General features: G+C 37.7%; 9 protein-coding genes, 3 long non-coding RNA genes and 2 pseudogenes across 19 annotated transcripts in view; 3 read left to right on the forward strand and 11 right to left on the reverse strand.

Annotated features, from left to right (window-relative positions):
- Nucleotides 1-823: 823 nt before the first annotated feature.
- Nucleotides 824-9,069, reverse strand: LOC113683955 (acyl-coenzyme A synthetase ACSM3, mitochondrial). Of its 2 annotated transcripts, XM_027201245.2 has the most exons (15): nt 8,730-9,062; nt 7,911-8,011; nt 7,585-7,697; nt 6,834-6,952; nt 6,203-6,270; nt 6,065-6,119; nt 5,777-5,898; nt 4,917-5,277; nt 4,469-4,549; nt 4,007-4,108; nt 3,667-3,718; nt 3,010-3,085; nt 2,178-2,277; nt 1,680-1,796; nt 824-1,197 (listed from the first exon to the last, which is right to left on the reverse strand). In XM_027201245.2, exons 1-15 carry the CDS (start codon nt 8,991-8,993, stop codon nt 1,117-1,119), a joined length of 1,812 nt encoding a protein of 603 aa, XP_027057046.2. In that variant the 5' UTR covers nt 8,994-9,062; the 3' UTR covers nt 824-1,116. The 2 variants fall into 2 exon arrangements, 1 of the variants encoding a protein (XP_027057046.2); XR_016185881.1 differs by lacking the exon at nt 3,667-3,718 and having other exon boundaries at nt 8,730-9,069.
- Nucleotides 9,070-9,501: 432 nt separating this feature from the next.
- LOC113683986 (EGF domain-specific O-linked N-acetylglucosamine transferase) lies at nt 9,502-19,315 on the reverse strand. Of its 2 annotated transcripts, none has more exons than XM_089203973.1 (17): nt 19,134-19,315; nt 18,220-18,335; nt 17,325-17,427; nt 16,801-16,895; nt 15,963-16,070; nt 15,563-15,669; nt 15,261-15,364; nt 14,490-14,585; nt 14,319-14,390; nt 13,956-14,045; nt 12,356-12,430; nt 11,604-11,662; nt 11,210-11,237; nt 10,891-10,982; nt 10,690-10,737; nt 10,522-10,576; nt 9,502-10,265 (listed from the first exon to the last, which is right to left on the reverse strand). In XM_089203973.1, the coding sequence occupies exons 1-17, from the start codon at nt 19,302-19,304 to the stop codon at nt 10,125-10,127; spliced, it is 1,560 nt and encodes a 519-aa protein (XP_089060099.1). In that variant the 5' UTR covers nt 19,305-19,315; the 3' UTR covers nt 9,502-10,124. The 2 variants fall into 2 exon arrangements, with proteins under 2 accessions (XP_089060099.1, XP_089060098.1); XM_089203972.1 differs by lacking the exon at nt 12,356-12,430 and adding an exon at nt 12,460-12,639.
- Nucleotides 19,316-20,368: 1,053 nt separating this feature from the next.
- LOC113684000 (ficolin-2 pseudogene) lies at nt 20,369-21,644 on the reverse strand (annotated as a pseudogene).
- A 2,498-nt stretch (nt 21,645-24,142) lies between these two features.
- LOC149047611 (uncharacterized) lies at nt 24,143-24,370 on the reverse strand. The gene is made up of 2 exons (XR_016185891.1): nt 24,266-24,370; nt 24,143-24,192 (listed from the first exon to the last, which is right to left on the reverse strand). It is a non-coding gene; the product is annotated as an uncharacterized LOC149047611 (long non-coding RNA).
- A 1,959-nt stretch (nt 24,371-26,329) lies between these two features.
- On the reverse strand, nt 26,330-28,101 carry LOC113683976 (microfibril-associated glycoprotein 4). The gene is made up of 3 exons (XM_089203981.1): nt 27,643-28,101; nt 27,168-27,551; nt 26,330-26,821 (listed from the first exon to the last, which is right to left on the reverse strand). Exons 1-3 carry the CDS (start codon nt 27,908-27,910, stop codon nt 26,565-26,567), a joined length of 909 nt encoding a protein of 302 aa, XP_089060107.1. The 5' UTR covers nt 27,911-28,101; the 3' UTR covers nt 26,330-26,564.
- Nucleotides 28,102-33,628: 5,527 nt separating this feature from the next.
- Nucleotides 33,629-42,702, reverse strand: LOC149047612 (EGF domain-specific O-linked N-acetylglucosamine transferase-like; annotated as a pseudogene). The gene is made up of 11 exons (XR_016185933.1): nt 42,530-42,702; nt 41,112-41,227; nt 40,203-40,305; nt 38,953-39,125; nt 38,530-38,636; nt 38,234-38,331; nt 37,448-37,543; nt 37,279-37,350; nt 36,928-37,016; nt 35,405-35,479; nt 33,629-33,895 (listed from the first exon to the last, which is right to left on the reverse strand). The product of XR_016185933.1 is annotated as an EGF domain-specific O-linked N-acetylglucosamine transferase-like (transcript).
- Nucleotides 42,703-42,938: 236 nt separating this feature from the next.
- Nucleotides 42,939-46,010, reverse strand: LOC149047613 (microfibril-associated glycoprotein 4-like). Its single transcript, XM_089203984.1, has 3 exons — nt 45,609-46,010; nt 45,135-45,518; nt 42,939-43,434 (listed from the first exon to the last, which is right to left on the reverse strand). The coding sequence occupies exons 1-3, from the start codon at nt 45,874-45,876 to the stop codon at nt 43,178-43,180; spliced, it is 909 nt and encodes a 302-aa protein (XP_089060110.1). The 5' UTR covers nt 45,877-46,010; the 3' UTR covers nt 42,939-43,177.
- A 9,984-nt stretch (nt 46,011-55,994) lies between these two features.
- LOC149047614 (microfibril-associated glycoprotein 4-like) lies at nt 55,995-58,060 on the reverse strand. Its single transcript, XM_089203982.1, has 3 exons — nt 57,600-58,060; nt 57,126-57,509; nt 55,995-56,482 (listed from the first exon to the last, which is right to left on the reverse strand). The coding sequence occupies exons 1-3, from the start codon at nt 57,865-57,867 to the stop codon at nt 56,226-56,228; spliced, it is 909 nt and encodes a 302-aa protein (XP_089060108.1). The 5' UTR covers nt 57,868-58,060; the 3' UTR covers nt 55,995-56,225.
- Nucleotides 58,061-64,502: 6,442 nt separating this feature from the next.
- Nucleotides 64,503-65,459, forward strand: LOC149047615 (uncharacterized). The gene is made up of 2 exons (XR_016185892.1): nt 64,503-64,581; nt 65,013-65,459. It is a non-coding gene; the product is annotated as an uncharacterized LOC149047615 (long non-coding RNA).
- Nucleotides 65,460-66,120: 661 nt separating this feature from the next.
- On the reverse strand, nt 66,121-77,310 carry LOC113683873 (rab5 GDP/GTP exchange factor). The gene is made up of 15 exons (XM_089203974.1): nt 77,119-77,310; nt 75,613-75,758; nt 74,924-75,008; nt 74,506-74,585; nt 73,843-73,933; nt 73,233-73,308; nt 72,982-73,094; nt 72,222-72,376; nt 70,997-71,074; nt 69,475-69,589; nt 69,075-69,144; nt 68,507-68,577; nt 67,825-67,915; nt 67,137-67,247; nt 66,121-66,956 (listed from the first exon to the last, which is right to left on the reverse strand). Exons 1-15 carry the CDS (start codon nt 77,190-77,192, stop codon nt 66,858-66,860), a joined length of 1,455 nt encoding a protein of 484 aa, XP_089060100.1. The 5' UTR covers nt 77,193-77,310; the 3' UTR covers nt 66,121-66,857.
- Nucleotides 77,311-79,073: 1,763 nt separating this feature from the next.
- On the reverse strand, nt 79,074-84,488 carry LOC149047616 (uncharacterized). Of its 5 annotated transcripts, none has more exons than XM_089203996.1 (6): nt 83,755-84,488; nt 81,365-81,476; nt 81,011-81,103; nt 80,539-80,661; nt 80,021-80,082; nt 79,074-79,780 (listed from the first exon to the last, which is right to left on the reverse strand). In XM_089203996.1, the coding sequence occupies exons 2-6, from the start codon at nt 81,465-81,467 to the stop codon at nt 79,697-79,699; spliced, it is 465 nt and encodes a 154-aa protein (XP_089060122.1). In that variant the 5' UTR covers nt 81,468-81,476; nt 83,755-84,488; the 3' UTR covers nt 79,074-79,696. The 5 variants fall into 5 exon arrangements, with proteins under 5 accessions (XP_089060122.1, XP_089060125.1, XP_089060123.1 ...); XM_089203999.1 differs by having other exon boundaries at nt 83,711-83,839; XM_089203997.1 differs by having other exon boundaries at nt 83,691-83,807.
- Nucleotides 84,489-85,728: 1,240 nt separating this feature from the next.
- LOC149047617 (uncharacterized) lies at nt 85,729-97,207 on the forward strand. The gene is made up of 20 exons (XM_089204291.1): nt 85,729-85,934; nt 86,953-87,024; nt 87,478-87,549; nt 87,820-87,879; nt 88,707-88,781; nt 90,003-90,074; nt 90,440-90,505; nt 91,551-91,622; nt 91,783-91,854; nt 91,962-92,036; nt 92,448-92,519; nt 92,788-92,856; nt 92,973-93,044; nt 93,326-93,400; nt 93,829-93,885; nt 94,358-94,563; nt 94,686-94,805; nt 95,034-95,858; nt 95,985-96,673; nt 97,187-97,207. Exons 1-20 carry the CDS (start codon nt 85,729-85,731, stop codon nt 97,205-97,207), a joined length of 3,048 nt encoding a protein of 1,015 aa, XP_089060417.1.
- A 2,957-nt stretch (nt 97,208-100,164) lies between these two features.
- Nucleotides 100,165-101,234, reverse strand: LOC149047618 (uncharacterized). Its single transcript, XR_016185890.1, has 3 exons — nt 101,141-101,234; nt 100,702-100,823; nt 100,165-100,220 (listed from the first exon to the last, which is right to left on the reverse strand). It is a non-coding gene; the product is annotated as an uncharacterized LOC149047618 (long non-coding RNA).
- Nucleotides 101,235-105,292: 4,058 nt separating this feature from the next.
- The window catches only part of LOC149047619 (uncharacterized), a 15,887-nt gene continuing 7,965 nt past the window's right edge, over nt 105,293-113,214 (forward strand). The window contains exons 1-4 of the mRNA XM_089203991.1: nt 105,293-105,433; nt 105,794-105,999; nt 107,059-107,130; nt 107,587-107,658. Coding sequence (XP_089060117.1) covers nt 105,794-105,999; nt 107,059-107,130; nt 107,587-107,658 — 350 coding nt within the window. The 5' untranslated portion in view covers nt 105,293-105,433. The remainder of the gene's footprint in view (nt 105,434-105,793; nt 106,000-107,058; nt 107,131-107,586; nt 107,659-113,214) is intronic.

Genomic DNA, 113,214 nt, shown 5'->3' on the forward strand with positions numbered 1-113,214 from the left:
CAGTCTCAGACAAAAAACATAGAAATTTTAGTTTTTTCGGTGCAGTACTAACTGACTTTTTGTGGATGAAGGGGGAAAATTTCTAAAGAAACTATGGAGCTGCGTCGGTGAGAGAGTATAACAGGTAGTTTGGTTCCCGTTAAGAGTTTCAAAGCTGACGTTTCGAGTGTTAGCCCCTCGTCGTAGCAAAATACTTTTTTGGGGTTGCGTCTGGTTTACGAAGACATAGAAACTGGGGACGTATTAATTTCACGCTACTTTTTTCCTAGATTTACATTTACACAAACAAAATTAGCTCTAGTGTGACCCGGCCCTAGAGAAAACAAATGTAATCTCCGATTAAATTACTACTAACAGTAAATTGATAATTTGCCTTATTTGACGAAACTCCTAAGTATTGGCTTCTACTAAGAAAAAAAAAACTTTTAACCGGTAATTAATACTGTCTATGAAAATTACTATATCTCTATTTGATAGATGTTTTATCGTGGTGAACAAAACTCCTATTATAACCAATTGATAGTTGTGTAAGACGAATCTAGTTAACCGGCTCTAAATCATGGCCAGGAAAATTGGGGAACAACTCCATCAATTAAAGGAAGAATTTCCAATGTAAATACTTCCTAAAAAAAAAAAAAAGAAACGAATCTCTTAGTAAAAGTTAGAAGTTTACTCCGAGACTTTCTATCTCATTTTATCGGATTAAAAAGGAAAATTATACCGTCATTTTTTGAAACTTTTTCTTGTTTAGTTCCTGAGAGCACTGTTATAATTACACTGAAGCAGCTAATGTATTGTAACGCATAATAATGATAGCTAAAAATTGTTTAAACGCTTTATTTTCCAAATCAGTTGTACTCCTTTGTGTTTGTCGACGCCTGTCGTAGAAAACAGTTTACTACGGTTTCTTTATAGAGAGGACAGGTTTTTCTGTGTCGCAAAAGCATACCAAAATATGGTGGCCTCGGAAATCAGGTGATTACTTGTACAAACTGCACTTCACTCATTTCAATTGTCATTATCTACCGTGTGTTGTTAGAAATTAGATGCTTACGAAGGATAATGCTATAAATTTTTTTGTAACAAACAGTGAGTTATGGTTTGATTATATTTCATTTAAGACCATTCCTTCTGTCTCAGTTCTACTCTTCTAATCTTGCCGCTGACTGTCTTGGGTAAGCTATCCACAAACTCAATCTGCAAAGTAATTCAGGAAATGAGTACATTAAAAGATTTGTTTCCTAAAGTAGAGTGTACACCCCTCTTTTACATGCAAGTAGCGGGATAGAATGCTAATCTCTTACATTTATGTATATTAGCCTTCCTGGCCTCGACAACTTTAAAAACAACAGGATTTTCGCGTAAAAGCGAGCCTCAGGGGGCTAAAATGCATAATTTGAATCAAAGGATAATAATCATTTACGCCATTGTGGAAAGGTCTATTTTCTTTAATTCAAAATGTTCTTTTGGCGAAGCCGTTTTTCAAAATCATTGCTTCAATCTTTAAATCTACCACCTCCAAAATCAACGCTTATAATTTCTCCAGCGACCTACCACAACGTACTAGCAATTTACAGGCATTTCAACATTTCACATGTTCGTCATTCCTAGTGGAATTTCTCAAGCGTTCTAGTTCATTCCTTGTTCAGCCAAGGTCGATCTAACCGTCGACAGGTTACCTTTCTCGGATACTTGTACGGTGCTGTTGTTTCTTTCACGTGGTCTTGTAATTCCTGGACCAATGCTTCTCTGTCTCCAGTAAAATGTGGTGAGAGAGTAACAAAGGCTTTCACAATCTATACACAAACGAAAAAAAATGAACAAGGAAGTTAATCAATTAAATCCTTGCAGAAGCTTACGTTACCCGCTTTTTTTAGGGCAAACTATTTGAAGACGTTTTCATCGAGTGTACGCTTCAATTTGGTAAGCTCGGTATCATAAGGATAACATATGAAAAACACAAAGCTTAATTTATTTTAGAGCATCACAGTTTTAATGTCTGCCAAGATACTCAGTTTTAAAATAATAACCTGTTCCTCATGTTAATCTTAGTTTATAACGGCTCCTATGTAAGTGGGTCCAAATGTACATCTCGGCTGGTGAGCATCCTTTAAGATATTTGTTACTTAAACAAGGACTTCTCCTTGTACCTCCCTATCAAAGTCCACTCATCTCACCTCCCCCCTAAGGGAATCGGGACTACTGACAACAGCTGCCTCTGCGACTGCTTGGTGTTCTATCAAGGCGCTTTCAACCTCGAATGGACCAATTCGATAGCTTAAAAATTCAAACAAACACAAATAAACAAGAAGAAAACGAAAAATGTACACAAGGGAAAAAAAGAAAAATATTTAACAAAATAAATGTGGACTAATTTTAAAGAGTATTTGACAATCTTCCACCGTGTGAATGTAACTTGTATGCAAAAGGTTTGGACTACTTCTGCGATGGAGGGTTCTAAGTGATAACATCTTAACTTTGTAAACAGCACATGGCGCGCGATGCTCAACGATTGTTCTTAGAAACTCTGAAAGGTATCTGATGAGTTTCTTTGACGAGACAAAAAGCCGCGTCATACCAGCTACGAGCTATTTTGTCACAGGTATTAACAATTTCTATTTCAATCTCTGATCATATTCATGGGGCTTTTAGGAACGTTAACAAATGGTACGCTCCACAAATGATACACCTTATGATTTCCTTCAGATCGCGGGAGATGAGTTGGTTTCACTTGCGTTTGAATTAAAAGTGAGATGATTCTATTTTTTTACTATTACCTTGACCTTGGGGGTTGTTCTGAGTCTTTGTTCAAATCCCAATCAGGCTTAGTGTGACATTTTGGCAAACTCACTTCTACTTATTTAATCAAAAAGTACCTAACTCATTTGCTCGTTCGTTTACGTATTGTTTCTACTCTGTTACAAAGACGCCTTTCATGCACGTACTGATTTATTTACACATTTATTATTGATTAAAAATAAAATGTTCAAACCACATTAAGCTACCAACCCCGCTGAGAGTATGACGTCATCAGATCGACCAACAAAATAAAAGTAGCCGTCTTTGTCTTTGTAAGCTTTATCACCTAAAGCATAATGTTCAAGATGAGAAAAATACAGGTACAGTTAAGAGGTATGGTAACTCTTTGATGGATCCGAAGTCTTCTATCATCACGCTACAATTCGATCTGTTTTTTTTTTCATTGTTTGTGTGTATGCATGCTCTCCTAGTCATTTCCTCTGTTCAGTCCAACTTGTTATTGAAGAATTTATTTTAATGTTTGTTTTCCTTCCGCCTCGATTAGCATCGGTATTTTGCGGGTTGGGATTGTTAGATATGTATTTCAATTGCTAAAATAAATAAAGTTTGTTTTTATTCGTTGTTTTGTACAGCAGGCCGAGATAAAACAAGATCCTATATTTTAAAGGTCCAAGGTGTTTTAGTGGATTGATCTAAACTTAAAGAAGGTACAGAGGTTATACATCAAACGTCGACAAGGTCTCTGGTTTATAAAATTTCATCAAAAAGCATCGGCCGTAATTTCATTATTAAGTTTAGTCATGAAGACTATCAAAGAATGTGGTGAACATTATGCATGCTTGGAAAAAACTGAGATTTCTAGATCTAGGGACTTAAATTTAACATTTACAATTATTTTTAATTTACCAGTCCAATAGAAATTATCATGCAACACAGCATTTGTTCGATCAGGATCATCCTGTATAAGAAAAAAAAAACACCTGAGCCGAAGGTCTGATTCGTTTTAGAGTGTTAAATTTATAGTATTTCAGTCGATTTTTGCTCTCTAACATAACCTGGTTATGTTAATAAATTAAATTAGAGGCCCTAAATCGTTTCCCTGGATTAACGACATCGTTTATCTCAGCGAAGAACACTGTCGCACGGGGGCCTGTTTTTGTTTTGTTTTGTTTTTCATGTTACTTTTTTAAAAGGATAAAAAGCTAGAAAAGAAACAAACACGTAAAATTGAAAATGTGAAAATTACCACGTAGCGAGTAAAAAGTCCCACAGGTCTGTTTGATGAAACTTCCACAACAACTTCACCTTCTACTCCATCCGGGCATTCGTTCCCTTGTTCATCCACAATCTTAAAAATTAGACTTATTAAGTCCTTTATGCCGTATGAACTCAAATAATAACTCTAAATGAGTGACCGTTCGCTGGAGATAAATAGATAACTAATTCCCGTTTTTAATTTTACAGCATTCGTTTAAAATTTTTATATCTTATTAAATTTGCATTCATCTGTTTACATTGCTTCGAACTCAACTTTTTCCCCAAAGTTTGCGGTTTGGTGCCACAAAGTTTGAGAATGATTCCTTGACATCGAGCCAAAAAGGACATGTTGTGCAATAAAACAATCCCCATCATAACCACTAACACCACCCGTCGGTATCAAATGAAAAACTTGCTTCAAAGGACAAATATAACTGGAAAATTCACCAACCTTTACTTTGTATCCTGGCGCGGGCTTACCCATGGATCCCGGCCGATTTTCGAGGCAACGAAAGGTGCCGCACAGCAGGGTCTTAAGTTAAATAACGAAATTTAGAAAATATGACCACTGATATATCAAAGAATCGCCAATTTGTTAGATTACGGTTATTTTGTGGACAAGATTAACTGTCTATGTTCTTACACTGTGTACAAACCAGTTACTTAGAGTGCCAACGCGCGTAATATGCAGTGACAGTCCCTAATTATGTTTGCTGCCAAATAACATCACCAGAAAAATATCGTCCGATTTACTGTAGAAAGATAATCGGAAATGCCATTTTTTGTACCTAACTGAGGACTAAACTGGTGTGAAAGTAAAGTTAGCGTAGTCCTACCAAGGGGATTCATTTGTGTACGTAAGGAAAATTGATCGCATCTTCTTGTTTGACTAAACTTACAGTTTCAGTTTGACCATATCCTTCTCTTATCTCCAGCCCAGTCATTTCTCGCCACTCAGTTCCGACCTCAGGATTTAAAGGCTCTCCTGCGCTTATACAATGCCTCAATGACGGAAACTTGTATTTGCTAAGGTCCTCTTGGATCATCATTCGATAGGCTGTGGGGGCCGAGCAAAACGTGCTTATTGGGTACTTTTGCAGCGCATCTAATATAGCTACGGGCTCAAAACGTGCCTTATGGTACACGAATACGCAGGCACCTTGAGACCATGGGCCAAAAAAGCTGCTGTACGCAGACTTTGCCCAGCCTGTGTCAGAGAGGTTCCAGTGGACATCCTCAGGAATGTTGTCCAACCAAAATCTGTGTAGCGAAGCAAAGGTATTTCGAACTGAGCGAATACAGGCTACTCGATAAATCATGAGTGTTAAAACAGTGTCAGTGAAATTTGAACAACACTGAAGGTTTGCTTTTAAAATGAAATGAAACTGCTTTACCTACGGACACGCTAACTAACAGTCATTTTCTTGGATTTTGCTTTAAAAGTTAGCCATTAAAAGACGGAAACATCTTATTTCAACATTTTTCATTCTAAGCTTTTTCTTTTTCTCTTTGGGTGCCTGTCGCATCATTTTCCATAAAAATAATAAAGAAAACATGAAATTGACTTCTATGATAACCTGATACCACTTCTTGACGTCATATCTCGTTACCTTACCAACCACAAGAAAACGTGAGAAAAAGGCGAAGTGGTCTTGAGAAAATCCCCTTGAAATAACCAGCGTAAGTCTTCAGTGCCCGACAAGTTACGATGAAATCAATAATGTGCAACTATAAGTCTTGACCGCTACATCAGACTTACTTTCCAGTTGTAATGTGCCCCAAACCACAACTAGCGTGTGTGTGCTCTGCCATCTTTGGGAGTCCTGTTGTTCCACTTGTGAAAAACACTGTCACTGGTTCGTTACTCAGTGTTTCTTCGCACTGAAAAACATTTAACAACACCTAATATCTCGTGTTCACACAGAGAGAGAATTCGCCTAGATAACTAAATGAAACGGCAGGATCTTCACCAAATCGAAGAGCTAACTCTAAAAATAGTATCGTAGTTTATTGATATCCACAAATTGTTGGAAATAAGAGTACTTACTTGATGCTCATTCGAAGCCTGAGCGTAGAGGTCTTGGAAAGGAAGCCACCCTCTCCTAAAACAAAAAAAAAATGCTTAAGTCAATATAACCCTTGAGTATTATTTGATATAATGACACCAAGAAAGGACTGTCTTTACCTATTTGGAGTCTTTTCATCTTCTTTCACGAGTAGCTTAGATTTCAAATATGGTGAACAATTAGCAACCTTCAATGAAAGAAAAAAGCTGTCAACATTTTATTAGACAAATTTAATGCAGTTCCAAGTCGTTTCTGGTTGATCATCTACCGACCATTTATTCACAATGTTATCATTCAACATCAAGGACCTCAAAAACTTTTTTGACTTTCAAGATTCACCTAATATCTCTTTTGTTTCAGACGAGTTGCTGATAACTGCATACAAGTTCAACATAATTTCACAGACTAACCGGACTCTCTTAGAGAAGTAACCTACTGCCTTTGTTAAGAATAATCTGACTATATTCACACCATATGTGTGCTTTAAATTTCAGCACAGTTTGAAACAAAGTAACCATACACGAATCTGCCAAGAAGTTGAAACAGGTTCCGTTTTGTCGCCTCTAACCAGTAAGTGGTTTATGATATGCAAGAAAAGTTTGTTTTTTTTTTACCTTGAGAGCTTAAAAAAAGAGCTCTCTCTTTTTGCAAAATATTCATTTCAGTCATTTATTTTTTAAAGCAAAATATAAGATTGTGTTTTGCGACTAAGTCTAACCGCCATAACACCTAACTCTTTCAATAATGTACCTCATCGACGAACGCAGCACTTTCCTGGTCTGCAATGATGCAAGTCGCCTTAGAAGCCAGCAGCCGTGACTCGATGTCTTTCGCTCGTAACTGAGTTGATCCAGGACTGATAATAGTTCCTTAAAAAAATTAACCCAACATATCACTAACTAGTCTTCTCCATAGACCTTGAGATGTCACGCAATAAGCGTTACTTGACAAACCAAAGAGAAATTAATAAATAATTGAATAAAGGGGTAAGTTTCTAAAGAAACTGTGGTGCTGCGTCGGTGGGAGAGCATAGCAGGTAATTTAGTGTTAACAACTGAGTTGAAAACGTAAATTGGCCACCGTAAAGAGTAAAACGGTGGCCAATTTACGTTTTCAACTCAGTTGTTAACACTAAATTACCTAATAAATAATCGGATTCTTTGGACTTGAAAGAAATGTGCTTTTTCCATAAGAGATGTGAGAATAAAAAATACAGAAGAAAAAACCAAAGGTAACGTGCAAGATTGCGACTCTCTTGCTTTATTGTCCTGCTACAATGGCTAATTTGCAAAATGTCAAATGCTGATAAAAGGCGACCAAATTTAAAGTATGTGCACCCCAAAACGGAAGATATACAGAAACGGGAAAGATCTGCATGTACACCTGATTGAAACCTCAATTTACAGACAGAGCAAAGGGAATAAGGCATAGTGCTACAAATCTAGGTGGTATCCGAAATGTTGTGATTTTGAAAGTATATATTATCACTACCAGTTTATACCTGTCCGTAGGCAAGCGATGTTGATGAGCCACCATTCTGGAAGTCTCGGCAAAATGACCATGACACGATCCCCCCTCTGGACATCACATGCACCCGCTAGAATATTCGCAGTTCTTGAAAATAAAAGGAGAAGATACATGCAGCTACTTCCTTTCACAACATCACTGAAGGAGACCATAAACGTTTTGGAAATAAGAACTGCCGATGACAAATCTACTGAGATCAGCTCTTTACTGTATAAAACACAACTTAATTTGCTGCCCCCTCAACTGATAAAGTCTCAGTACCAAAAATTACGGGCTACGTGATGCATTCTTAATATTCACCTTCTGCTGTTTTCTGTAAGTTTCTGGAATGACCATTTTATTTCTTTTCCTTTATCGTCGACCCACCAGAAGGCTGGGTTATTTTCTGTTCGTTCTCCTGTCTAAGAAATAATGAAGTTTACGAAAAAATTGTGAAAATTAAATTGAGTTTTAGGGAGTGCACTGGATTGCCACAATTCACCATTCGCAAAGGTGAGAAGGACAAAATTTCTTCAAGAAGTTTTAGAATATCATTTGACATATAGTTCTGCGTTTGTAAGGTAGGTTTTACAGCGAGCGACGTATCATCTTTCTTTTACACAGGTGAATTTTCATGCTCATGTAAATTCGAGATTATATGGAACGAAAACAGTTACGTGACAATGATGCTGTCACGTAAACTCCACAAAACGGAATTTTCACCCATTTTGATTCAAAATTAAGCAAAATGATCGCGCATTACGTGATCTATTGTTTTAAGATATGAAGCTAGGTTTTTGTGTTGATTAAATTTTAAAACGCACTGGTGTACCATGAGAATTTCAAAACTGAAAATGAATCATTTTAAGCCTGCCGTAGAAAGCTGTAACTAAGTTTTCCGTCGAATCAAGCCACTAGAAACTTAACTCGTGCCATAAATTTCCAACCTTGAATGCTTTCATGAAGAAAAAATTAGCAATTTGAAACAAATGGTTCCTGAAGCTGAGACGTTTACACCTCGCGTGCCGCTGATCAACCAAATCAGTTGAACTTTGACTTTCACATTCACTGACAAATTAGACGATCAACCGAGACGAATTAGAGAACAATAACTCGGTATCAGAAAACTTTCGTTCAAACCTTCTCTTTTTGCGCCCATTCATCAAGAACATTGGCAAAGTTAAAGTATTCTGGAACTCTGATGTGAAATTCTCTCCGCTCTTTCTCGTAGTCCGTGAATCCAACTTTCGAATCAAACACTGGCGGTGTTGTTGTGTGAACATGTCCAGAATTCCACCGTGAAAGGATGCAATCAATTGCTGCAATACACCCATGGTGTATCCTAGATGATCTCCATGATTGAAAGCGAAACCTAAGCGCTGTAGCTAAGCAAACCAGCCGCATTTCGATCGCCACCAAGATTGATTCACCGCATTATAGCCGAGTTGGATTGCGTTACAATTTGGTGGAATAAATTAACTATGATTTATCGGTCAGCGGAGCCTGGGCCGACCTTTCCTCAGCTTATTACAAGCTAAGGGATGGAAGGTATAAACGACAGTTGTAGTTATGAGAGGTATACAGGCCTGACTCCGCTGTTTCCGCCCGCATTTTTTTTACCAGGGCTTTTGTATAGGCTACAGACCCATAAAAGCAGATGCACTGTAGACTTTGATACCACTGAATATTTTCAAATCAATATGTGGATCATCGTAATACACAAATCACTCTTCGCCCGTGAAATTCAGCAATTTGTCAGAGATAACACATCCATCTTTAGCGATGGACAGTTTACATATATATATATGTCATTCTGTTTGAATGGTCTAGTAAAGCTGGCATAGTGAACGATGAAGCTTGTAGGAGCAGAAGGTGTTCTCAGACAACTAACCAAAAGAAGAAGAAATGCAAATGTTGTGGAGATACTTTATTCCACTAAGAGATACCTTATTTGACTGGGAGTAAGAACGAACCTGTGTGCGGTCTAACTTCGGTGTTTTGCCTAATCATGTTGGATGAGCAAAGCGTTCACTGTCGAGCACGAGACCATAATTGGTGATTGTCAAGGCAGTCGATACCTTTAACCAACCGAGACACGGTTAGTTGTTCGAGCATGAACAACCGAAAAATAATGGAGACTCAAAAGCTGCCATAGTTGTCACGATTGCAGTTATCTTCACCTGCTAAGATTTGTCTCCTTCTATGTTTCGATCTATTCCTCTAAGCTTAAAATCCGGTCTCGATGGGAGTAGTTAGTTTTGTTTTCTCGAGAGCCTCAATGTTCATTTCGCTGTGACCCTTAGGAAAACAAACCAACGGTTTCCCTCGAGACCAGAAATTAAGACCATCCTTTAAGGCACGGGGATCTCAGAGGTTTTACACTGAGTTGTGACTTAAATGATTTTCCCCGGCGATGGATTCTGGACTTTCTTTGACGTCGAGGGTCCTCGATCTGGTGACGTGAAATTTGTATCACTCTGGGCTTTAGCCTCCAGTGAAACATTGTTTCTTCACGCTCATTAAAGTTTCCTGATGTCAGCTACCACTCTTCTTTGTGTACTCATCTATAGATTGTCTCACTTTTTTCACTGTCCGTTCCACAAGCCTCATAAATTCACGCACATCAAATGCGTAGTTTCTAAACTTGGGATGATCACTATACCGTGGATGTAGTTCCTGAAAAATACAAAATAAATAAATATGGTATGTTTTTTTAGTAAGAGTACGTTCCTGCTCTACGCCTACTGCTATGAATTCACCCCAATCATTCTAAGAATGGAAGAAATAGAACTGTTTCCACCAGAAAAGTCTGATCTCAGCTGTTGAATGGAATACAGAGAAGAATGAAGGCCTAATATTCACTTTGCACGGAAATAATTCCGCAAACCAGACATCAAAGGATAAAAATTAAAAAATCGAAGATGCTTGTTACCTCAGTGTGTTCAACAACTTTGTCCTCGTTTTCCCAAGTAGTGTAAGAGACTCCCCTGAAAAAACATATTTCAGAGAGGAACAATTTGAAGTTCAAATCAGTGCTCTTTAGATTTTCAGGGAATTATTGAAACCCAAATGAAAAAACGTGAAAAGGAACTTTACGTACCTGAGTCGCGCTAAATCTCGATAACAATTCACATCACCGCAGTTGTAACTAGGGAGAAAAAAAAACCCTCATGAATAACACTGAAATATTCTATGCTAACTATACTAAAAGTACTAGCTAGAGATTACCATAGCTCACTTACTGGAAAGAAAGGAAATCAAGAAAGCCTTTGAACATCCTTAGATGCGTTATATTACTTACAGCTCAAAGAGATTAGCCCAATCTGGGAGAAAGAGGGCATGAGAAAGACCAGCACCGTGCATTCCAATAAATATATCTGTGTTATGGCTCCGCTAAATACATAAAAAATTTAACATGAGTAAAAACGTTATTGCTATTATTTATATTAAAAATCGTAAAACAGTGAAAGTTGCTTTAGGTATTTGTTCAGGAAGGAAAAACTTCTCATGACAAAGATGCAGAAAACGAAATCAAATTTCTGTACAAAAAATGTGTTATTGAAACAAACAAACCAACCAAGAGGTCACCATTGATGTTCACGATTAAACATTAAACTTACTTTTAGTTGTTCAGCAAACGGCATATCCCTGAAAAGAAATGGATGAATAAAGGTGCTCATGTATTGATTATTAGGTAGAAAGAGTAGTTTCTTGGACAACGTTAAATTTTATAGATTGCATTATATTTATTGGACAACATCCTCCACTTTCAGTTTCAACTTCCAAAGATCATTGTTACCATCTGCACTAAACAAGGTATACTTTTCTAAATTTGGAGCTGGAAGTTAGAACTACAATTTGTAAGAAGATGAGATATACTCTTGTTATGTAATTATCTGCACTTGTCTGCTATTAATAAGTAGGAGCAGATTTTTACAGTGTAATTGAAGAATTGAGAAGCCATAAAATCATTAGAAATATAAAGCACAAAAAAATTCCACAACTGAGTAATACCAAGAATATTGTGAGACATTCAGCTTCACTCCAGGGTATGTATCCAAAGCATGAATAATCTGCCAAACAAAATTTAAAAAAATACTTGGGAACATTACATTCTTTCAGAGCCAACATTTCTTTTCTCACTGGGTCAAGGTGCAAATGTTGTCTCATTAACTAATAACCCCCAAAATAACTTTTTGCTATATCCCCCTCCAATATTCAATTTGGACAACAAAAGGAAAAGAGAGAAAGATATAATTTGTTTTTTCAGGCAGGCATACTAAAACAAAATAAAATTAACTGCTTTGGATAAAAATAAAATCTATCATCACATAATGACTGTCAATGAGTCCAACCACTATAAGGAAGTCAGTTTCTGAAAATGAAAAGGCAGAAATAGGGAAGGGATAGTTCTTTAAGCTCCTCTTCTAGAATGAGGAAGGAGGGAGGGGAGGGGGAGGGGTCAAAAATGCTGCTGAGTGTATTTTATATTTAACATTTTTATACCAGGACATACATAGATGTACATATAGCAACCCAAAATCCGTAGGAATACTTTCCCTTGGGATAAAAACCTTATCACCGGCTTCCTCTGCACTCATCGTAATTGATGATACATGTACATGTAAGTTGTCAAAAACCTGATGTTTCCCCAACAAATACTCTCACCTCTCCTCCAACAAATTAAATTTCAATTTTTTTAAAATTAAGTTAATTGTAATAAAAGTCCAGAAATGCAACAGGAAAGGAAAACAAATTCAAGTCACCTCATTCTCATTTAAAATGTTTCTAAACTTTGTCCCTCTGGATAGCAATGTTATACGAATCGGTTCACTGCTGTTCTGAAAATAAAAAGACTTTATCCTATTACCTTGAAGTGTATTTTAATAGTGTTACATATTAGTTGGTCTGAGCAAGTCTTATCAGCCTGGTGCCTCATCACTGAGGAAGCTTCTAAAGCATGAAGCACTGACAGAAGTGTATTACCAGTTGGCTGTTGGTCCATCACAGGTAGCCATGACACTAGGTTGGTGACTACGCAGTTATACTCCTGGGTGGAAAGATGCACTGTGAGAGTGCCTGGCCTGAGATCGTTATGCAACGTGGATCATTCAGGGCTTGAGCATTGATCATGATGACATGATCAGTGGAGTTCAGCATGCAATTAATAATGGTAAATGAAAGATAAGGCATGTAAATGAAAAGTGTTAAATAACAAGATAATTTGGTTTCATTAACTGAGTTGACAGTATAAATTTGCCATTGTAAAGAGTCTCTAAGCTGACGTTTTGAGCATCTGCCTATCATGGCATTTGCTCTAACAAACAGCTAATAATACTTGAAACGTCAGCTTATAAAATCTTAAGTGGCCAGTTTACATTAACCAAATTATGTTGTTATACTCACCCAATGATGTAGCACCACAGTTATTTTTAAAAAAATAACTCCTTCATCAAAGTGCAAAATATTCTGCACAAAACCAAACAAACTTAAACTAAGACATTACAAGTATGTTGCAAAATGCCTCTTATAGCACAGGCCACCCCAGCTTACATCTTGAGAAAAAGCCAGCAATTAATTCATGAAAGTGTCATGCATTGTGTTAAGTTGCGAGAGGAACCATTGAGAATTTGAACAAGCTATAAGGAGAAGTATGGGGAATGAAATATGGTAGATTTACAATGCTAAATATTTCGAAATATGAACATTTCACACATAAAACTTACAGACATCCTATGTGTCTGTTGTAGTTTCAAACAATTTCTGCTGTTTTAAGCTTGCTTTACCATCACTGTTATTCCTGTCAAAGATGAAGTCAAGCTTGACTTCGTCTTTTGATAGGAATAACAATGATGGAATTTTCTGAACATGTCAAGCAAGATGAAGTCAAGCATGAATAACAATGATGGAATTTTCTGAACATGTCAACAAGACAAAGTCAAGTTTGACTTTGTCTTTTGACAGGAATAACAATGATAGAATTTTCTGAAAATGTCAACAAGACAAAGTCAAGTTTGACTTTGTCTTTTGACAGGAATAACAATGATGGAATTTTCTGAACATGTCAAGCAAGACAAAGTCAAGCAGGAATAACAGTGATGGAATTTTCTGAACATGTCAACAAGACAAAGTCAAGCTTGACTGTCTTTTGACAGGAATAACAATGATGGAAAAGCAAGCTTAATAAATGACAGAAATTGCTAGAAACCACAGCTGCATGACAATGCTGCCAATGCCAATACATGACACTTTCATGATTAATAGTTTGCTTTTTCTTGAGACTTGAGCTTAGGCCACCTGTGCTTATAGGTAGAAATATACAATCATACCGCAATGGAAAAAAACATTGGAAAACACAATCTTCACCTGCAAGTTCCTCTCTTGGATAATGCCCAGTCTTCCCATGACATGTTCAGAAAATGCTTTGAAAAGACCACTCTTGGAACAACCTGGAGTCTGGAAAAATTAAAGACGATCTCTGACTATTAAAACATTTTTGTAGATAAATGGTGAAAAAGGATTCTGTATTAAAATAAAATGTAGAGCCACTAGATCATTGGCTAACTAGTCTCTCAGCCCTATCTAAACAATGTAAATGTCAGCCTAACTCTTGTTTGGCTGAAAAGCTTAAGCTTGGCATTTAACAATGAAATAGGCTATTGTAAGTTACAGTGTAACCTAAAATGATCACATATAGTATTAACAAACAGAAAAATAAAGAAAACTAACCAGAGGTGTGTTGTAGTACAGTCCAAACACCATTCTTGGCAGAAGGGCAAAGATGGCTTCTTTAAAACACACCTACAAACACAAATTAAACTAATATTAAAAGATATGCAAGACAAGAATACTCCAGTAAACTTTCAATAGTTGTAGCACATTAAACAACAACAAATTTACCCTCTTGTTTTCATATTCCTTTCCAAGATAAAGAATAGGGTTTGATGAAAACACTTTCCATGTTACTCCAAAGTTCCCCAAACTTCGTCTCTCATGCTTGATAAAAAAAATCAATTCCACAAAATCAGATGACAACAAAAGAGATAGAAAAGAGGTGTAGGACATAAGGAGAACTCTGCAATATTTCTGTTTTCATTGAAACCCAGAAAACTGTGAACCCTGGAAATATTAGAAATTAATCTAAAATGTTGTTGTATCTGGAAGAACAATTAAGCCAATCAGACGGAGGGAAACTTATTTGTAAGCTGTAAAGACAATATCTTTTTTTTTGTTTGGTGATTCTGATCCTAAATGTGAATGGCCAAAACACATTAAACAGAACTTAAAAATTGAAGGTGCTTAGGGCTTTATTTTCTGAGTATGTTGTGTTAATGGCTCATAACACTTATTTTTTTTACTATTAACATAAAGATACTGCATGTGTATTTGAAAGTTTTGTTTGCACAATCACAACACATGTAGTAAAGGAGAGAAGCCTTTCTGTACAACTTAATAAGCTCAGTCTATGGTTTGTATTACTGCTTACACTTTAATCTTCCATGTTGCCTTGCACCACAATAAGACCCCAAGAAATTGTTAGCATTAATATTACCCAAAACCTAGTGAAACTGTTAATCCTTAGATGGAGTAAACTTGGAATAATCACTATCTCTTGACTACTTGGGGTCAGGACTCTGCTAGTATGATGAACAACTTTGGAATCTTTCAAACCTTTTCCCACAGTACAATATTGACATCAGTATCAAACGATCCATTCACATGCTGAGTGACATACAAGTTGAAAAAATCACAGAAGTGATGGTACATGTTTACAACTGCAATAAAAAAAATCTACTCAATAATAATTAATATTAAATTTATGTTAATTACAGAGGTGATACATGAGAGACACAATGACAAAGAAAAAACTGGTCTCTTCATTATTTCTTGACGTTTCTACCATTCTGCGATGGTTACATTGTGTCCTAAGTATAAACCAGGCTTTACAGGTGTTAAATGGAAAATAAACAAACCTGCATCTAATTTCATGAAGAAAGTAGGTTTCTCCACCAGGATATCACAGTGTTCCTCCTGGTTTGGTTTAAAGGACAAGGAAGAGAAATCTTCTACTTCATTTAACCTGGAAAAAGTAGTAACACAAGGAATTAGGGAAAGATAGTGAAGCTTATTACTAACCATGAGGTTTAAACTTAATTTAACAGTTAACTTTCTCCATCAATTTTTGCCATTCATCTTCACTTCATAATAGTATACTCACTGACAAAGAAAAAAGATAAAAATGGTTAAATTTTCTATTTTCGTATAGACTAAATTACGCAAATACTATTCACACAGATGAACAGCACCATATTAAGGTATGTTGACTAGTCCATAATTTTCAGTTAATAACTATCATCGAAAATATGATTTTACCATGAACTAAGCTCCATTCTGTATTTTCCTTCTTCACTGAGGGCACTAGCATCCACTTCACAAAACCCACCAATTTTCTGTGGCTTAAATTTATCTGTCTTTGATGTGCTAGGCGTAGTGGTCATCAACAACAAAATCAATTTATCAGACAGCAACAAAAGAAAGTAAATTTATCATGGTACAAATGTAAGACTATTTATAATATATTTATTTTTTTAATTTTAAAACAAATTAATACCAAGAGTATCATCAAAAGGTAAATTGCTTCCAAGTTTCAAACTTCCTCTTTGTTATAAAACTAAAACTGTTTTCATATCAACTATTCTCATGTAATGAATAGTGAAAATTAAAGCCTTGGGGTCCTAATGTCTCCAAGGAATATTAAAAAAATCCCATCTCACAATAATTACAAGTTGAGGGTTATTTAACTACACGTGTAGCAAACAAACAGTGGAGTGCCTGCTAATAGGGATCTAATTTTCCCCACAAATTCCATTTGAATTCATTTTTTTAAAATATGAATTTCAAACAAAATCAATCATAATGAATGTAAAATATAATCCTCAGAACAGTGTCAATTTTGCATTTTTTATTATTATGAAAGCCTTATTACTCTCACTTGCAGTCAAACAAAATTGATGGCTAAACAGTTTTTCCTCTGTAAGGAAAATCAGTTGTGTGTTTGATAGACTATTTTCTTTTGATCTATATATCACTAAAAATAGGTGTCATCACAAATTTATTAAGTCATTTCAGTTTTTCAAAATTTGTCATCAACAAATAACATTGAATATATTCCCAAACAGAATCTTTACTTAGAACTTCCTTCAATCTGTACCTTTGTCCATTTGGCATATTCCTGAAATCCATGAATAGATGCTTTGCTTTGCAGTATGTCAGCTGCTTGGAGCAAACAAGAGATGAGGCATCTGCCTGAAAAGTTAATAATAATAATAGATGAGCCATTAAGTTGAATGTTTATCTGCAGTTAGCCTCTGGTCATATCCTTTTGGAGACTTGGAGTAATTGTTGTGTGTTGATTAGGAGTTTGTAACTCAAATATTGGTGGTATCTTTTGAATTTGATCACCTGCTTGTTATACTGTCTATCTGATGGTTGGAGTTGGATTATTGTTATCATTATCCTGAGCTTGATATCATGAAGAGCACCCAGACAGTCAGATGATGCTTTATAGTTATAAGCCTCAGCCAAAACTTTGGGCACCGTTTGCAGATGACTTAACCAATTTAGCCAAAATTATGTCTAAATGTTACTTGATCATACAACACTTCACTGTTCTCATTTTTCCATGCATACCCTCTCTCACCCTAAAACTCCTTAAGAAAAATTTCAGATTCTAACCTGGATTTCCTTTGGTTTACAAACCAATTGTAGACTGTCCTGAACAGATTTCACAAAACCAAAATCACTTTCTTTCCAGAATTGGTGAATTTTGTCTTCAATCCTATAACATATACATAACATAACAAATTGAAATGAAGAATCAATTTCATATCATTACTGAAGGTACAGATATTCTACTTTCCATGCAAACTTTCTGTTGCTAATAATAATTACTGTATGTGATCTTAACATGCTAACTGCAAATTGATAATAGAATAGATGGATCATCAAACTTACTTTTGCGCTATCCACCCTGAAGAAGGGCTAACACTTGTAAATGTCAGCTTTGAAACTCTTCATAGAGGCCAATTTACTTTATCAACTCAGTTGATAATACTAAAGTGCCCCATTATATTCTCCCACCAACACAGCACCATGATTTTTTCAGAAAACTTACCCCCTTTATTGCTTTTGAGTTAGTCAGGCACACAGTGATATGCTAAAATTAAGGGTGTTTCAAGACTTGAAATATTACTGCATTTACCTTTTAGTCCCTAACATCAGTATGTATAGTCTCCATACTGTTCATTACTCATTTACAACAGTGCTGACAAGAAGAATTTGTCTAACAATTGAAGCTCCTTTAGTTGCATCTGGTGCACATGATCAGTTTCTTTTATTCTCATAAGTTCAATGTGTGATTCAAGGATGATCTTTTATGGTGAAATTGGATGTTAATCACTCTTAGGAGGTAAAATGGTTAACCTGTTCATGCCAACAAATGATCAAAACTTGTTAAGGAATGATTAAGTATTTCTCTAATAAAGGTGATAAAAAATAACCAATTAAGACATTTTGAGCGATCTCTGGTGTGTTTTATCTGAGCACCTATGTGAATCTTTTATCAACTTACGCTCTAAAATGTCTGCCAGACATGTTGTCATCGCACTGTGGTTTGATGTACCATTTATCTGCTGAGGTACACCCTGGCTCATATCCCCAGCAGTTCTGAGCCCTATCTGGAGTGCCCTGAAAATAAAAACACAGAAAATTATGTCTAAACACAATGGAACAGTATAGATAAATTAGTTTGCTCAATCACATGAATCAAGGCCCAATGCCATTGCACATTTTATCTTGAAGTTGACGTATTCCTACAAGTTGACCACTGAGCTCCTCACAGCCTCTGATGTCTACTAACTTTAAAAAAAATTAACAATTTCAAGTCTTTGCATGACCAATAACATTTATAAACTGTTTGTGAGTATAAATTTTTTCTTTATGAAAGACTGCCTGAGTTTAATGTAGCACTCATCTATTTTGATACCTGGCAACTATTTTCAGAATGAACCGCTCTTTGAATACATATTCAATTTAATTATTAATAGAGTGGGGCAGTTGTACAAACATCAAAGTTTTGTGAACTGGAGGGAATAATTCAGAGAACACGTATCAAGAATTAAAGGAGACGAATTCTTTAGCTGATTCAGTTCGTAAGCTGATATAAATTAAATATGGTTCCCGAATGACTACCGGTAGATATCTTTACGAGAGTCTCATTTCCTCAGGTCGAGCTCGTTTTTTAAAATGCTCAAAGATACATAAATTACATGATTGTTCGGTTACATGAGATTCAAGTTGACATTAAATAAGCATATAAATTTACGTTCAGCATTGAATTCCACAGATTTTTAACAACGATCCTGGTTTCCATTATTGATCGTGTCAAATCCACTACTTTTCCGAATACACGAAAAAAAAAGTTTAAAAAAACTGGACCGACGTCGAGGGACATCTGTTATTGAGTAAGTTTCTTTGTAGATGTACCTCGCATTTTCCAAGTTTTCTGCAGGTTTGTGGATTGGAACCATCACGGGTTGAAAAGTAAGAGTCTCCTTCTCGATGAGCATTCTCAATTTGATCATTAGTTCCCTGGATTCCAGCTGAAATGATCGTGCATACTTCAGCAAAGACGATAAACAGTCTCGTAAAGTCCATGTTTATAAACTTCGGCCGAGAGGAGCCTGGGAAACATGATCAAATAGCGATCACAGTAAACTGGACACTAGTGTCTTTTTCATCCCCAGTGGTCCCCACAACGTTCTTTGGGTTTTCCCTGTCCTAATCGCATCGTGCAAGGAGCAGGTTTCGGATTCTCTCATGAAGGAAGTATACCAAAGGTGTGTACACGTATTTTATACCCGTTGCTAACATTTCCTGAGCAGCGAGAGCTTTGGGTTCAGAGGGCCTGAACAACATTGTACAAAATTAACCAGACCTAGACCTATGTCTGGCTGCCACATACTGGGTGAAGAGCAATCTTTTTCTCAAAAAAAAAAAAAAAATCAAAGCGAGATTTCGGCTACAAGATCATAAAATATACTGTCAAGATCAACATGAGCTAGTTGTTCTATTCTCATGACTGAGTACCAATTGCAGCAGCGTGCATGGGCTCTAGTGGCGTTTGAAGGGAGATGTATGCGTCTCATAGAAGACTCAACAGAGCGTTTACAAATAATGTGCGATAGCTTTATCTGAGGATTAATTCTTAGCGAAACGATGATAATCTTACTTTAGATTATAAGAATGAGAAAAGATTAAACCGGACATGTCATTTGAAATACCAAATAGACCTCAGACCATGCCTCTAGAGCATCCAACCATCCTGCGCTTGGGTCATTGGATTAGACAGTTAATTTTTCTTTTGTTTGACAATATGTAAATAGTTCATCAAAACTTTTAGGTGAAAAAAAAAATTTACTCTCGCCCTGCAAATCTCTTGAGGTACCGTGGAAGCAGTGTTAACCAGTTTTCATCCTGGTGATAAATTTTTGAAAACAAAACCATTTCTAAAACTCTTATACAATCTCTTGTTCTTCGTAGTTTCGATTATCACACGAAAATTTTATTTCTACAAACCTTGAAACCTTTTTAGAGTGAAAGTTTCGCCAACAAGAAGTAACGATCGAGTCTTTGAAAAATAAGCCAAGAAAACAAAAAGCAACAGCATGCTTATTTTACCTTCAGAATACATATTTTCTTACATTTGACCCAAAGCTCCCAATACCAGACCTTAGGAGTCATTTGGACGAACTTTCATCTCTAATCTTTCGACAGACTCACTTCCTCTCCAGCGATTCCAGCGCATTGCCGTGAATCCACTTTGACCTTTTCAGTACAAACTGTTTCGGCTTGAGTGTTGGCAAATGTTGCACCACCAGCCGCATTTCATGGATGAAGCACAGTTGTGTTGGGATCTGTTATTATCCCGATCTTTGGTGCTAAATTGTAAGCCACGATGATAAGCAAGAGAATCACCCGCCGAGCCTGTTAAAAAAAACTCTTGGATTAATCGTCATGTAACGAACAGTCACCTCCACAGCAACAAACACTAACATGTTCAGAGTGAGGTTTTCGTGAGGCCCAACTTATACTAGCAACATGTTTGATAACATATTTCTTAGTACGCGCGCTCAACTCGCAAGAGACACTGCACGGCAGCAAATTAACAATATGCCATCGAATAGTCGTTGTCAGAAAGTTCAATCGCACCTGAATAACTTCCCAATATTAGTAGATATTTCTCTACCTCATTGGCCACAGAAAATGACTGGTACTCTGCAAATGCCTCCCACCACGGACGTCTTTCAAGTCAACGCGAAGTTTGTTACTGCTGCTCGCAGTCAGGCAATTAATCTTGTCCAACCCGAGCCAAAACTCCCCGTTCAGATTGCCGAAGCCCTGTCTGTAGTCATTCCACGTGTGGAAGAAATCTACAGTGCCGTCATATCTCTTTTGAAACCCCGTTTATTCTCCCCCAGCCGTCGTCTGATCACAGAAGACTTTAAATTCACCCAAACCATCAGAATCGATGTAATACACTCCACTCATCTTGTAGCCAGCCTTGTAAATTTCGAAGCAGCTCTTAGAGGTTACAAGACAGATAATTCAATTTTATGTAATTGGGATTGCAATCTAACGGAATTTAAATGGGAGCTGGGAAATAAATTTTGCTACTAGCAACTTGGAATCTCTGTAGAACATTCGGTTCTATTATTTCATACAACTCGAAAAAACTTAGCTATTTCTTACAAGCCTACTCAAAGATTCGTATACTTGTAATTATCCTTATCGCCACAAATCCTGTCTTTTAAGAACAAAAATATTTATAAGCATAAGTTGTATAAAAAACAATTGATCATTATTGTGTGCATCAAGATCATCATCATGGTCCTTCACGGTAGTCTTCTTTATTGTCAATCGAACAAACGCCCGTTTCACCTGTCTTTCTCTTGTTCTTTCTCGCCGCTCCGTTACTCTCAGATACGCATGAACCATAAATGAGCGTTGATCAAGTCAAACTGATTTCAATGACATAACCTTCATTTAAAAGACGTTCAGCATTTCAGTCTAACCATCAACTTTGCGGTGCGAAGTATGGTGACTAAGTCTTAAGCGATTCAAGATGTTGTTTAAAATAAGGAAGGTTTTCAATACTAATAGTTTAGCTCACTTCAAATTATGAGAGATGTTTTTCAGCTGGACAATCGACCGAAATCTTCACGGTATTAATCTGGTCTCAGGAGCTTTGCTGTAAATCGTCTCTGCTACCAGACGTTAGAACTTCTTCAACTTTTTTCTCTTGATCCTTAATTACAGTCCTTAATTACAATCGGCAAGCAAGTAAAAGTTTAAATTTTGCAAATGTTCGCCTACTAGATAATAGTACAACATGAGATGTCCTCCTATTGACGATGGTTTTTTTTTCTGCTTATCTCTTAAGGAGTGAGAGGGGGGAAGTGGGGCGACCAAAAATATTTAATGGCAACTATTTTACAATTTTTGTAAAAATGGGTTTGAAGCCATGATACACCTTAGATTGTTACTGTAATAAGTACTTACGTGTTTGACACCTTTCTCCTTTGTATCCTGGATGACACTTGCTGCCACTTATCTGTCTGTTTCCCTCACGGCCTGGGTCAAGTTTAAAAAACCGTGTCAAGAATGTCTCTCCCAGTTTTTGATGGCTGTACAAACGATAGACTTTTCTTTGACTAAAATAATTTTTGATTCCTATTTATTTTCATGAATAGGGATTGCAATGAAACTCGCTTTTAACTGTTGAAATATGACGAAGGAAAACATCACAAAAGGCATTAACCTTTTAACTCCCACACCAAATTTGTAATTCTCCTCACTGTCAACCATACAATTCCTACATTGTAAGTTCAGATAATTTAGTATAGGATCAACTAATTAGCCCCAAGCTGATAGTTTTTTTTTATTCTCATCACTTGTCTGGTTGATATTGAATTGATGTTGTAAGGAGAAATTCTGTCTTGGTCACTTGTGGGAGTTAAAGGTTAAACAAAACAAGTACTCAAAAATTCAAATCATTCATTTAAGACAAATCAATTCTTCGTGAATGAATGTATATGAAATGTAGAGAGATGAAAGTGTAAATCAGGAGAATATTTTTTTTCAGGAGGTCAAGGCGTGTGTGAAAAAGAATCCAATTAACAAACTATAAAGAAAGTCTTACTTTTTATGCCTTCTGTTGTTTTCACAGCGCTCTGTTATATCAAATCGACCTCTTTGTCGTCCAGAACCTCCTTGTGGACAAAGTTGCCTTCGGAATTAATGCCTTAATAATCATTTGTGTTTAAATGAAACCTTTGTTGCCTTCAATCCAGTGCAAGCTTTGACAAGTTTAGTAAACAAAAAAATATCATCCGAGGCCTTGCTTATTAACAAGTTAGGAAAACTTATCTATTTTTTGAAACCACAGCTGTAAAACCCTCATCACTAAATGTTCGATATGTTTGGAAACGAGCTGCGTAACTGAGTCGAGTACACGGACTCGAGACTCAGTTATTGGCCAACTTCGAAAAACAAAACGAAAGGTCTTTTTAAGGAACTGTTTTTACGATGTCCCATCATCAAGAGATTATAAACAATTTTTAATTTCTTACCATCGCATAACTAAATAAGGAAATTCCTTTGACTTACAAAATAAAAGTCGCAATAAAGAGGGTGGCAAAGGGGGGTTCCAACCACACATCACACGGGATTTTTCTATTAAATCACGCATCACGGATTTTTTTGGCTTCAATCACTCGTCACTCTGCAAATTTGGGGACATCACGCGTCACGCAAAAACCCTGTGCCACCCTCAATAAAGAAACGAAAAAAGTATTGCTGGTTTTCACGTGACGTCACTAAATTTCAGACTTCAGAACTATTGATCCTCCTGAGATTTTACTTTCATGATGTATTAGAGCAGCTAAAAACTAATATTCAGACAAATTTTCACTCCAAATGGGTTCTTGGTTTAGTGATAGACTACTCTTGAATTTCTAAGCTTTTGCGTGACGTGGCCTTTACATGACGAGCGAGAGAGCTGTTATGTTGGTTTAAAAGGTGACTTATTTAGGGAAATTCAGCTATCTGAACAGTTCTTGTATTAGAATAAAGTATTATTGTTACGTTTATGAGTTCTTAGAGAGATAAATTCACGCTTTTGTAGCAAAACTCAGTGACAGATGTTTCTGCTGGTTTCCGGCCGCCATGTTGGTGCCCATCTAGGTGGGCACCAGCATGGCGGCTCCATACAAATCTCTATAAATTTGGGAAAAACGTTTCTCCTCATATCTTCCGTAAGAAATATTGCTGTGACCTGAATCTTGGCGAGAGTCTTTACATATCTAGCTTCTTTCTATTTCCAGATTCTAGACTAAATCGATTGAACTGTTTTTATTTTTTATTATAGCGACGCTTGATCGCCGCTAGCTGGACCGTACGAATCTCACTGATCGACACAACAAATATCGCCCCAATTTCTTTCATGGAACGCCTCCTTTATTAAATGTCGTATTTGACCGTGAAGCTAAAAATAATTGATTCACAAAATTAGGGACAAGAAATTAGCTATAGAAACACTCGAGGTAAATTAAACTTACATTGTTGCCGGATCTGGCGAGAGTTGACACAAAAAGACCTTTCCTTCCTTCGATAAAAACGACAGACAATTTCTTTCTATTAAACCACGAGTGCTTGCGAAATCGATCGAATTATTGAATTTCACAATAGATCCGTTCTGTTTGGAAATGCGATACCACTTACGGAACGCGTGACGAGGCACCTAGTGTGACTTTTACAGATTATTAATTAAACGATTACTAAATCAAAACAAGGGATAAACCCGTGCCTTAGGGGCACTTACATTTATTTTGATCTATTTTGAATGGCGTGACACTGAAAACCAGCAATAGACTGTTCGAGCACAAAATAACTGTTATTTATTTTTACATGTTTTGAATAAAATTACGAGTAGGGTATAGGCCTGTACCGATTGTGCTCGTAGAATAGTGGAAAGTTTCTCATTGGAATGAATAGCAAAAAGTTGCTAAAAAAAAATTGCCAAAAACTTATCCAGGAAGTCGCCACCTTCGTTAATTTCTTGATATTTTTACATGAACGTTGATTAAAAGCTTTATTTTCGATACCCATATACAGTAATTGCTGACATCGGTCATGAGAAACAGCTGGAAGCTTAGCTTTCAAGAGGTGCTTGCAAATATGAGCGAAATTTAAGGATAACTTTTAGTCCAACGGAATAAAACACACGGTTTATTTGACACCATTTTAGCCAATTATCCATTATAATATAAGAGAAAGATCGCATTAAGCTCGTGAAACGTTGTCAAGTGTCAGGTTATGTGGGCAAAAAGTTCATAAACATTCAAGGAATTTGCATAAATTGAAGTTTCCTATGCAGTCGTTGACTTTTTCGTGCCCGATATGACCTTTGATCGAATAAAATGAGTTATTATTAACCGCGCCACGAACCATTTTATGAACATAGGTTAATTTTACACTGGATTTTGTCAAGCCAAGACAGAAACGCTCATTACGAAGCAAGATCGGACGCACTTTACAAATCTGTGATTGCTACTGGAAAAAATTCAGGGTGGACCAAAGTGTTTATTTTATCTTAGTTTGCATACCGTATCCATTTTTCATCTGACTTCGCCGTTTTAACCACGAATTGGAAATCATTTTGTTATTTAACAACTCCTATGAAACATTGGCGAATAAATGAAAGGAGTCTAGTTTGACGTCGCCAAATTAATTAATGCGCGTTGTTGATGGGATGAACGAGACAGTGTTAAGTTATGCACCTCCTTCGTTGAATATTGTTATTGTTTGGCGGTCTTCCTTTCACACATTTTCTATCCCCCAATTTGAAGAAATTGTGGGACAAAAAAGCCCTTAATTTTGGCGGTCTTATTTCAAAGGAGTCTCTCATAATGTATTTAAGACCCAAAGTTTCTGATCTGGGAAAAACGCAACAATTTCTTGAATGTAACATGTATTCAAATTTTTATTGGGAGAATACATAATCGACCGGACGGGTGAATTTTCCACATTAACAGGAGATCATGGGACAGGATTATCCACTTATGAATACTTTTCATTCTAATATAAACCAGATTGTCACAGAAATAAAGTCTATACGCAGTTGTTTTACAGTCCTTGGATGTGATTCTCTCACGTTCATTATACCCGTTTAACTGTAATGGAATTGATGTGTAGATACTCTTAGTTGTTGTCGGGTTGCTCATTTTTCATTTTTTTTTTTAGCTTTTTTTTCGCTTTTGTTTCTTGGGCTTTTAGATCTGTACTAAAGTATCATTTTGGTTTGGTCTGTTTAATGGCAAAATGTAAACGCAGAGTTTCTGTTGCGTCACCATAGGCGGCGAGAGTCTTAATGTAGTGGCCGTTTTTTCGTGTTTCGTCGCCAAAAGGGGGTCCAAAGCGTTCCTCGTGCACACCTTGGAAACTGGGGACGAGATCATGCCGACGTCCTCGTTTCTCGAAGTTAAATTACCTAAACCTATGCTACCAAGAAAAACTCGCTCCTTTTTCCTTATATACTCCTCAAGCAGACTCGAGTTAACGCTTTCAACAGCGTCTTGTTTTGTCAGGCACCGCTGGAATATTAATGTTACAGCAAAAGACACTTTCTTTTCCCCTTTGTTTTATCTTTATTTGAGCCACAAGCTTAGTTACATCTACATCTCTTTTATAGAAGTATTTTATTTTTATGGCTTTGTCAGCGGTTTTAACTTTGATTAATAATACGCTTCCAACTTGTTTGGAAACTTTACTTGTAAAACTAAAATACATCAACCCTTATGTATCTGCTGAGCACATATTCATCTTTTGGTTCACATTATCAAAGTGCCATGTTTAACCTTAGAAGTCCTTTGGACGGATTTTCATCTCAGACCTTTTAACAGACTCTCTATTGTTTTTCCAGTGATACCACACCATTCCCTTACCGCTATTTTTATTATTCATGTACAGGCCGTTGAGGTTTGCATCATGGCACCTCTTGTACCACCAAGCGCCTTTCCAAATGGAGGCACAGTTGCTTGAGGCGGCGTCATTATCTCGATCTTTAGTGCTGAATGGTGAGCCACGATGATAACGGAGAGAATCACCAGCCGTGCCTAAAAAAAGAATTTCAGTGAGAATTTTATTATAATATGCCTAAAAACGTGAAAGATTTTTTTTTACTACTTTTTCATTAAGAAACATTTTGCATAATGAGTGTAAATTTCCTAAACATCAATAGCCCTTAAGTCTTGGAAAACTGATGTGTTCGCTATAATCGTAGTTAGAGAAATCATTTTGAAATAAAGAAAAATATGACAGAACACTTTAGTTCTAACCCTTTTCCTCCTTTTCTCCACATCAGTATTGCCGACAATATTATTATTCTTACACTGTACAACTGCTTCACTCGAGTAACGTTACTTACTGACTAACACCACTCTTAGATTTAATCAGTTTCACCTGAATAAATTCCCACACCCAGCAGGTATTTCGCCCTTTCGCTTGCCACAGAAAATGAACTGTACTCTGCAAACGCTGTTTTACCATGGAAGTCTTCCAAGTCAACACGAAGCTTGTTACTGCTCCTCGCAGTCAGGCGGTGAATCTTGTCCAGTCCGAGCCAAAACTCGCCGGTCAGATTGCCGAAGCCCTGTTTGTAGTCATTCCAGCCTCGGAAAAAATCTACCGCACCACCATATCTCTTTTGAAACACCGTCCATCCTCCACCGGCTGTTGTCTGATCACAGAAGACTTCAAATTCTCCCAAACCATCAGGATCGATTTTGTATACACCACTGATCTTGTCGCCTGACTTGTAAACTTCGGCGCAGTTCTTATTAACAACTGAAAAAAAAAAGAGAGAAAGTGAAACCGAATGAGCACCAAGTCAACTAAATCGTCTTCGTTCAATCTAATAATAATTTTTCCCACCAACCTTTCCCGTCTTGCTTCTCACAAGTTTGGTTCTTCTTGATGTTTCGGATTTCTTGTTCAACTTTGGTCAATTGTTGTTGAATGTCGGAAAACATATTTTCTATTTTCTTGGAGTTCGGACCAGCGTAGAAATAGTTGTTATTGACACCACAATGCGGATGATGTTTCGTATCGTTATCGCTTCTTGCTGGTTTAGACGACAGTTTAGTCGAGTTCGAAAGCGCCGTCACGAAAAAAGAGAAGAGAAGAACTTCACAGAGATGTTTCATCGTGAATCTACGTCCGAAAACTTGCTCCAAGTGTAGGTGATTGCTATAACTGATCCACTGAAGGAATGATTTTTCAACACTGAACCGAGTATTTCGAATGTCTGTGAACAGCCTTTGTTATTCGAGCCTTCCAACAAGATTTTTCGCGTGTCCACATTCTATTTTAGTCATAACACTCATGAACTCATTACAATAAAGTGTCACTATTGTTTAGCTACCGTGCTTCACTAAATTTTTTATTCATAATTTGCCCATTTAATCAGCGACCGGCATCGTTCCTAAAGAACGACGCTGACAAATTAATTGAACAAACATGTGTTCATCAATTACCTTGGGAGAAAAACTCCTATTACTGGAGTTTGGCCGATTAAGGTCGAGAGAAGCATAGCGTCTGAACTGGGCTAAGAAAATTGGATAGTCAACATCGTAGTCTCATATTTACATTTTCGCTGAAAACAAACTGATCCTAGTAAACATTGCATGATAAAGAAAGTGATCGTTTTCTAATGGTTCGAGATTGAATTCACTAGAAATGATAATTTTTATGATCCTGCGGAGCCAATAGCTGACAGTAGTTTATCGAATGACTTTTCACGCAAGAAGCTTCACAGGTGTATCAAATACAGGAAGGGCAACTGAACTGCATGACTGAAGTTGGGTCTTTGATCAGCGAATGTCGTTCACTGGCTGACACGTTTGTCAGTCTTGACTGAATAGCTGCAAAATTGATAGGCCATGTAATACATCGCTACTGAAGTAGTCTGCGAGTAGGCCCTTATTATTATTAGTGCTGCGGCACAAGCGTTCCTTCGCCCTCAAGTAAGTGAACTGCCTTAGGAGAAGCGAGCCTGCGAGAGGTCTGTAAGGGGTCTGGCATAAGTACCAGATCACCCTCTGGCTAGCGTTTCTTAAGCCTCGCCCTTTTGCGGAGGCCAAGAAATGTACGTATTGAGGCACAAATAATGTTCGCAGACTCAGTCATACCCCAACACAAAGGAATTAAAGTAAAAGGAGAGGCAAATTAATAAAAATAATAATAGCAAAAATTAGGTTATATGGCCGGATGTTTCCATGAGGTAGAAACTACAAAAATTTGAACAAACAAGTTTACTGTGACTGGACTGATACATGCATGGCAGGTATTGCACCCACTTTCCAAGTCTCTAGTTCATTCCGGTCACTTCGCAAACGTGTCACTTCGCAAACTGTCAGTTCGCAAACGTCCTCAGTCGATTCGCAAACGCATCCCAGTCGATTCGCAAACGTAATATGAATCAACGAAAATCAACAGAAGAGAATCACGTTACTTTTAATCATTATAAATGATGAATTGATTGCGTGACTCGACTGATCGACGAGCAATGTAGAAAAATACACGCACAGTATCACTTTATTAAACCACTAAATGATCTACTAAACTATTCTCTAGTATTTACAAATATTTACAAATGTGATGGTTTCTGTGTGATTGACGACAACCGTGTAAGCTGGAACGCACGAAGTGAAGACAGGGTAATGAATACATATCCAAGATAGATGTAAAAGAGGAACAAGACACAAATTTACATCTATCTATGCTTCGATCGAAACCGCCTTAGAGTTGTTGAAGAATTAGACGTATTAACTGCTAAACGCTAATAACAATGTACAACTACTTAGTTTTGCACAGCAACAAGAAATGTATTTGATTTGAAGGCAATAACAGTCCCAAAGAAAGAACACTGTGTCGGAGGAAAAGGAGGATTACAATGCCGTCCCAAGCGTAACAAGTCGCGTAGCAACAGAAGCAAACAAAACCCAAACTCCAACGGGTGATAAATGTGAAACCATGAAATTGCACAATTAGCAATAATATTTCATAAATATAGTGCATAACTCTGTATGAAGAATGGAAGTGTAATTATAAACTAAACTTAACTATTAGACTCTCGATTTGTTACTTATAAAGAAAAATCATGCAACAGCACCCATCAATCTACCCATCACATCTCTAAACTTCACAAATGTGCCAGTTCGCCGACATCAGAAATTAGAGTATTTGTGGGAGTTTATGGCATTCTCTTTTCTCATCCGAGAAATCAAATAAATAACTGCTCCATATGATATATCTTTCAAGTATTGTTTGTCTAAAAAGATTCTTTCTGAGTTTTTTTTTTTTGATCGAAGGTTGAGTATCTTCGAATACCGGTCACTTCGCAAACGTATCTTCGAAGTCCGTTTTTAAATATCTCGGCTAATACTGGACCAATTTCGGCAAAAAACGGCTTGTTTTAAAGATCGTGTTAAACCAAATTGTTTTGAATCTGTCATTGTGACGCGCCATAAAAAAATAGTATGATATCCGTGTCCAAAAATCCACTAAGTTCAAATTTGGTGGACGCCATTTCTATTGTTACGTCGAAAACAATACGCTTCGAAGTCTTTTGTGCACAATTGATGTGATATTGATGTCATGATTACGATTGGCAATTAGTCCAGAACAATAGATGCTAGGACTGTAAACAGATCAATTAACTTTGCCCTTCCAAAAGAATGCTTTCACATGTGTCAAAGTAACCAATAAGCAGGTTTTTATTGAATTTTTCGATCCGCTACACGGGTATATAAGGGGCTACCTTGAAGCCCATTTCTTACCATTATTCAACCATTCAACTCAATACGAGCATACTTTTAAAATGTCGTTAGTGTATCTTTGTTTATCGTGTGATCGTCCTGTCACCACAAGGCAACAGGCCTTGCTGTGTGACAGCTGTGGCAACTAGTGCCATAGAACTTGTGGAACGGGAATAAGCCAGGACCAATACCGATCAGCTGTTAGATTGGATCAAAGCATTGATTGGAAATGCATGATCTGTTCAGTGGATTTTAATCCAAATTTGTCGCAAAGTACACCTGCGTATGGTAAGTACATTTTTTCCAACAACTAAGTAAAGTAAATGACCGGCTTGAGTTTTAGATAATGCATAATTATTTTGTAAGACTTATTTTTATTTACTCCTAGTGATGTAAGCATTTCTATAAATAAAATATTTGGTAGCAAGTCCCGTTGCCTCTTTCTTATACAAGTAGTGACTATTATTTTTCAAGTGCATGTGAGTTAGCAAATCCGGAGTCAGTTTCAATTATTTAGTACTAAAATACTACAACGAATACTTACCAGATAAATGGGCGAAATATGAGTTCCAGTGCAGTTCCAATATTGACATAGTTTCGAGAGTTTCGAGCTAAATGCATTGTTTGGTGTACATGAGAAAGCAAACCGAGTTTAGCTGAAACCGTTTAGCTAAGATTTATCGCAAATATTCCAAGAAGTATTAATTACATGCGACTTGAATGCCGGTGTCCCAGCGGATTTGGACCCCCCTAGAATTGGACCCCCCGGTCCAAATCCGCTAGCGGATATGGACTCCCCTCCGCGGATTTGGACCCCTTTAACCAAACTGAGTAAAAACATTACCATACATAACTTCCTAATAGAAATAATAAAAATTTAGAAAGTAGGCTTTCAAAGAAAGTTTTTTTTTCAGAAAGTAGGTTTTTATTTTAAAACATTCTCGTAGACGTGATCTTTTTCTCAGCATTGCGTCTCAATTTAAGATTTTCGTTTAATTAACCTGCAACTGTAAGTCTGTTGTTTACCTCTGGAATGAAAATGAAACGTAACTTTTGAATATATGGTGGTTCTCTGCGATGCACGGGCATCGCAGAGGTCATGGGTTCAAATCCCGTACAGGCCTGAATTTTTTTCAGGCCTTATTTTCACTACTGCCTAAGTAGTGTATATCACTGCGAGGATCACTTTCACTCATGTCTTTATCCGCAGTTCAAATATATGACTTTCATATATTCTTAACCTTAAATAAATGTGTCAGAAATGAAACGATATCTGCCCTTTTCTTCGTCAATTATAGTACGCAATCTTGTGTTGAAATTTTAACGGACATCGCCTAAAAGCTCGCAGTTGGAACAAGTTACGAAAAAGGAATGTTTAGTTGGGGGGGGGGGGTCCAAATCCGCGAAGGGGGGTCCAAATCCGCTAGCGGATATGGACCGGGGGGGTCCAAATCCGCTAGCGGATTTGGACCGGGGGGTCCAAATCCGCGGGGGGTCCAAATCCGCTGTGACACCGGCATGAGTTTCCAAACGGGAAAGTAAACGGATTAATGCTAATTCATTGCTATTTTCTCCGATAAAAGATGATAAAAAAAACATCTTTCGAAGTTAAATCAACCTTTTTATAAATAATTTGAACACGTCTGCGAATCGACTGGGATCGCGACTACGTTCGCGAAGTGAACGGTATGCGATCCATCGATAACAAATCGTTTCATCGAACGAAACGTACCGATCTCCCGATGACTATATTCACATGAGTAAGGAAAGTCATCGTCTGATGTAAGATCACAGTAACGATAAGACATCAATAAGAAGGATAGAAAATAATGAAAAAGCAAGCTAGACATTGAGACACTTCGAGACACTGAGTTAGATAAGATTTATTGAAAAGATTCCAAGAAGTTGGATGCCTGCCGAGCTTCCAAAATGGCAAAAGTAAGCTTTCACGCTGATAAAACTTACTACATTACTTCTTCTTAATTTTATAACTTTCTTCGATAAAAGATTGTAAAGAAACATAATATGAAGTTATATCAACCTTTTTAAAAATAATTCGAAGACGTTTGCGAATCGACTTGGATGCGTTTGCGAAGTGACAAAGGACGTTTGCGAAGTGACAGTTTGCGAAGTGACACGTTTGCGAAGTGACCGGTATTCGTTCATTCAAAGTGATCATTTTTATGGATGAAACAGGTCAAAAGTAGATAAGAAATACTTGAAAACAATGTTTTGGTGGGCGTGAGAAATTGGTCGGTAGACTTGAACTGACGTGAGATCGCGTAGATGGAAATACAGAATGTGGAGTTCCGCAACGCAAGTTACTCGAAATGAAGTAACACCTAACGAAAAAAAGGAATAAGCTGATCCCTATTTGCGTGGATTAGCTATAAAAAAAAGTTTACAAGGCTTCTTAATTAAAAACTATTTTATATGTTCCTCCACAATGGGGCTTCTCATACCTGTAGCTAATAAATGGAAGAAATGCTCAACAAGCGATGATGATGATCCTTCTCTGATCCCTCTATTGTCTATAATCTGCCGCCATTTTGAACTTTGACGTATGCATCGCTGACAATGGGAAGTGTTCACAAAGGACAAACGGGTACAACATCACAAAGCCAGAAATGGAACCCCGAGGCAAAACAAATTAGGTATGTATGTCTATTCAATTGATAAGAAAGGCGACAGTATATATTTCTTTAGGAATACACAACTGGATTAGAGAGTAGATGGAACAAGATTGTGGACAATAAAAATATTCTGCTTCCCCCACCCGCCCTTAGGGGACAAGGACTTCCCCATTAAAGGGACAGTGATACACCCTAAGAATTTTAAACCACGCCCAGAAAGAGAGGATGGATCTGGACACTGCAACAAAGCATATGTAGCCCCTAAAAGAGACCATTGTAAGACACTAAGTCAACATTTTTATGATTTAGATTATATATTAACTTTTTAGATTTAGATTATTAAGATATTCATTTTGTCACATGTCTTCATGACCAACCCCAAAAGAGACCCTTATTGCTTAAAGTATACGGTTTATTGCCCTGATCAGTACCCTTGGTGAAACAGAAATCCAAATTTGCACTCCAAAGCATGCAGACGAGGATCCTCCCCTTTTCAGATGGGAGTCCCCCTAGTTTCTACTTAGAGAGTGTTAACTAAATATTGAACCCTTGGCAGGATCATTGTCACTAGCCCAATCACCTTGAAGGAATTGTAGACTCAGCTTTAGCAGCAAATCATTGCTGCACAAGTATAATATCCATTGTGAAGTTGAAGGGGAGGGATGAGGGGGGCTGTGAGGTGCAGCTCTGTCCACATCATAGTCTTGATATTTTTCAAACTAATCTGAAGTGAAATAAACTGAAAGGCAAGTTGTGGCTTTGATCATGCATGGTGAACATACTATGCATAACATACCATAGGGCATGGCTTGTATTAAATATTTTGTAATATGATAACCTTTACCAATGTCTAACTGCACCAATGGAATAGGGATAATTCTTTTATTACCATACTTTGATAAGATACTGATTTAAAATCTTCACTTGCACTGAATGAAAACAACAATTCAGTTTGTTTTCCACACAAGAGCAACATATAGTTATCAAGGTGTTGGTTTGAGTTATTCACCTCTTCTTTTGGTTTTGTTAAGTAGATAAGTCCAAGTTTTAGCTCTCACTTATGTTCATGTTGAACCAGCTTGTCCAATAATTGTCAATCAGAGATTGGATTTCTGGATAGTTCCAAGTTCCACAATTTTGATTTTCATATGGTAATTAACTGGAGGCCTGAATACCATGGGTAAATTAGTGGACACATCATTAAGAAGGAAAAGAGTGTAATCTGAGGGTATTTCAGTCAAATCAGCAATGCTGCATTCAATTGAGGCCCTATACCTAACAATAAATCAATATTTAAGAAGTAATAGATAACAAGCAAATAGTAGAGAACTGCTAACTAATAAATGATAGTCATTGAAAAAAAATAACCCCAGATTTCTAGTGGTATTTGCTATGCAATCTGAACTTGTTATCAGTTGACTATTGTTGGGTTATGGAGGGTTAGGTATACATTTGCTCAGATTCTGACATTAATCCCAAGATAGCATTTGTCTTTTAGGGCCCAGTTGTTTAAAGGGTAGATAACACTATCCAACAGATAAATCGTTATCCAGTAGATAAGTGTTAACAAAACATACTGTGCTATCCACTGGATAGTAATTTATCCAATGGATAGCGTTATCCATCTTTCAAACTACAGGGGCCAGGAGTTTTTCCATTGTGGAATTCTAACTGCAGCCACAAAAGTAGAATGATAATTTAACTAAAATTCTTATTCCATAAGAGTGCACTAGTAGATGAGGGATAAAAAATTTCAATTGGTGATTTGCTAAAGAAAAGCACAGTGAGTAGAATTAATTATTCTTAATGTGATTGACATTTAAAAGTGATTTCGTTCACCTAAACATAACCAAACAAACATGTATACTTTTTCTAAATTTGGAGCTGGAAGTTAGAACTACAATTTGTAAGAAGACAAGGTATACTCTTTTGTTTTTGGAGGGGTCAAAAATGCCACTGAGTGTATTTTGTATTTAACATTCTTATAGAAGGACATACATAGATGTACATGTAGCAACCTAAAATCCATAGAATACTTCCCTTCGGATAAAAACCTTATCACTAGCTTCCTTTGCACTCATCATAATTGATGATACATGTACATGTAAGTTGTCAAAAACCTGATGTTTCACCAACAAATACTATCTCATCTCTTCTCCAAGAAATTTCATTTCAAATTTTTTTTAATTAAGTTAAATATATTAAAAGTCCAGAAATGCAACAGGAAAAGAAAATAAATTAAAGTCACCTCATCCTCATTCAATATTTTTCTAAACTTTGTCCCTCTTGATAGCAATGTTATACGAATTGGTTCACTGTTGTTCTGAAAATAAAAAGACTTTATCTTATTACCTTGAAGTGTATAATAGTATTACATAGTTGGTCTAAGAGCCTGGTGCCTCATTACTGAGGAAGCAACCCTTACTTCTAAAGCATGAAGCACTGATAGAAGTGTATTACCCGTTGGCTGTTGGTCCATCACAGGCAGCCATGACACTAGGTTGGTGACCATTCAGTTACACTCCTGAGTAGAAAGATGCACTGTGAGAGTGCCTGGCCTAAGATCGTTACACAATGTGGATCATCCATGCCTTGAACATTGATCATGATCAGCTAACATGACCAGTGGAGTTCAGCATGCAATTAATAATGGTAAATGAAAGATAAGGCATGAAAATGAAAAGTGCAAAATAACATGATACTGGTAATTCATTTTCAATAACTGAGGGGACAGTGTAAATTGGCCATTGTAAAGAGTCTCTAAGCTGATGTTTTGAGCTACTGCCTGTCATGGCATTTGCTCTAACAAACAGCTAATAATACTAGAAATGTCAGCTTATAAAATCTTAAGTGGCCAACTTACATTATCAATTGAGTTGATAAAACCAAATGATCTTGTTATACTCACCCACTGATTTAGCACCACAGTTGTGTTAAAAAATTACCCCTTTATCAAAGTGCAAAATATTCTTGCACAAAGTCAAACAAACTAATGAGAACAAAATGCTTCTTATAGCACAGGCCACCCAAGCTCACATCTCAAGAAAAAGCCAGTAATTAATTCATGAAAGCATCACCCTTTGTGTGACTTGAAGTTAAGTTGCAAGAGGAACCATTGAGAATTTGAACATGTTACAGGGAAAAGTTTGGGGAATGAAATATGGTAGATTTACAATGCTAAATATTTTGAAATATGAACATCCACGTAAAATCAATAAAACTTACACACATCCTGTATGTCTGTCATAGTTTCTGGCAATTTCTGCTGTTTTAAGCTTGCTTTACTATCACTGTTACTTCTGGTAAAAGACGACGTCAAGCTTGACTTCGTCTTTTGACAGGAATAACAATAATGGAATTTTCTGAACATGTCAACAAGACAAAGTCAAGCTTGACTTCATCTTTTCACAGGAATAACAATGAAAGAAAAGCAAGCTTAATAAACAGCAGAAATCGCCAGAAACCACCGCAGACACACAAGATATGAGTAAATGCTATTGATTTTATGTGTAAAATGTTCATATTTCGAAATATTTATCCTTGTAAATTGATCATATTTCATTCACCATACTATTCCTTACAACTTGAACAAATTCTCAATGGTTCCTCTAATTGTAACCTGACACCAAGTCACACAATGTGTGATGCTTCCATGATTAATAGCTTGCTTTTTCTTGAGACGTGAGCTTGGGCAACCCGTGCTTATAGGTAGAAATACACAATCATAACAATACCACAGTGAAGGAATACATTGGAAAACACAATCTTCACCTGCAAGTTCTTATCCTGGATGATACCCAGTCTTCCCATGACATGTTCAGAAAATGCTTTGAAAAGACCACTCTTGAACAACCTAGAGTCTGGAAAAATTAAAGACTGCTCTATTAAGACATTTTTGTAGATAAAAGGTGAAAAACAATTTTTTATTAAAATAAAATGCAGAGCTACTAGATCCTTGGCTAACTAGTCTCTCAGCCCTATCTAAAGAATGCAAATGTCAGCCTAACTTTTGATTGGTTTAAAGGCTTGGCACTTAACAATTAAATAGACTATTGTAAGTTACAATGTAACCTAAAATGATCACATGTAGTATTAACAAACAGAAGAAAAAAGAAAACCAACCAGAGGTGTGTTGTAGTACAGTCCAAACACCATTATTGGCAGAAGGGCAAAGATGGCTTCTTTAAAACACACCTACAAATACAAATTAAACTAATTAAAAGACATGCAAGACAAGAATAATCCAGTAAACTTTCAATAGTTGTAGCACATTAAACAACAACAAATTTACCGTCTTGTTTTCAGATTCCTTTCCAAGATAGAGAATAGGGTTTGATGAAAACACTTTCCATGTTACTCCAAAGTTCCCCAAACTTCGTCTCTCATGCTTGATAAAAAAATCAATTTCACAAAATCAGATGACAACAAAAGGGATAGAAAAGAGGTGTAGGACATAAGGAGAACTCTGGAGTATTTCTGTTTATATTGAAACCCAGAAAACTGTGAACCCAGGAAATATATAAAATTAATCCAAAATGTTGTTGTATCAGGAAGAACAATTAAGCCAGTCAGACAGAGAGAAACTTATTTACAAGCAGTAAAGGCAATTTCTTTTTTTTGTTTGTTTGGTGATATGATCCTAAATGTGAATGGCCAAAACACAATAAACAGAACCTAAACATTGAAGGTGTTTATGGCTTAATTTTCTGAGTATGTTGTTTACAGCTCATAGCACTGAATTTTTTTTACTATTAACATAAACTAACTAAAGATACTGTATGTGCATTTGAAAGTTTTGTTTGCACAGTCACAAAATATATGCAAAGTAAAGGGGAGAAGCCTTTCTGTACAACTTAATAAGCTCAGTCTGTGGTTTGTATTACTGCTTACACTTTAATCTTCAATGTTGCCTTGCACCACAATTAAGACCCCATGAAATTGTTAGCTTTAATATTACCCAAAACCTAGTGAAACTGTTAATCCTTGGATGGACTACAACTAGATTAGTTTCTATCTATCAACCATTACTGGGGTCAGGACTCTGTTAGTATGATGAAAAAATTTAGAATCTTCAAACCTTTTCCCACAGTACAATGTTGACATCAGTATCAAACAATCCATTCACATGCTGAGTGACATACAAGTTGAAAAAATCACAGAAGTGATGGTTTACAACTGCAATAAAGAAAAACTCCTCAATAATAATTAATATTAAATTTATGGTAATTACACAGGTGATACATGAGAGAAATAATGAAAAAGAAAAAAATGAACTCTTCTTTATTTCGGACCATTTATACCATTTTGTGATGGTTACATTGTGTCCTAAGTATAAACCAGGCTTTACAGGTGTTAAATGGAAAATACACAAACCTGCATCTAATTTCATGAAGAAAGTAGGTTTCTCCACCAGGATATCACAGTGTTCCTCCTGGTTTGGTTTAAAGGACAAGGAAGAGAAATCTTCTACTTCATTTAACCTGGAAAAAGTAGTAACACAAGGAATTAGGGAAAGATAGTGAAGTTTATTACTAACTTAATCTACAAAGGAAACAAACTGTGAGGTTCAAACTTAATTTCAAAGTAAACTTTCTCTATTACTTTTTGCCATTCATCTTCACTGTATAATTATAATATACACATTGACAAAGAAAAAAGATAATAATGGTTAAATTTTCTATGTTCGCATTGACTAAATTGTGCAAATACTATACAGTCATACAGATGAAAAGGCCGTAGGGTATGTTGACTAGTCCATAATTTGCAGTCAATGTATCATCAAAGATATGATTTTACCATGAACTAAGCTCCATTCTGTGTTTTCCCTCTTCACTGAGGGCATTAGCATCCACTTCACAAAACCCACCAGTTTTCTGAGGCTTGAATTTATCTGTCTTTGATGTGCTAGGTATTGTGGTCATCAACAACAACATCAGTTTATTAGACAGCAACAAAAGAAAGTAAATTGATCATGGTACAAATATAAGACTAGTAATAATTAATTATATTTTTTAAGTTTTAAAACAAAATTAATACTAAGAGTATCATCGAAAGGTAAATTGCTTACAAGTTTCAAACTTCCTCTTCGTTAAACAATTAAAACTGTTTTCATATCAACCATTCTCATGTAAAGAAAAGTGAAAATTAAAGCCTTGGGGTCCTAATGTCTCCAAGGAAAATTTTAAAAAATCCCATCTCACAATAATTACAAGTTGAGGGTTGTCTAATTACATATGTAGCAAACAAACATTGTAGAGGGAGAACCTGCTGATAGGGATCTAATTTTTCCCACAAATTCTATTTGAATTAATTTTTTTTAATACATGAAACAAATTCGATCATAGTAAAATATGATCCTCAGAACAAGGTCAATTTTGCATTTTTTATTATTATAAAAATGATTGCATTATAAGGCCATTTTAAGCCTTATTTCTCTCACTTGCAGTCAACCAAAATTGATAGCTAAAATTTTTTCCTCTGTAAGGAAAATCAGTTGTGTGTTTGATAGACTATTTTCTTTTGCTCTATATCACTAAAAATAGGTGTCATCACAAATTTATTAAGTCATTTCAGTTTTTCAAAATTTGTCATCAACAAATAACATTGAATGTATTTCCAAACAGAATCTGAATAATGATAGATGAGCCATTTAAGTGGAGCATTTATCTCCAGTTAGCCTCTAGTCATATCCTTTTGGAGACTTGGAGTATATTGTGTATTGATTAGGAGTTTTTAACTCAAATATTACCGGTAGTAGTATGTTTAATTTGATCACCTGCTTGTTGTACTGTCTCTATGATGGTTGGAGTTGGATTTGTTATTGTCATTTTAAGTTTGATATTATGAAGAGCACCAAAACAGTCAGATGATGCTTTATAATTATAAGGCTCAGCCAAACCTTTAGGTGCTGCTGGCAGATGACTTTGCCAATTTAGCCAAAATTATGTCTAAACGTTACTTGATCATACAACACTTCACTGTTCCTATTTTTCCATGCATTCCTCCTTTCACCCTTAAACCCCTTCAGAGAAGTTTCAGATTCTAACCTGGGTTTCCTTTGGTTTACAAACCAATTGTAAACTGTCCTGAACAGATTTCACAAACCCAAAATCACTTTCTTTCCAGAACTGGTGAATTTTGTCTTCAATCCTATAACATATATTGTATTACATAACAAATCGAAATGAAGAATCAATTTCAGATCATCATTTAATGTATAGATATTCTACTTTCCATGTAAACTTTCTATTGCTAATAATAATTACTGTATGTGGTCTCATGCTAACTGCAAATTGATAATAGAATAAATGGATCATCAAACTTACTTTTGAGTTATTCACTCTGAAGAAGAGCTAACGCTTGATATGTCAGCTTTGAAACTCTTCACAGTAGCTGATTTACGCCATCAACTCAGTTGATAATACTAAATTACCCCGGCCATTATACTCTCCCACCAATGCAGCACCACTATTTTTTTCAAAAAACTTACCCCCTTTATTTCTTTTGAGTTAGTCAGGCATACAGAAATAAGCTTAAATTAAGGGTGTTTCAAGACATGAAATATCACTGTGTTAACCCTCTGGTCCCTAACATCAGTATATATATTCTCCAAACTGTTAATTACACATTTCCTCAGTACTGACAAGGAGACTTTGTCTAACAGTTGAAGCTCCTCTAGTTGCATGATGATCAATTCCTTTAGTCTCAATTTTGACTTAAATGTGTGATTCAAGGGTGATATCTTAAGGTGAAATTAGATGTTAATCACTCTTGGGAGGTAAAACGGTTAACCTGTTCATGCCAACAAATGATCAAAACTTGTTAAGGAATGATTAAGTATTTTTATAATAAAGGTTAAAAAAAATAACAAAGACATTTTGAGCGATCTCTGTTTGCTGCTGGTGTGTTTTGTCTTGAGCACCTATGTGAATCTTTTATCAACAGCCATTACTTACGTTCTAAAATGTCTGCCAGACATGTTGTCATCACACAATGGTTTGATGTATCATTTAAGCGGTGAAGTGCACCCTGGCTCATATCCCCAGCAGTTCTGAGCCCTATCTGAAGTTCCCTGAATATAAAAACACAGAAAATTATGTCTAAAAATTGAATAGTTCAGTTAAATTAGTTTGCACAATCATATGAATCAATGGCCTAATGCCATTCCACATTTTTTCTTGGAGTTAAAGTATTCCAACCATTTGACCATTGCGCTTCTCACAGCCTGAAATTGCTGTCTGGAAATGTTAGGAAATATCTTAATTACTAAATTTAAAAAAAATTAACAATTTTAAGTCTTTGTATGACCAGTAACATTTACATACTGTTTTTACTGTTTATCACTAATAAAGACAGTCTGAGTTTAACGTAGCACTTATCTTTTTTGATAACTAGTGACTATTTTTAGAATGAACTGCTCAATTTATAATGGTAGTAGGACCAAGTGGAGTCCAATTCGGTCTGTAATTAATTTGTAAGTGATTAACAAAATTGGATGACCCTGAAGTGGGAGTCCAATTTATTACAAGTATAATTACAGACAGAATTGGACAACATGAAGTCCTGTTACCAATTAATCATAACCATTAAAATTTCTGAAAAAAAAAAAAAAGAAAAGAAAAGAAAAAAAAACATTTAGGACAAACATCTCCACTAAGGACAATGTCTAAAGCTAAAAATTTGGAAATTTCCCAGTTTTTTTTTCAGAGTAAGTAGTTGTTGCTATGGTTATTGAGATCAATTCTGTGATTGGTGGATTTAGCTGAATGGACTTAGTATAATTGGCTGCTTCAACTGTCCAATTACAGGTGTCCAATTACAGGTGTCCAATTACAGCCAACTGTTCGAATAGGACAGTACAGAGTGATAAGTGATATATAAAGCAGTTGATGCACCAATCACATCTGAGGAAATTGTAATGGCTATGATGAAATTGATAATGGAGAGGAGTAGTTGTACAAACCTCAAAGTTTTGTGAATTGGAGAGAATAGTTCAGAGAACACATATCAAGAATTAAAGGAGACGAGTTCTTAAGCTGATTTAACTTGTAAGCTGATATAAATGAAATCTGGTTTCCAAATGACTGGATACCTTAAATAGAGTCTCGTCTCCTCAGTTCGAGCTCGTTTCTTGAAATGCTCTAAGATAATTACTGATTGTTCGGTTACACGAGATTCAAGTTAACATTTAATAAGCAAATAAATTTACGATCAGCTCTGAATTCCACAGATTTTTAACCACGATCCTGATTTCCATTAACGATCGTGTCAAATCCACAACTTTCCCGAATACACGAAAGAAAAAATTTGAAAAAAATATTGGACCGACGTCAAGGAACAACTGTTAATCATGTAAGATTCCTAGGAGATGTACCTCGCATTTTCCGAGTTTTCTGCAGGTATGTGGCTCCGGGAACCGTCACGGGTTGAAAAGAAAGAGTCTCCTTCTCGATTGGCATTCTCAATTTGATCATTAGCTCCCTGGATTCCAGCTAAAATGATCGCACACACTTCGGAAAAGACGGAAAACGAGCCCGTTAAGTCCATGTTTATAAACTGCGGCCGAGTGGTCCCAGGCGTTCCTTGTGGAGACCTTGGAAACTGGGGACGAGATCATGCCTACATGCTCGTTTCTCAAAGTTAATTACGTAATCCCAAGCTACCAAGAAAAAACTCGCTCCTTATTCCTCATATACTCCTGAAGCAGACTCGAGTTAACGCTTTCAACAGCGTCTTGTTTTGTCAGGCTCCGCTGGAATATTGATTTTACAGCAAAAAAACACTTTCTTTTCCTCATTGTTTTATCTTTATTTGAACCACAAGCTTAGTTGCATCTACATCTCTTTCATAGAAGTATTTTATTTTTATGGCTTCGTCAGCGGTTTTAATTTTGAATAATAATGCATGCACTTCTGACTTGTTTGAAAACTTTAATTTTAAAACTAAAGCACATGAAACCTTATGTATCAGCCGAGCGCGCAATCATCTCTTGGTTTACATTATAACAGCACCATATTGAACCTCAGAAATCCTTCGGACGGATTTTCAACTCAGACTTCTGAAGAGCTTCATTTTTATCTTTCCAGGTACTCCACACCATTGCATCGCGGTCAGTTTTACCATTCCTGTACAGGCTATTGAGGTTTGATTGATAGCAACTATTATACCACCAAGCGCCTTTCACGACGGATGCACAATTGATTGCGCTGTGATCATTATCTCGATCTTTAGTGCTGAATGGTAGGCCGCGATGAGAACTGAGAGAATCACCAGCCGTGCCTGAAAAAAATAATTTTCAGTGAGAATTTTATGATAATGTGCCTAAAAACGTGAAAGATTTGTTTTACTGCTTATTAATTGAGATTGAAACACTTTTCATAATGAGTATATATTTCCTAAACATCAATAACCTACAAGTATAAACGTATTTGAAGAATTCATTTTGAAATCAAGAAAAATATGATAAATATATGTTATTTGCCGGCTGGGAGGTCCGTATGGTGAAAAACTGTGACCTCGGTCTTGAAAATACTGCCCGAGGCCGTAGGCCGAGGGCAGCATTTTCAAGACCGAGGTCACAGTTTTTCACCATACGGACCGACCCTTAGCCGGTAAATAACATATTTATTGTTTTTAAACTTGACGAAATTCTTTCCGAAAGAACCCGAATGACTTATGGCCGTAAATACGGCAAGATCTTCCATAAACTGAACAATTTTTGAGTGAGTAAATGGTAGTTAAAATAGAGGTGATGCAAATTTAAGAGAGATGCCTCAGCGAAACATTTTCATTTCCGTAACGATAAAGGTGATTTAAAAGGCTTCCAAACAAACTTTGAAACATTATTTTTACAAGTATCTGTCACAATCTGACACCTGTCAATTAGAGAGCGCGCAAGAAAAAAAGAAATCGTAGGAACATTTGAAAACCAACAGAACTAGTTTGGCAAGGACTGTCACGACAATGTTTTCTTAAAAATCAGTTAATGATCTAACGGAAAGTATTATTTACTCTCATCGACCATTCATTCATGTACGAAGATTTACCTCTGTTCATTAAGTTACCGGCGAGGAAAGTAATTGTGAGTAAATTCAATTTTTTGAAGTTGTGAGAGTTTGCTCGTTTGTTTGCTATAATGGCGTGTTTAACTCTGATCTTTCCTTCACAAAAACTAAATTCGAACGGCACACTCCAACGAGACACAAGGGAATTTAATGCAGCCTTTTCTCAATTCCTTCAATTTCTGTTGTGCAATTTAAGGTACAAATGTCCAAATTGAACGGAATTGGAAAGACTCACCAGGAGCGTATATTTGTTGTAGAACTTAAATTAAAACTTCGCTCGCTTTTTTTTTACTATGAACAAATTGCTCGAGAAAATTCAGATATTAAATGAATGAAAGTTGCATCGTTCAGTTTAACTGTAACCAAATACCTCACGTTTCAACTTTCAGGGTACTTTTTGTGAACGATTAAAATTAACTGCAGACGGTTTTTAGGCCGCTTGTCAACCAACGTAATGACACTATTGTTTATACAAATTCATTCTGAAACCAATATTTTTCTGTCAACCAAAGTGATTTGATAGAGAGAAAAGGGAGGATTCATAAGTTATTTATCGGCTTGAGGTAGGGACCGACGTGTTTGCTTAAAAATACTGCCCAGCTGGAAAACAAGGGAAATATTTACGAAAAATGACAACGAAAGTTGGGATGTACCCGGCGACTCACGAAAGCGTTACTGCGGCCCGTGGGCAGAGATAGGAAAATACTGACCGGGTAAAGAACCAATCAGATTGCAAGATTCGTTACCGTGCCCTCTAAAGAAACAATAAAATACTTTAATTTTATCCTCTTTCCACATCGGTATTGCCGACAAAATAATTATTCTTACACCGTACAGCTACTTTCAATTCTACCTGCGAAGTTTACTTGAGTAACGTTACTTCCTAACACCACTTTAAGATTAAATCAGTTTCACCTGAATAAACTCCCAAACCCAGCAGGTATTTCGCCCTTTCGCTCCCCACAGAAAATGAACTGTACTCTGCAAACGCTTTTTTACCATGAAAGTCTTCCAAGTCAACACGAAACTTGTTTCTGCTGTTTGCAGTCAGGCGGTGAATCTTGTCCAGTCCGAGCCAAAACTCGCCGTTCAGATTGCCGAAGCCCTGTTTGTAGTCATCCCAAGCGCGGAAAAAATATACTGCACCGTTATATCTTTTTTGAAACACCGTCCATCCTCCACCGGCTGTTGTCTGATCACAGAAGACTTCAAATTCTCCCAAACCATCAGGATTTATTTTGTATACACCACTAATCTTGTAGCCTGACTTGTAAACTTCGGCGCAGTTCTTATAAACAGCTGAAAGAAAAAAGAGAGAAAGTGAAACCGAATGAGCACCAAGTCAACTAAATCTTCTTCGTTCAATCTAAAAGTCATTTTCCCACCAACCTTTCCCATCTTGCTTCTCACAAGTTTGGTTCTTCTTTATGTTTCGGATTTCTTGTTCAAGTTTGGTCAGTTGTTGTTGAATGTCAGAAAACATATTTTCTATTTTCTTGGAGTTCGGACCAGCGTAGAAATAATTGTTATTGACACCACATTGCGGATGATGTTTCGTATCGTTATCGGTTCTTGCTGTTTTAGACGACACTTTCGTCGAGTTGGAAAGCGCCGTCACGAAAAAAGAGAAGAGAAGAACTTCACAGAGATGTTTCATCGTGAATCTACGTCCGAAAACTTGCTGCAAGTGCAAGTGATTGCTATAACTGATCCACTGAAGGAATTATTTTTCAACACTGAACCAAGTTTATAGAATGTTGTGAACAACCTTTGCTATTCGAGCCTTACAACAAGATTTTTCGCGTGTCCGCATTCTATTTTAGACATGACACTCATTTACTCATAACAATAAAGTGTCACTATTGTTTAGCCACCGTGCTTCACTGAATTTGTTATTCATATTTTGTCCATTTACTCAGGGACCGGCATCGTTCCTAATGAACGACCCGGCAAATGAAATGCACAAACACTTGTTAATAACTGCTGAGCCTATGAGAAAAAAAAAAGCCTTGTTACTGGTGTTTGGTCGATTTGAGTCGAGAGAGGCATAGCGTCTGAACCGGGCTAAGAAAATTGGATCGTCAAAACCGGTCTCATTTACATTTTTGCCGAAAACAAACTTATTTTAATAAGCATTGCATGATAAAGAAATTGATTGTTTTCCAATGGTTTGGGATTGGATCCTCTAGAATTGATTATTTTTGTGATCCTGCAGAGCCAATAGCTGAAAATAGTTTATCGAATGACTTTTCATGCCGAAGCTTCACAGGTGCATCAAATACAGGAATGGCAACTCAATTGCGTGACTGAAGTTGGGTCTTTGATAAACAAATGTTATTCATTGGCTGACACGTTTATAATTCTTGACCGAATAGTTGCAAAATCGATAGCGCATGTAATACATTGCTACAGAAGTAGTCTGTGAGTAGGCCCTTACTAATATTAGCTCTGCAGCACAAGCGCGCCTTCGAGCCGGAGAGAGGTCTTCTAGGGATCTGGCACAAGTACCAGGTTACCCGCGAGCTAACGTTTCTCAACGCCTCGCACCGATATTCGCAGGCCAAGAAATGTCCGTATTGAGGCGCTAATAATGCTCGCTGGCTACTCAGGGACCGTGCAGAGGGAGGGTCTGGGAGGTGCTTTAGCCTCCCCACTTTCTTGCAAAAATAAAAATAAATTAAACAAAAAAAAATTTCACTAACTAAAATTTAACAAAAATAACGGAGCCAAAAATAGCCCCCCCCCCCCCCCCCACTCAACTTGCTGCGCGGTCCCAGCTTTTTTAGTAAAACAAGAGGCAAATTAATAAAAATGATTATAGTAAAAATTAGGTTTTATAGCCGGATGTTTCCATGAGGCGGAAACTACAAAAAATTTGAACAAACAAGTTTACTGCGACTGGACTGATACATCCATCCCAGGTATTGCAAATTTTTTCCAGCACCCACCCTCCAAATCTCTAGTTCAAAGGGATAATTTTTATGGATGAAACAAGTCAAAAGTGGGTGAGAAATATTTGAACACAATATTTTGGAATTGTTGGGCGCGAGAAATTGGTCGGTAGACGTAACATGACGTGAGAACAGAATGTGGAGTTCCGCAGCGCAAATTATTCGAAATGAAGCAATGCCTAACGGAAAAAATCAATAAGCTGATCCCTATTTGCGTGGATTAGCTATAAAAAAGTTTGCAAGGCTTCTTGATCAAAAATTATTTTATGTGTACTTCCACAATAGGGCCTCTTATACCTTTAGCTAATAAATGAAAAAATGCATGAGGTAGTGATGATGATCACTCCATTGTCTACAATCTGCGGCCACCTTAAACTTTGTCGTATGCAACAGCTGATGATGGGAAGTTTTCAGAATGGAAAAGCGAGAAAAACATCATAAAGCCAGTTTGAAATGGAATCCTGAAGTAAAACACATAAGGCATGAATGTCTATTCATTTGAGAAGAAAAGTGATAGTACAGATTTCTGTAGGAATTTACAACTGGATAAGAGAGTGGATGGAACAAGAATGTGGGCAGTAAAAATTTTTTGCTTCCCCCAGTAACCCTTGGGGAACAAGGACTTCCCCATTAAGGAGACAGTTATACACTCTGAGAATTTTAAACCACACCCAGCAAGAGAGGATGGATCAGGGCACTGCAGCAAAACAAACGCAACCCCTAAAAGAGACCAGTTAAGGACACCCAGTAAACATTTTTTAATGATTTTGATTAGATATTGACTATTTAGATATAGATAATTAAGATATTCATTTTCCACATGTCTTCATAACCGACCCCTGAAGAGACCTTAATATCTCAATGTATTTGTTTTATTGCCCAGGCAGCACCCTTGGTGAGACAGAGATCCAAAATTTGCACTCTTTGGCAAGGAGATGGGGATCCTCCCCTTTTCAGATGGGGCTCCCCCTGGTTTCTACATGGAGGAGGTTAAGTAAATATTAAGCCCTTGGCAGGATCATAGCCCAACCACCTTAAAGGAATTATAGACTCAGCTTTAGCAGCAAATCATTACTGTACAAGTATAATATCCATTGTTGAGGTTGAAGGGCAGGGGTGAGGAGGGGGGCTTTAATAATCTGAAACAAAATAAACTGAAAGGCAAGTTGTGGCTTTGATTATGCATAATGAACATACTACTGAACATGAATTGTAAAAATGTTACCAAATATTTTGTAATTAATGATAACCTTTACCAGTGTCTAACTGCACCAATAGAATAGGGATAATTCTCTTATTACCATACTTTGATAAGATACTGATTTTAAATCTTCCCTTGCACTAAATGAAGACAAAAATGGAATTTGTCTTCCACATGAGAGGAACAGTTATCAAGGTTGTTTTTGTTGAGCAGATATGTCAAAGCTTTAGCTCCCACTTACATTCATGTTGAACCAGCTTGTCCAATAATTGTCAATCAGAGCTTAGATTTCTGGATAGCCCTAATTTCCATAATTTTGATTTTTATATGGCAATTGATTAGAGGTATGAACACCATAGGTAAATTAATGGGTGCACAACTAAGAAGGACAGGAGTGTAATCTGAGGTTATTTCAGTTAAATCAGCAGTGCTGTCATCAATAGAGGACCTATGCCCCATACATCAATACTTATGAAGTAAAAGATAATAAGCAAGTAGCATAAAAACTGCTGACTAATAAATAATAATAATTAAAGAAAAAAGAAACTCATTCATAACACCACAGCCCACCAAGTTTCCCCCTCCCCCGAGTTCTAGTGGTATTTGCTGTATAAGATAGGAATCTATATATATATATATTTATATAAAAGAAATATAGAAAGAGGGATGTTGGAATGAATGAAGTTGAGCACACTTTAGGAAGTAAAGTAGATCTTGTTTTAGGAGGATAACAAGTCTTTAAGGACATTTGAATTTCAAAATCAAGTTTGCAAAAATAAGAATAAGATCAGTCAAAGAGTACATGAAATGAATTGATAATAAAATGCTAATTTGAAGTAGACGCTGATTCAGTGCATAGTCCTGCATATGATAGACAAAGCCTTACAAGTGGTAAAGACGACCTGTTCAAAAAGTAACTGGTCGTGTGGAAAGCACAATAACAGAGAGCACACTGAATATATATAAGCTGATATAAATTAAATCTGGTTTCCGGAGATATCTTTACGAGAGTCTCGTTTCCTCAGCTCGAGCTCGTTTCGTGAAAATCCTGCTCTATGATAATCACATGTTCGGTCATATAAGATTCAAGTTAACATTTAATAAGCAAAGAAATTTACGATCAGCATTAAATTCCACAGATTTTTAACTACGATTCTGATTTTCATAAAGATTACTTCAACTGAAAGCTAAATAAATCACAGACAATTGTTCCTTATCTTTGCGGGACACCTTAGTTAAAAAGAACGCTGATTGGCTAGATACGAATCTTCCAGACATAAGAATAAACAACATTTCCAGACAAGCATTTCACAATCGCTATTTGATATCTATGCTATTATTCTGTTTCCGACACATTAACGATCGTGTCAAATCCACTGCTTTCCCGAATACACGAAAAAGAAATAGTTTGATAACGAAAACTGGACCGACGTTGAGGAGGGAAGCATTGGGGCCTATAAGAAACCCCAAAACCGTAGAAAAAATCATCCAAAACCGAAAAACCGAAAAAAAATTCGATCAAAATCGAAAACCGCATGCAAAACTGTCAAAACCGATACATTTTCACATCCCAGTTATTGAAACCCTGATCGATTCGATACAGTGGTGACAAGTGGAGCATACAGAGTAAACTACACTAATTTCATGAAAGGATTGATGAATGCCATGGACTTAGCATTCGTATCTTCAAATATCTACTCAAATTAACAGCTGTTCTCCAGAGGACCTCGAATGTGGTCTCTGCGGACTCAGCAGCTGGTAATGGAGCCTAGTTAAATTAAGGATATTCGCACAAAAGTCCTCTATAGGATTGCAATTTTGCAGTCGCAAAAAGCTATAGCTTTGGAAAGTTTCATCGAAAATCGCTAATCTAACATCTCCACCTGAAAGTTTGGAGATTGTCTTGAAATGCTGAATCAATCAGTCACGTGTGGCCTGTAACTTGGTTACCAACTTCGGGGTGGCGTTGATAAAGAAACCCAAGCAATGTTCCGTGCTTAGCCGTACCCTACGTGTAGTCGTACCCTCCCCTTCCCCTACCTTAAGGGAGGGGGGGAAGGGTACGGCTACACGTAAGCTACCTAGGAATCCCTGCGATATTTCGGTTGGTTCGTCACGCATTCGTCTCGATAACATTTGAGTTTAGCTGCTATTCGAGATCAGTGGAGGCGCGTAATTGCCGCTTAGATCGAAGAGAAACGGAAACCCAAATAGGTCCCAAGTAGGAAAAACCGAAAGCCGCATTGGATATCAAATCCGAAAACCCTTAACATTTTTCGCGAAAACCGAAAACCGACAACCAAATGCAAAAAAGCGGAAAATCCACAAACCACAGTGATCACCAAAACCGAGGAAACGAATTATTTTGGCACAAAAACCGAAAAACCGATCTAAAAAATAGCCAAAACCGCAGAACAAAAAAGACATGAAACAAAAAAAGACATGAAACTCGACGACAGCAACATCTCGGCAGAACACTTTGGACAGATCTATCATTGGAAATCCACAACAGAAAAATGCGATCTAGCGAAAGAAACGTCTTATAGACTTGACAAAGTACCATCTTTAATTTTCCCTGTTCCCACCTTCTTAGCTTAGAGCCAAGGTTTCTCACGTAATCAATTTCTAGACTGATAGTAAATCGCAACAATCTGATCCACATTGCAATGAGATATTCGGCTTGGTACAGAGGTTGTGTTCTGCCTAGTTCCCTAAAGTAGATGGTGTGAAACTCCTCTAGGCATGAGTTCGAATCCTTTCGAAGCCTGAAATTTTTTCAGGCCGCTTTTCTGTAATTGCTAAAGGTGCAGTCCACCAGGGAGAGTCCGGCAATTCTTTGCTTAATTTTCATCTGCAGGTGAAATGAAATTTAATTCAATTGTGAGTTGTTATCCAGAGTTCGTCAACTCCTCGTACGATGAGCCATGAGGCGGACAGGTCAAGAAGCATACAACAGATATTGGAAAAATGTTTGTTAGCAATGCATTGAGTTTCACATATAAAGTGTGTGCTGCGCTATCAGGATTTTCTTTTTATATGTAAGTAACTATCTAGGCATGGACTAATGGTTCATGCACACTTGGCTCATTGACAATATTAAAGCTGTGGCTGTTTGGTTAGCTCAGATTGCTTATGGCTATATGTGCGATCTAAGTTGGCGGGTGAAAAATATATCTGGTCATATCTGGCAACTTAACTTTAGACCAAAGTCGCCAATTGGCGACCAACAGATCAAAAAGAAAAAAAAAAGGAGACTTGAGAAAATTATCAATCTTTGGTCGAATTATCGAACAAACGCCCGTTTTTCCTGTCTTTCTCTTGTTCTTTCTCGCCGTTCCGTTACTCTCAGATACGCATCAACCTTAAATGAGCGTTGATCAAGTCAAACTGATTTCAATGACATAACCTTTATTTAAATGACGTTCAGCATCTCAGTCTAATCATCAACCTTTTTGTACTAAGTCTTAAGCGATTCAAAATGTTGTTTAAAATGAGGAAGGTTTTCAATGCTAATAGTTCAGCTCACTTCAAACTGTTAGAGATGTTTCTAAGCTAGACAATCGACCGAAATCGTATTAATCCGTTCTCAGCATCTTTGTTGTGAATCTTTTCTGGTACCAGACGTTTTCTTTCTTTTATATTTTTTCTTTAGGAGTGAGAGAGGGGTAGTTGCGCGACCATAAAATGTTTTAATGGCGACCATTTTACAGTTTTTGAAAAAAAAATAATACGTTGAATTTTTATTGTAATAAGTACTTACGTATTTGACACCTTTCTCCTTTGTATCCTGGACGACACTTTCTGCCATTTATTTGTTCATTGTTTTCACGGAAAACATGGACGCATGTGGCCTGGGTCAAGTTTAAAAAAACGCGTCAAGAATGTTTCCTCCAGTTTTTTGATGGCCGTACAAGCGATAGACTTTTCTTTGACTAATTTTGATTCCTATTTATTTCTATGCAAAGCGATTGCAATGGAACATCATCCTTTAAACTGTTGAATTATGACGATGTGAAATATCTCAAAAGGCAAAAAAAGAAAAAAACTGCTCAAGGATTAAATTTAAATCATTCAATAAAGAAAAATCAATTCTTCGTGAATGAATGTATATAAAATGTAGAGAGATAAAAGTGTAAATCAGGAGAGTAATTTTTTTGAGGAAGTAATTGCGTGTGCGACAAAGAATCCAATTAACAAATTATGAAGTAAGTCTTACTTTTTATGCCTTCTGTTGTTTTCACAGCGCTCTGTTATAACAAATTGATGGCAGCTGCAAAGCTACTCTGTATAAATTGAAGTTAAACTTGACCCTTACGTTAAACGGCAAAAGGGAAACATTGAACGTCGTGCCACCGAGTTCTCTAAGCTATTGTCGATGCTATCTAAAGCCTTGCCTTAAGGATAACAGGAAAAGGGAACCAAATCGGAGTTCATTTTTGCCAATTGTCTTTTCCTTAGGTATTGAGGCTAAATGTACTTATGAAGAGGTCGGGAGCAAGCCTTGCTTACAGCGGTCTCTGCATGCTGGATTTTTGAAATTTTCGCGCTCGCGCAACTCCGGCATTCCTTTTTAACTTGTTTGCTCAAGGTTATTCACAAAACCAGGAAAAAATAAGAAGGAAAAAAAGCAAGGCGTCCAAACTCTGTGATCTCTAAGGATTAAACAAATACGACTCTTGAAACGGTTGTTAATAGCAAACAATGGAAAGTAAACGGTGATTAATGCTAGTGTTACCAAAATTTAAATTGACACGAATTAACAATGATTGCATTAACGCCTGTAGAATCCAACGCGATAACAAGCAAACCACAGAGATGCATTTTTTTTACTGACCCGAAACACCGAACAGATCCAAAGTACGTGGATCCTTTCTTCTGTTTGAAATCATCCGGGTTCATCTGCCATGTTATGTTGTTCAGCTCACAAATGCGCTTCGTATTATTGCTTTTGCGATGAACATTAAACGATTTGCAATTGTCATTTCCCATACATTTTAGCTGACACTCAAACTCGTCAAGAACATCAGTTTTAGTCATAATGTGACCCATTAAGGCATATCCTGCAAAGAGAAGTCTTTAGGTAAACACGAGGAAATTAGGCTGGACCGAGCCGGGTTTATCACTTACCAACTTGAGTTTTAAAAACATTCCCACATAAGTCTCTGTTTGCCCTAACGAGCAAAACTAACAGAAATATGCCAGTAATCACAAAGACTAAGTGATTTAGCCGCAAGCCTTGCATGGTTTTCTTCTTTGCGAAGTCTTTAAGGATACTGTAGAAATCGACCTCGTTGTCGTCCAGAACCTCCTTGTGGAAAAAGTTGCTTTCGGAATGAATACCTTAATAATCACTTGTGTTCAAATGAAACCTTTGTTGCCTTCAATCCAGCGTAAGCTTTAACAAGTTCAGTAAAGAGAAAAATATCATCCGCGGCCTTGCCTATTAACAAGTGAAGAAAACATATCTGTTGCTTGAAACCACAACTGTAAAATCCTCAGATATTTGGACAAAAGTTTATGAACTAAAGAATAATCAGCCCATGTTCGATATGCTTAGAAACGAGCTGCGTAACTGGGTCGAGTACATGGATTCGAGGCTCAGTTATTGGCCAACATCGAAAAACAAAACAAAAGGTTTTTTAAAGAACTGTTTTTACAATGTTTCATCGCGAAAGGGATTATAAACAATTTTTAATTTCGTACTATCGCATAACTAAAAAAGGAAACTCTAATGGATACTTACACAAAATAAAAGTCGCAATAAAGAAACTAAAGAAGTATAGACTGTTCGAGCGCAAAAGAAGTTTTATTTAATTATTTTTATATGTTTTGAATAAAATGTTTACGATTAGGGTATAGGCCTGTACCGATTGTACTTGTAGAATAGTGGAAAGTTTCTCACTGGAATACCAAAAAGCTGTAAAAAAAATTGCCAAAAACTGATCCAGAAAGTCGTCACCTCAGCTAAATTCTTGATATTTTTATGTAAACGTTGATTAAAAGCTTTATTTTCGGTACTCAAATGTAGTAATTGGTGACATCGGTCGTGAAAAACAGCCGAAAGCTTAACTTTCAAGAGTTGGTTGCAAATATGAGCGAAATTTAAGGATAACTCGTTTTAGTCCAACGGAACAAACCTCATGGTTTATTTGACGCCATTTTTGCCAATTATCCATAATCTAAGTTAGAGAAAGATCGCATTAAGCTCGTGAAACGTTGTCAGGTGTTAGGTTATGTGTCCCAAAAGTTGACAAATATTCAAGGACTTTGCATAAATTGAAGTTTCCTATGCAGTCGTCGACTTTTTCGTGCCTAATGTGACTTTTGATCGAACAAAATGAGTTATTATGAGCCGCGCCACGAACCGTTCTATGATTATAGGTTAATGGTACTCTGGATTTTGTCAAGCCAAGACAGAAACAATCCTTACGAAGCTAGATCGGACGCACTTTACAATTCTGTGATTGTTACTGGCTTGGAAAATATTTAGGGTGGACCAAAGTGTTTATTTATCTTTAATTTGCGTACTGTATCTATTTCTTCATTTGACTTCGACGTTTCAACCACAAATTGGAAATCGTTTCGTTATTTAACAAGTCCTATAAAACATTGGTGAATAAAAGAAAGGGGTTTAGTTTGACGTCGACAAATTAATTAGAGCGCGTTGATGATGGGATGAACGAGCCCGTGTTAAGTTATGCAACTCCTTCATTGAATATTGTTATTGTTTGGCGGTCTTCCTTTCACACGTTTCTATCCCCCCACGCTCGCCTCGCGTTTGCTGCCGCTTGCCTGAAAAAGGCAGATTGACATTTGTTCGATCTGTTGTAAAATAGAGATATTTGTTGAAGAAGTTGTGGGAAAAAAAGTCCTTAATATTTCAAAGGAGTCTCCCATAATGTACTTTACGACTCAAAGTTTCCGATCTCCTCGAAAACAAATATTTGGGGAATATATAATCGACTTGTGGATTTTTCACGTCAGCAGGACATTATCGGACAGGATTATCTACTTATGAATCCTCTTTATCCTAATATGAAAGAGATTATCACAGAAATAAAGTCTATATGAAGTTTTTTACAGTCCTTTACTTGGATGTGATCCTCTCTCCTTTCTACTCGTTTAACTGTCATGTGATTGGTGTGTAAATACTCTTGGTTGTTGTCGGGTTGTTCATTTTGTTCGTTTTTTTTTGTTAGATTTTTTCGCTTTTGTTGCTTGGGCTTTTAGTTCTGTATTATTCTCTATTGATTTGGCCCGTTTAATGGCAAAACATACACGTAGAGTTTCTGTTGCGTCACTTTTATAATTTTTAGGGTCACATTCAATTATTATAACTCGAACCTAGCCGTAAGCGGCGAGACTTTATCTACTGGCCGTTTTTTCGTGTTTCGTCGCCAAATGCCCTTTACTTGGATGTGATCCTCTCACTTTTATTATACCCGTTTAACTGTCATGTGATTGATGTGTGGATACTCTCAGTTGTTTTCGGGTCGTTCATTTTTTTTTTCGCTTTTTTTCGCCTTATTCCTTATACTCCTCAAGCAGACTCGAGTTAACGCTTTCAACAGCGTCTTATTTTGTCAGGCACCGCTGAAATATTGATGTTACAGCAAAAGACACTTTCTTTTCCCCTTTGTTTTATCTTTATTTGAGCCACAAGCTTAGTTACATCTACATCTCTTTTATAGAAGTATTTTATTTTTATGGCTTCGTCAGCGGTTTTAACTTTAATTAATAATCATGCACTTCTGATTTTTTTGAAAACTTTACTTTTAAAACTAAAATACATCAACCCTTAAATATCTGCTGAGAACATATTCATCTTTTGACACTATCAAAGTATGATGAACCTTAGAAGTCCTTTGGACGGATTTTCATCTCAGACCTCTTAACAGATTTATAATTTTTTTTCCAGTGATACCATGCCATTCCTTTACCGTCATTTTTATTATTCATGTAGAGGCCATTGAGGTTTGAGTGATGGCAATTCTTGTACCACCAAGCGCCTGTGAAACTGGAGGCACAGTTGCCTGAGTCGGCGTCTTTATCTCGATCTTTAGTGGAGAACGGTGAGCCACGATGATAGCTCAGAGAATCACCAGCCGTGCCTGAAAAAAAGACTTTCAGTGGGAATTTTATGATAATGTGCCTAAAAGAGTGAAAGATTTGTTTCAGCTTTTTCATTAAGAAACATTTTGAATAATGAGTATAAATTTCCTAAACATCAATAACCTATAAGTCTTGGAAAAATGTGTTCGCTATAAACGTATTTGGAGAAATCAATTTGAAATAAAGAAAAACATGATAAAATAATTTAATTTTAACCCTTTTCCTTTTCTTCTTCACCTCAGTATTGCCGACAATATAATTATTCTTACACCGGACAACTGCTTTCAACACTACCTGCGAAGTTTACTAGAATAGCGTTACTTACGAACACCACTCTTAGATTAAATCAGTTTCACCTGGATAACCTCCCAAACTCAGCAGGTATTTCACCCTTTCGCTAGCCACAGAAAATGAACCGTACTCTGCAAACGCTGTGTCTTGGAAAAATGTCTTTGCTACAATCGTATTTAGAGAAATCATTTTGAAATAAAGAAAAATATGACAAAACACTTTACTTCTAACCCTTTTCCTCCTTTCCTCCACATCAGTATTGCCGACGATATAATTGTTCTTACACCGTACAACTGTTTTACTTGAGTAACGTTACATGCTAACACCACTCTTGGATTAAATCAGTTTCACCTGAATAAACTCCTAAACCCAGCAGGTATTTCGCCCTTTCGCTTGCCACAGAAAATGAACTGTACTCTGCAAACGCTGTTTTACCATGAAAGTCTTCCAAGTCAACACGCAGCTTGTTACTGCTCCTCGCAGTCAGGCGGTGAATCTTGTTCAGTCCGAGCCAAAACTCACTGTTCAGATTGCCGAAGCCCTGTTTGTAGTCATTCCAGCAGCGGAAAAAATCTACCGCACCGTTATATCTCTTTTGAAACACCGTCCATCCTCCACCGGCTGTTGTCTGATCACAGAAGACTTCAAATTCTCCCAAACCATCAGGATCGATTTTGTATACACCACTGATCTTGTCGCTTGACTTGTAAACTTCGGCGCAGTTCTTATAAACAGCTGAAAGAAAAAAGAGAGAAAGTGAAACCGAATGAGCATCAAGTCAACTAAATCGTCTTCGTTCAATCTAAAAGTCATTTTCCCACCAACCTTTCCCATCCTGCTTCTCACAAGTTTGGTTCTTCTTTATGTTTCGGATTTCTTGTTCAAGTTTGGTCAGTTGTTGTTGAATGTTAGAAAACATATTCTCTATTTTCTTGGAGTTCGGACCAGCGTAGAAATAGTTGTTATTGACACCACAATGCGGATGATGTTTCGTATCGTTATCGGTTCTTGCTGTTTTAGACGACACTTTCGTCGAGTTCGAAAGCACCGTCACGAAAAAACAGAAGAGAAGAACTTCACAGAGATATTTCATCGTGAATCTACGTCCGAAAACTTGCTGCAAGTGCAGGTGATTGCTATAACTGGCCACTGAAGGAATTATTTTTCAACACTGAACCAAGTTTATAGAATGTCTGTGAACAACCTTTGTTATTCGAGCCTTACAACAAGATTTTTCGCGTGTCATCATTCTGTTTTAGTCATAACACTCATTTACTCATTACAATAAATTGTAACTATTGTTTAGCCACCGTGCTTCACTAAATTTGTTATTTATAATTTGCCCATTTACTCAGCGACCGGCATCGTTCCTAAAGAACGACCCCGCAAATGAATTGGACAAATATTTGCTAATCATTACTGATCCTTGGAGGAAAAAAAAAAGTCTTACTACATGAGTTTGGTCGATTTGGGTCGAGAGAAGTATAGCGTCTGAAAATTGGATATTCAAAACCGCAGTCTCGTTTACATTTTTGCTGAAAACAAACTGATTATAATAAGCATTGCACGATAAAAAAAATTGATCGTTTTCTAATGGTTCGGGATGGTATTCTCTAGAATTGATTATTTTTGTAACCCTGCAGAGCCAATAGCTGACAATAGTTTATCGAATGACTTTTCATGCCGAAGCTTCACAGGTGCATCAAATACAGGAAGGGCAACTCAATTGCGTGACTGAAGTTGTATCTTTGATAAACGAATGTCGTTCACTGGCTGACACGTTTATTAGTCTTGACTGAATAGATGCAAAATTGATAGCCCATGTAATACATTGCTACTGAAGTGGTCTGTTAGTGGGCCCTTATTATTAGTAGCTCTGTGGCACAAGCGTTCCTTCGCCCTCGCGTAACTGAACTGCCTTGAGAAGCAAGCCGGAGAGAGGTCTTCTAGGGATCTGGCACTAGTATCAGGCCAGCCGGCTAGCGTTTTTCAAGGCCTCGCGCCAATATTCGCCGGCCAAGAAATGTTCGAGGCGCTAATAATGCTGGCTACTCAGGGACCGCGCATAGGGAGGGGCTGAGGGGGGGGGCCTCAACTCTCTCTCCCCCACCCCCCCTACTTTCTTACAAAAATAAAATAAATTAAACAAATAACGGACCCCCACTCAAAAAGTTGCTGCGCGGCCCCTGCTACTCATACACCAACACTGAGCAATTTCTGTAAAACGAGAGGCAAATTAACAAAAATAATCATAGCAAAAATTAGGTTATATGGCCGGATGTTTCCATGAAGCCGAAACTACAAAAATTTGAATAAACAGGTTTACTGCGACTGGACTGGTCCATGCATGACTGGTATTGCTAATTTTTTTCCAACACCCACTCTCCAAGTCTCTTGTTTATCCTTCTCTAATCCCTCTATTGTCTACAATCTGCTGCCATTTTAAACTTTGTCGTATGCAACAGCTGATGCCGGGAAGTGTTCGCAATGGAAAAGGGGGGACAACATTACAAAGCCAGTTTGAAATGGAACCCTCAATTGAAACACATAAGGCATGAATGTCTATTCATTTGGGAAGAAAGGTGATAGTATAGATTTCTGTAGGAATTTACAACTGGATAAGAGAGTAGATGGAACAAGAATGTGGGCAGTAAAAATATTCTGCTTCCCCCACCCGCTCTTGGGGGGGGGGGGGGGGGGCAAGGACTTCCCCATTAAAGGGACTCACCCTGAGAATTTTAAACCATGCCCAGCAAGAGAGGATGGATCTGAGCACTGCAGCATGACAAATGCAACCCCTAAGAGAGACCTTTTTAAGACACCAAGTCAACATCTTTTATGGTTTTGATTAGATATTGACTTTCTAGAATTAGATAATTAAGATATTCCTTTTCCACATGTCTTCATGACCAACCCCAAGAGACCTTGATTGCTCAATGTATGTGGTTTATTGCCCTGATCAGCACCTTTGATGATACCGAAATCCAAAATTTACACTCTAAAGCAAGGAGATGAGGATCCTCCCCCTGGTTTCTATGAAGAGAAGGTTAAGTAAATCTTAAGCCCTGGGCAGGATCATAGCCCAACCACCTTAAAGGAATTGTAGACTCAGCTTTAGCAGCAAATTATAGCTGCACAAGTATAATATCCATTGTTGAGATTGAAGGGGAGGGGTCGGGGGGCTGTGAGGTGCAGCTCTGTCCACATCAGATTCTCGATATTCTTTAAAATAATCTGAAACAAAATAAACTGAAAGGCAAGTTGTGACTTTGATCATGCATAATGAACATACCACTGAGCATGACTTGTAAGAATGTTAACAAATATTTTGTAAAATATCATAACCTTACCAATGTCTAACTGCACCAATAGAATAGAGATAATTCTATTATTACTGTACTTTGGTAAGATGCTGATTTCAAATCTTCTCTTGCACGGAATGAAAACAACAATCGAATTTGTTTTCTGCACGAGAGAAACAGTTATCAAGGCATTGGGTTGAGTTATTTACCTCTGATTTTGGTTTTGTTAAGCAGGTAATTCAAAGCTTTAGCTCTCACTTATGTTCATGTTGAACCAGCTTGTCCAATAATTGTCAATCAGAGATTAGATCTCTAGATAGCTCTGTCAGTTCCACAAATTTGATTGTTTTATGGCAATTGATTGGAGGCATGAACACCATGGGCTAATTAATGGATGCACAATGAAGAAGGAAAGAGGTGTAATCTGAAGGTATTTCTCTTACATTAGCAGTGCTGCAATTGAGGACCTGTGCCCAATACAACAGTATTTATGGAGTAATAGATAACAAGCAAGTAGCAGAATACTGCTAACTCATTAACAATAATTAATAAAAAAGAGAAACTTATTTATAACACCACTGCCCACAAAGCCCCCCCACCCACCCGATTCCCAGTGGTATTTGCTGTGCAGGGATCAATGTCAGTTTCTGAGGAACTGTGCACCCACCCCTCCCCTAACTCAATATTAATCTGAACTTGTTATCAGTTGACAATTGTTTGGTTATGGAGGGGTAAGTATACATTTGCTCAGATTCTGACATCGATCCCAATATAGCATGTTGTCTTCCAAGAGTTTTTCCATTGTGGAATTCTAACTGCAGCCATAGTAGTGGAATGATATGTTAAATTAAATTATTTCATGAGAGTGCACTAGTAGATAAGGGAAGAAAAATTTCAATTGGTGGATAGGCAAAGAAGAGCATGGTGAGTAGAATCTATTAAAAAAAAAAAAAAGAAATGTAGAAAAGAGGCATGTTGGAATGAGTGAAGTTGAGCACACCCAGGGGCAGAAGATGTAAAGTAGATCTTGTTTTAACCCTTTAACCCCATGAGTGACCAAGAGAGAATTTCTCCTTACATTATCAATACAACATCAAGCATAGAAGTGATGAGGTTAAAGTAAAATATCAATTAGGAGATTATTAGTTGATCCAATACCAAATTCACCAAATTGACATCATAAGAATTGTATGTCAGACAGTAAAGAGAATTACTAATGAGATCTTGGGAGTTAAAGGGTTAAGAGGATAACAATTCTTTGAGGACAATTAAATTTTAAAATCAAGTTTGCAAAGATAAGAATAAGATCAGTCAAAGAGTACATGAAATAAATTGATAATGAAAATGCTATTTCAAAGTATAAGCTGATTCAGTGCATTGGTCCTTAGCAGATAATGGACATAGCTTTATAAGTGGTGAAAAGGACCCGTTCAAAAAATGTAACTGTTATTGTGAAAAGTACCACTTGCAATAGGATAGTTGTGGTGAGTTATAATCAGGATCACTAAAGAAGGTGGAATTTGTGAACTGTCTGTCGCCATCCACAACTTTAGTCCCTTTTACTTCCACTCTCTCACCTTTATCTAGTTACTCTTTTTTCACATGTGGATTAGTATTTGGAAGTAATGAGAAACTTAATTTTAATTCTCCTACTCATTCATTCTTGTTTTCGGGGCCATTGCAGGATTGCAACCAATCTCTTTCTGTCCTTGCAATAATTCAAGACCCCCCCTTGGCCCATCTCTACTCTAATCAAGTGCTCAGGGGGGTTTCATTGAGAAATAGAGTGGTAAGAGTAGTGTACCTAGAGAATTTACTATATCCCAAGAAGCTAAACATTAAAAATCTTACAAGAGAAAACTCTGATTTCTGCTGTCTACTGAACATCCTGATTGTTCTCTACCAAATCTACTATAGGTTCCACAATTTAACTATTCCTGTTATTCCTGTCCTGTTTATTAGTTGGCAGATTACACAATCTAATTACCGCCAGCTTTCTTTCTGTACTCCAAAGCTGTTTCATACACATTTCATGTTGTGTCTAGGAAACTCTGTATCTATGCCTTACCCATTTCATTAGTTTTTTCTTAAATGAATGCAGCCTTTTCCATACCGATATTTTGCCCATGCATAGAAAACAGCCAACAATAATTATTTTTCAAGGAAAATAGTGCTTTATACTTTCTGCAAAGAAGGCACTCCAAAATGACCCCAATTAGCATGAATACAGTTTTGAAATACCTAAGACTATCAAAACATTTTTTTTTATGAGAAACCAATATTATCATGTATCAATAATTGGCTTTTTTTTCATTTTCAATCAGCCAAAAGACAGGAAAAGTATTGTTCTTTAAGCCATTTGATGTAGGATAGGAGATTTGAGATTAGTAGAAAACAGATAAATATAATCAGATATCAGGCAGGGTAGCAGAATAGACCATGACCTCGATATGAAATTTCAAACCACGATTCATATCTTTTTCATATTTTAATGACACAAATATTCCCCTTGTGGATTTATCTTACAACATAAAATACATCTTTCCTCGTACCTATACATTTTATACAGCAATATATTTTGTTACTTTCATATTAAAATAATTTTACAAGAAATATATAAATATGCCTTTCATCTACAATATTTACCGAATACATGTTTTCACCCTGCATAGACAGGCTTTCGGTGAGCTTAATCAAGCAAACGCCATCTTGTATTCAACTCCTCCTAAATTTTAGGAAAAATTCGAGAATTTCATATATTTCCGATTATAGCCATTTAATTTCTTTGTAAAATTTCCATTCTAAATTGTTCTCAAAAGATATCCATGTACATTTTTACCCACTATTTGATAGTGAAGTCGAGACAAGAAAAGAGGTGAATATAATTGTACTTCTCAAATCTCGATAGTCAAGAATTTATGCCACTAAACATCAGTCATTGTCGGTGGCCGCTGAAAGCGAGACGAATTCAGAGAGTACTATTTTCAAAAATAAATGCTACATATTCCGATGATAAAATGTAAGTCAGATGACAGCATGAGTTATCGATCACGAAAAAGAGTATTTGCAAATTTAAGTCTTCTTCATATCAGGGAACATTTTCTCAGAGATGAAAGCTCGAAATTTCACTTGTTCTCGGACACCAAAGTAAATTTTACGTACTTGGAACAGGAAATGAAGTATTCGCAGCGGCCGTAGGTAAACTTTGAGTTAAGAGGCTTTGCCTTTTCAGTGATGTACTTCCTGACTGTCTTTGGTTATTTTTTGCTCTTTTCTGTTCATGTTGCGCTCGATCGTGGTTTTCAAGTCCCGGAGGAAGTTCGTGCTCAGAGTGCTTTTTTCTCTTCAAAGAGGACTGTTCCACTCGCATTCTTGACAGTGCAACAACTAATGAATCATTCATTTCTGCAATTTCCTGAGTTTCTTGCAGCTCTGGAGACGACGAAAGCACCGCAAAACCAAGATTCCGACGACAACCCAACACAGGGCTTGGCGGAGGGGCGCACGGCAATGGCGATTCCTTGAATACTGGCGGCGTCTGCCGCAACCTAGCCATTCCCTGACGTCTTCCTTAAGTACGAAGCACTTATTATGCTTTAGTCGTTAAAAGAAGAGACCTTCCACAATATTCTGTTGTAAGAACTGCTTTTCGGTGAGCAAAATTTCTTCTTCCTTCGACATTAATCTACTGCACATGTACCATTCTCCCGCTCACATCATAAAGTCAAATTTTTTACATTTATCAGCTGACGCCATTATAAAGTTATTTGATGGCTAAGTGACCAATGGAATTCGTTGATACAGAATAACTCCTTCGAAGATAGCCAATCATATCTATCGTTCTATCGTAAAGCGCAGAGTCACGACATCTCTCGTGGTGAGCGTGACTGTGAGCACGAGACTGAGAAGAGCTTCCCGTCACCCACGCAAAAGTATGCGATCCACTTTTTCTGCGTCACAGATCGGTTCTAGAACAGACTATTCAATCCAAAAAGTAGAAAAAATTAGTTGAAAAAACTGACTGGCGTTTATTTCACAAAGAGTACGTCTGTTTTCTCTGAACAAGGTCGTTCAGGATTTAAACGTGCCCTCTCAGTAATAATCCTTTGCCCTTGGAACGATTTTGCAACATCTTTTAGATACACCTTGTCGTCATCAAGGCCATGAATTTGACCTTCGCTTCGAACATAAAAAACCAAAACCTTTCCCATTTTATTTATTTGCTGAAAAATTCTTATTAAGGAGGATTCGGGACCGTTCAGTTGTTTGTCCTGAAATTTATGGCATTCTTTCCTCTGCCTGAGCCTGTTGGGATTAAAACTAATTGTTCAGAACAACACAGAAATCTTCTTTGCCAATGTTCCAACAACATAAAATTGGCTCACTCGAGTTTTCTGCCTTTCATTATCTGAATTTTCCCAGGATTACGAAATCCTACCTCACTGAAATTACGAACGGGAAGTAGTCACGTGGAGAGCAAATTATTGAGCAATATCATTTAGAGGGTAAGTCACGCGATGTTAAGCATCATTTTTAGGAAGTTGTCAAAATGTTGCCCTTCCACTCGTCTCGCCCATAATCGATTCTTGAGAAACAGGTGGAATTTTTGGACAACTTTTGGAATAAGACGGAAAAAATGAACTATTACACAAACTCGCGTAAAGGCCCTGCAATTTTCAAAATTTGACCCACAAAAGATATGCGGCATTCCTCTCACAGATTAATTTATTTGCGTAGTTCGGTCAGTTCATTATTTCAGTGTTACGAGTGGTAAAAATGCTAAATCCAACGTGCTGTGTTAAACTTATCATTATTAAGATTTCAGACGAAGACTTCAGAGCGGGTAGTACTTGAGTCCGCGGCCCTGAGAGCATTTGATACGCTTGACTGGCGCTCACGCCAATAACTATTTCAAAGATGTTTTATCTCTACTCAGGTGCTCGGCAGGAGACCTGCATTGAAAATTCATGGCCTACGAGCAGCTTTCATTATTAGTGCTGCAGGACGAACGTTTCTCCGTCCATGGGAATATTTGAGACAAGTCGAGCAGAGGTCAGCCGCGGATTACCTGAGGCACGCCGCTTGCAGCCCGCTAGCCTGCCGGCCAGAAAGTTACTCAAGCTTAAACACAAGCAGCCAAAACTCTTGACACGAAATGACCCTGGGTGTAATTCTTGCTTATTCAAAGTGTTATGTTAGCCATACAAAAGGCTATTCATAAAGGGGATGAAGTCATATCGGACGGCAGCGCGCAACTTAGCTCGGAAGTCTTGACCTTTTACTGATCGGAGTAATTGAAAGCAAGCCTACATCTAACTTTTAATTAAAATTTGAGGAACAGAGTTCCTTATGACCGTTTTTCCAAAGATTAAAACAAGAAATAGAAATGATATTGTTAACCTCGTCAGCAGTAAATTGACTATCCCTCCTTAAACTTCTTCTTTCCTATGTTTGCTTACGCAGTCCCTCCAAAGGAAAAAAAAACAACAAGAAATTTATGTGGGCGAATCGCGCGGAACTCTGGCCGCTGAGGCTGACATCAGATTTTTTTCACCGACTCTTTTTGACTCGCGTGACGGTCTTCGCCGAAACAGAGAGACTGCTCGTGGTTTAATTTAAAAGTGAAGTAACGTATGTGAACCAAACAGGTTCTCATTGTTGCATAAAAATTTAATAGAGTCTCTTTTTCCCAGACTCTCATGGAATTTTATGAAGGGACGAATGAAACTAAGATATTGTAAGGATGGCCAATGATGGAGGCGAATTAGTACAGATTTCTAATACGACATGTAGAAAGGTTTGATCCTTAATTTTTTAAAAAAAATATGAAGATTTTCAAAACAGAGGAAATAGTACAACATTTCAAAAGAAAATCAGCAATCCTAGCCAGATCCTGACCCAAATGATCGCAGAGCGCAGACTTATCCAATCTCATGCAAGATTTAATTTCTTGTCCTATGTGAATATCAAAAGTCATATTTAACTTAGATTCGACTGAACACACTACAATGAAATCGATTGTAAACATCATGTACACATTGCAGTTGGGGTGAAAAACAATAGACATATATAATTTATTGAAATATGCAAGCATAAATAGCAATTTTTGCATTACATATAACTAAATAATTTCCATATAAAACTTGTTCGTGGTATTTTATGTAACTTGTTCTCAGTAATTTCCTTTTTCAGTACAGTTTTCAGATCGTCTTCTCCCCGAATCTTCTGTCTTCAGTGGTTAATTATAATAACAAAATTAAGTACTATGTACAATTGCATGCAAGTGTCTATTTAAGCAATAGAGGACTCTTTCCGTGAATACAGAGGCGTATCTAGACATAACGACAGAGGTGTATTTAAACACAACAGGAAGAGGGGAGAGAGGGAGAGAGAGAGAGAGAGAGAGAGAGGTTGAAAGAATTCGAGAAAAATTAAGTGAACTCGAGATGCAATGAAAGACTTGCTTACATTTTGTGAACTCTCTTAATCCTGGCGAATGTCTAAATCACTTTCTGTAGACACGAAATAAAAGTCCTATTATTTTCAGAAAATAGTTCTCAAAAAATATGCGCGCATGCATCTATAATCCCACGTAATCAAACCCATCGACCAATGACAGCGCGCATAATATCTTAACTATAGCATAAAACAGTATTTTTATGATCACGGAAAAAGGTGTGGAAAATGTGAGAAAATTTCGCCGTTTATCAGGATCGATGCGCCTTTTCTGCGCCGATTCAAGTCTCAGTTGCAAATGTTCTTGACATCTTTGTTTGGTAGATCAACTGGCAGTCACACCTGTCTCAAGCGGCTCGCCTGCGGTTAAAACTGGTTTCAGATACGTGTTTCCTTTACTTGTTCCAGCTAAGATAGCGTCAACCTACAGAAATACAATGGCAGTAGCGACCATCAAAGGTTAGCTATGAGTAATCAGAACAATAAGTATAACAACAACAACCACAACAATACGATTGAAAACCACCGCACCTTGCAGTAACTGATTATTGAGAGGATGGTTAAGAAAAAACGATATCTGTAATTGCAGGAATTTCAACTTTACCTCCTTTACTATGTTGTTCCTGAATTCTGTCATTTGTGCTTGTAGTAAAAGAGCGTCCTCCTTAAGCTTCACTTGGCGTTCCCTCAAAGTACCAAGCCTCTCTAAATTGGACTGAGAGGGCAAACAGACAAACAATACGTAAATGACACCAATACGTAAATCTCGGGGCTCGAGATTGTTAAAAAAAACTTTAGAGGTAAAAAAGGTTAGGGACCGAAGCTGAAGGTCCATCAAAATCAGACAGAAAGAGAAGAAAGAAAGGCAAAAACTGCCACAAGCAAGCAAAGTTTCAGGATTGGTTGTTAAACGTGCCAAGTTGATTGCATTTTCTTTCAAGCTCATGATAGAATGCATGTACCTAGTTACATAGTCATTTACACATACCATGGATAAACTAATGAACACACATGTACTAATGGAATGCAAGGGATATCAAAAACGTTTTCCATGAGCGGCAGCCGATGCTGGCTGTGTCCGAAAAATGAGCTGTACGGCCCCTTTCCCCTAGGGGGATCTGTGGGCATGCTCCCCCACAAACAATTTGAAATCTAGACGCTTGGAAATGTAATTTTCAGCATTCCGGGCATCTGCTCTCGGGCTAAGCAGACATCGATAAGAGGTTTTACAAGCGGGAGTAGACCGCCAGTAACCAACTTTTATTGAAACCCTGGGGTGCGGTTTTATTAACCTTCATAAGTTCCAGACCCTTGCATGTCACAGGAGGCTCCGCTTCAGGTTTGGCTTGCTCTGCACCGTCGCTTTCATCCCCATACATGTTTCTTTAAACCAAAGAGGAAAGTTAACTTACAAGTGAAGTAGTTTCGATAAAATTGATATTGTAACTTTCAGCGTAGTTACAAATATAATAGGTGAGTGATAAACCTCACAGAACAGCGCTGTTGTTGCTCTTTTTTTTTCATGTTAAAAAAGCCAGTATAAATGCTTCAAGAAGACCCAAAACAAGTGCGCCTTACAATCCAAATATATGCGTTCCCACCTACTGTTAGCTTTCGGCCTTCTTGACAATGTTCACAAAAATAACTGTTCAGATAAAAGGTTCGGCTAAATTAAAGATGGTTTAGAATATGGTTTTATTAAAAAAAAAAAGAAAGAAAAGGGTAAACTATGTTTAAATACCCGGCCTTATAAGTCTGGCTGAGGTTTAAGTATGGCGTCTCCCTCAGTACTACATCAGACACCACCTCGAGATTCACGTTTGATACAGTCTGCATTAACATCTAAAAACAACTATGGTAGAAATAATTTCAGAGTTTCGAGCGTCTCTGTTTAAAACAACTATGCAAAAACTGGAAAATTAAACGAAAGTGATCTGGTGCAATGTACAAATGTTCCTAAAGGTGATTATCTACCTGTTAAACTCTTCCTGAGACATGGATAACGCCTGAGCATCAAGCTTCTCAATGAACGATAAAGCACAACACTGACAAAGAAATTAAAGAATAGAAATGTGAGAACAAAAAAGGTACAAAGGTAAAGTCAGCACTGAAGCTGAGTGGCACATCCGTCTGGAGCTTATCATTGTTTATAGTACCACTGGGTGGGATGTTACTTCATTGCAAGGTATCCCCAAGGTACTCATCAGCTTTCCCTGACAGTTCATTCTCCTGGGGTGAAGAAAAGCACTATAAGAGTCAAGTGTCTCGCCCGAGAACACAACACAACGACCCCGCTACGTCTCGAACCCGGTTTCATCCGATGACTGAACTTTTTATTTCGGGCGACATGACTCAGGTTCGGGGGCGACACGATTTTAAGCGAGATGACTTTAGGTCAACTTGACCGATTACCCTGAACCCCCACCTTTCGACCCAGAGACCAAGTCAGGTTTGAACTACACGCGTAAGAGAAGAACCAGTATAAATCAGTTATAAAAGGGACTTGTGCAGGATCATTGCTTTATGCATAGGTTCCACTTACAAGGTTTGTGAAGTAATATCCAGCTTCTCCCATCATTAGTTTGTTAGGATTGCAAAATCTGGAGATATACCTGGTAAAAAAACACACTGTCTCATAAACCTTCGAAATGGAAAAATGTCTTTTTTTCTCAATCAAGAAATATACTGAGCATGCAAGACTTGACAAAGCAACTTATTTCCCACCTTCTGTAAGTATAGAATCTCTTAATGTACCATTTTCAAATTTTTGACAAAACACATGTTTCAATACCACATTGCATGTAATACAAACTGAAGTGCACCTGTCTTGGTTTAAAGGATATAGCTATCCTATAAAAAGTTTCGGATTCCTTGATCACTCGCATGTAATGATATCAACAATGAATTAACACACATGTAAATAAATTGTAGATAGTGCTTACTGAACATTGGAATGTAGCATTGTAGGATTTGCTTTTAAGACAACATAAATGAAACAAGGAAGGAAGTCATCGGCACTAACTGCTCCTCCAGCAGGTGTTGAGAAGTGAATAATTTCTGTCAAAATGTTAGGGTAGAACATTTGCAGTGACTGTCAAGACAGCCAAGGTTTCATGTACATGTAGGTGCTGAAGTCTTTCATTTGCAATCAATCTAAGCAGATTATTTTGATCCAATACTTGAATCTATAAGCATGGGGGTTAAGGAAAGGGAGGGAGAGAGGGGGGGGGTTAAGGGGAGGTAGGGAGAGAAGGGGGGGTTAAGGGGAGGAAGGAGGGAGAAAGGGGGGGTTAAGGGGAGGGAGGGAGAAAGGGGGGTTAAGGGGAGGGAGGGAGAAAGGGGGGGTTAAGGGGAGGGAGGGAGAAAGGGGGGGTTAAGGGGAGGGAGGGAGAAAGGGGGGGTTAAGGGGAGGGAGGGAGAAAGGGGGGGTTAAGGGGAGGGAGGGAGAGAGGGGGGGTTAAGGGGAGGGAGGGAGAGGGGGGGGTTAAGGGGAGGTAGGGAGAGAAGGGGGGTTAAGGGGAGGTAGGGAGAAAGGGGGGGTTAAGGGGAGGAAGGAGGGAGAAAGGGGGGGTTAAGGGGAGGGAGGGAGAAAGGGGGGGTTAAGGGGAGGTAGGGAGAGAAGGGGGGTTAAGGGGAGGAAGGAGGGAGAAAGGGGGGGTTAAGGGGAGGGAGGGAGAAAGGGAGGGTTAAGGGGAGGTAGGGAGAGAAGGGGGGGTTAAGGGGAGGGAGGGAGAGAGGGGGGGTTAAGGGGAGGAAGGAGGGAGAAAGGGGGGGTTAAGGGGAGGGAGGGAGAGAGGGGGGGTTAAGGGGAGGTAGGGAGAGAAGGGGGGGTTAAGGGGAGGTAGGGAGAGAGGGGGGGTTAAGGGGAGGGAGGGAGAGAGGGGGGGTTAAGGGGAGGTAGGGAGAGAGGGGGGGTTAAGGGGAGGTAGGGAGAAAGGGGGGGTTAAGGGGAGGGAGGGAGAGAAGGGGGGGTTAAGGGGAGGTAGGGAGAAAGGGGGGTTAAGGGGAGGGAGGGAGAGAGGGGGGGTTAAGGGGAGGTAGGGAGAGAAGGGGGGGTTAAGGGGAGGAAGGAGGGAGAAAGGGGGTTAAGGGAAGGGAGGGAGAGAGGGGAGTTAAGGGAAGGGAGGGAGAAAGGGGGGTTAAGGGAAGGGAGGGAGAGAGGGGAATTAAGGGAAGGAAGGAAGGGAGGGAGAGAGGGGGATTAAGGGAAGGAAGGAAGGGGGAGAGAGAGGGGGTTAAGGAGAGGGAGGGAGGGAGGGGGGGTTAAGAGATATACTATATCACTATATAGCCTTAATTCTCAAAGAGAGTTCAAGAAATTATTTTTTGTAAATACACTATAACTTAAAATCCACATAAAACTTATATTTGCTAATGCATACCATCACTTTTAAAATTTAAAAGCAGTTTCACTATTAAGTCAGAATGTTAAAATGGCAGAGATTGTAGAGCAATAAAGGATACTGAATATGTTCTTGCAGCAACGCACAACACAAGCTAGTTTATCCTGAGGAGCTCTCCTTGTGTTTATTTCCACCAGATCTGGAGGAAAAACAAAGATTAAGTGAAAAAGAAATAAACATACATACTGCATTCCAAAACTATAAAGTGCACATTTGACATGCCTTAAAATTTTAAATATACTATTATACTATGCCATAACAATGGACAAAAGGCAGTTAACATCTCATAATGGCTTGTGCATTCTGGTTACAAGATATCAAATGACAAACCAAAGTGTTTCTTCCAGTCCAGGAACACTGATGGGCAATGAACCCTTGAGTCATGCAAAGAAAAGTTTGTGCACATTGCTGAAGAGCATTACAAACCAAGGCACTAAGAAAGCTGCAACTGCCAAACCAGAAAGGTATGTGTGCATAGCTAGAGAGCATTCTGAACTAAGGCACTTGGAAAGCTGTAAATGTCAAACCATTTCATGAAAAAAAGAAAAAAAAAAAAGAGAGATTCTGAGGCTAAAAGGATGAACCTTCACGTACACTGTTGGTTGGACATAACAACAACAAAAAAACAGAAGGCACTTTACCACTCTGCTACCAAATATTTCATCAGATCAGGGAAAAAAGTCTTTCTCACAACAAGACTAGTTAACAAAGGTAACAAAAGCTATGATAAGGAAAAAAACTAAGCTATGAAAAAAAAACAAAAGTCATGAACAAAGACAATTAGTATAATAATTTATGTAATCACCTCTTCACAATTAATTTATATCATTGTAATTGCTTTTCTGAGGTGCTTCATTTTAACTTTAACGTTATCACTTCTAATTAACCACTTGGCCTGATAATGGACATGTAGATCCATCCTCTTTACAAACATAATGACCCTTAGTCCTCTTTGAATTTCTTTGATAAGAGCAAGGTGAATGGACATAGGCCACCATTCTAATTCTAATGACTACTTGCTGTATCCTGCATAGCAGGGGTATTTTCAGGCAGTAAGATTTGAAGCCACCACAAGGCATTAGTTAAATCAAATAGAGCATATAGCAAAAGAACCAATCATTCTCACCTACCAGCTCTCTAATACATGTACACCTCTTTACCCACTCCACATTTAATCTTCATAACCCAATATGGTAATAACAAAACTTAATAAGCACTTGCCACAACAACATTAACACAAGCTCTGAAAGAAATACCCACAGACATTACACGAAAATGAATCATACCTTCTTGTGCTTCCTCAATCAACTGCTGTACCTTGTCACTGCTAGGATTTATCGCAGCATCTAGATGCTGAGGAGTTATCCACTTAAAACTTCTTATACGCTTTTGATTTGCCAAATCTCTAGCTTCATCATCCGTAGAAGCTGGACAGAAAACACTGCAAAATTAACGTACAAGCTGCTGGTTAAATTTCAAGTTTGTCAAGTCAACATGTACAGAAGGTCATAGCCCTTTGATCCTTAAGTATGGCCAGCATCTAATTTCTCTTTAAAATATCACCCCCTTGAATTAAATGTTAAGGTCAAAAGAATAGAAGAGATGATCACCAAATTCTCCTTAACAGAACCTTAGGAAATGTATGAAGAAAAGTATAGAGAAAATCCACACTGATGTTTGGGTGTACAGGGTAAAATGGCTGAAAATAACATGGATGTACATTTACCACCAAATACAGAATAATGCAGAGCAGTAAAACTTTTTTCATGACAGTTTACTTAAGTTAGTACAGTTACATTCAAAACGTTCAAGAAAATCTTTCTCTCTCTTTCAATCATGCTGAATCACTATAATACTAATAAAAGATAAATACTTTTCCTTCTTCATTGAGTGCTCAACATTGATGGAGTGTGGTGATTTTGCTCAAGCTCAGATAGAGGGTATCTTCAGATCATACGACAGAAGAAACATTTCCTTATCTCTATGACACAAAACCCAGTAAGTTGTTCCCTTTAAAAGAACAGCTTTCATTGTACATGTACATACACTCTATACAACTTTGTCATGATGTGTTTTTCTACACCATCCAATGTTCTGTCAATCACTTCCTGTGGCTGATTTTGAAACAACTGATGGGACTGTAGATGCTCTGACATTGCCTAAAATGGATAATGGTTAAAGAAATGAAGCAATATTAATATAGGTTGAAATAATTCAAAATCAAACATAGCATTCACTATGCATTTTGTTTGTTTGTTTCTTTTGTTTCAAGTGTCCTTCATGTGCTAAAAACTCACCCCATAAAAGTCATGAACCAACTGACTCTGTTCTTCCACCTTCAGAGATGGGTTGTTTAAAATGCTCTGAACAAACCTGTCAAAAGAAAAAAGAAACAAATTTAGAGAGATGTCACAGTTCCTGATGAACCAGTAGGAGATAATCTGCCCTTGTGACAACCAAAATCTCAGTTAGGTGAAAGAAGACCATGTGACTATTTTGTAAATGTGAGTAAGGAGCAGAATTGATATTCATAAGATAACTCAAACTATAAATTATGGTTGAATTTGAACATGGGGCCACCAAAATGTATTCCAACACCTTAAACACTCAGCCAACCTGGTTTAAAAGGTTACCTGTACTATTAATAAAATTTACTACATCAGATAAGTAGCCAATAAAACAGACGTATAGCTGTCTGTAAATAATTAAGTACATTAATCTAAGTTTCACATGAAAAAGTTAAACTGGCAAAAAACTGGTCAAGATTGATATTTGCTGAGGGACACTCTGGATTAAAATGCAGATGAACAAAGAGATAAAAAATGAACCACTAGAACACACATCAATAAAACCACTTTTTACAACTTTTGAAAAAAGATGAATTTTAAAACAATCAAAATTACTCACACTTTGCATTTGTCATTGACATCTTGTGCTGCTGGTTTCCTGAGGGTCTTTAGGAAATCCCGGAAACTTGAAACACTCTTTTCAGGCTCAACTATAGGAGATTACAATTTACCATAAACAAGTCCATCATGGGTTAATTCAAGACTACTATCAGAATGGACAAAATAATTACAATACTACCAATATGAAAAATTTGTGAGTGAAAAATATGTAGCAAGCTTCGCATTTGAACACGATCTTCTTTCCTTATATGGAGAGTCATGATGCTCATCAACACCTGTAAGTTGACACAATTTTGATGGACAATATTAAAAAAAGCCACTGCTGTGTATATCATGTCTGTCTTAGCTATCAAGCCAACATTTGTAAACACCAAATTTAAAACAAGCCAGTGGGAAGGCTTGAATGAACCCCCTGTCCCTGGCATAACAGAGTGAAACATGTGAAAACCGGCCTTACTCAAAATTATTTGACTTCTGCAAAACTCGCGCAAATAAAGAGATCCAATCAAGCAGACTGTGGCTTAAGCACATGCGCATGAATGTTGTTCTACACACAAGAGACTAAGAAACTCTATCTTACACGATTTTAACAACAAAACATTAAGAACCATATGAAACACCCTTTCCAAGAACAATGGCAATGCACACCATCAGAACTCACCTTGAGATGGGGATAAATTTGCAGCATCTGGTACAGAAGATCTGCCTGGACTCTTTTTGAATAATTTCTTGACACTTTGTCTGTCAAGAGACAAATTACACATTAAATAATTACTGATACAAGTCAGTGTGGTTTAATGTTTAGTAAAATATAACACTAAAATCTACTGTAGGTTTAAATAAGGGTAATCATAAAGAAGAATCTAAATTCCATGCTGGTTAGTCCATGGAACATCTGATTCTGGCTAGAGCCATATCAGGTGAATGAACAATTTTCTGATCACCTCAGTCAACTTTAAGTTATCTTGATAAACATTGAAAAACAGAAATTACTGAAAAAAAAATCAGATTCCCCATGAATCAATTTCTACATTTTAGTCAAAACAAGCATACAAATGCACACCAGTATTAAATCTTACTTTTTTGATTCTAACTGGAACCTCTTTTTTTCTTCAAATTTGTTGAACTTGAGTTTTCTTCCTGATTCTTCCTCCTCATGCCCCACTACAAAGGAAATTCAAAGCACTCAATAACAATAACAAAAACTGTAAGGATGGTGTTATAGAGTGTGAATGCATGCTTACGAATGACCTTAAAGTTACCATTGATGGTGATAATTATTAAAAACAGAATAAAAATTTTAATTTTTTTTTCTGCCCTCATTTGCAGATTTGAATTAAGTTTCTTTTGAAAAGCACTATTAGCTTCCACTAGGAAATCCTTTTAAACCACTGCTAATAGATTTTGTCCCTTTTCAAAGTTATTTAATATCAATAACTACCAGGTGAGAGGCAAAAAAAGAGGAGACATTTATAGTTTATTAACAACTATTCACCAGAGTGAATAAGGTTAGTAAGGTGGGTGATGGTGTTTATTTACCGAGCTGCCAGGCCACAAGGTTAATATCCACCATTTAATTTGTATTTACTAAAAATAGTGAGATAGCACAACACAAAAAGATGATTTCAACATTATTTTCAAGCACAAATCCTGTGCAGGTTGTGCAAAGATGAATAGCAAAGGATATCTATCCCTGTTTTAGTAAATACTATAACAGGATACAGAAATCAAAGACGATGAATGAATCACAGAATATCAAGCTTTATACCCTCTGTTTGGAAATTGTGAGAGCCACCAGATAACGCATCTTCTCTACTATGTGATGCAGCTCGTGCCCTCTGCTGCTTAAGATACACCTCTCTGTAGCATACTGAACAGTAACCTCTCCATGCTGGGTTTCCATAGAAACCACAACTACGAAAAGGAAAATCAAGTTTATTAGCACATTTTTCACATCAATTATATAAAGAACCCAAAGTAACTTGACTAGAGTCTCTTCATGTATAATATTATTATACACTTTAAATTTTTCCCAAAAGAGGATATATATTTTTATGCATCTTATCCTAAGCCAAGTTAATTTCACGTACAATTTGGACAGTCACAATTGCATAATAATTTTGGACTGTTTACAGTATCTACACAGTCATATAAACAGAATATTTCACTACAGTGAAAACACTTGTTTAACAGACTGAATAACATGTATGTACACATATTGAAGACCACAACACAACGAAAAACTTTGTTAACATGTAAATACATGTACTGGTAAGTTCAAGTAGCATTTTTTTAAGATGTGAGTACACAAATTTTTTTTTTCTCTCTGCAAAGAAACTTTCAATTCAAGGATTAATTCAGCTGTAAATTTGGAGACCAGACCAGAACTAAGATTGACATTTAAGATATATTTATTACATTTACAATAGTTGCATTCAAAACTGCATTAGCCACAACAGTTTTGAGTCCTGTATCATAACAATATTGTAAACATATTACCATGCCTGGTAATAAATGTACAAATAACAGTTTTATATATTAATTGAACCAATATTGATGACGATAAAATATAACTTGTTTAAATGCTCAAACGATATTGAATCTGAAACATCGTACAATAAACACATTTCTTTCCATGAAAGCTAAAGGAGTTAACATCAATTGAAAAAGTAAATTTAAAAAGGGGACAGCAGAAATACCAAAAGATGCAAAAGTGTAGTGAACGATAGTTTCAATAAATGTTACCATCCAGAATTACATCAAATCACATGAGAGTCATGAGAGGTCAAATTTCACTGCTATTCTCACAGTATTTCAACGTGACGCAACGTGAGGCCATGAATACCATACAACAAAACCCATCTTTTGTGGTCATTTTACCACTTCCAGACATCTATAATACTAATAAGAGGCCATGAAAACTTGTAAGCGACTGAAAATAATTGTGAAAAATTTTGAGCGCCGGGAACAAATATCATGTATCTCTTCCAAAACGAAACGAAATATGTACAGGAAATAGGGAAAAATCGTTTCTCTTCTCTCAGAAATCAACCTTTACCCTCGTGAGGAGTATTTTTCGATTCTACAATCGCAAGAGGACCCTCGTGCAGATATCCTCTTCTCAACATGCATAGATAAACGTTACGTAAAGGAACCTATACATTTAACGTCGTGAACTTGCGAAAATGATGACTTCGAAGATCTAAACTACATGAACATTAGATGAATTGAAAATGCTCATGACAGCACAAGCGGATGTGAATCCCACACTTACCCCGTTTTACAGCGAAGTTCAGGGTTATTTAACGTCTCGTAAATTTTGGATCGTGTTCTATTCCGATCAGCCATTATTGCCTTTCTTGGAAGCAACTACTCTTGCTATCGAAATGAAAATATCACTTTCAACACTTCCACGAACGTCATCTCGCCATTTTTGTTGACCTAAGGCTCTGGAAGGACTGGTAACGAGTTTTGAGGTTTCCAGGTCTCATCGCTGTTGGCATTCAGCCATGGCGTATATACCCGCTGTTCCCGTTCTCACATAACTCGTAAGGGAGACTTTCGAAATTTCTTTGCTCAGGTAGAAAGGAGTAAAACGCTATCCCAAAATTAACCGTATCGGATGCAGTTGTTTTTGGGATAGAAATGTCCTGCTCAATTTCACCCCTTGATTTACACCTAATTGCAATAACGTTGTCTGGTATTCCTCGCCGTAGTGCTGAGTCTTCGTCGTTGAGCTATTATTTGTACACGTTTTGTAACGCGCGCAGCAGGATAATGGCCCCCTTTTAAAAAAAATGCTCGTTTATCATATGGCAGAGTAGTTCTGAGGTAAATCTGATTGCACCATGTCAAAAAAGTAATAAAACATGGAGCGATTAGAGAATAGTAGAAATTTTTCATGATGATTTTAACTCCTTGTATTCCACATGTAGGGCTCTTTTACTCCCCTACTATTATTACAAAAGTCTATCATGATCATCAATAAAAGTAATCATTACAATTTGATTTTTTCAAAATTGTAAAACAGTGACCGAAACAGCGTATTGGTCACGGTGTTTTTGCTTCAGTTAAATCTGTAGCTTCCCGTAGCTTTTGAACAAACTGCGTTTATCTTTTCAAAGCCCCTTATTGTCTACGCTTTTGGTTGGACGAGGTTCGATTCCGCACAGAATTTTCTCTTCGTCTCACGCTCGCGTTCAAACGAATAACCTCTCCCTTTATATTACAAATGGAATAGAAATTTACCAAATCATAATTCTAATTCTATCAACTTCGTATGTTTTTCCTACGAATTGGTCATCCGTCCCTCTTGAGCCGGTCCTATTGTGTTCTGCTTCCAATTTGTGCTTGTTTCTAACAGCGGTAGATGTTCTTGATGTCGATTGATGCCTCCATGGGGATACGAATTTATGTCAGAATTGGACGGCGAGTTTTTTTTTCAGAGGAAGGGAAGACCATATTTGCGATTATCACTCAAAATTATGAAACTTTCCTGCTGGTGGAAATGAGAAGGAGAAGAAAGCTTCCAATGTTTTGATGTTGGAAAACATCAAAACAAAAGTATATTGTAGTAAAGTATTTCTTCCGATAACGTATCACTTGTTAATAATTCACTTTTTTCTTTTTTTTTTTTCCGAGAAACTCAAGTAATAACTGTTTCGAAAAAATATAGCAGACCTTCGGCCATATTTCAAGATAATCAATTCATAAAAGGAGACCAACAGCCCGAGTGTTTACTGTTCTTTAGATTATAATGATCAGGTGACCCGACAGCGCTGTCTCTTAAGCTGTTTTTTCGTTCCATCCTCATTTCATTTTCAGCCTACTATACTTAACACCAGATAAGTGAGCTTTCGGGTGCGGAGCTTAGCCTAAACGTTATGTGCGATCCACAGGACACTCACTTATCAATGTGCGGGTCCACAGGACACTCACCTATCATAATCTCCTTGCAATATGCTTCTAGTTCATTTTTACGTTGGGGAATGTATCGCTCAATCACGAAACTCGATCAGCAGTCCTAAAAGCCAGTCCTTTCTGGAAAATATACCGTTCCTTTACGGAGGGAAAAACCAGGGTTTGTTAATTGCCCATTTAATGCTTTGCTCGAGACGCCATCTACATAGGCATATATTTGGTTTAAAGCATATTACATCGCAAGACTTCGACATCTTGTACCCCGTCAGGTGAGGCGGTTTCTACCTAAGCAGTGACTACGGACTCCTATTTGCGCAAACACTTTATTTCAGCAAAATACAAAAGTTACACATCAATTTCTATTTGTATACGTGTAGGACTGATAGATGCCTCTTGAAAACGCAAGCCACAGGCTATAAAACCTTCCGCTTCACCAACATACTTAAAGGATATCACGGATGGGCCGCAGTTTTCCACGCATAACTACTAAAAAAATTTGAAAAATAGGTTCAACTTTAAAAAAAAATAATAAAAAACACGCATAAATGCAGTGGCCTAAGATAGTCATAACGCGTAGACAAAATGATTAGAAAAGAGGCCTCATTGAAAATTCCTTTTTTCCAGAAAATGTAAACAAAATAAGTGCACTGCTGTAGAACCAATCAAATCGATTCCTTAAAAACGCGTTCGACAAAAACCAACAGAAGGATTAAAAAGAAAACAAAAAAAAGAACAGTTGAGCGACAAAGTTTCTAGAATTACGTTTACAACAACAGATGCGTCGCGTCTTGAACTTGGAGTTACGATTGTATCTCTTCTAAATATATCCACACGAAATTAAAACTAAATGTCGATATTGAAAAGAAGTTAAGTTCAGCCTCAAGTTCAAAAACTAGTGGATGCCTTGGTCCATTGAGTCAGCAGTGATTAGCTCATGACACGACCACTACCGCCTGGGCGCAGAAAACGCAGAACTGCTCCTGATTGAACAGCATGAATGTGCCTCCAAGTTTCCCCTATTTTCAAAAAAAGGCAATGAATTGATTGTCGATATATCAAATTATAAAAACAAACAAACAGCAGAACAAGAGAAGATGTGGTGGATGCATGGATTAGACTCCAATAATTTCACGATAAGCGCATCATGGGTTAGCCATCGAGATGCCAGTACAGTATGTGTTAAAAACATTAAGTAAATAGAATGTTTCTCTTCTCTGGAGCCAATATGTATGGAAAAAAACTATTAAGTACTATACCTTAAAGGTGGGGGGAACCTTGGTTACGTTAAGGCGTAGTGTTCTGGTCAAGGTGTAGGTCTCTTGGAGGAAATAAGAGGTGAGACAGTTATGTCGCGCATAAACGCATTCCTTCGTTTTGGCTAGTAAAATACATAAGAAAAGTAACCAACTAAAAGTGCAGATAAAAAGAGAAATTTCGCCAGATACTTTTTCTTGTTTATAAAATGGACCAGTTTTATTTTCTTCATCTTTGCTTATCTTTGTGAGATTTAACATTTGATAAGTTTCGTACTTATAACAACTGTAATGCAAAATACATAATGTGAAGAACTTCTCTGTAATAAGTTCTGCTGTTTACCAAAGCTGAAAACCTCCAGGGAGTAACTGAGTGTCTCGGAGAATAAAATAATATTTTTTCTCCTGAATCGTGTGACGAAAAATACCAGGAAATATGTTATGCAGAATAGGTGTAAACTACTCCTTCAATGAATTCAAGGAAATTGTATCTTTATTAAGTAATCCTGATGAATACTCACCGTCTGCTGAGAAATAGCAGTGGTATGGCACGTGATCGCAATTCAACTCCTTACTCCGTTCGATGATGGTTTTTCCATCTTTCGTGATGTTGACAAAGAAAGACAAAGAGAAAATGTCTCTCGCTGTAAGGAGAAATATAGAGAAGATTTTATGAGAAACTCTTTGAAATTGTCCGTGTTTAAGACAAACCTAAAACTGAGAAGATTAATAAGCGATGGGATCACGCTATAAAGGAGAGTGTCAATTATCTTGACTACTTGGTCTAGCCAAAGAGAATTTTATCCTCTCATGTCCAGTCACAATACAATAAAACGACTCCGTTCTTATTGCCTTCTCTTCACTAAAATATTTGAAGTTAGGTTTGACCACCGACATTGAAACGTTTTTACCGCCAAACTGGAATGTCTGACAACTATTCTCCAACTCGGGTTGATTAAGTGAGCTCTTTTAAAAAGTAACACAACGACTTACCAGGGGTGAACGTAGCCGTGACTTTGACGGAATCAGCAGCTATTATCACGGGCCATGGAGAAACCTTGTACTTTAAGGTTTTATCCGGAGGACCTGGAATACAACGATGCAATTCAATGCACGCCATGCTGGGCTATCTACAGCTCTACGCCCATAAAGACAACCATCCCCTGGCCCCTATAGTCTTTAAACAGCACCCAGTTTCTTTCTGGACTTACCCTGGACTTCAAAGGGACAAAAAAAGTTGACATCCTAAATTATGCCCTATCAATTGATGATATTTTACACAAGAAAAAATAGGAATACCGTCAAAAATTAGCTAATAATTCATTAAGTAAGGGAGAAATGTTTTACCGCAATATTTCAAACTTTTTTCTTCCACTTGTAAGCCAGCGGACAGCATCACGCAGCAAAAGAGGAAGATCCCAGCTTGATAATGAACGTTTGTAGCCATCATTCACAGACTCTGTTGAGTAAGAGGATCAAACGTTTGAATATATCATGAAGACTTGAAAATATTCTCACCCCAAACACTCTCGGATGTCATGTAATACTCTCCCAAGAGAACTCTCATGAGGGAGTGCTGCGTGACACAATATGACGGCTTCAAAGGAGGTCAGAGGTGAAAACTAACGCAGTGGTCTCGACAACTACTTCTTTACTACAGGCGCCTTTGATTACAAAAAATCATATTTGTGCTTGAAAGTCTTAGGTCGTACTCGTTATAAATATTGTAGATTTTTCAAAGAATGCACATGAGGCATTAATCAAAGAACGGTGAATTTTTACCAAAAATAATGGACGTGTGGTAATTGTCATTAAATTGATATGAAGCAAACGTTGTAAAAGAATGGCTGTTATTAGACTGTTATATCGAAGTACATGAAGTTTCATTGCGAAAGGCAGTCAGTGGTGACATGCACTGTTAAGAGGAAGCAGTTGTAACCGGTTGACATGTTAAGATGTAAAGGAATCAGCCAACCAATCACGCTTTATGCGGCAAATGTTTGTTTAGCAGACCGTTACGCTTCTAAGTTGAAGTGTTAAGTTTTGCTTCAGAAGATCTAAGAAAGCATGTCTCTTTAAATAAATGATGAACAATTTATGTTTCAAATAAAGGTAAAGGAAAATCCCAACTAGCAAGAGGCAGACCAGCTGGCTATTTATACAGCGCGAGGTTTTAAACTGGGAGCGACCGAGAACAAATCCAGAGAGTAGCAGGAGGAATCATATTTATAAGTCCAGCGTCTTAACCAATTGTTAAGTCCCGTTTTCCAGATTGCTTATCGTCGAAAAGTACTAGAAAGATAAAGTCGCAGGGTATCAAGGATAGAAGAGATTGCCTTGTGTGATTAATGCAACGCTGATCATCCAAAACAAACTTACATGCACACTTATTAATTACAGAAAACGCAAATCAACATACTCACCCACTAAGGAGCAACTCGCTCGAGATGCGAGGAAGGAACAGTTGTTGATTATTAGAAAATGGAGGATATATTATATTACAAATGAAATCACCCACGGTTTTTTTCCATTGTCAGGAGAAAAAACCCGTACCTTGTTTTCGTTATGTTCTAGAATCAATTAGGGGTAAAAACCCCTGAAGCTGATGCTTTTGTTTTCTCTGTCTTTTTTCTTTATCTTTTTTCTTCCTTAGCTGTCTTAACGGAAGGCTTAACTCAACAAGGGCAAAAATCAGTAGTTTCAATCAAAGGGAAAATGCCTTTTAGCTGATCCTTTTCATTACAACTTCGCGTCACCTATGTTTCGTGGGTCGTTAAGTATTCGTATATCATGCTATTGTTTAAGTTCTTGTTGGATTTCACCCGGAAATGTAAGACCGCTATAGAAATCGGAACGCACTTTGATGACATTTGAGACAATTTCCTTTTGTTTAACATCCAAAAACGAACAATAACTTCAATTCCGAAAGTTTGACTTTTAATTTCTTAACTACAAAGCAAGGAACGCAACAGATAAAAAACAAAAAAAACGGTTCGCGAGCGCAGTGTCCCACAAACATCTTATTCTTACATCTCGAACAAAGGTACTTTCGAAACACTTCAGATTCGACTGGACTCCCTCAGAGGGCCAGTTCGGATCTTTAGATTTTTTCATCAAAAAATGTCGCCACGATATCAACAAACTTAATTCAATCGTAACACCAAGGGAATCTTTCTTCGGAAGAGTGGACTGCACTAAAAAGTCTAAAAAAACGCGAGGATATAGTCATTAAAGCGACCGACAAATGCGGCGTAGTTGTTGTTTGGCGGGCCGACCTCTACCTATGTTAAGGAACCCAGCTCTGAAACACTACTCCGTTTGGTCGAACTAGTACTCATATTCAATTGCTTTTCATTCGGTGGTAACTACTACAAACAAACTAATGGCGTGGCTATGGGTACAAAAATGGGACCTAGCTACGCCAATCTTTTCGTAGGTTTTATCGAACATCAATTTTTTAGTCAATACCACGGCTCTACGACCGTTAAATTGACGATTGCATCGGCGCTACCTCCTCTACCAGAGAGGAGCTCACTCAATTTATAACCATCGTCAATTCCTTTCATTCGGCTCTTAAATATACCTGGGAAATTTCCGACACTTCTTTGGCTTTTCTAGGCACCAAAATTTTAAATTATAGGCAACGGTTTATGCATTAGCGTTTACTACAAACCGACAGATTCACATAGTTACTTGTTGTATATCTTCACATCCATCACACGTCAAGAATTCCATACCTTTTTCACAGTTTCTCAGACTTCATCGTTTATGTGGTGAGTTTCGATTGTCATCTACCACGCACTTATCGGAATGTTCGCGAATGTTTTTTTTAACAGACCTTTACGTTACTGTTTTCTCGGCACCATATTCCCACCAATAGCGTAGCTCCACTTTCTGCATATCAACATACACAACCCACAATTCCTCCAATCGCTCTAACGAAGGGCTAACGCTCGAAACGTCAGTGTTTTTACCCTTTACCAATTTACGTTTTCAACTCAGTTGTTAACAATAAATTACCTGTCCCATAAACACTTTCTCCAAAAAACTCTAATCAATATCGTCACCAAATTCAGTGCGCCCAAAATTTTTTTTCACGTAATATTATGAGAATCACAATCAGAGCTGAGTCAAAAACGTAACAAACTCAGCGAACAAATTCTATATTGCCGCTCTGAACTTTCCAAAATCTGTGTCAAAATTCAGGATGCCAATTTGAAACTTTTTAACCATTTGCACCAAATTAAGACCCAAAAACTCGACCAACCTATCGGCCCTCAAATTACAAGCTACTCATGGCCTTAAAAACCTCAAAACTGTAGTTACCATACCAGAAAATTTACTTCTTTCCGATTCAGAAAAATCATTTCTCAGTAAGGGTTTAAATTTTGTTCACATACCCAAAAAAAACCGACGAATTTTTAGTTAAGCAAGACGTTGAAAAATTCCTTCGCCGCGTTCAGTTGAAAGCTTTTTTTCATGACAAAGAGGATGATTCTAACATCTCGAACGAAGATACTTTCGAAACACTTCAGGTAAGAGAGTTTAAATGGACTCTCCTGGGGGGCCAGTTCGCAAACTTAAATTCAATCGTGGAAAAGGTAAAAAAAACCGTTCTCTGATTAAAAAGGTTTTAAAAAAAATGAGCTTTCGGCTATTATACTATAGCCTTTAACGAATGTAAAAAATACAAGCGCGTGAATGGAAATATATACAGGGGAGGGTGTGAAAAAATTAAAAACTAAAAAATACAATAGAAGTGTGAAAAGCTAAAAATGGACAATAGAACAAAATCAAATTACAATAAGATAGAATATTGCCTTGGTAACGGTTTAGAGTTATTGTCTGCGCCGACAGTTTTTGCGGTATGAGAAGATTCTAGTGTTTTTCGAACGCGGTAATTACCTTTGTCTATCACGGTAGCGCCCTCAAAGTCAATCGCGTGATTGTTTTCCCACACATGGTTGGCAATGTTCGAGCCACTCGTATAGTTTTTAAGATTTCGTTGATGTTCCTTTCTTCGGGTTTTAAACCATCTGCCAGTTTCTCCTACAATTATCCTATTATCCTATAATAGCCGAAAGCTCATATTTTTTAAAACCTTTTTAACCAGAGAACGTTTTTTTACCTTTTTCACTATGTCATATCCTGGTTACAGTTAAATTCAATCGTAACACCAAATTTTCCAATCTTTCTTCGGAGGAGTGGTCGGCACTAAAAAAGTCCAAAAAAAACGCAAAAACATAGTCATTAAAGCAACCGACAAAGGCGGCGCAGTTTTTGTTCGGCGGGCCGATCTCTGATGTAAGTTCAATTATTTTCGTGGCTAAGGCATTATTGACATTAATCTACGTGGTAATCAAGTTTGCTTCTATGCTTTTAATGTCGTGGGTATCCGCGTTAACTAAAGTGGTACAAAAGTAGGTTAAGAAAAACGTCATCATTACCAAGCGGCACAACTTATTTTCGCAGAAGGTACTGATAAACTGCAACGTAAAGTAACTTAGCCTACTTTAGCTCCAAAAGTACATTGTTGGAAGTATTATTTTCAAACACGAGGCATTTCTCTCCGTCTTTTATTGCTGGAGAATTAGAACCTGCTGATGATTTACAGAGCTCAATCATTTCGCCAATTTGGAACATCAGAATGAACAGATGATTTGCAATTTTTTAGTAAAGAAATTAAACATGATGCCAACGTCATTCTGCAGATGTACAAGGAATCTTCAGTTCAATTATGGACACGTCTTACGCTGATGGCAATTTTGTCACCGTGCGTAGCCTCAGGATTCAGTTGCTTGAAGGATGTTCACCCAGGGAATTGTACCTGCGATCCCTATGATCGAGTACGAGTTGCTGTCAAGTGCACTGGTATGACACAAGTACCCAGTAACTTGCCTGAATATACGGTGTCACTGTGAGTACAACGTTATTCTCTTACTGTGAAAGTGATTTATAGACCTACTTAAAAATGGCGGCCCTGCATGATTACTCTTCAATGGAAAGAAGCCTTCTTTACGTCGCTTTTTGGAGAACATTCTGTAGTTCAAATGAATAAAGGGGGTAAGTTTCTAAAGAAACTGTGATGCTGCATCGGTGGGAGAGTATACCAGGGTAATTTAGTATTATCAACTGAGTTGATAACGTAAATTGGCCACCGTGAAGAGTTTAAAAGCTGACGTTTCGAGAAGGAGTCCTTTGTCATCGCTCTGACGAAGGGCTAACGCTCGAAACGTCAGCTTTCAACCTCTTCACGGTGGCCAATTTACGTTATAAACTCAGTTGATAATACTACATTATTCTTTAGTTCAGTTTACGCATGTTGAAGATCTCAGAAAAGCGACGTCACATTGATGTAGAAACATATGGGCAGGGGATGCCCAGAAGACTTGCTAATAATGACACAGTTCTGGTTAATTCAAGTGATCACATGACTTCAGAGGTTAACCAAATGATTTCATAAAGCTAAGGGATTTGATTATGAACGACAAATATCACCAGCTGTTATTCTTTCTCAGATAGTCCAGATATAACCTTTGCTGAGTTTTCGATCAATTTAAGATGATAATAAGGAAAAAATGGAGGGAGAGAGAGAAGGAGGGGGGGAGGGGGAGGGGGAGAGAGAGAAGGAGGGGGGGGGAGGGGGAGAATGTGTTGAATGGATATAACTGACTTCCTTATACAGATGTGGTTTTTTTCTTGCCTGATTGTTCTTCTCTTCCTAGCAAGGGCCTGGTCTAAGCTATTCCAGCATCGTAAGCATCGTATCATAATCAACAATTTTGCGGCACTGACGCATTAAATCTTACCCAGTACTTCCCCATGTAGTATTTTTATTCCTGTGACCAATAGTTACAATCAGATATTCGTGTAAATGATTATTTCCTTATGGTTCTCTACTGAAGTTACATTCTTTAAAATATTTCGTTGTCTAGGAATCTTTCAAACAACCGTTTGAAATCTATACCGGAGGAAGCCTTCTCAAATCTGAAATTGCTTAGGGTTATGTGAGTTGATGTTCACGTTGTTATTTTTATCATAGCCGTCAGACTTATTCCTATTTGCTTGCAAGCCATTGGGATCTAGGCATTAAATTTATGTAGATCTGCACCGTTTATTCTATGTCTTTTATTTTTTTCCTTTCAACTGGTTCAGCAATTTTATTATTCAATGCTCTTGGGGTCATTTCTCTCAGCAGACACCTTTAAGGATAAGTTCACTTGTCTTCTTTTGTGCTTCAACTGAATTTGTCGCTTAGACACTTGCTGTGTGTCTAATCATACTTGAGACTTTCACGCATTACGAATATTTTCAGACACTTATCATTATTATTATTATTGTTATCATTATTATAGATCTCCTTCACAAGCGTGTAAGCCCATTACAGGAGGTTCAAGCGTTTAGCTTCATTAATTTGTTTTTGATCTTGTTGATTGTCATTCTTTTTCTTATCCTCTCAGAGATCTATCGCGAAACATGTTAAGGGCAATTCCGAAGAACACTTTCCGAAATCTGACGGCTTTGTCAATCGTGTGAGTACTTGCATAATTTTTCATAAAGGGTAAAGAGATAAAATTTCAAGCGGCAAGATTTTGTTCCTATGCTACTGAAGAAGAATCAGCATCCAATTATACATTTTCCCCTTAAAAAAAAAACCCTTAATTTCATTCTGACATAACGCTAGTCACTTTTGCTAACCTTAACGAGGCGCCTTGGGTTCAAATGACACTTCCTGTTCATTCATATGTGGAATAGACTCTCTAATATAATGCTTATTCTTGTTATTTTTCGTTTGATCTTAGATGTATCTACCAGAACAACATCAAAGGTGGATTTTTCCTTCCTAAAAGCGTAGTAAAACTGTAAGTTCTAGTTTTTCAAGGTTTTTTTTATTCTAAGCTACAAATCAGAAGTATGCTCAACAATCCATACAAATTTCATCTACACCAATCAAAAATGCATGTGACATAATGACTCATGAATACTGCGTTTTGAGTGACCTATCCTCTCCGAAACTGTCTTAAAATGCGCCAAAAACTCGGTTATGTTCGCTGTTATATTGAATCATTCCCAGCAAACCTGGCAATCTATCGATGACGTAAAAAGCAATTCTAGTTCTCTTTTTTACCATCCTCTGGACTCAGACCTGAAGACTTTGCTGTAAAAAGCGCAGTGGCTTGTTAAGGATTTTCGTGTATGGCCAATTTGCTGAGTTGTTTTTCAGACTCTTTTCAAAATGGTGATTAGGAATCCAAAGAGGAAGAAAATTTGCGAATTTTTAGGCCACTCTCAGCTTTGGAATCTCAGTCGGGGAAAGTTGTAACAGCGAGGATAAAAAGTATCAGCCTCCTTTATGTAACTCAAAAATAGGATTTTAAGATTTACTCTGCATCAAATTTGCTTAATTTTTATCCTTATTCTAAAGGAAGCACGTAAGATTTTTCAAGCCAGCCTGAAAATTCAAATTAAGAGTTAAGCCTATACCACGCATTACACAACATTCTGAGTCTGATGGCTCACGAGAATGCGTTGACACGATAAATTGATGTCAAAATCGATGCATGTGCGTTTTCTCTCGTTGTCGTTAAATTGATCAAGATGTAAAGCAAAAACTACTTCTGTTGACCTCGCAAAGAGATTTCCGAACCCTTTTATGAAAATAAACCTTCATCCCTTTATTTGTTTACAGACAGATATCTAACAACGACCTAACGTTGGACGACATGAAAGAGATTTTGCAAAATTCTAAGGATATCACTTTCCTGTAAGTGTGTGCATCTTTTATGGAAAATATACTCATTTTATGAAGCATGGGATGAGTCTTACTTTTCACTGCATTAGTTATTGTTGTGGAGTCCAGGTCCGAGTGCAAGCACTCGATTAATTAAAAGTATGTAGGGATATCGGCTAGGCGTTGGAGAAACCTGACAAATTACAAGGGGGCTACCACAAAGTTATCACTCAGTACTCTCTTCCCTAAAGCCTGGTTTTCCTACAGCATAAGCTCAAGTGCAAGCACAAACGTTACGCAAGCATAACAGCTCTTTTTTCACCTTGAAAATTACCTCGACGCTAGCATAAACACAAGCGGAAGCAAGAGATCAGATTTTTTCCTTTGTCTTGTGCTTTGCACTTTTGCTTTCATCAAAGCCATCATACGAGCTTTCAAGTTTGCACTTGCGCTTGCGTCGCCTAGTGAGAACCAGGCTTACGTGTCTTACGTATGCTCTTCTCTCTGGTCACTAATCTTTGCAAGGCAGGTAGTTCAGACGTTAGTATGATTAATATCATCTAGCTTCACTTGAGTCCAATATTTAAACAAGACCAAAGACTTATTTTTAGGCTAATTGCTATTGTTTACATATTATTAAATCCTCGCAGAGACATTTCAGATAACCCCCTTGGACCTAACTTAACTGCAGACATTTTCGCTGGTTTTGACAGGATCCTGTATTTGTAAGAACCGTAATTGTAACATGTTAATAAGATTCATGTAAGATTTATTTCAATAATTATGGCACCTTTTCAAAGTTTCCACTTTGCCCCAAGTAGTACTGCTACAGTTTTTGTTCTTTAAAACCTTTGTTATTTCAGTTTCTAATTCAGTCTTTCCTCGTTTACCACGCGTGTTTTCTTGGCGTGAGACCGCTGGTGATAACAATCAGCAAATCCTGACAGCTGAACATTTCACACAATAATGATGATCCCGTCAAACTTTTAAACTCCTTTCTGATTTTAACGTCATCTACGCCTTCGTCGACGACGTCATCATCGAAAACCAGGGGTGTAGGCAGCTTTTCGACTTGTTGTAGGCCTGTTTCTAAAGAAACTTAAATTTTTGTGATTCTAATTCACTTGAGATGCAGATCGCCATCTACACCTCAAGTGACTACATCGTGATACAAACGATTAAACAGTTTATTTTTACTTACCACCACGATAAGCAATTACCTCTTTTATGATAGTTTGTTTTTCTTTACTGCAGATATATTCGATTGGCAAATTTGACAAAAATTGCTGATGGAGTGTTCAACTCTTTAAGTAAACTCAGTGACTTGTAAGTCCCTGTTTTTATGTTGTAAGTAGAAGTTGGCATGTTTTCTTGCTTTCAGAATTGCTCTTGTTTTTATCCTTCTTAACAAAAAACAATCCCTCATGAACGAAAACTATCACACGAATATATACCTGCTGCACTAACCTCCTCGTTCCTTAATAATTTCATTAAACCTTGCCGATTCCTATCCAGCTTTTCAGCTTTTTTGTTGTAACAATAACGTATACATGTTCCCTGTTACCTTTCTATTTCGTGCCCCGTGGCACAAAACGCGTCCACTTGCAGAGACCTTCGCTAGATGTGCATGACTATACTAAGGTAATCAGTGTCAGTTAACGACTTTTGATTCTTATTTTTAAATACCCCAGGCGGTTAGACGACAACAACTTAACATCTGTGCCCGACTTGACTGGCCTTAAGACGGTGGAGTTAATGTAAGTTTCTATTACTCAAATAGTGGGTTACTTCTCGTGTTGTTATTTTATCTTGCTTCACTTTATCGAAAATCTTTCAAATGGCTTTAAGTGTAATCTTGTAAACACTGAGCCATTTTCTACGCCAAAAATTATAACTAAATTTGCTTAACGTAAACTGCAATTTTACTTTTTAGTTTTCCATCAACTATTCAAAGCCAATTGTAAAATAATTTCTTTTCAATTTCCTTGCTAATTTCGATTTCTTCAGGAGGATTTAACCTTTAACGCTTCAAACTCCTACCGACTATTTGCTCGCATTTTGGACACATACGATATACACTGTATCCTGAGAATTTAGTGGAAATTGGCGCACACGATTCCGTGGAGCAATACATATCTTTTGCAGGTGATAAAAAGTCACAAAATGTAAAAAAGGATGTTTCGTCAGGAAAATGTTTCATATCAATTTTTTTTCTTATCTAAGTTCTAAAAGAATTTAGTCAGCATGAGTCAACTCAAGAGGAGAAAACGCGAAGGAAAAAAAAATTACCTCAAGTTTAAGTATGCATCATAACGCATGATTTTACCTTTAATTTCCAAGATCTGATTGTTAATTCTCCCCTCTTGCTACTACACATTACCTTGTTAATTAGTTTTGAGAATATGATGTTAGAACGAGATAACATCTGCCTGATTAATTTGTGTATTCTTACTACCTGTTTGTTAGATAATGTATGGATATTTTAGGGAGAAGTTACATTTTAATCACTTCTGGGAGTAAGGGTTAACACATACTTTGTATTGCAAATTTTCTATTACATGCAAAGTTTTCAACGAATTAAAAACTAGAGCAACATTGGAGAGTTCCTTCTCTCGATTCCTCTGTCCAATCACAAAACAAACGTTTTGGTGATAACGTTATTAGTGTCGTATCATGCAGTTGTAATTGAGTGAGCTACATTTGAGATTTTTTATTAATGAAACTGAACGTTTTGAATTCATTCATTTGTTTATTAATGTTAAAAAAAATTCTGATAATTTCACTTCTTTTAACTATTTCCAGGCACTTGGGAAATAATCGAATAAGCAACATATCAAGCCTTGCAACGTCAAGAATCAACTGTGTGAGGGAAATGTAAGCAATATGCATTTTAAAAAGAGAATTCCCCTTGCAAATTGATTCCTATTTTTAGGGGTGATTCGAATTCCTCAATAGACTTTTTCGTCAGTACGTATGGCAGGCTGGGAAGGCTTGAGTGCATTCACATTTACCTATATGCGCATTGTCTCTCTAGGTCTCTGAGGGAAAATCAGATCGAGCAGCTACCAGCCGAGGTGTTCCAGAATGTGAACGTACTGTACGCTTTGTAAGTTGTGTTTGATTGGATACTGTGACTTACTGATTTCATACTTCACTCATCTATGGCTTCGTTTGCGATTGATTGCCTAATATGTCTTATACTTACTCATACAGAGATTTGTCCTTCAACAAAAAGCTCTCGTCCATACCAGATGGTGCGTTTTCTGGCCTCAAGCAATTGGAAGTATTGTAAGAGAAAAGTTTATTTTCAAACACGTAACCTGTTTGTAAATAGAATAAGAGAGATGGCAAGCTCGGTAAAGAAGTAGAGAAAGATGTTTTACGTCTTCAGTTGTCACGAGACTGGGACAAAGAAAAAATTCTGGGTCCCCATGAGATTCGATTCCTCATGGGGACTCAGAATATTTCTTTGTCCCAGGCTCGTGACGAGACGGAAAACGTCTTACTCCATGCAACCTGCTGTCATCAAAAATTACGAGGTAACCCTAAAACATGCTAATTAGAGAAATATTATTTGAAAACTCTTTATATTGAGATCAAATCTGCCTTTTCTTCTCCTTTATTTTTTGTTTTGAAACAGTTAGAACACAAAATAAAAAAGGTTTACTTTGAACATCAATGTCATTTTCCTTTAATTAGGTTTCTGCACTTCAACAACATCTCAAAAATTAGCAGCCTTACCTTTGCTGGGCTTAGAAATCTGAAGATGCTGTAAGTAATCTTTTCTCTTTAAGTTGACACGAAGAAAACTGAATTTTTTGTGTATTATATGAAACGTTTAGAAATTAATTTTAACATACTGTACCTAACGAAACATACAGACACAGCAAAAAGAAACGTTTACTCTAAAATAGCGCGGAAGAACTAATTAATACAGAACATTACTGGAGGCCTTACTCCAAATCTCCGAGAGAGAGAGAGCTGTGTGTTAGAATGGTTTAACAGAAACCTCGAAGCGTCCGTCTTGTTTTTTTTTAAGGATGCTTATCAAGAACAGTCTGACTTATCTTCCTGAAAAGGCTTTTGCTGAAATGTCTTTGAGCTTTTTGTAAGTAACTTGAAATCTATGAATTACTTGCAAATTCTAAGGTGTCACATGGAGATCATTAATATATGTAGATTACTTACGAGATTGTTTGATTCTCTCTTTATTTTTATCTGTAGGTTTTTACATGGAAACCGAATCAAAAACATTGATGCGGATGCTTTTCGCGGCCTCACTGATCTGCGTTTAGTGTAAGTTGTATTGAATAGAAGTAAACTGATATGCTTTTCTTTCAGCTTCGTACATAGTTCTATAGTATTTAGCATTTTAAAAAAAGTTCAGTGTCGATCAATTTTTTAGTTGGTTTGTCTAAATCAGTATCACAATCTTGATGGTTTTATGTCAAGTTTCCCCTTCCCCTTTTTTTTAGTACGGGATGGCATCAAATGTATTCTGCGTGAGGGAAATTGCCATTTTAAAGCAATTCATTCTTAAGCCAATCATATAAACAAATTAACTTCTTGAATTCTAGGACGCTATTTGAAAACCCCGCCTTAATGTCACTTCCAAGAAATGTATTCAATGGACTGACTGAAAATGTTACTTTGTAAGTATAGATAGTTCTCAATCTACTAACTAGGATACATTTCTTCAAAGCCCTTTTTACATTTAATAAGTATGAACTTTGAGGCATTAATACAATTGCATACCCACTGTTCCTAAATGTAGTTGCTTGGATAAATATTATTATTTGAGATATTTAACAATTTGTAATTCAAGTTGGTTATACCTTCCGAGAGAGACATCTTGTTTTTTAAGATCACCGAAACCTCTGGTGATGCCAACTAACTTGAAGATGTTTAACCATGCAGTGATAAATAACAAACTGCACAATAATTTTGTTCTTGACTGATCCTGATCTTCGTGCACGGTTCTGACCAAATGAGCCACTTCATTTGAACCTACTAATTGTCAATTTACTTAAGCATACCCCAAACCTCATCTTAAAGTTAAAAGGTTTGAACTTCTTTTTAGAGCTCTCTCCTGCAAAACCCTCAAAGAGCTTCCTCGAGGGATAAACGAGGCAAGAGTGTAAGTAAAAGGTCATGTAGAGCAGTTTTGGTTGTAATTCAGGATCGCTCGAGTTTCGCTATAAAACTCAGTTTAAAAATAACGATTGATTAACCTTGACTTGATAATGTATATCAACAAAGAAAAGAACATTACAGATCAGTCATTCTTTGCTGCCTCGAGGTCATTTACATATAGGGTGCTCAAGTATATTATCTTCGGTTTGATCTACTTTATCAGTTGCAGTAAAATCCGGCTGTGATGTGCTCTGCTGTCTTGTGCTATAATGTATCATGTTTGAACTTTCATCAATGATTTGTCATATTCAGTATCTTTTGGTCTGGTTTGGTGTGGGTCTGAATCCAGGCCATTTCATTTGCCTAACATATAAGCTTTGTGGAACTCTTTAACCTTGCATTACAGTGAACTGTTGCGCCGGCTTTTCACCCTTTTGGTTTTATTAACAAGTTTTTGTTTTAATTTCTTTCATCAGTGTATGTGCTCCAACAGAATCTTTGTTTGTAATCGTCTCTTACCGAGAACGCCGCTATCAGCGGGATGGTCTTCTAGCCTCCGGCTTTATGTGTCCTAAATGCAGAAAGGAGGTCTATCCCAGATGCCTTAATTGTAGCCTTTGCTCGACGGGCACCTACAGTAGTCGTGATACTACGAATACACATTGCTTGAGGTGCCCTGCAGGTAAATACGATGCTTTACATGTTGCAATTTGTTTTTGGAGACATTTACGTTTAGCTAAAAACCATAAAATGAGTGTCTGATCTCAATGGATAGAGTATCGCTCCCAAATGTTTTATTTTTAGGAGGCTTTTACCAAGACGAAATGGGCCAAATTGACTGTAAGACCTGCTCCATTGGCACTTATGTTCCTGAGATGAACTACCCTGGAAAATCCGCGACTGACTGTCGTGCATGCCCTTACGGTAAGAGAAAATAATGATTGAAATTGAGTTTTGAAAAATTGAGGCAATAATATTGAATAGAAGAGAATTCTTCTTGTAAGAATGCATTACGTATGAATATCTTGAGCAGAATCTCGATTTCAGAAATTCTTGCTACAAGAATAAGGAATTCTTTTCTCATATAGGGTTTTCATGTTGGAGAATCCTGATCACTTTGTATTTACATAACATTTCTGTGTTTGTAAACAGGTACTAACACTAATGAAACCGCTGGTTACCGTGCATGTCGATGCCTCCATAAGTTCTACCGCTTGGATCGTTTTGGCCCATGCAAATCGTGTCCATATCAAGGAATGAACTGTGAGAATGATACGGCAATATTAGCACCAAATTACTTTTGGAAATGGAACAGCTCCGAAAAAATGGAATCTTACAGAAGTTTCGTCCAAAACATCCAAATTACCACAGCTGAATATAATAAAACCTTCTCCACTTTTGAAGGACTGTTGCCGAAGCCTCTGAAGTGCCCTTATCCAGACTCATGTAAGGGCGGAATAAACTCAACGTGCAACACTGGCTACCAGGGTACCCTCTGTGCAACATGTTCCTCGTACCATTATCTTAGATTCAACAGATGTTTAAAATGTCCCAAGTTGGTGGTCACAGTCATTTCTTGTGGTCTGATACTTTTGTTCTTTGTCCTGCTATTTGTGATTGTTTTCAAGTGCGACTCAAGACGAACAGGAGACAATCGTTTTGTTGCAGATGTCGTAATGTCCTGCATTAAGATCATTATTGGATTCTATCAAGTTCTTGCTGGTATTTTTTCAGCTTTGCTGCATGTCCAGTGGCCAATGGTTATTTTATCTGCGGCGAAATGCTTGAAATTTGTTGAAGGAAATATTTTACAGTTCGCACCTCTGAGTTGCATTCACCCTGTGCTCCGCTTGGACCCATTTATTCAATTTGTCCTCGCTGTTACTATAAACGTCTTTGCTGTCTCTTTAATACTGCTTTACCTCTTCTTTAAAATGCTTCTCCTTAACAGGATGGAGAATTCCACGGAAGAAAACAATTCCAATTTTATAGCGAGAAACACCTTAGAAAGAATGGAGGATACCACAGCAGAAAATGCCGTGTATGGAATTGAGAATTCCATGCTAGAGAGTACTTCGGCGTGCTCAACGGGGGAATCCAAACGGGAAAAAATCTCAAACTTGAAGAAGTCTTGCTACCGAAACATCTTTTTATTTCTCCTGTTGTCTTATCCAATAACAAGTAAGAAGATTATAAACATTCTGCCCCTGCCAGGAGCGTGTGTCAAGAAGTGTTTCTTGAATGATGACAACGATTGTATTTCTCTACTGAAGGCCGACTATTCCATTCCTTGTTCTACCTCTCGACACACTAACTTTTGGCACATCGCTGCTGGGTTTGCATTGTATCCCATCGCCTTCCCAATTTTGCTGCTGGCAATCCTTTGGAAATGTCGAAAATACCCGCAAAAACACAAACAGTTTAACTTTGGCTTGAAAGTGTTCTATGAGAACTATAAGGACAAGTATTGGTTCTGGGAGATAGTTGAGATGTACCGGAAGCTGATCTTTATTTCAGTCATTCTTCTGTTCGACTCCGAAAGCGATTCTCAAATTGGCTTTGCTGTGATCGCCGCAAGTGCATCAGGGATTGTGTACACCATCTTTCGACCGATGAAAGACAAGTTTGAAGATCGACTACAAACATTTGTGCTTTGGATAATATTCTTTAATGTCTTTCTTGGTGCAGTTTATTCACGGCCCGCCTTGAACGAGGGGCATGGAGATAACAATTCGTTATTTGTAAATGTGATGTTTTTTATTCTCAACTGTGCCGTTTGGTTGTGGCAGTTGGTAAGTCCTCTGATCAGAACTTTTTTTCGATCAATATATTGTAACAGCATTGCAGAAGACTTTAGGGGTTTGGACGGAGTTGTTTAATTACTTTTTTCGTAAATAAGCTCTTTACACCGACAAGTACATATCTCTGTAATGCATTAATAACTTCTTGCACTATACTTAAGTGAAATAGTTGATTCGGTCTTTGGGAGACAAAGTGGTCCGTTTGACACATTAAGTCACAAAAACCTAGTCAGAGTTGTTAAACCTGGTTAGCAGTGAGCCAAATGTATGAACATGCTAGGAAACTTTGACTATTGTTATCCGTTATCTCTTCCGACTTTCACTGAAGGATTACACGTTTTTCCACCGCTGGAAATCAAAAACACTTCCTGATACAATATTTGTAGTACTACTACTTCAAGTTACTACTACAAAATACTATTGTCTACTACTATTTAGTTTGCTTTTTTGTAACTTTTCGGTGTGGAAAGTTAATCCGCTATGTGACGTTTCTTTTCCTTTCAGGAAAGGGTCTTTTCCATTTGATACATGGCTGTAGACGCAAAAGAGACCCAGATTATGAGGTCCTGGAGCCAATCTTGGGGGAGGAAGACCATATTGCAGAGTAATGGCCGCTTTTCAACCTTTCCTCATCATGTTTACCGCCATTGACTTGCACCAAAAGCCAATATGATCTAACTGCTGAGATTAAAAGATTGATGGAATTGACTCATCCATAATGTTTGAACTGAGAAAACCAAAAGATCAAACAAGAGAACATAAAATTCACTGGCCAGATTTCAAGACAAAAAAAAAAAACTTAGACTTTACATGTAGTTTATAAATAATAACAATCAGAAATTAGATGAGTAATTGAGAGCTTAATCAACTCAATTGCATTTTTCCTTTTCATTCTTTTTTGCGGTTCCATCGTTAAATTGAAAATTAAATTGATCGACAAAGAGAGCTTAGCTAGTCATAGCTGCATGTGCTCCACTGTTGGTGGCTGCTGTTTTTTCAGGGCATTTTATTGTTCGAAACTACTTGTACGGCCCTTTTGAGGGGGAAACCTTAACCAGGAACTTGGACTTATTAACTAGACTGCCACAGCTGTGTTGTAACGTCACATCTTTTCAGATTCTGTGATGACAACAAGCATAAGAATTCATACCGCCCAATATGTATCTTTGTCGTCGAAGCAAGATAATGACACTTTGTTAAGCTCATAGCTTCCTAGTTGATGATTTTTGCTTCGGATAGTTTTCATTGTATGATGCATTTGCTTGTTATTAAATAATACATCTTTATAGTCTTCATGTTTGATGTTCATAATTTTAATAACATTTTTCTTTTTTCCTTTTGCTGTTTTATCACCTTTATCATCATCTTTAACCCTTTAACTCCCACGAGTGACCAGGAAAGAATTTCTCATTACAATATCAATACAATGTCAACCAGGTAAGTGATGAGAATAAGAAAAATATCAATTTGACATGTTTGAGGATAATAATTTGATCCAATACTAAATTCTCTGGACTAACATTATAATAATTGCATTGTTGACAGATAGGAGAATTACACATTTAATCTGGGAGTTAAAGGGTTAATATAAGAATACATGTTACTTCTTATACCAACGAATTGGAATGAAACCGCTCTCAAAAGGTATTTGGCAAACTAACGGATAGCATTACATCAGACAGATATTTAACAGAGGACATTTTCTGTCACTGAATGAAAAAGTCAACGATAACTGACGTGAAAGCCTTCAAAATACTCGATCGTTTTTGTTGGCCCGATCCGATTCTTTTCACGCTCGTAAATGAAAAGATAGACTATAGAATGACTTGTAATTATTAATAGAGCGCCATGCCCTGTAAGGTATATATTTTTTTATGTTGATGAACAAATTGGTTGTTGAAACTTCTCGGTGTAGAGACATTTTGATCCGTTTAATGTTAAATCATAAGTTTTGACTGTGTCTCAATAAAATTTACCTGATCTCCCCATATGGCTCTGAAACATTTTTAAATGATCCCCCCTCATTAGCAGTCACTTCCGACAGACCCCCTTCCCCCCCCCCTTTATACTCTGTTGGTGACAACTAATATCCCCCCGTGCTCCTGAAAGTAATGTGTTCCCCCCTCCCAAAAAAAAATTATCCTCTCTTGATGATCCTAAACGTAAAGGATCCAATCTACTTCTCCCCGTGTTTCCTTAGGCTAACATTTTTTCACGCGATATGAGTACATTGAAACTCCGCGCATGCAGACTTTTTTTATTTTCCTTCTTCCTTTTCAATTTACCAAAAATTACTTGCTTTCACTTAATTTCACCAGATTACATTTTGATCAAGCTCGTATCGTATTAGTAAATCATATGGTATTCTAAATATTAATATCTACCGCTATTGTTGTTACGATTGTTCAAGATAGGGCATTTACTTTAAGAGGAATTGGGAATAATAAAAGAACTCTTAACGCATCTATACTGATGCTTTCTTTATCGCTGTTCGTTCCATTCTCATTTCATTTTCAGCCTACTATCAGTTAACACCAGATAAGTGAGCTTTCGGGTGCGGAACTTAGCCTTAACGTTATGAGCGATCCACAGGACACTCACCTATCAATGTGCGGGTCCACAGGACACTCACCTATCATAATCTTCTTGTAATATGCTTCTAATTCATTTTTACGTTGGGGAATGTATCGCTCAATCACGAGACACCATCAGTAGTCCTAAAAGCCAGTCCTTTCTGGAAAATGTACTGTTCGTTTACAAAGGAAAAAACCAGGGTCTGTTAATTGCCCATTTGATGCTTTGCTCTAGACGCCATCTACATAGGCATATATTTGGTTTAAAGTATATTACATCGCAAGACTTCAACATCATGTACCCCGTCAGGTGAGGCGGTTTATACCTAAGCAGTGTCTACTGACTCTTGTTTGCGCAAGCACTTAAATTTATTTCAGCAAAATACAAAAGTTACACATCAATTTCTATTTGTATACGCATACGAGTTGTAGATATCCCCTTGAAAACGCAAGCCACAGGCTATAAAACCTTTGACTTCACCAAGATATCTAAAGGATATCACGGATGGGCCTTATTTTTCCACGCATAACTAAAAAAATTTGAAAAATAGCTTCAACTTAAAAAAAATTAAAAAACACGCATAAATGCAGTGATCTAATGCGTAGAAAAAATGGTAAGAGAAGAGGCCTCACTGAAAATTCCCTTTTTCCAGTAAATGTAAACAAAATAAGTACACTGCTGTACAACCATTCAAATCGATTCCTTCACAGCGCATTTGACAAAAAGCAACAGAAGGATTAAAAAGAAAACAAAAACAAAGAACAGACTCCAATAATTCCACGATGAGCGCATCATGGGTTAGCCATCGAAATGCCAGTACAATGTTTGTTAAAAACAAGTAAATAGAATGTTTCTCCTCCTTGGAGCCAACATGTATGGAAAAAAACTACTAAGTACTATACCTTAAAAAAGATGGGGGAAAAATTGATTATGTGAAGGCCTGTTCTGGTCAAGGTGTAGGTCTCTAGGAGGAAATAAGAGGTGAGACAGTTATGTCACGCATAAACGCATTCCTTCGTTTTGGCTAGTAAAATACATAAGAAAAGTAACCAACTAAAAGTGCAGATAAAAAGAGAAATTTCGCCAGATACTTTCTCTTGTTTTTAAAATGGATACAGGTTTTATTTTCTTCATCTTTGCTTATCTTTGTGAGATTTAACATTTGATAAGTTTCGTACTTATAACAACTGTAATGCAAAATACATAATATGAAGAACTTCTCTGTAATAAGTTCTGCTGTTTAACAAAGCTGAAAACCTAGAGGGAGTAACTGAGTGTCTCGGCGAATAAAAGAATATTTTTTTCTCCTGAATCGTGTGACGAAAAATATCAGGCAATGTTTTTATGCAGAATAGGTGCAGATTACTCCTGCAATACCTTTTTAATTTCGTTAATAATGTGGCAGGAAATTGTATCTTGATTAAGTATTCCTGATGAATACTCACCGTCTGCTGAGAAATAGCAGTGGTATGGCACGTGATTGCAATTCAACTCCTTATTCCGTTCGATGATGGTTTTTCCATCTTTCGTGACGTTGAAAAGAGAGACAAAGAGAAAATGTCTCTCGCTGTAAGGAGATATATAGAAAAGATTTGATGAGAAACTCTTTGAAACTGTTCGTGTTTAAGACAAACCTAAAACTGAGAAGATTAATAAGCGATGGGATCACGCTATAAAGGAGAGTGTCAATTATCTTGACTACTTTCTTGGTCTAGCCAAAGAGAATTTTATCCTCTCGTGTCCAGTCTCTCCACTAAAATATTTGAAGCTAGGTTTGACCACCGACATTGAAACGTTTTTACCGCCAAACTGGAATGTCTGACAACTATTTTCCAATTCGGGTTGATTAAGTGAGCTCTTTTAAAAAGTAACACAACGACTTACCAGGGGTGAACGTAACCGTGACATTGACAGAATCAGCATCTGTCATCACCGGCCATGGAGAAACCTCGTACTTTAAGGTTTTATCCGGAGGACCTGGAATACAACGTTTGTATTCAATGCACACCATGCTGGTCTATCTACAGCTCTACACCCATAAAGAAAACCATCCCCTAGCCCCTATAGTCTCCAAAAAGCACCCAGTTTCTTTTTGGACTTATCCTGAACTTCAAAGGGACAAAAAAAATTGACATCCTAGATCATTCCCTATCAATTGATGATATTTTACACAAGAAAAAATAGGAATACCCTCAAAAAAATAACTAATAATTCATTAAGTAAGGGAGAAATGTTTTACCGCAATATTTCAAACTTTTTACTTCCACTTGTAAGCCAGCGGACAGCATCACGCAGCAAAAGAGGAAGATCACAGCTTGATAGTGAACGTTTGTGGCCATTATTCACAGACTCTGTTAAGTAAGAGGATCAAGAGTTTGAATACATCATGAAGACTTGAAAATATACTCACCCTAAACACTCTCGGGTGTCATGCAATGCTCGCCGAAGAGAACTCTCACGAGGGAGCGCTGCACAACACCATATGACGGCTTCAAAGGAGATAAGGGGTGAAAACTAACGCAGTGGTCTCAGCAATTACTTCTTTAATGCAGGCGCCTTTGATTAAAAAAAAAACTCATATTTGTGCTTGAAAGTCTTAGGTTGTACTCGTTACAGGTATTGAAGATTTTTATTTAAAAGAATGCACATGGGGCATTAATCAAAGAACGGTGAATTTTTACCAAAAATAATGGAAATGTGGTGATTGTCATTAACTTGATATTAAGTTAACGTTATGAAAGAATGGCTATTATGGTTTTTTTAGAGGGCACGGTAACGAATCTCGCAATCTGATTGGTTCTTTACCCGGTCAGTATTTTCCTATCTCTGCCCACGGGCCACGGTAACGCTTTCGTGAGTCGTCGAGTACATCCCAACTTTCGTTGTCGTTTTTCATAAATATACCTCGTTTTCCGGCTGGGCAGTATTTTAAAGCAAACAAGTCGGTCACTACCTCAAGCCGATAAATAACTTATGAATCCTCTCTTTTGTCTCTCTCAAATCACTTTGGTTGACAGAAAAATATTGGTTTCAGAATGAATTTGTATAAACAATAGTGTCATTACGTTGGTTGACAAGCGGCCTAAAAACCGTCTGCAATTAATTTTAATCGTTCACAAAAAGTACCCAGAAAGTTGAAACGTGAGGTATTTGGTTACAGTTAAACTGAACGATGGAACTTTCATTCATTTAATATCTGAATTTTCTCGAGCAATTTGTTCATAGTGAAAGAGCAAGCGAAGTTTTAATTTAGGTTCTACAACAAATATACGCTCCTGGTGAGTCTTTCCAATTCCGTTCAATTTGGACATTTGTACCTTAAATTGCACAACAGAAATTGAAGGAATTTTTTGAGAAAAGGCTGCATTACATTCCCTTGTGTCTCGTTGGAGTGTGCCGTTCGAATTTAGTTTTTGTGAAGGAAAGATCAGAGTTAAATACGCCATTACAGCAAACAAACGAGCAAACTCTCACAACTTCAAAATAAAAAAATTGAATTTACTCACAATTACTTTCCTCGCCGTTTACTTAATGAACAGAGGTAAATCTTCGTACATGAATGAATGGTCGATGAGAGTGAATAATACTTTCCGTTAGATCATTAACTGATTTTGAAGAAAACATTGTCGTGACAGTCCTTGCCAAACTAGTCCTGTTTGTTTTCAAATGTTCCTACGCTTTTTTTTTCTTGCGCGCTCTCTAATTGACAGGTGTCAGATTGTGACAGATACTTGTAAAAATAATGTTTCAAAGTTTGTTTGGAAGCCTTTTAAATCACCTTTATCGTTACGGAAATGAAAATGTTTCGCTGAGGCATCTCTCTTAAATTTGCATCACCTCTATTTTAACTATCATTTACCCACTCAAAAATTGTTCAGTTTATGGAAGATCTTGCCGTATTTACGTCCATAAATCATTCGGGTTCTTTCGGAAAGAATTTCGTCAAGTTTAAAAACAATAAATATGTTATTTACCGGCTAAGGGTCGGTCCGTATGGTGAAAAACTGTGACCTCGGTCTTGAAAATGCTGCCCTCGGCCTACGGCCTCGGGCAGTATTTTCAAGACCTCGGTCACAGTTTTTCACTATACGGACCTCCCAGCCGGCAAATAACATATATTTATTTGACTGAAGATTTAGATATATGAAAATTCACATATTTGCACTGCGGTGGAAAGATGAAATAAGAAGATCCTCGCAGCTAAGAACACTACTGAAACTAGTAGTTGTAAGTAGGACCTGAAAATAATTTTTTTCAGGTCCTACTTACAACTACTAGTTTCAGTAGTGTTCTTAGCTGCGAGGATCTTCTTATTTCATTTATTTGACTGTTATAAAAATGTTGTCTTTCGGCTCTTGAAGTACATGAAGTTTCATTGCGACAGGCAGTCACTGATGACATGCACTGTTAAGAGGAAGCAATTAGAACCGGTTAACATGTTGAGATGTAAAGGAATCAGGCAATCAATCACGCTTTATGCGGCAAATGTTTGTTTAGCAGACCGTTACGCTTCTAAGTTGAAGTGTTAAGTTTTGCTTCAGAAGATCCAGGAAAGCATGTCTCTGTAAATAAATGATGAACAATTTATGTCTCAAATAAAGGTAAAGTGCTAGAAAATCCCAACTGGCAAGAGGCAGACCAGCTGGTGTTAAACTCGAAGCGACCGAGAACAAATCCAGAGCCAGGAGGAACCATATTTACAAGTCCAGCGTCCGAACCAATAGCTAAGTCCAGTTTTCCAGATTGCTTACTGTTGGAAAATACTAGAACGATAAAGTCGCAGGGTATCAAGGATAGAAGAGATTGCCCTGTGCGATTAATGCAACGCTGATCATTCAAAACGAACTTACATGCACACTAATTAATTACAGAAAACGCGAAAACAACACACTCACCCACTGAGTAACAACTCGCTCGAGATGCGAGGAAGGAACAGTTGTTGATTATTAGAAATTGGAGGATATATTATGTTACAAATGAAATAAAAAATACTAGAACGATAAAGTCGCAGGGTATCAATGATAGAAGAGATTGCCCTGTGCGATTAATACAACGCTGATCATCCAAAACGAACTTACGTGCACACTAATTAATTACAGAAAACGCGAAAACAACACCCTCGCCCACTGAGTAACAACTCGCTCGAGATGCGAGGAAGGAACAGTTGTTGATTATTCGAAATTGGAGGATATATTATGTTACAAATGAAATCACCCAGGGTTTTACCCTAATATCACGAGGAAAAAACCGTGCTATGTTTTCGTTATTTTGTTCCCGCGTTCAATTGAAAGCCCTTTTTCATGACAAAGAGGATGATTCTAACATCTCGAACGAAGATATTTTCGAAACTCTTCAGGTTCGAAAGTCTAAATGGACTCCCCCAGAGGGCCAGTTCGCATCTTTAGATTTTTTCATTAAAAAAAGTCGTCACGATATCAACAAACTTAAATTCAATCGTAACACCAAATTTTCCAATCTATTGACTTTTTTATAGAGTCAATTAGGGGAAAAAACCCCTGAAGCTGATGCTTTTGTTCTTTTTGTCTTTTCTTTCTTAGCTGTCTTAACTGAAGGCTTAACTCCGGCTGTTTCAGTACAATCCATTCGTGCCAAAATTTAGGATTCCAATTCTAAACTTTTTAACCATTTGCACCAAATTAAGGCCCAAAAACTCGACAACCTATCGGCCCTAAAATTACAAGCGACTCGTGGCCTGAAAACCTCAAAACTGCAGTAACCATACCAGAAAATTGACCACTTTCCGATTCAGAAAAATCAGTTCTTAGTAAGGGCTTAAATTTTGTTCCCATATCCGAAAAAGCCGACGAATTTTCAGCTAAGCAAGACATTAAAAAATTCCTTCGCCACGTTCAATTGAAAGCCTTTTTTCATGAAAAAGAGGATAATTCTAACATCTCGAACGAAGATACTTTCGAAACACTTCAGGTTCGAAAGTCTAAATGCATTCCCCCAGAGGGCTAGTACGCATCTTTAGATTTTTTCATCAAAAAAGTGGCCACGATATCAACAAACTTAAATTCAGTCGTAACACCAAATTTTCCAATCTTTCTTTGGAAGAGTGGTCGGCACTAAAAAGTCCAAGAAAACGCCAAAACGTAGTCATTAAAGCGACCGACAAAGGCGGCGCAGTTGTTGTTCGGCGGGCCGACCTCCGATGTAAGTTCAATTATTTTCGTGGCTGAGGCATTATTGACATTAATCTACGTAGTAATCAAGTATGCTTCTATGCTTTTAATGTCGTAAGTATCCTCGTTAACTAAAGTGGTACAAAAGTTGGTTAAGAAAAACGTCATTGTTTTTTGAGCGCACGACTTATTTTCATTGAAGGTACTGATAAACAGAAACACAGACTAACTTAGCCTACTTTAGCTTCAAAAGAACATTGTTGGAAGTATTATTTTCAAACACGAGGCATTTCTCTCCATCTTTTATTGCTGGGGAATTTTGGAACATCAGAATGAACAGGTGATTTACAGTTTTTTTGAAATTAAACATGACGTCAACGTCATTCTGCAGATGTACCAGGAATCTTCAGTTCCATTATGGACACGTCTTACGCTGATGGCAATGTTGTCATCGTGCGTAGCCTCAGGATTCAGTTATTTGAAGGATGTTCACCCAGGAAATTGTACCTGCTATCCCTTTGATCGAACACGAGTTCGTGTCAAGTGCACTGGTATAACACAAGTACCCAGTAACTTGCCTGAAAATACGGTGTCGCTGTAAGTAAAACGTTATTCTCTCACTGTGAAAGTGATTTATAGACCTACTTTAAAATAGCGGCTATGATTACTCTTCTTCAATGTAAACAAGCCTTCTTTACGTCGCTTTTTGGTTCTGTAGTTCAAATGAATAAAGGGGGTAAGTTTCTAAAGAAACTGTGCTGCTGCGCTGGTGGGAGAGTATAACAGGGTAAATAAACTTAGTGTTATCAACTGAGTTGATAACGTAAATTGGCCACCGTGAAGAGTGTAAAAGCGGACGTTTCGAGAGTGAGCCCTCTGTCATTGCTCTGACGAAGGGCTAACGCTCGAAACGTCAGCTTTCAACCTCTTCGCGGTGGCCAATTTACGTTATCAACTCAGTTGATAATACTACATTATTCTGTAGTTCAGTTTACGCATGTTGAAGATCTCAGAAAAGCGACGTCATACTGATGTAGAAATATATGAGCAGGAGATGCCGAGAAGACTTGCTAATAATGACAGAGTTCTGTTAATATCCAAGTGATCACATGACTTCAAAGGTTAACCAAATGATTTCATAAAGCTAAGGGACTTAATTGTGAATAACAAATATCACCAGCTATTATGCTTTCTCAGAAAGTCCAGATATAGCCTCTGCTGAGTTTTCAATCAATTAAAGATAATAATAAGGAAAAAATGGAGGGAGAGAGAGGGAGGGGGGTTGGGGAGAGAGAGAGAGAGAGAGAGAGAGAGAGAGAGAGAGAGAGAGAGAGAGAGAGAGAGAGAGAGAGAGAGAGAGAGAGAGAGAGAGAGAATGTGTTGAATGGATATAACTGACTTCCTTTTACAGATGTGGTCTTTTTCTTGCCTGATTGTTCTTCTCTTCATAACAAGAGCCTGGTCTAAGCTATTCCAAATCGCATCGTATCATAATCAACAATTTTGCGGCATTGACGCATTAAATCTTACCCAGTACTTTCCCACGTAGTATTTTTATTCCTGTGACCAATACTTACAATCAGATACTCGTGTAAATGATTATTTCCTCATGATTCTCTTCTGAAGTTACATTCTTTAAAAAATTTCGTTGTCTAGGGATCTTTCAAACAACCGTTTGAAATCTATACCGGAGGATGCCTTCTCAAATCTGAAATTGCTTGCAGACATGTGAGTTGATGTTCACGTTGTTATTTTTATCATAGCCGTCAGACTTATTCCTATTTGCTTGCGAGCGATCCGGGTCTAGGCTGGGTGCATTACATTTACATAGATCTGCACCGTTTATTCCATGTCCTTTATTTTTTTCCTTTCAACTGATTCAGCAATTTTATTATTCAATGCTCTTGGGGTCATTTCTCTCAGCAGACACCTCTAAGGATAAATTCGCTTGTCTTCTTTTGCACTTCAACTGAATTTGTCGCTTAGACACTTGGTGTGTGTCTAATCATGCTTGAGACTTTCACGCATTGCAAATATTTAACGTTATCATTATTACTATTATTGTTATCATTATTATAGATCTCCTTCACAAGCGTGTAAACCCACCACAGGAGGTTCAAGCGTTTAGCTTCATTAATTTGTTTTTGATCTTGTTGATTGTCATTCTTTTTCTTATCCTCTCAGAAATCTATCGCAAAACAAGTTAAGGGCAATTCCGAAGAACACTTTCCGAAATCTGACGGCTTTGTCAAACGTGTAATAATAATAATAATAATAAGTCTTTATTGAGCACTCTAAACAACAAACGTGTTTAGTTATAATGACATGAAATCAGCAAGTATAAAACTAATAAACTAACTAAATTACTAACTGAATAACTAATAAGAGAACAAACATCTATTAATAAAGGTCCTTTTGAAACGTTCAGTTCTGACAAGCGGGAGAATATAATTATGGCGCCTCTTACGTAGCGTATCCATTGTTCGCTCTGGTGGCAAAAGGTCATCTAAAGCTGTTGGAAAATCGCTGTCGGTGATCTTGGCCCACAACTTCTTATCTTTTAGAATAATAATATTTTCAATCGAAAAAAGCTCTTTACAGTAGCCAAGCTTAAAAGCTCTCTTGAACAGCCTGTCTATGCGACTCAGATACTTATGATAATACGCGCAGCCCCATACTTCTACAGCATATGTAAATATAGGTAGAATAAGACTGATAAAGAGAAGATGAAGATGATCCAGCGGCAGTCCATAGAATTTACAAACACGTAAGATGTACAGACGACTACTGGCTTTCGATATAATATTATCAAAATGTAAATCCCAGTTACACGGATCAGATTGAAAAGTTACACCCAACAACTTCAGACATGGTTTACGCTCTATAGAAACCAGAGGAGCAGGTAAGGCCTTAGTGGATTTGCCTCTAAGAAGCATCTCCCACGTTTTCTTGAAGTTTAGTTGCATACGATTAGCAGATGTCCATGCGACGATCGATCGGACCTCCTCAGCTGCTAAATTGCCGTTATTAGCCAGCGATTTTACTGGAATACTTAATGTTAAATCATCGGCATATTTCACAAGTAAATTCTGATTTGGTAGAATGGCCTTAATATCATTGACCATAATAGAAAATATGAATGTTGTGCTGCGTAGCACTGGGAACACAAATGGTGAAACAGAGAATTAACTCTTAAGGGTAAATTAAAGTGTTATTTAAACCCATGAATAACCCACCGGGCGTTAGCCCTAATAAAGGGAAACAGGGAACCACACGAGGCAAAGAAAAAATCTTTTGACCTCGGTGGGAATCGAACCCACGACCTCCGGATTTGATCTACCGTTACTCTGCCGACTGAGCTACGAGGTCGCACAGAGAAAGTCGGGGACGATTTAGAATGGTGAATCGCGGCGAAGAGAAAGTAAGGGTACATATGAATGTTGTGCCGCGTAGCACTGGGAACACAAATGGTGAAACAGAGAATTAACTCTGAAGTGTAAATTAAAGTGTTATTTAAACCCATGAATAACCCACCGGGCGTTAGCCCTAATAAAGGGAAACAGGGAACCACACGAGGCAAAGAAAAAATCTTTTGACCTCGGTGGGAATCGAACCCACGACCTCCGGATTTGATCTACCGTTACTCTGCCGACTGAGCTACGAGGTCGCACAGAGAAAGTCGGGGACGATTTAGGATGGTGAATCGCGGCGAAGAGAAAGTAAGGGTACTGTTATGGTTTTCCAGCGTGTTGTATGTTGTGTGCTACCATATATGGTTTGCTCATGCGCACGCATCAGGATTCATTAAAACAGTCTTTTACTTACCGAACCGCCATGTTGTTTAGGGTGTGTAGTTCTTAAGTAATACATGACAATTTTGGCGACGAGGATGGGATTTTAAGGGACCTTTTTGGCTGCTAAAAGTGAAGACATCCCTAAACTAAATCCACATAACGTCCGCGATGGCCAGCGATGCAAATACGGCACCAAATCCAGTTCGTAACATCGGAAAAGTTCAAAGGTTCACTGTGGGAACTGACTTCGAGGCGTATACAGAACAGTTAGGATTCTTCTTCGTGGCCAATGGAGTGACCGACGCGAAACAGAAGAAAGCCATCCTGTTAACCAATCTTCCCACTGAAACGTACCAACTGGCGAAAGATTTGATGGCTCCGACCTTGTTAGGAGAAGATTCTCTCACGTACAACGAAATCGTAGAGCGTCTCCGCGAACAATTGAAGCCACAGAAGTCTGCTTTAGTAGCCAGGTATGAGTTTGACAACCGAGCACGTAACGCAGGAGAAACGGTGAGTCAATATGTTGCTGTTTTGAAACATCTAGCTATGGATTGCAAATTTAACGACGCCATGCGTTTGGAACGGCTTAGAGATAGACTGGTTTCGGGTATTCGAGATAAGAGGATGATGACAGAGCTTTTGAAACTTAAGCTTGAGGAACTAACATTTCACATTGCTGTTGCAAAGTGCTTAGCTATTGAGCAATCGTACAAGGATGTTGAAGCTCTCCAGGGGAATAAAACGTCAGAATCAATCGATTTATTAGCCAAATCAAAGCCAGGCAAGAAGCTTAAATTCAAGAGAGAAGCCAAGCTTTCAGAGAAAAAGGGTTCTTTTTCCCCCAAGAGAACGGGTGATCAAAGTTGCTACGGCTGTTTGGGAATTCATGATCACAAAAGTTGTCCATTCAAGAAAGAAAAATGCCACCACTGTAACAAGACTGGTCACATTGTGAGGGCTTGTAAATCAAAGAAAAAAGAGACACAAGCTTCCCAACCCCCAGTAAATTATGTTGACAGCGATGACGGGGACAGCGATGATTATTTGGCATCCCTTGAGGTTAATAATGTGGGTGACAAGGATCACGTAATATGGGTCAACCCCGAAATACAGGGAAAGGTGGTCAAGATGGAACTAGACACAGGGTCAGCGGTGTCTGTACTTCCATACAAACTATATAAGGAACATTTTAATCATGTGAAACTTTCAAAGAGCCTTGTGACACTTAAGACATACACTGGGCAGAAAATCACACCTAAGGGAGAGATGAGATGTAATGTTAAGTTCAAGGGCCAGGAAAAAGAGTTAAACCTACAAGTTGTTGAGACGCAGGGACCAGCACTGTTTGGGCGTGACTGGCTGTCCAACATTCAACTGAACTGGGGTGAAATCAAAACCTTTAAGCTTAGCAAGACTTCAGAAGGGGGTATGGCACGCAAAGTGGATCAGCTACTACAGAAGTACGAGTCTGTATTCTCCGAAAATCTGGGCACACTTAAAGGCTACAAGGCGGATTTGAAGGTCGAGGAAGGCTGCCAGTCCAGCTTTCATAAACCACGCCAAGTGCCATACGCACTCCGCCCCAAAGTAGAAGCAGAATTGACACGCTTAGAGAAGGAAGGTATTCTCTCTAAAGTAGAATACAGTGAATGGGCGACCCCAATTGTCCCGGTAGTCAAGCGAAACGGATCGGTACGAGTTTGTGGCGATTTTAAGGTCTCAGTGAACCCAGTACTTCTTGCAGAACAGTACCCTCTGCCACGTATAGAGGATATTTTTGCAAATTTGGCTGGCGGTAGACATTTCAGCAAGCTTGACCTTCGCCAAGCTTATCACCAGATGGAAGTAACCGAAAGATCCAAGGAACTCCTTACGATTAATACACACAAGGGCCTTTTTCGATACAATCGCTTAGTCTTTGGCATCTCTTCGGCTCCAGCCATTTGGCAGCGTGCCATAGACCAGGTATTACAGGGAATACCTGGGACCCAGTGCATCCTTGATGACATGATTGTCACGGGCAAAACCGATGAAGAACATTTGGAGAACCTGGAGAGTGTACTCAAGCGATTACAAGATGCGGGTCTGAAGGCTAACAAGGAGAAGTGTGAGTTCTTCAAAGATAGAGTTCAGTTTTGTGGGCATGAGATCGATAAGGAAGGTCTACACAAGACACAAGAGAAGATTGAAGCAGTGGTCAGTGCACCAAGACCTGAGAATGTGTCACAGCTTCGCTCATTTTTAGGGCTCGTAAACTATTACAACCGTTTCTTGCCCAATGCGTCTACAGTTCTCCACCCACTACACCAGTTGTTAGAGCAAAACAACGAATGGCAGTGGACTGAACGGTGCGAGCGAGCGTTCACTGAAGCTAAGCGTATGATTACATCTGAGCAGGTGCTAACGCACTATGACCCAGCATTGTCGGTTAGGCTGGCATGTGATGCTTCACCAACTGGCATCGGCGCGGTTCTTTCACACGTCATGTCCGATGGTAGCGAAAGGCCGGTAGCTTTTGCGTCCCGATCGTTGACCAAGACTGAACGACGGTATGCACAGATAGACAAGGAGGCACTGTCCATTGTGTGGGGGGTAAAACGATTTCATGTTTACCTCTATGGGAGACGATTTACGCTCATTACAGACCACAAGCCCCTCACTGCCATCTTCCACCCAGAAAAGGGAGTTCCAGCCATGACTGCTGCAAGGCTTCAGCGATATGCATTGTTCTTGTCTGGGTTCGACTATATCATTGAGTATAAGAGTACAACCAAACACTGCAATGCCGATGGACTGTCGCGGCTACCTCTCCAGCAGAAAGAGCGAGAGGACTTGGAGGTGGATTCAACAGAGGTGTTCCACGCCTCTCAGTTTGTGCCATTACCTATAACCAGTGAAGCAGTGGCAAGAGAAACACGTCGTGACGTTGTCCTAGCGAGGATACATGATTCTATCGTGAAAGGATGGTCTACTCGTGTGGAGGGAGACAAGCCTTATTACGAGCGACGCAATGAACTGACAGTTCACCAAGGCTGTATCCTATGGGGAATGAGAGTGGTAGTTCCCAATAAGTTACAAAGCAGAGTGTTAGAGGAACTTCACGATGGGCATCTGGGCATGGTCAAAATGAAAGCACTCGCGAGGAGCTACGTATGGTGGCCTAATATCAATGGTCATCTGGAAGAGCTAGCGAAAGGCTGCAGCGGGTGTCAGCAAAACCAGAAGATGCCTGCTAAAACACCACTACATCCGTGGGAGTGGGCCACTACACCATGGCAGCGTATACACATCGACTACGCAGGGCCATTTCAGAACTCGATGTTCTTAGTGGTTGTCGACGCACACACCAAGTGGCCAGAAGTGGTTCCAGTCAAGTCAACTTCTTCAAGTTCGACTATCGAAATTCTACGCGATTTGTTCGCCAGATTTGGAATTCCAGAACAGATAGTCAGTGACAATGGTACACAGTTTGTTTCTGAGGAATTCCAGACAATTGTCAAGTCCAATGGCATCCGCCATATAACTTCAGCACCGTACCATCCAGCGACGAATGGTCTTGCGGAAAGGACAGTACAAACCTTCAAACAGGCTTTGCGTTCCATGCGTCAAAGCCCCAAGCCAGTGAGGGAGAAGTTGGCGAAGTTTCTCATAGCTTACAGGAACACGCCACACTCCACCACCGGTGAGAGCCCAGCACAGTTACTCCTGGGAAGACCATTGCGTACTCTCCTAGATTTGGTGAAACCTAACTTAAACCGTAAGATGGTTAACCAACAACACCAGCAGAGCATTAAGGCAGCGATTGACAAGGGTAAACAGTATCGCCAGTTAGAGATTGGTGACTCAGTTATGTCACGGGATTATCGAGGGGATCTAAAGTGGCGTCCAGGGCTGATTGTTAACAAAACAGGTCCGCTGATGTATGAGGTACAGGTGGCACCGGGACTGATCTGGCGCCGACATATTGATCAGTTGAGACCAACGGCAGTTGGACACACAGTTGAAAGCACTGACG

Source organism: Pocillopora damicornis, chromosome 4 (genome assembly GCF_964200805.1).
Source record: "Pocillopora damicornis chromosome 4, jaPocDami1.2, whole genome shotgun sequence".
Classification (NCBI taxonomy): Eukaryota; Metazoa; Cnidaria; class Anthozoa; order Scleractinia; family Pocilloporidae; genus Pocillopora; species Pocillopora damicornis.

Coding starts and splice junctions, on each gene's coding strand:
- LOC113683955 (XM_027201245.2), bottom strand. CDS start 8,993: ATGCGGCTGGTTTGCTTAGCTACAGCGCTTAGGTTTCGCTTTCAATCA. Junction 5,278..5,776: donor GGGCACATTACAACTGGAAA/GTAAGTCTGATG, acceptor TTCGCTACACAG/ATTTTGGTTGGACAACATTC. Junction 3,086..3,666: donor TGATAATTTCTATTGGACTG/GTAAATTAAAAA, acceptor ATTATGCTTTAG/GTGATAAAGCTTACAAAGAC.
- LOC113683986 (XM_089203972.1), bottom strand. CDS start 19,304: ATGGACTTTACGAGACTGTTTATCGTCTTTGCTGAAGTATGCACGATC. Junction 14,586..15,260: donor ATATTGTACTGTGGGAAAAG/GTTTGAAAGATT, acceptor TTTTTTATCAAG/CATGAGAGACGAAGTTTGGG. Junction 10,266..10,521: donor AAGTTGTTGAACACACTGAG/GTAACAAGCATC, acceptor TGTATTTTTCAG/GAACTACATCCACGGTATAG.
- LOC113683976 (XM_089203981.1), bottom strand. CDS start 27,910: ATGAAACATCTCTGTGAAGTTCTTCTCTTCTCTTTTTTCGTGACGGCG. Junction 27,552..27,642: donor TGAGAAGCAAGACGGGAAAG/GTTGGTGGGAAA, acceptor TTTTTTTTTCAG/TTGTTAATAAGAACTGCGCC. Junction 26,822..27,167: donor GGGTGTGGGAATTTATTCAG/GTGAAACTGATT, acceptor TTCTTTTTTTAG/GCACGGCTGGTGATTCTCTC.
- LOC149047613 (XM_089203984.1), bottom strand. CDS start 45,876: ATGAAACATCTCTGTGAAGTTCTTCTCTTCTCTTTTTTCGTGACGGCG. Junction 45,519..45,608: donor TGAGAAGCAAGATGGGAAAG/GTTGGTGGGAAA, acceptor TTTTTCTTTCAG/CTGTTTATAAGAACTGCGCC. Junction 43,435..45,134: donor GGGTTTGGGAGTTTATTCAG/GTGAAACTGATT, acceptor TATTTTTTTCAG/GCACGGCTGGTGATTCTCTC.
- LOC149047614 (XM_089203982.1), bottom strand. CDS start 57,867: ATGAAATATCTCTGTGAAGTTCTTCTCTTCTGTTTTTTCGTGACGGTG. Junction 57,510..57,599: donor TGAGAAGCAGGATGGGAAAG/GTTGGTGGGAAA, acceptor TTTTTCTTTCAG/CTGTTTATAAGAACTGCGCC. Junction 56,483..57,125: donor GGGTTTAGGAGTTTATTCAG/GTGAAACTGATT, acceptor TCTTTTTTTCAG/GCACGGCTGGTGATTCTCTG.
- LOC113683873 (XM_089203974.1), bottom strand. CDS start 77,192: ATGGCTGATCGGAATAGAACACGATCCAAAATTTACGAGACGTTAAAT. Junction 72,377..72,981: donor ATGACAAAGTTGTATAGAGT/GTATGTACATGT, acceptor TTAATTTTGCAG/TGTTTTCTGTCCAGCTTCTA. Junction 67,248..67,824: donor AGGGTCTGGAACTTATGAAG/GTTAATAAAACC, acceptor TTGCCCTCTCAG/TCCAATTTAGAGAGGCTTGG.
- LOC149047616 (XM_089203996.1), bottom strand. CDS start 81,467: ATGATGGCTACAAACGTTCATTATCAAGCTGGGATCTTCCTCTTTTGC. Junction 80,662..81,010: donor CACGGCTACGTTCACCCCTG/GTAAGTCGTTGT, acceptor TTCTCCTTACAG/CGAGAGACATTTTCTCTTTG. Junction 79,781..80,020: donor AGGTTCCCCCCACCTTTAAG/GTATAGTACTTA, acceptor TTTTGAAAATAG/GGGAAACTTGGAGGCACATT.
- LOC149047617 (XM_089204291.1), top strand. CDS start 85,729: ATGTACAAGGAATCTTCAGTTCAATTATGGACACGTCTTACGCTGATG. Junction 87,880..88,706: donor CCTAAAAGCGTAGTAAAACT/GTAAGTTCTAGT, acceptor ATTTGTTTACAG/ACAGATATCTAACAACGACC. Junction 92,857..92,972: donor GAAATGTCTTTGAGCTTTTT/GTAAGTAACTTG, acceptor TTTTATCTGTAG/GTTTTTACATGGAAACCGAA.